Here is a 144,179-nt window from a genome sequence, read left to right on the forward strand (position 1 = left end):
AAATATAAGTTCCAAAGAGGGTATTTTCATGTCTCGGATAGTCGAGTGGTGTAAGACAATACGAGCTATCCGGCTCACTCGTGTTCGAGTCCCCTTTTCCCCCTCACTTGCATTAATATAAACATGCGGGCGAGAGTGGGAATGGAACTCGAGTTCTCCGAACCGCAGGTCAACTTTTATCCCACTGGACTATAACAATTAAGTTTTTGCATGAAATTATATTATCATTTATAAGCATTATTGTCAAACAAAGGACAAATATATGTTCCGTACACAGTATTTCCAAATCTCTGATAGTCGAGTGGTGTAAGGCTATACTAGCTGTCCGGCTGACTCGTGTTCGAGTCCCCTTTTCCCCCTCACCTGCATTAATATACACATGCAGGGGAGAGTGGGAATCGAACCCGAGTCTCCCGGAGCTTGAGCAAATGTTTAGGCCACTTGGCTATAACAATTAAGTTTTTCCATGAAATTGTATTATCATTTATAGGCATTATTGTCAAACAAAGGACAAATATAAGTTCTGAATTGTATATTATAGAAGCCCGGATAGTCGAGTGGTGTAAGACTATACTAGCTGTGCGGCTGACTCGTGTTCGAGTCCCCTTTCCCCCCTCACTTGCATTAATATACACATGCGGGCGAGAGTGGGTTTCGATCTCGGGTTCTCCGAACCGCAGGACAACTTTTATCCCACTGGACTATAACAATTCATTTTTTGCATGAAATTATATCATTATTTATAAGCATCAATGACACACAAAGGACAAATATGAGTTCCAAACAGAACATTTTTAAATCTCAGGTAGTCAAGTGGTTTAAGACAATACCTGCTGTTCGGTTGACTCTTGTTCGAGTCCCCTTTTCTCCTCACGTGCAAGTGAGAACAGGGATTCGAACCCGAGTCATCCGGACCGTGAGCAAACATTTAGGCCACTGGACTATAACAGTTCAGATTCTGTGCTATACATTATCGGTATTCGTAGGCATCACGGTCATACTCACAGTAAATATAAGTTCCGAATTGTATATTATAGAAGCCCAGATAGTTGAGTGGTGTAAGACGATACGTACGGTCCGGATGCCCCGTGTTCGATTCCCCTTTTCTCCTCACCTGCATTCATTGACAAGTGCAGTTAAATGCAGGGATCGAACCAGGATAGTCCGAACCGCAGGCCAACATTTATCCCACTCGACTATAACATTTGAATTTTTGCATGAAATTATGTTATGACTTATAAGTATTGTTGTCAAACAAAGGACAAATATAAGTTCCAAACAGGATATTTTTGTACCTTGGATAGTCGAGTGGTTTAAGACAAAACCTGCCCTCCAGCTGACTCGTGTTCGAGTCCCCTTTTCCCCCTCACCTGCATTAATATACACATGCAGGCGAGAGCAGGTTTCGAACTCCAGTTCGCCGAACCGCAGATCAACTTTTATCCCACTCGACTATAACAATTAGGTTTTTGCATGAAATTATCTTATCATTTATAGGCGTTATTGTCAAACAAAGGACAAATATAAGTTCCAAACAGAACATTTCCGAATCTGCGATAGTCGAGTGGTGTAAGACTATACTAGCCGTCCGGCTGACTCGTGTTCGAGTCCCCTTTTCCCCCTCACCTGCATTAATATACACATGCAGGCGAGAGTGGGAATCGAACCCGTGTCTTCCGGAGCTTGAGCAAATGTTTAGGGCACTTGGCTATAACAATTAAGTTTTCGCACCAAACACTACTAGTATTCATAGGCTGCATTGTCGTACTTACAATAAATATAAGTTCCGAATTGTATATTATAGAAGCCCAGATAGTCGAGTGGTGTAAGACTATAGGTACGGTTCCAGTGACCCGTGTTCGATTCCCCTTTTCTCCTCACCTGCATTCATTGACACGCGCAGGTAAATGTGGGATTCGAACCCGAGTCGTCCAAACCCTGAAGCAAACTTTTAGCCCACTCGACCATTACGGATGAATTTTCACACTAGATTGATGGCATAGTCATAGCAATCACACCTGCACAACAAATCTATAATGCTTGTCATTTCCTAACCTCAATCTCCTCATCGTTACGTAGAATGAATCAGTTTAACCCCCCCACCATCAATTTCTATATACAATCCACATTTATAAATATGATTTTCAACCCCATTCCGCACTCGCGTGTAGTTACAAAAATTGTCCACAAGAGGACAGTAAAGCAAAGGATTTAGCGTTTCTCTCCTATTCTCGAGCTTTATATCCGGATTTCAGCCCACTTATGTTTTATATTATTGTATTTATAATATTGGATGGTTTTCTTCAAAATAATAACACCAAAAACATCGTTTTTTGTTTAATGCTTTATTAGAAGAAACACATGTAAAAGTACAGATTGAGAACTGCATTTCAAGACTTTCACGGGGAGTTGTCATCAAAAATCAGACATGCTACTGTGTGTGGCTTCTGCCACAAGAGGGCGGTAGAATCATATCATAAATGAATACATTGGATTGGAAATAAATCAGGAACTTTTGCAAAACGTTGTTTTTATTTTGCAGATAATTAAATACATCACCAAAGCTTTTCTTGGGAAATATATAAATAAATGAATAAATAAATAAAATAAACAAATGTGACGTTGATGTCATCCACAGCAGGGAAGGACCTAAAAAGGAAGCATAAAAAAGACCATGTATAGTAAGGCTTTTTTTAAGCAAAAAAAGACCATGTATAGTAAGCCGTTTTTAGCCGAAAGAAAGACCATGTATAGTAAGGCGTTGTTAGCCCAAAAAAGGACCATGTATAGTAAGGCGTTTTTAGCCCAAAAAAGGACCATGTATAGTAAGAGGTTTTTAGCCCAAAAAAGACCATGTATAGTAAGCCGTTTTTAGGCGAAAAAAAGACTATGTATAGTAAGCCGTTTTTAGCCGAAAGAAAGACCATGTATAGTAAGGCGTTTTTAGCCCAAAAAAGGACCATGTATAGTAAGGTGTTTTAGCCGAAAAAAAAAGACCATGTATAGTAAGATGTTTTAGCCGAAAAAAAGACCATGTATAGTAAGGCGTTTTAAGCCCAAAAAAAGACGATGTATAGTAAGGCGTTTTAGCCGAAAAAAAGACCATGTATAGTAAGGCGTTTTTAGCCGAAAGAAAGACCATGTATAGTAAGGCGTTTTTAGGCCCAAAACAAGACCATGTATACTCAGGCGTTTTTAGGCAAAAAAAGATCACCTATGGTAAGGCGTTTTAGCCGAAAAAAAGACCATGTATAGTAAGGCGTTTTTAGCCCAAAAAAAGACCATGTATACTAAGGCGTTTTTAGCTGAAAAAAAGACCATGTATAGTAAGGCGTTTTTAGGCAAAAAAAGATCACGTATGGTAAGGCGTTTTTAGTCGAAAAAAAAAGACCATGTATAGTAAGGCGTTTTTAGGCGAAAAAAAGACCATGTATAGTAAGGCTTTTTTAAGCAAAAAAAGACCATGTATAGTAAGGCGTTTTTAGCCCCAAAAAAGACCATGTATAGTAAGGCGTTTTTAGCCCCAAAAAAGACCATGTATAGTAAGGCGTTTTTAGCCAAAAGAAAACCCATGTATAGTAAGGCTTTTTTTAAGCAAAAAAAGACCATGTTTTAGCCCAAAAAAAGACCATGTATAGTAAAGCGTTTTTAGGCGAAAAAAAGACCACGCATAGTAAGGTGTTTTTAGCCCAAAAAAAGACCATGTATGGTAAGGCGTTTTTGGAGAAAAAAAAGACCATGTATAGTTAGGCGTTCACCAAAAACGCCTTACCATACATGGTCTTTTTTTCACCTCAAAACGCCTAACTATACATGGTCTTTTTTTCAGCAAAAAACGCCTTACTATACATGGTCTTTTTTTCGCCTAAAACATGGTCTTTTTTTGCTTAAAAAAACGCCTTACTATACATGGTCTTTTTTTCGCCTAAAACATGGTCTTTTTTTGCTTAAAAAAAAGCCTTACTATACATGGTTTTTCTTTTGGCTAAAAACGCCTTACTATACATGGTCTTTTTTGGGGCTAAAAACGCCTTACTATACATGGTCTTTGTTTCCGGCTAAAAACGCCTTACCATACGTGATCTTTTTTTGCTTAAAACGCCTTACTATACATGCTCTTTTTTTGGGGCTAAAAACAGCTTACTATACATGGTCTTTTTTTTGCCTAAAAACGCCTTACTATACATGGTATTTTTTTTGCTAAAAACGCCTTACCATACATGGTCTTTTTTTGCTTAAAAAAAGCCCTACTATATACATGGTCTTTCTTTCGGCTAAAAACGCCTTACTATACATGTTTTTTTTTTTTTTTTGGCTAAAAACGCCTTACCATACATGGTATTTTCTCGCCGAAAAACGCCTTACTATACATGGTCTTTTTTAGCCTAAAAACGCCTTACCATACATGGTCTTTTTTTCACCTCAAAACCCCTGACTATACATGGTCTTTTTTTAGCCTAAAAACGCCTTACCATACATGGTCTTTTTTTCACCTAAAAACACCTTACTACACATGGTCTTTTTTTAGCCTAAAAACGCCTTACCATACATGGTCTTTTTTTCACCTAAAAACGCCTTACTACACATGGTCTTTTTTTCGCCTAAAAACGCCTTACTATACATGGTCTTTGTTTCCGGCTAAAAACGCCTTCCCATACGTGATCTTTTTTTGCTTAAAAACGCCTTACTATACATGCTCTTTTTTTGGGGCTAAAAACGGCTTACTATACATGGTCTTTTTTTCACCTCAAAACGCCTTACTATGTATGGTCTTTTTTTGGGCTAAAAACGCCTTACTATACATGGTCTTTTTTTGGGGCTAAAAACGCCTTACTATACATGGTCTTTTTTTCGGCTAAAACGCCTTACCATACGTGATCTTTTTTCGCCTAAAAACGCCTTACTATACATGGTCTTCCCCCCCCCCCCTAAAAACGCCTTACCATACATGGTCTTTCTTTCGGCTAAAAACGCCTTACTATACATTGTCTTTTTTTCGCCTAAAAACACCTTACTATACATGGTCTTTTTTTCACCTCAAAACGCCTTACTATACATGGCCTTTTTTTTCACCTAAAATGCCTTACGAGACATGGTCTTTTTTTGGGCTAAAAACGCCTTACTATACATGGGCTTTTTTTTCGGCTAAAAACGCCTAACTTTACATGGTCTTTTTTTTCACCTAAAAACGCTTTACTATACATGGCCTTTTTTTTCACCTAAAATGCCTTACTAGACATGGTCTTTTTTGGGGCTAAAAACGCCTTACTATACATGGTCTTTTTTTCACTTCAAAACGCCATACTATACATGGTATTATCCCCCCCCCCCTAAAAACGCCTTACTATACAGGTCTTTCTTTCGGCTAAAAACGCCTTACTATACATTGTCTTTTTTTTGCCTAAAAACGCCTTACCATGGTCTTTTTTCACCTCAAAACGCCTTACTGTACATGGTCTTTTTTCGCCTAAAAACACCTTACTATACATGGTCTTTTTTTCACCTCAAAACGCCTTACTATACATGGCCTTTTTTTTCACCTAAAATGCCTTACTAGACATGGTCTTTTTTTCACCCCAAAACCCCTGACTATACATGGTCTTTTTTTAGCCTAAAAACGCCTTACCATACATGGTCTTTTTTTCACCTAAAAACACCTTACTACACATGGTCTTTTTTTAGCCTAAAAACGCCTTACCATACATGGTCTTTTTTTCACCTAAAAACGCCTTACTACACATGGTCTTTTTTTCGCCTAAAAACGCCTTACTATACATGGTCTTTGTTTCCGGCTAAAAACGCCTTCCCATACGTGATCTTTTTTTGCTTAAAAACGCCTTACTATACATGCTCTTTTTTTGGGGCTAAAAACGGCTTACTATACATGGTCTTTTTTTCACCTCAAAACGCCTTACTATGTATGGTCTTTTTTTGGGCTAAAAACGCCTTACTATACATGGTCTTTTTTTGGGGCTAAAAACGCCTTACTATACATGGTCTTTTTTTCGGCTAAAACGCCTTACCATACGTGATCTTTTTTTGCCTAAAAACGCCTTACTATACATGGTCTTCCCCCCCCCCCTAAAAACGCCTTACCATACATGGTCTTTCTTTCGGCTAAAAACGCCTTACTATACATTGTCTTTTTTTCGCCTAAAAACACCTTACTATACATGGTCTTTTTTTCACCGCAAAACGCCTTACTATACATGGCCTTTTTTTTCACCTAAAATGCCTTACGAGACATGGTCTTTTTTTGGGCTAAAAACGCCTTACTATACATGGGCTTTTTTTTCGGCTAAAAACGCCTAACTTTACATGGTCTTTTTTTTAACCTAAAAACGCTTTACTATACATGGCCTTTTTTTTCACCTAAAATGCCTTACTAGACATGGTCTTTTTTGGGGCTAAAAACGCCTTACTATACATGGTCTTTTTTTCACTTCAAAACGCCATACTATACATGGTATTATCCCCCCCCCCCTAAAAACGCCTTACTATACAGGTCTTTCTTTCGGCTAAAAACGCCTTACTATACATTGTCTTTTTTTTTGCCTAAAAACGCCTTACCATGGTCTTTTTTCACCTCAAAACGCCTTACTGTACATGGTCTTTTTTCGCCTAAAAACACCTTACTATACATGGTCTTTTTTTCACCTCAAAACGCCTTACTATACATGGCCTTTTTTTTCACCTAAAATCCTTACTATACATGGTCTTTCCCCCCCCCTAAAAACGCCTTACTATACATGGTCTTTCTTTCGGCTAAAAACGCCTTACTATACATTGTCTTTTTTTCGCCTAAAAACGCCTTACTATACATGGTCTTTTTTTGGGCTAAAAACGCCTTACTATACATGGTCTTTTTTTTTCGGCTAAAAATGCCTAACTTTACATGGTCTTTTTTTTCACCTAAAAACGCCTTACTATACATGGTCTTTTTTTGGGCTAAAAACGCCTTACTATACATGGTCTTTTTTTTTCGGCTAAAAACGTCTAACTTTACATGGTCTTTTTTTTTCACCTAAAAACGCCTTACTATACATGGCCTTTTTTTTTCACCTAAAATGCCTTACTAGACATGGTCTTTTTTGGGGCTAAAAACGCCTTACTATACACGGTCTTTTTTTTTCGGCTAAAAACGCCTTATTAAAAACAGCTTATTAAAAACGGCTTATTAAAAACGCCTTACTATACATAGTCTTTTTTTCCCCCCTAAAAACGCCTTACTATACATGGTCTTTCTTTCGGCTAAAACGCCTTACTATACATGGTCTTTTTTTCGCCTAAAAACGCCTTACTATACATCGTCTTTTTTTCGCCTAAAAACGCCTTACTTTACATGGTCTTTTTTCGGCCTAAAAACAGCTTACTATAAATGGTCTTTTTTCGCCTAAAATCGCCTTACTAAACATGGTCTTTTTTCGGCTAAAAACGCCTTACTTTACATGGTCTTTTTTCGGCCTAAAAACAGCTTCCTATAAATGGTCTTTTTTTCAGCTAAAAACGCCTTACTATACATGGTCTTTTTTTTGGGCTAAAAACGCCTTACTATACATGGTCTTTTTTTGGGCTAAAAACGGCTTACTGTACATGGTCTTTTTTTCACCTAAAAACGCTTTACGACACATGGTCTTTTTTTGCATTTGTCAAATGGAGGCTGGAAGCTTCGACTTGGTGCTGGAAGCTTCGACTTGGTGCGTAACTAAGGGGCCATTACAACCCCACTGGGAAGGCTCATGCATATTTAAAATGGAAACGATGATAAAGGTTGGTCGTCTGGGAGCGGCGGGAGCGGATGGGAGGTCAGGCTTGCGCAGAACTCCACCGGACCTTCACCGCCGAAGTGTCATGAAGCCTTTTAATTGACTCGTCGCATCTATAAAAGCTAACGTAGCCGTTATCCCTCAATGCAAATGTTACCGGTGCGACGGCGGTGACGGACGCTGACAAATTGACGACAGGAAAGGAAAAAAAGGTCACGTCGTTACTGGGAATGTGTTTTTACACACTTTCCCTAAAGACCAGATCAAAACGAGCGTGCCTACGGTTACTTTTGAGATGCAAATAAACCCCACAAGAAAAATTATTTTTTTGGCGGAACAACTGTCAAAATAAAACACTGTACAAATGTTTATCTAAAATGAGAAGGTTATAGACACAGGGCGAGGACATTGTCCACAATGACTGAGACCCCCCCCCCCCCGGAAAAAAATGAAAAAATCCACTTTTACTGTGATAGAGTGGAAATTTCAGCTTTTACTGATCCAATCTTCTAATAGAGGACGGCGGTAATGACCCCCCCCCCCCCAAAAAAAAAAAAAAAAAAATAAATAAAAATGTGGATGACCGTCAAACATGCAAATGGGCAGAATGTATATCTATAAGATGCAACCCCCCCAGCCCTGAAGGAATAAACGCCATAGACGGACGGGCAAAGTGGCTCCCACCTATACGATGCCCAGGAGGGAAGCAGACGGAATTACTTGGGCCGCATTCAATCTCTGAGCGAGGGAGTTAGTGGGGGGGGGGGGGCTTCACATATTCGCCTTCCTTGAAGACAATGTTCAGATTGGAAATAATAATTATAATAATAATAATAAAAAAACATGAAAAAAATGAAATTGGGTGAGATTAGACTTTCTCCAAGCTCATCAGAAATCTGCTCCTGGCGGACATAAATAAACATGCATTTTCACAAAGGCTGCCTTCAAATGCTACCATTGATGCCAATGCGCATTTATAATAATAATAATAATAATAATAATAATAATAATAATAATATATTTCAAGTATAAGCACCATTCAAAACTCTGAAGGTCACTTTACAGTCACAGGATACTCTCAAGGTCACTTTAAAGTCACGGGATAAGTTTTTCTGTGGGTGAGCAGTGGCAGACAGTTCACTGAACCCGGAATAACTCAAATAGATAGAAAGCTAGCTAGCTAGCGAATCGATAACTAATAGATATATAGCTAGCTAGATAGCTAATAGATAACAAATAGATAGCTAGCTAGGTAACCAGATAGATAGCAAATAGATAGCTAGCTAGGTAGCCAGCTAGATAGCAAATACATAGCTAGAAAGGTAGTCAACTAGATAGCTAGGAAGACGCGAGGACAATGGACGATCCTTAGGAAGCGGTACGGGAACGGGCGTTCCGGGGTCTTTTTAAACCTACAACGGTCCGATAGTCAAACGGACGACGCGATGATAATTGACGACTTTATGAAGCGGTACGGGGGAGGGTGTTCCAGCATGATGAGGTTTAATTGGTATGGTGCCATTTTCCATGATGAAACACCCGGACGGGGGGCACCTAAAAGCAGCCATTACTAAGGGCAATTCATTAAAATAGCGGCGTGTGAGTCTAATGAAAAGAAAATGTGTGCATACTATAGCCGAGTTAATGTCCACAGATCATATTTGCCCCGATTCAATTCACTGATTAACTATCATTTTCATTGCCCCCTCCCTCATAGCTCGGAGGCAGCGCACCGTTTTTATGGTGATGTGTGCTTGAGTCCCAATTCTCCTGATGGATAAAAGGAACAATTTCCGCTTGGCATAATGCAACGCAATGCGGTATGGGAGATTAGCTTTGTCTACATCGACATTTATTTTGGGGGGTGGGGGGGAGGGCAAGGGGGGTCTGTTTTCGCCGGTTCTGTTGAGCCAACAATGCAGCCATTTTGGTTGACGCTTCCTGTCAAAGTAAACATCAAATAAAGTGAACTATAAGAAAAAACAACCACAAAATTTTGTAGCTTTGATTTTAAAGTCATTCCACTCATAGTCGAATTGCGGCTTTCTCTTATTTAGTTTCCCCCGTCAACAAGAGGGTCACCCCCCCACCCCATCCAGAAACCCAATTACAGAGACGCTTCCTTATCTGGGGCCATTCTCCATCCTTAACCCTTCATGAATTCACCTGCATTTTTTGCCACATTTAATGGCCCGATACCCTGAGGATGCGTCTATACTATAGACGCATCCTGGGTCTGACACTCATATCAAACAGAATTGAAATTTAACATCAATATTTTTTGACAGGTTGTAAAAAAAATAAGATGGGCTCAGGTATGTATGAAGTATGAAGTTTTGTAATAGCAAGAAGAGCCATTAGGAGATGGTTCAGGGGGGGGGGGGGGTTGTCTCAGGACTGACGGCAGGTGATCCAGCAGGTAAGTTAATCCATTTACTCCACATTAGTTGTTATCGATCGGGCATGTCAGAGATTCTGCCATCAGGGAGAAGGATGTGAGGCAAAAGGGAGGTGGTTGGGGGGGGGCATTTGTTAGATAGGAGACTGGAGACACTTCGGAATTGGGAATACCGTGTAGCACCAAATTGGGACTGATGGACCAAAGGTGACACCAGGACTGAGACACTTAACAGGGCACTAATGCCCGAACCCGATTACCAGTCAACGCCAGACCACGGCTGTCCAAATCACCTGCAGGAGAAGACTGGTGGGGTCAGGTGGTGGTGGGGGGGGGGGGGGGGGTTATCGGCACTGTGTTACTAAGAATCTGTCTCACGTAAACATCAGTGGACATCGCAGGGCTTGGTACGCCGTGAAATCGCAAATAATATTCCATGAAACTTAACCTGACACGTTGCACAACAACGGTGGGGCAAGAAAACGTTCTTGCCTCGTGACGGCTAGCGCGGCGACAGTTTTAATTACGCCGCCATCAGTCCACACAGACTCTAATAAACCGGACTGTCAATCTGAAACTCATTTCGGGGGGGAAGGTGTGACCGCCGCGGCGTTGATGACATTAATCACTGACGCCGACGCTTAAACGGTAACGCAAAAACGCCGCGAATGTTTCTCGAAGCTAAGATGATGATGATGCTAGCTTGAAACTTTAAGTCCGCTAATGGGTTCCTGATTAATTCATTCACTGCCATTCACAAATTTATTCGGGAATTGACAATATGACATAGAGCGCCATTCCCAAATTTGTCTTGGTTTTGGGTTTTCATGCTTGGGTGCAGATAAAGCACTGGTCAGCCCTCTGGCAATGTTATTTATTTTCCACAAGGGGGCAGCATTTCCATTTTTGGTAAATTTGCCCTTCCTAACATGGCCGCCGCATTAGCACTTTTTACCCTGCTTTAGTCTACCAGACAACTACAGTATTTATCATTGACAACATAGCAATGCTGGCAATAAATGAGTTAAAAACTTTCCATCGGGATCCGAAATTTCCTTTGGAAACCAAAATCAGACGCAACCCTACTTGACCCTCTCCTGCACGAATCACTTGTAAAATGATCACATGATCAAAAAAATCAATGTTGCATTATCTGTCATTGAACAGGCTGAAGGTGTGGGAGTGCGACTGCCCACGTGCAGGAACAGGCACACAGCGGCCATCGTCGATGCCAGTCAAAACATGGTCAACACGCATCCACGATCTGGTCTGAGCGGACCAGATCGGCTTCCTCCACACATGGGAACACACGGAACCTGGCACAGGGACCCCCCACAGGCAGATTCAGAGAACTCAGAACTGGCTTGCGGTTAGGAACAGGCGCACTGCACACTCGGATTGGACTTCTATTGACTTCGTGAATCCGTACGTCCCGAGGTGCCGTTTTTTTGGGGGGGGGGGGGGATTGTTTTATTGCAGGGTGTCTATAGCGTTTGGGGGGAAGGGGGGGCGTTATCGGATGCACACAGGCCTCGACGCGACGTGGCGCTATCGCCGGGTTGCGCTAACTGCTGTGTTAAGCTTTAATGAGGGCGAGATTAGGATGCAAAGAGCATCCCATCGGTCGCACGTTGAAAGTGCAGGCCTATAATAGGCCGGATAAGGGGCTTTTTATTTCTGCTGATCTCATATAAACACAGCAGGGGGGTGGGGGGTCCAGGGGAGTGCATTTTTGACCCAACTCCCCCTGTTTACAACGCTATCCGTCACTCGGAGACCTTTTGTTTGCGGGTGCGGATGTCACCCTGGTACGATGGCTCGCGCAGCGCATGCATCCGTGCGCGAGTGTTGACCTTTGAACCCCCAGTATTGAGTCGAACCCTCAATTTGGAGTCCTTTACAAGTCCCCCCCCTAATGAAGTCTCAGAAATCCCCTTGAACCACATTTTACACTTATACTACTGGCTCAAAAGGAAAACAGCAATCCACATGGTCCAATTTAGCTCTGGCGGAAAATTAGAGAATGTTTTATGGGTTAGCTTAACTCATTCACTGCCATTCACAAATTTATTCGGGAATTAAAAGATGACGTAGAGCGCCATTCACGAATTTGTTCGGGTTTTGTTTTTTCATGCTTGGGTGCCCATAAAGCGCTGGCCATGGCCTCTGACAATATTTTTTCTTTTATTAGCGCTTTGTTCCAGCTTCAGCAAAGCGCTATGTAAACCAATATGTATGTATTGCACTGCATTTTGGACAGCCACCCTAATTTCAAGCTCATATAACTCCAGACCCATATAATTTAGGAATTAACTCTTTTTTTTCTGATGACGGTTTCTAGCGCTGCATTGAACGTTTATGTAGTCCTAAAACGTAACATTCTGCGGGTTCTGGAATTTAACTGACAATGACAAAAACCCGAGAACTGGAGTGGACACATTTTTGCACGTCTGGCAGTGAATTAGTTAAAAACAACCACTGCTAACACGCGCGGCTAGTGGCTAGCTGCTAGCTATTTGTCGAAAGAGAAGAGAATCGGTGCAATAAAACAACCCAAAATGAGAGTGATGTAAAACAAAAATGTACTCCTCATCCTTTAACTTGTTGACTAGCCGGCGCAATCATCAAATCTCGAGCAGCCTTGTGATGCCAAACTGTACCCCAAACGTCATTAAGAACCAAGAGGAGCGCAGGAATGACGATGACGTTTGACACCCCCCTCGTTTCCCCCTCCGCTGTGATTCATCTCCGTCGTATGATTCAGCGATAAAACAGAAGAAGTCCAAAGAAAAGGTCAGTATCTCCAGACGGCGGTGCGTGCGTCCGCTATAGGCGGGATTTATGGTGACGGTAAACCGACGCAGGCTTGTCGACGCATCCGCTTGCCACGCGCGACACACTCTCGCGCGCACACACGCTACCGCTCGACCTTCCCTCGTTTACTGCAATGCGCCAGCAGCGGTCAGCACTCAGAGACAAAAGACGGCGAATAGTAAGAGAGTAAGAAGGGAGCCAGCATACACTCGCCGATCTTCCTTTCCGTCCTTTTTAAACCCACCCTTATCAATTGACCGTCGATAGTCATTGAGCCGTTTCCCATCTACCCTGGTCCTCGATCAATCCGGTTGATGCATCGAAATAAATCAACCTGGTGGATGCATGACACACACCAAAACAATCTTCTACCGTGAGACAATTCCGACCCACCGAGAGCTAATTACAGCTAACGACAAGCTTAGCGCAATTCCTAATGATGCAGCAGAGTCTACCCGGAGGGGGGAGAAGTCGTCCAGAAAGGTAATGATGCCATTATTCTATAATTCCTGGCTTACTTGAACAGGTCTGAGCGAGTCTTGACCTACAGAACCGACAGAGCCAGGAAAAGAGATCCCAAGTAAGGCCCATCGCTGCCTCTTGACCTTTTACGACCGCCTCTCGCCAGTATACAGCGAAGCGTATGAATAATGAGATTTTGGCCGTATGTTGCCATGCTCTCCTTGCGCTCACCCCCCCCAAAATAAATTTGGGCTGCCATCAGATGACAACAGAAGGTTTTGCTGATAGCAGTGGTGAATTCGAGTGAAGCATCCGGGCGGTTTTACAGGAAAGCAAATGTGCTTTCGAGACTTCTTCCAGACAAGATGAAGGGCATGGGGTACGCATAGAATCCACAACAGTGGCAGCAGTTGCGTTATAGATACACCAGATGGAGTTACACTAAAGATAAAGCTGCAGCTTTCCAGACCAGAATCCAGATCAGAATATTGAACCATGTCGATAGAAATTGGATCACAAAGGTGCAACTGTCGACTTCTGAGAAAATCGAATGCTTTCAGGTGTGCCTTAGAAGTGCGGACAATACTTTGTAGACAAAAGGAACGGTCAAGACGTTTGATCTAACTCTAATTGGGACATGCCGAGTGCTCCGAAAAGCGAAGATGCTTTTATCTTGACAAAGGCTAAAACGCCAAAAGACCTCCCATCAGGAATCCACTTGGCGGAGGAACCGCAGAGCATCTGTGTCTGCCATCCCCTCCCCTCTACCCCGCTGAATGATGTCACTCAAAAGACCATAATGGACCTTTGATGAACTCCCAGTGCCATGCAAGCACATTTCCACTGCATTATCGCTACTTCACCCTTAACCTCACGGTGAAGAGGAGTGGGAGAGCACTTTAGTCCTCAGAGACCGCAGTGATTATATATGCCTTTTGCATTGGGGTCCAGATCACGGTTTTAGCGGACCTCGACGGAGTTTCAAGGACCGACGTTGATGGGAAAGCGGTACGACAAGACCTGGCGGCAGTCGAGGAGCGGGGAAAAGAGGAAAGGAAATGTCAGAGAAGACCCCCTACCTCCTCCCCCCTGTACAACCCCTGGAGATGCCTTCAACTTCCTCACACAAGCAACTTTGACACATTTTCTCACCAGAATCCAAGAAATCAGATCATCTCGGTTACTAATCCGCCCGCTGACGGGCGGTGGCCAATGGAAGGCGATGGAAGGGGAGAGTAGACACTGGGGGGAAGGTGATGTGGGTTCAACTAATTGCCTCGTGATAGAATTTTAGCATCTCCTTCATTATCAAGTAGCTTCTAAGTGTTATTGATCGTCAGCTTGGAGTTGTGTGGTAAAAGAGAGGTCGACTGCTCCGAGGCCATGTATTATTTAGGCTTTCTGACAAGACCGCCCGGTGGGGGAGGAGGGGGGGGGGCTTCCAATTCTTTACTCGGTTGGCCTGGAAGGCAACTCCCCAGCCACCGACCAAACCTAACCTGGAACCCAACAACTCCTCCCACATCGAATTCCAGCTACGCTAACCAACTGACGGCTACTTCGGCCTCCTCCGATTCTTTTTAAAATTTATTAGGTGAAGTCTGATCTCACTTGTACTACCAAAAACATTTCAGAAGAGCGAGTTCCTACAAAGCAAAGGAGGACTCGTATATATGCCAGGAAGCCAACGGAATCCGATTAGGACGAAAACGCAATCAAAAGCACGTCAATATGAACGTGCAAGATGGTACTAGACATCGAGAGAGAAAAAGCACCGCTTTAAAATCGTGATGGCTCGACAATATTCCCTGAGGGACACCCCACCAAGAGATGTTCACAAGAAAAGCACACCTGTTTTGCAAAACCATTCATCATTGTTTCGCCCGTCTGACAGATCCAACCGGGGCTCGTCTCATGTATCTTTGTTTTTTTTCCCTGACTGCAATTACCCGAGAGATCAATGAGTGTTATCAATACCCCACAGCAATTAACATTTCATATCCTTCCACAGCCACTTTACTCCATTAATGGTTGATTGATTATGGGAAAGCCCACGCCACCGGGGAATGGCCCGTCTGTCAAACCAAGGCCATAGAACTTCAGACTCCATCTTAGACCGCAATCTTGGACCCTACTAACCCCTTTCCTTTGTCTTCCCATTGGACTGGAAGCACTTTGGAGTGTTTTGCTTACATTTGGCGATCAGATCACGCAACACCCTCCTCTTCCGCCGCCACCACTTCATAATCTAATCAGCTGTGATGTTTTTTTTCTTTCCCCACAGCGCGGGAAGGCGCTGCTTTCCATTTCAATCAAATTCAGCCCTTTCTGAGGAGCCCGTAATGCAATCGTTCTGTACAAGATTCAGGCCCAATTTAAGACCAATAGACAGAGGATGGCTGATAAACACTACACTCCAATGCACCTCTTTCTCATTGTATTACGGACAGTAACCCTCATTTCAAGCTCAGATAACTCCAGACCCATATAACTTAGACACTCTTCTTTCATCAGAAAAAAAAACAAGTTAGTTCCTAAGTTTTCTTACGCTGCAATGAATGTTTATGTAGTCCTAAAACTCAATATTCTGTGGGTCCTGGAATTTAAATGAAAATGACAAAAACCCTGGCACTGTAGTGGACACATTTTTGCACGTCTGGCAGTGAATGAGTTAATAAACACTGTTTTCTGCTGATGATCGGAAAGGCTTAGAAAACGTATACGCGGACAGATCGATAAACTGATTTGTTCCGGGCCGTTTCCGTGGTTCACCGGGCCCTTGCTGCCCCCAGGGGATAGGGGGGTGGGTGAGGCTGAGGACTGAAAATGGAAAGAAGATGCTGATTGGAAGCGAAGAAACAGAAGTAAAATCAAGGGAGTTCAAGGTAGAAAAAGAGAAGGGACCATGATTCAGGGTGCACAGACATGATGATGATGATGATGATGATGATGATGATGATGATGATGATGATGATGATGATGATGATGATGATGATGATGATGATGACGATGGGTGGAAGGCAGTTGGAGAAAATGGCAGCGACCATGTGACAATGACAAAAGCGCCCAAGAAGGAAAAATAAAAGGATTTGGAGGGGGTCAAATATCAAGGCAACCAAGATGGAGGAAGAAGTAACAGCAAAGTCTTTTTTTCCTAACTCCGTCGGCTCAAAGGCTCAAAAAAAAAAAAAAACATCCTGATGATCCATCTCAGGGCAACTTGATTCACCGAGCGATGATAAGAGGCGGTGAGATAATAGCGCGGCAATTTTGGGTGCCTTATCCACAATAGCAAAATAGGCTCCGGTGCATAATGGCAACGAGCAATTGTGCCCTGCAAAGATTTCAACGGCCATTAGAGCATTGTTCGGCTTTTGTGGCATCTCATGTCAGTCAAATAGAACCAGGAAGCCCCACGAATCACCTGTGCTCGAGATTTAGCATTGGTCTTTGGCAATTACGCTGTGAATTAAAAACATATATACATAAATAAATACATTTTTTAATGTATCCTTAACACTTTTCTGCACCCCATAACCTGATTTCCCAAAGGCAAATTAAAAGAGTATAATAAAATCATTCTTAACTCATTCACTGCCAGACATGTGCAAAAATGTGTCCCCTCCAGTGCCAAGGTTATTGTCATTGTCACTCAAATTCCAGGACCTATAGAATATTGAGTTTTAGGACTACATAAACATTCAATATAGAATTAGAACCCTTTGATGGTCTTGTTTACTCAGAAAAAAACAGTTAATTCCTAACTTATATGGGTCTGGAGTTATATGAGCTTGAAATGAGGGCAGATGTACAAAATATAATGCGATAAATACATATTGGTTTATATAGCGCTTTGCTAAAGCTGGACCAAAGTGCGAACATGGAAAAAAGGGAAATGCGGGCCCCTTGTGGAAAAGAAAAAAACATTGCCAAAGGCCATGCAAGCGCTTTATCGGCACCTAAGCATGAAAAAAAAACCCTAGCGGTAATGGCGCTCTACATCATATTTTCATCTGCAAATTCACTAGAGTGTATCGTGACTCCAAACATAAACTCCATCCGTATTCAAGATGGCTTTCCTGATAACGGTTGACCCTTAGGCTAAAACTGTTTCCGTGACCGATTTTTAGCATTGTATCCGACACAATCAGTTTCCGAAAGAACAGTCGACGGAGGCTTAATCTTGTCAAACGCGCACGGCGGAACAATCGCGAGGGCTGATCTTCGATGCGGGAGATGGATTATAATCCAATACAGACTCGGCATCTGGCTATCATCCGACGGAATCGAGATTGGCACAAGACCGCAGACGGAAGAGCGGTATTAGCGTCGGATGACGCTACGTGTTTTCTTACCTTCCGCTCTCTATGGTGTTTCTTGCCTCTTTGATTTGCTGGAGAATCAACGGGAGCGCCGCTTTGGTGGTAGGAAAGGGGGTGTGAAGTTGTTATTTAGCGGGATGTACATGAGAGGGGTGATTGCAGTTTTTGAAAACCCCAAGAACACGACGTACCGTCAAAACGGTCGTGGGTGTGATCATGTTCGACAAACACGAGACAAAGCTTTTTTGTGCCCGCCTCGATGGAGGCGAGTGTAAGACTGGAGGCAAACACATTTTGGGGACGTGGGAGAGTGGTGTGTTCCTACAGAGTTTGGCGGAATCAATGGGTTTGGTTACAAAGCAGGCATTTTGATTGAGTTTCACTCCTTCGGAAAGGTGTGTTGCATTATTTATGGCCGCCCGTCGAGGCCATCCATTACTCGCCTCTGGAACGGTTATCTTGTTAGCGCGCAGGAAAGACAAAATGTATTCAATAGGAAAGGGGAGTGCAATTTGAACGGATGGCGCGGTATGGCTAAAGACGCTAGCGGGCGGCGCGCTAACGTCCGCGCTAACATCACGATTTGTCAAGAGACGGCAGGCAGAAGGACGCGAGGTTGGAGATGTCACATCTTTGGTTAAAAAGGAGACAAAATAATGTAGCGTGAAATCTAGCTCAAGAATTGCGCCGAGAGAGGGTGTGTGGGAGGGGGGGGGGGGGCGGTATCCCCCGGGAAGCGAGCACTTTGAAGATCAGTAAATCCCACGGTCATATTCTGGCCAACTTTTGATCACTTCCTAAAAAAAAGCTTTCCAAATTCTTTCTGAACGGGCGTTTGTGTTTGTCTCTGGTGGGTTAGCGCTACGTGGCGGGTTCAGCAATCTTCATCCGTGACAAAGTATTTAAAATCTAACGACCGAGTGCTGCCTGGGTAAAATCCGTTATCGACACCGCTTAGCATGCGCAGGCTAAAATTGAGAAACGGCTAACGAAAACTGTCACACCCGAGAAGCAAAAACAAGATGGAAGACGTGCTTTAGTGAAATTGGGGTCAGAGTGTTGAGGTCCTGTCAAGTAAGTTATGGGTCAAGTCAAGGAATTTGACTTTGGGGTAAATAAATGCGCTTAACGTTATGGCGCTAAGGGTTCATTACTCTCCAGATGCCGCGTGAGCCCGAATGGGGAAGAGGAGTTAATTCTGAAAAAAACGCATTAGCTCAGACCTATCCATCTTCTCTACGCTGACGCCACCATTGGAATTCATTATTTTGATGATTTTATTTTATTTTCATGATGAAGCAAGGCAATGGACCCCGTGGCTATGTGCGCGGTGTGAGTTGATTACCCCTGGCGCTAAATGAATCCTTCATTTGGATGCTTCCCATCTGACCCCCCCCCCCCCCCCCCCTTGACAAATTAAGTAACATTTACGAGCATGATGCAAATGGTTGCGCTTTCTGCGCAAATGATCCCCCAAAAATTCTATCACGATATCCATTACGAAACACAGATCATACGAATGGCGGAGTTAACTTTTTGTCATTGTCACTTGAATTCCTGGACCCACAGAATATTGATTTTTAGGACGACATAAACATTCAATACAGCATTAGAAACTGTAGATGCTCTTCTTTCATCAGAAACAAAGAGTTAATTCCCAAGTTATATGGGTCTGGAGTTTTCTGAGCTAGAAATGGGGGCAGATGGACAAAATACAATGCAATACATATTGGTTGATATGTCGCTTTAACAACAGCTGAAACTGGAACAAAGTGCTAACGTGGACAAAAGGAAAATGCTACCCCTTTGTGGAAGGGAAAAAAACATTTCCAGAGGTCTGAAAAGTGCTTTATCAGGAAGTAAGAAAAACCAAAACTAGAACAAATTCGGGAATAGCAGTGAATGAGTTAAGGATATTTAGCCCTTGTCGGATGGGAGCCCTGTCGCGTAGCACGATCTAGTGGATCGGTAGCACAAACACTGAGGCCGCCATTGTAGCTTGCTATGCGCGTTATAATACAAAGCGCCTTAAAATATGCTAACCATAGCCTAGACGATGGTTCCACTTTATCCAACCCTTACCTCGTTCAAAACCTTCATTGTAACAAATAAACAGAGTCCGGCCACTAAAATGCTCGGGGGCGGGGTTTAATTTGCGCCAGTTAAAACATTAAGCATGGTCCTACCTTATTTTATTGTATTTTTGTTTCTTGGAGGTAATTTAATACATTGTGTTTTCTCAAATGTCAGCGTCAGTCCTCAGGGCCTGCATAATGAGAAACAATAGAGAGGCAGCCCCAGCTAGCTTTAATCAAATGAGTGTTCCAAGCCCCTCAAAGGAGAGACCCCCGCTTGGTGCCAGCCATGCCAATATTACGCGCCGCGAAGAAACAAAGCTCACCACACTGATTAACGGCAATCAAGATCGAATTAACAGTGCTAAGAGGGTTACGGTAGGAGTACTATTCCCTCCCCAAAAAACAACAAAATTCATTAAACTAGCTTGATAAACAACCCAAGTGGTGCTTTTATGTAGCGGTATCAAAAACGATTCTGTCTGTTTCATCCCCGGAGGCGCCGATCGTCAATTAAGTCCTCTGGAAACTCATAAAAAAAGCTTACTTTTGGTCGTAACTATCAAAACATGTGTTTTTTTTCCCCTGCTGAGTCAGAGTCAACAGCAACTTCCATGATGCTAATAGCTACAGACAATCGCGCACTATGCACGTAACCTTGGGAAGACATAATTTCCAATACATATTAATGAAGCGCCTTCGAACGGATGACCTTGGAGGTTCGGGCGAGGCGACCGCAAACATATTTTAGCGACGGCGGAGCCCCGTGAGTTCAAAACGGTCGTCGATCAAGCTAGGAACCGCAAGCTGGAGCGAGGGGTCGCCATGACGCCTGAATGGAAGCGCCATCAGCACTCGATTACCTCATGATAGTTTTGTGTAAGCAACTCCAAATGGCCGATCAATGATGTAAAACGCATTGATGATGTTTGCAATCACTCTGCCATGCGCCTAAGTGCCAAATTTGCCCCGCTATTAAAATCTCGCTATGATAGGAAAATGACCCGGCGTACTCATCAAGCCTCTACTCGAGCAAGCGAGGGGAATTTACAAGCCCTACAGCGCTCGCACATGACACAGCAGCTGAGTGATGCTCAAAAAGATTCCTGTGCGTTGACAGCGCAGCGATTGTTTATTACGGACACCAGAGAGGACCGTCAAAGGGCAACAGAAGACAAAATGAGCCGCTAGTTCAAAATAGCCACTGCTGATTCAGCGACGAATACCAGAAAATGCTAAAATGTAAACTAAATGACAATGTCAAGATCGAGAAAATGATGCTTGAGCAAACGATGCTTAGCAACAAGGTCAATAATCAGACAGAGACTCTGCGCTTGGGATGTCCTAGAATCCAAATTCAATGGATGAAAAAATTGGCAGCGGGTGTGTACGCTGGAGGGATAGCCCTCTTCTTCCAATCAACTTTTGAAGCGCAATGTTGAACGAAAAGCCCTGCACGCTCCAAAAAAAATCTAGAAAGCGAAACTTTCTTAGCCTTCCGTCCTCTGTTTAACAAACTGTGTGTGACGGCAACCCCCCTGCCCCCCAAAAAAAGAAAAAAACTTCAAATCCCGGGGAGGCTGGACAAAAAGAAAAGATGGACAAAACAGAGTAGAAACGTGCAAAGGCAGCTTCCTGCTGAGGATTACAGATGGCGGTCGGAACTAAATCAAAACCGTGCCGTCTGCCAAAGAATATGGGGGGTGAGCGTGGGGTAGCGGGTGCACTGCACGGTAGCGGGCAATACAATGAAAATGGCTTTCAAATGACTTTTTAATAAAAAAATATATATAGAAATAAACGGCCTTTGAAAAAAAACCCAACAGACAGGCCCATATGCCAGCTGGATGGGGGCCAAGTGAGAAGTTGCCCCCCACCCCCCTATTTCTCATCATCTCCGCCTTTGGGAGAGCTCGCCATCATTTATTTTGTACTCAGGTCGACGATCCACCCAAAAAAAGTAAATAATGGACCCTGAATTGGTCACCAATTAGCAAATTGCGGATTAGTAGCGGATTAGCGAACGAGTGAAGTGGCTCAGTAAAAATTGGCAAAAATTGCCATCGTCCATCGCACCGATGGACGATGCGATTATTGACGATGACCGAGACGACATAAACAAACATGGGCGACTCGGTATCGCCACCGGGATCGTAAAATCTTCCATTGACGTAGGCAAACCGGCAAAATAATAATAATAATAATAATAAATTTCATTTCTAAGCGCCTTTCAAATCTCTCAAGGTCAATTTACAGTCACAGGGTAAGTTTTTCTGCGGGTGAGCAGTGGCAGCCACACGCGCCAGCGTTCACTCAACCCGCAAGTAACTCAAATAGATACTGTAGAAAGCTTGCTAGCTAGGAAATCGTTCGCCAAAAGATACCTAGCTAGATAGCTAGATAGTGAATAGATAGCAAGATAGCCAGTCTAGCAAATGATAATAATGTTAGCACATTACACACCGCTAGCCGATTGATGCTAATGTCGGAAGTGAAAGATCTGCCACAAGCCACTTGAGTGGACGATAAAGGGTTAAAATGAACGACAAAATGCGTTTTTTTTCCCGATGATGATGATGATGATGATGATGATGATGATGATGAGGAAGGGGGGAGGCTGATGGCGTCGGGCAAATGCGAGCAGTTTATGAGGCACTTTATGCGGCGTCTTAATGTGCTCCACTTCAATGCATCTCCCCGGGAAAATAGCCTATTAAAGTTGATCACGAAAGCATGTCTGCCACCAAAAAACTAGATTTTTTGGGGGGTGCGGGGGGGTGTTAGCCTGAGAAGGATGCTACCCTTCTCATTTAAATGACAACAATGATTCACCCAATCCATATGCAAATGGATAAAAATGGAGATCAAGACGCGCCGGCGGTTTTTTTAGACCCCCCCCCCCTCCGATCAAACCCGGGCACGTGTTTTTAGCTTTGTCTAACAAATCTCAGAGGGATTTAGGACACGAGACCCTTGCACTCCAACAAACCCAGATGTCTGGATACTTAACAACTCCAATCGCATTTAATCCCGATCCGTTTCAAAAGTCGCACGAGCAAGATGGCGGACGACTCGGTTGTTGGCATGAAACGATGAAACCCAAAGAGACGGATGTGTACGACGGGGCGCTCGCTAGCGGCTAAATTAGCCGAGTTGGATTTATTTAAGACTAAAGTCATGGCTGTGAATGTTGTAAAGATGAGATAGTGACATACTGTTCACTACTGTTCCTTGATTAAACTCAACCCAACAGATCCGACACAGACATAATTAAACGCAGCAGACTCCATTATTTTTGTATTTATTTAGTTATTTAGCTATTTTTTTATGTACTGTAGTTAGTTATTGAGTTGATTAGTTACTTAGTTGGTACGTTTTTAGTCGTTTAATTATTAAGTAATTTTGTTAATGAGTTATATAGTTATTTTTTTATTTCGTTAATTATTGAGGTATTTAGTATTTTTTATTTAGTTAATTATTGAGTAATTTAGTTAATTCATTAGTTATTTAGTTATTTTATTTTTTAACTATTTAGTTATTAGTTATTGAGTTATTTAGTCCATTATTCTGTTCTTTAGTTGTTTTCTTTTTTTAGTTATTGTGTTTTTTTTAGTTATGGAGTTATTTAGTTTTTTTTTACGTAGTTAGTTATTCAGTTATTTAGTTGATTAGTTACTTAGTACATTTTTTAGTCATTTACTTATTAAGTAATTTTGTTAATGAGTTATTTAGTTAATTCATTAGTTATTTAGTTATTTTATGTTTTAGCTATTTAGTTATTTTTTATTCATTTATTTGTTGAGTTATTCAGTGAATTCATTAGTTAGTTTGTTATTTAGTTGTTTTCTTTTTTTAGTTATTGTGTTTTTTTAATTTAGTTATTGAGTTATTTAGTTTTTTTTCATTTAGTTAGTGATTTATTTAATTAGTTAGGTAGTTATTTAGTATTTTTTTAATTTCGTGAATTATGGAATTATTGAGTTATTTAGCTAATTCGTTAGTCATTTAGTTATTTTCTTTTTTAGTTATTTTGTCATTTTTTTATTTATTTCGTTATTGAGTTATTTAGTCAATTTATTAGTTATTTTGTTATTTAGTTATTTTCTTTTCTTTAGTTATTGTATTATTTTTATTGATTTAGTTAGTTTTATTTAGTTGGTTATTGAGTTATTTAGTTAATGTGTCAGTTATTTGTTATTTTTTTTATTTAGTTATTGAATTATTTAGCTCATTAGTTAGTTAGTCGGTTAGTTAGTTGTTCAGCAGCACTGTGCTGAAATGAAATACCAATGAAATATCTTCCTTCATGTTATCGTCGACTAAATTTTTTGTTTGTTATCCCTTTCAGCCCTTGTACCTATCCAGCATATACCGAACAACCAAACAGACTCAACCAGAAAAAAATGTCATGCTTATCCCTAAAAAAAAAAAACCTACACCTGACTATTTACCGCGATTGAATTCATCTCTCAAAATGCACAACATGGCCGCAAAAACAAAAAATAAAAACATAATCCCAAGGTGATGATCCATCTCGCGCGACCCGAGGCCTCGTCATAATATTGTCACTGCATCATCTCAACTGCGGGGTCGTTAATAAAACCCGACACCGCCTCAACCACACGCACCCCCCCCCCCACACACATACACTCCCGCCATATCCGCATTCACATTGGAAATAAATGTGTCCAAGTGTTATGAATAAATAGCGTCTCACAGCAGGTGCATTCATTACGCAAACGTGATTAAAGCACCCGGAGCCCTTCGGGCATCCCGAGGTCTAATGATCGCCTCCGCTCTGCCTTTTGTCATTCAGGTCGGCAACGGGTCACCCCCCCTTCCAACTCCGCCTTCAATCTCTGAGTGTATTAATACCACAAGCCCCCCCCCCCCCCCCCCCCCCCCCCCGCCTTAAAAATGGGTGGAGCCATTATTTGGCATCATGATGTCCACTTGTGTGTGACAAGATGATCTATGTTGTATTCGGCGTTTAATTGCCCTGTTCTTTCGCTCTACTCCGCCCTATTGCCCCCAACCCTCGTACACCCCCCCCCCCACCTGCCCTTTTCAAAGTCATAATGCGGTAAAACAGATTCATCGAGTGGATAGGGGAAAAAAATATTTAATCTGTCCTATTTTTAGAGCCCAGCTGGATAGTTTTAGAGTCGTTACTAACTATTGATGAAAAGATTTCTTCAGCCATCATTTCTACTTCTTTAAAGGTGTTGGATGTTTTGCTTCTCATCCGAGAGGTTTCGTCAGAGCACTAAAATTTTGCTGGTAGCCCTGGCCCTCTAAATATATCCCTACTGTCCAGAGTTGGCGGTGCCAGGCCTCTGCTATGATTAAAAAATGACTAACTAAAAAAAATAATAACTCAATAACTAATTTACTAAAAAAAATAAATGACTAAATAACTAACCAACTAAGTAATTAACTAAAACTAACAAAATTAAGAGTTGAAAAAAAACTACAAACATTTTATGATCACGGGAATTATTTTCTCCTCAAAATTAAAGCCGGATAAAAAGTCTACACACCCCTGCGGAAGTGCCAGGATTTAGTGACATAATCTGTTTTCCTATATCACAACTCATTTGGTAGGGGAGGGTCAAATAAAACAACGTGGTTGCAAAAATGTGCACACCCTATCTGACATTATGTTCACATGAACTCATTCAATGCCATTCATGAATTTATTCGGGAATTTAAAATATGACAAAGAGCGCCATTCCCGAATTTGTTGGGGTTTTTTTACACGCTTGGGTGCCGATAAAGCGCTCATCATGGCTTCTGGCAATGTTTTTTACTTTTCTACATGGGGGTAACATTTCCCTTTTGTCCATGTTAGCGCTTTGTGATAGCTTCAGCTGTTGTTAAAGCGCCATATAAACCAATATGTATGCATTGCACTGTATTTTGGAGAACTGCCCTCATTTCAAACTCATATAACTCCAGACCCATATTATTTAGGAATTAACTCTATTTTTTCCGAATGAAAGAAGAGAGTCTAAGGTTTCTAACACTGTATTTAATGTTTATGTCGTTTATGAATGAGTTTAAAACGGGATTTGCCTTATTTATGAAAAACGGTTTAAAAAAATCATTCGCGGAAAAGGTGACATGCGCAATCAATAGTGCACTTTTGCCCCCCCCCCACCACAACGCACCCCCGAACTTCCTGAAATTGCACGTACCCCGAATAGCCTCCTCTCTCCGTGTTTCACGCCCATCAGATAAGATTCCCACAGATCACACTTCGCTTGCTGACCAGGCACTAAATTATTCAGTTGAAAATAAGTCGGCATTAAAAATGCAATGACCCCACCGGACTCGCAAAACTGCAGCGCTTAACATGTACCAAGGAAAGGGGGGGGGGGGGGGGGGGGGGGGGGGGGATCGATTCACGGAACGTGTTTAGACAAAAAGTTTTTGAAGACTTTAAATATGAAGAGTGAGAAAAGTAAAAAAAAACTGTTGACGCGGCAGGAATGTATCATTTTGCTGACTGTGAACTTTTTCCATCGAAAGTGAGGGGTGGGGGTGATGATATGTGGGGGGGGGGGGCTGCGGCAACATATTATAATCCAGATTTAATATCTTTGACCCCTAGCCACATCCTTGAGAAGTTCAAAGTTAGCATAAGGGTCACGCAGAAAAACCCTTTTTCATCTTCAACACGCGTTAAAAGACAACAACAACTGATGACGAGGCGGTTGGGGTGGGGGGGGTGATTCGTAGTTGAGCGGCAGCCAGCGCCATCCGCTCACCCGGCGCGTGGCGTTGCCATGGCGCTGGCAAGGCTGCGGCGAGCCCATGTTTGGCAGGTGTTGAAACAACTAGTCGTGGCGCAACACGAGCAGGCGGGGGGGCCGCAATTATCTCGGTCAAAACAATCAGCATGTGTGAAGGGGTGGGGGGGCGTGACGGTACACCTGCGACTTTTTATATCAAAGCGCGCCGCTTTGCTCGTCCTCATCGAGTGTCACCCTGCTCACTCGCGTGATCCCTTGGGGGTGTGGCGAAGGTGGCGAAAAGACCTCAGCCTCCATGAATAAAGTGCTTTAAAAAGACTCAAAAGGACAGTTGGAAGAGAAAGAAATGATTGACAGGTGATTCATGTGAAAAGACAATAAATTCAATAGAAATTCAACTGCTGAGTAAGAAATCATACCATACGCCGTTCCTCGCAGAAGAAAATACGCCTGTGAGCAACGTCTGTCAACGTGTGCTTCACCACCATTTGTGTTCGCATTTCCGATCTTATCTGCTAGCCTGTCCGTGGTATTCCCCTTTACATGTCATCGGAACGTTCAAAATGTAGCAGTGTCTTAATTATTTTTGACGAACGTTTAGGCCTACTACACCGCTGTATTTTTGGGGAAGTGTCAACTACTGCATTTCGACGCCATGTTTTTTATTTTCATTCTTTCCTGGTGCTTTTAGATTTTCCACACATCTCCCCTCTGTTTCCTTTTACCCTTCATTAGCATCCCTCTGCTGCAGTGCAGTTTCTATTGACAACCGACCGAGCTTGGAAAATGCCGGCAAAACATCAGCCTGATTGGAATAAAATAACCTCACTCGATGTATCCACAAGTCCCCCTTTTAATTCTAATCATATATTAATTTAAAACGCTGGTTTAAAAAAAATCTTCTATTGGCATTGGAAATGAAACCACAGAGGCACTTTTAGTCCTGTTAAACTGTAACCGGCAAGCCTCCCTCGGTGGGGCTAAGCGGATGGGCGGGAAGCGGTGGGAAGGTGCGTACCTGGAGAACCCTTGGCTGCGGCATCAAAGCGGACGACGGATGTTCTGTCGATGCGCTTTGCTGACTCCTCCGCGTCGGGAATTTCTCACGCTCGAGTTTGTCCTTGGAATCATTCGCCAGTCATCGTGGGCAATTGTTGGTTAGAAATCAAAAGAGGCTGAAAGTCTACAAAAGGAGGAGAAAATAGAATAGATTCACTTGCAATTTAATTTCGTTTACTTCATTAGTTTGTTGCAACTTACAGATAATTCGAAGTTCAGTGGCCGTTCTGAGAAGATCCAGTGTCATTGTTGCAAAACAGCAGGATTGCACAATGACTGTACCATCCAACAGTGGGAATAAAAATATTTGCGGTTAGGATTAAGTTCACCATCTAAAAATTGCAATCCATCATGAAATGTCAATGTACACTTTTTGGGAGTAGTGACATTGTTTCCAAGACCCATATAATACCATAAATAAATGCATGCATTCAATGACAATTATTTGGAAACATTAACCCGTTGAGTAGATTATGATTGCATTGCACAATGGGAAGCAGAGATTCAGATTGCAAACAAAACATCATATTTTTAAGCCAGTGATTGCAAAACATGAAACGTGTGCATGTAAATTAAGTTGATTTATGCAATTTTACTGTACCAAAGTAACTTTTTGTTATATTTCGATCAACGTTGTTTTTGTTTTTTTTTTCCCTTACTGGTTTCCTTTGTCGTTTGTTGATGTCGCAGTTTGATGACGTTTGAACACACTGTCGCATTTAAATTCTTTAGTCGTCTTCCAATTGGTTGATTATTTAAGGGAGGCATGGTAGTGTTTCAATATCTTGTATATAATATTTTTCCTTCCATTTTTCCTCATATTTTGGGTGAAACTAATATTTTCGACATTTTACAAACTTTATTACACATTGAAAATCAAAATCTCCCCACCACCATTTAAGGGCGTGGTTTAAAGACTTGCATCCAATTCACGTGAACGAACCTCTCGCGAGAATCTCGTCCATTGAAATGAAAAATTACAAGGCATTTCAAAAACAGGAGTTTCTTAATAAAGTTTATTCTATATTACAAATAGTATCTTGTTCTGGACTGCAAAATAGGAATGCATTATATTTACATACACAGGTATACAATTAATTTTAACAAAGTTAGAGAAGCTCACCTTCTATCCCCCCCCCGGACGGTTTTTGATATCTTGATAACAGAGTCTTTATCTTTCAAATATGGTCGAATAAAAGTCTGTTTTTTTGGGGTGTGTGTGTGTAACACCTGTTATAATACTGAGCTCGGAGGACATATGCACGTATTTCCTAAAAAAATGTTTCAAGGTGGAAACTTTATCTGTGCTGTCACTCGGGTGCGTTATGTACACGTGGCTGGTACGCACAGTGTTTTTTTGTGTTTTTGTTTTCAGTTTAGCTACATGAAGGACACTGCGAATTTCCAAGTCCATTTCCTCCAACCTTCTTTATCTCCATGTCATTGATATGTTTGACAGCCATCGTGACGAGCGAACATCCCGCGATAGCGATTGCGGGGCTGCAGAAGTTGAACGACAGCCAACCAGAACGGTTTGTCGGCAGCTTTGTTTTCATCCAAATCGATCAACATCACACAGTATAATGCACAGTGCCACCTTGAGATATGAGAGTTTTGCAAATATAAGCCATTGTTTGGATGATTTTTGCTTTGACTTGAGAGCAAAAATAATATTAAATAAATCATATAATTTGCTAGCCTAATGCTAATGCTAACTTATAAGGTGTAACACATCAGATAGGCCGACGAATAGCATCTATGTGGAAGTGGCATACATTTAAGTAACACATTTAGACAGATATAACAATATTTACATGCATTTATTCTTTATCTTCTGCGCAGAACGGCCGAATGAGGAGCCATTGAATTGAAAAAAGCGTTTTGTTCTTTATGTTCGAATTATAGCAAGACTTTTTATAAAGTGCCATTTTCCTTCCTAAAAAAGCGAATTAATAGCATTTCCATTCATTTCAAAGAGGAACGATGCTTTGAGATTGGAACGTCATCTCAGAAGAAAACCCAAGTCGTATCTCAAGGCACCACTGAACACTCACGATCAGATTCTGCAAGACAACCGGATAAAGGTTCCACCTTAAAGTTCAATACCGCCATTTGCTTTATCCCTCTCTTCAGTCTTTGAAGCAAAACAAAGTCAAAACAAACACATCCACATCATCATCATCGCAAGGCTTAGTTCTGAATATTATTTTTTTTCTTCTCCTTAAATAAGTTTCTTTTCTTAAATGGTTTTACATGCGCTTAAAAAAAGTCAATAAAGATGGAGCGAGGGCGGCCTTCGCACATTCACATCACCACATGGGGCACGTCGTCAAGGCAAAAAGAAAGGGGCGGAGCTTCACAGGATACAAGAGGTGGCATCGCTTTCACTCTCATCCGACAAGTTAGGCTCCATTGTTCTTTTTTTTTGTTTTATTTTGAAATCAGAGAGATGTGAAGACGACACCGGCGCCTCCGCGGCTACACGATGGCCGACGTCCACCTTGAAGGCTTGTGCAAAACAGGAAAGAAAGGTGTGGAAAAAAAGCCACGGAGCATCTCCACCAACTGAGGTCAGAAAATGTAGCACACAGCTTCCAGTCACAATTTTTTTCTTTTTTTGTGTGTCTATTTTATGTTTTTTTTCCCTCCTTTTTTGTCCTTGTTGTCCGTGTTCCTCTGTGGCACTTGACAAATACATCTTTTTTTTTTCAGTTGAATGTCAAGCTCCTTTGGTTTTTAGGCGAACCAACTTTGTATGCCCCCTTTGCGCATCCTCGTGGGGACATTGTTGGTGTGTATGTGTGTTAAGGTGTGTATCGGTGTGCGTCGACACCGCCGCGCACGCTAGTTGTGTGCTTTTTGAGTCACGTCAAGGCTTCGTCGAGGACTTTTTAGCTGGATGGAAGCGTGGAAGCTAATGCTAGTCAATGTGTGTGTCAATGTCGACGGTTTTGAGGATGCGGCAAGTGGGTCGGGTGGGGGTAAGGGGGGTTCTGCAGCATTGTCAGCGCCCTCCCGAGCCCTTAACCTCAGTCTTTAATGCAAATCCAGCTACAAGGAGGGAGAGGGGGCAAAAAATTGCATTGTTCAAGATCCAAAGAACCGCTAGTCCATTTGTCGCACTCCTCCCAGGTTGAAAGAATTCTACCACTCAATCATTTTTTTTGAAGGCAACGTAAAAATGTCATATTTTGTTTGAGTCCGTATGCAACAGTGCATGAGGGACCAAAACAATTCAATCGTGGAAGCAGGAATTGAAGAAAATGAAAAAAACGAAAAAGAGGAACACGTTTTTGCTGAGGCACGGCTCGGTGTCGGACAAGAGAGTGGACGGTGGCGGGCGGAAAAAGAGGCAGGGTTGCGGATAAGAGGATGTCTCTTATCTTCTTCCCAGTGCACTCTGGGAAATGCGGTCCTCAGCTCTCCAGCGTCATGAAGGCCACCACCTGCTCCAGCTTGAAGGCCAGCCTTTGCTTCCTAGCCGCGTCGTCCTGTTCCAGTGTGCAGACAATCTGGCAAAAAAGCACAGAGGCACAAAAAACTGCGCTAAATTCAACGTGGTTGTTTTAAATACGCGTCTGATTCTCATAATTTTATGTTTACTTTGACCGGAAACTTCCAATTTATTTATCCCACGATGTCACATCACCGTACGTTAGCATGAGGCTGATTAGCATGAAACTACCGATGTGCTTATCCCAAGATTTTGCATACCCATATGTTAGCATGAAGCTACTGAGCATAAAACTTCAACTATGCTTATTCTATGACTTTGCATCACCATATTTTAGCATAAAGCTAATTAGCAACGAATTTCCAATATGCTTGTCCCAAGATTTTGCATCACCGTATGTTAGCATGAAGAAAATTAGCATGGGACGAAAAATATATGCTTTGCTTGAACACTTATCTCTCTCACTATACAAGGTTTGACTCCCATTTTGGTTTCATGTGTCACATTTACAGTCAACGTCACTCGGGACAAGTAGCTACACGTGTACACGTGAGTACACATGTAGCACACATACCTCCTCCGTGTATTTGCCCACGTAGGAGTAGATCTCACTCAGCGAGCTCATGCTGTTGAACTCGCTCATGTGCATGCGTGATTGTTCGGCTAAGTAGGCGTTCATGTCCTGGTCGCTGATGGCCGGCATCTTGCTGATGTCTGAGTAGTACCTGTATACAAACACACACACACACAAACACACACATGCAGTTTTTCAACCTTGAACACTGCAGCGCACGTTCACACTCGGTTGGAGTCAGCAGCGGCGGCAGCTGTGTTGCATCTATCAGCAATGTTAATTAAAGCCGCTTATTTGCATATTTAAATCCCACAGCTCCATCCAACCGGAGGGCAAATGCTGCACGGCTGCTCTATGTCATTACGGGAAAAGCAGGTGGGTTTCGTTCAGGACCTTTTTACCCGTAGGCCGACCGTCCGGCAACATCCAAGTGTTGTCGGTGTGTTCTGAAGCATTTCATTTGAACTAAAATATCACAACTAATATATTGCGCGAATAAATATCGCAATGGAAAGCCGAGTGTCTGTTTTTGTTAAAACATTCTTTGTATGAGAGCCATTTTACGGCGACCATCCACTCTTGATTCAAACAAAAGGCCGTAAAATGTCCGATTGGCAAAAAAGTGCTGACTTGGGAACTTGTAAACAAACGACTTTAATGACCGCCGCCTAGCATTCTTCTGCCGGAGGCCATCAAACCCGGGCCATCAAATTCATGGAAAGTGTCATCATTGTTGAAAGCACTTGTCCTCCCATAATTAACGACACAAACATCCTGCAGCAGCTTTAAACCCGGTGAGTTACTTTCTGCCCGGATGACTTCCACCCCAACTTCGACTCAACTCGTAGCCTTCTGGCATTGACTATGATGAATCAGCATCTTTACACCTGATCGCCCCCTCATATCGGTAAATCAGTTTCCCGGCAGGTTGCAGCAACACAACGACACAAGGGCTTAGCCTTCCAAAACCCTCCGGCGCATGAATACCGTACTCTGCGGCGCCATCTTTTATTCACGAGTCTCTCCCCGCGCCCTCAGACATTTGCTAATCATTCCAAATCGGTTTGATGAAAATCTTCAGCAAAGTCGAGGACTGGTCTCACCTCTCCACCCAACTTTTGTAACTGGGTATGTCCTTGGCATACAGCAGCTTGTTGGACGGTGAGTCCTTCCCAAGGCGATGCTCCGAGGTGGAACAGGAATCCATGAAGGTCTGGGCCACCACAGACAAGCAGGCGTCAGTGATGCTGCTCTTGTGGATGTCGAACACGAACTGAGGGTTCTTGATCACGTTCACCCAGAAACGCAGAGGTAGGCTGGGTGGGGGGTGCGAAAGAAAGAGGGAAGAAGTTATAAGCTGCATGAGGGGAGCGATGAGATACTTGGATCACTAAATTTTCACAATCGTCTAGACCAGTGGTTCTTAAACTGCATTCGATTGAACCCTAGGGGTTTGGTGCGTCAGTGTCAGGGGTTCGGTGGACCCTTCATATGGGGTTTGCTGGACCCTTAATATGCTCATTCTCCAAACCCTGCTATCAATGACTGTCTCCAGTAATTGCAGACGAGACTGAGGGGTGGGGCTATGCGGCGGAGGATCCACCGAACCCCTGAGACGACTCACCGAACCCCTAGGGTTCAATCGAACTCAGTTTAAGAACCACTGGTCTAGAGTCTAGACCACAGGTGTAAAAGGCCCACCACATCATTTTAAGCAGCCCGCGAAAGAAAAATCAAGAATGCTAAGTTCCATGACGCTAGCTAAAGTCTGAACCAAAATTGTCAAATTGCCGTACGTAAACCACAGTAACAGTCATTATTCTTGACTTCAGATTTGAAAACTACATTCAACATTCATTGGTTATGTGTTCTGTATGTAATATGTGGAGGGGATGAACAATTCTAATGGTTTCCCCAAATTCATAACCGCCCCCAATAGGAAACTGTAACTACAATGTGGCTCGTGGCCAAAACTGAGTCTGACACCCATGGTTTAGACTTTTTTTGGGTAAAGTGGCCAACAAAAACGAAAACATGGAGACTGCTTGAGGAAATGCAATCATGAGAAGGCAAAAAAAAAAAAAAACCCACTCCACCCACAAAGCTATTAAGACGGACAATCTAGCACAAGAGGATTTGGACCACAGGAAGCAAAAGTCTGCATTATGACTTGAACATTAATCGAAGCAAAGAATCTAGAGGGGATTAGGTACTGGGGGATAGGGGTGGGGGGATCAGAGGGATATTTAGGCTTCCGCTAAGCCGCCCCAGCTGCCCCGTTCTTTTGAGTTCTTTCAAATGATTTGGCGCGTTCAAACGATGTGGCGTAATAACAACCTTGGTATCGTCAACTGCGTGCAAAAAAAAAAAAAAAATCACAGACTTTTCCGTCGTGATTTCATACTGGGTAAATTCTGGGAGATGTCAGATGGCAGTCATCTGTGCAAAGGGTTTAAATATCAGCTGCCAGGATCTGTCTGGAAGTATAAACGTCAGGCGTGGCTTTAAAGATTGGTGGTTAAAAAAAAATAGACGAACTAGCTGAATCCCGTGCAGATCAAATTAGCATAGCGCCTCTCATTTTCCAGCTTGTTCCCAAGCAGCTAGCTAAGAACGGAGAGTGTATCGCTGTTCATATCCTTTGTTCTGTTCTGTTGGTTAAAAAAAATAACATATGACAACAGAACTAAACCCCCCAAAAATGCTAATTCAAATTGCTACTATGTAGCCTGCATGCTGCCAGTAAGACGTTTTTCATGAGGTCGGATCAGACAGGTAATATCAATTGAAATCTCAATAATTGCTTTCAAATAATGTTTTTTTTTTCTCCATGTCCACCTCCTTATTTGCCCCCTTGACACACATTCATGTGAGTGAAGCACGTCAGGATCTTTGGCAAAGTGTCAGGAGGCTAATAAGATACTAGCGTGCGTTTAACTCCCACAGAGTCGACTTGCCGGGTTTTTCCCCCCATTATTTCATCGCCCTTCCTTCACAGCTCACTTAACCCCTCACCACTCTCCAGTTCATCAGCGTAGATTACGATGAATCGCACATTTGAAACACCGGACATTTCCACTGGGGAGTTCGGACCTTGGCGGTGGAGATTGTTAGCGGACGAGGTGCTACGAACGACGACCGCCTCCATCCACTCACCAGTTGCTCTTCCACGTGTGCCGCACGTGCGGGTCGTGGATGTTGTGTTTGTCGGCCTGCTCGTCCAGGAAGTCAAACATGTACTTGATGGCTAGCGGCAAAGCGCTCCCTCGGTGCGCCGTGCTGAAGATGGTCTCGAAAAGGTCATCTACAAACTTCTGCAAGGTGCCCTGTAAAAAGAAATGGGTTAGACCACCCCCTCGTTTGATTTCATCCTGACGGAAAAAAAGGAAGAAGAGGGGCAAATACAGCGCCGGAATCTAATCCTCTTGTAGAATGAGGAGGAATGAGATGATGGGATGCAATGAAAGGACAGAGCTTTCCTATTAGGAATGAGGTGCAGGCAAATCAAAATCCAATTCGGGCTGGAGTGTCTGAGCGAATCAGAGTCGGCAGACAATCATAACTGTAATTCTAATGTGGCCCTGACAGCTTTCAGTTTTTTTTTTAACCCCCCGCCACCCCTTATCCACCAACCGTCACGTCGATAGAATCATATCTCACCGCTTCAAGCCCATGGGCCCTTTTTGCCAGACTATTATCTGACAAGGCCGGGACGTGACAACGTATTGGTGAGCGTGGAGTTCCGAGGCAATGACATTTCACGTCCTCCATCTTGAGAGTGTATACTGGCAGACATCACCGGTGGAAGCTCTTAGCCCCCCGCAGAGGCTAAAACATTCGCTTCCTATTATAGCGCAAATAGAAAGCGCCATATAGGATTGTTCTAATTTTTTGGGGGGGAAATCTGAGAGACTATTTAAGAATTACTAAACCATTTTTGGAGGTGAAGCTAACTGGAGAACAAACTGTCTACCTGAGAATCATTGTAAAATTTGCCTTCAGTCTACGACCGGCTCAAAGTAACTCATCTTTTTGCCTTTTTGTTGTTTGTTTTTGTGCAGAAAAACCTCAAACAGCCTCTTATCTTGAGCCTTTACGATAAGACGCCTTGTCAACGCCCAATTTGAGAACGAAGGGGGGAAAAAAACAAACAAAACTACAACACTATCGACTTTCTCTCTCATCTCGTGTCCTCGAGGGAGGAGAGCGGAATACATTTGAATAATCCTCTCGGAAAGAGATGATTCGTGCAAATGAATATGCAAAGAAGGGTAAGGCTTTTTTCCCGAAGTCATGGGAACTCTGGAGGGAGGTCAGGCTCACCTTGGTTGCCAGAAGTCTAGTCAAGTAGATCTCGGAGACCATCTTGCTACCACGGTCGCCCTCCTTCTGGTCGCCATGTTCGTGGTTCTTGACCAGGTGCCACACCTTGACGCCGCTTTCCAAATCGGGCGTGATCATGGGTGTCCGGGAGCGAAGGCTATCTGGACTTCCCGTGTACTTGATCATGTTGTCTGTGCAAGGGAGGCAGAGGACCAAATGCAAAGTCTCAAGACCGGAGCCATAACAATGTGTTTCCAAGACCCGAGATTTCGAAGATTTAGTCGATCTGGTTCAGCCGTATTCTTAACGTGACTTCCAGTATCTTGAAATTTTCTTTTCGGCAACGCTCTCCCTGTTAATTGGACGGCAGTGGTCTTTGAAGAAAGAGAGATGCGGCATCCTTACAGGCTGGTGCTAATTGGGCTCAGCGGTGGCAAAAGGTGAGGCCCTCACGGGCTAATACTGCATCGCGTCTGATGTGCAGCGCGTGTCGGCCGCCTGCTTTGATCAGCGGCTGACTGCAGAACAAATCAACCCTGCAAAATGACTGCAACGCTCTGGCAACAGTCTTGTCACAGGGGAAAAACACCCGATGATATCGGAGACTCAAAGCTCACGAAATATGAATGACGCATTTGATCAATCGTGCACAATCGTATATGTGGTGGCGTTACATTCAGCATTTAATTTGCCACTTGACTAATCTTGCGGCTCTGTTTTACGAATCAATTTTCCTTATCGAAATGGAATCTGGTTTTTGGACTGTTTTACTGCCACTTCTCCCCACTGCCCACAAGGGCGAGATCTGAAGACGTTATGCTGACAAAGGAGTACACTCACCATATTTGCTCGCAGACGTTCGAGACACAGTCGAGTTGTTCACCGAATTGTACGCCGTTACTTGCTTGGGAACCAAGGCCATCACGGCATTGTCGGCCACCTGCGGTGCACACAGCCGCGTTTGAATCGGAATTTTACAGAGATAGAACGCAGCACCCACGCAGGATGATTGACGGTCTGTGCGCCAGCCTGTATGACGTCTCAATTTAATAATAGACGGGTTCCTCTCGTGGATGAGTCGCGCCTATGCGCAAATGCATTTGTCAATTCCCAGCTCATCCAAACTGGTTTCAATTAACACAACCGGGATCCTGCACGTGCACAGCGTGAGAGTGTTGTGAATAATGGGAGTAGCCCACGCTGCAGGGTTAATTGAAGTGATCTCTATCATTGTTTGGCTGGATGGGACTGGGAATAAGCACCCAGGGCCTTTTTGTTGCCTGTGAGATGATTAAGATGCTATCGTTGGTTCACTCAGTCCGCAATGTTGATATCAAGTGAAGGCAGGGGAGGGGAAGCGAGAGGGGGTGGCGGGCCTTTAGTATTCCCGCGTCTCTGCAACCTTCAGACATGCTCCTATTATCGAGATGCTGAATGGAAACACAATGGGGTGAGTTACCTGATAGTGGGCCAGCATGTTGAGTCTCTTCCAGTCGCCTTCTATCTTGGTGGTGACGTCCTCGTCCTGCAGGATCACACGCTGGCCTCGGCCCTGACGCCACTCTGCAAAAACCAGACGCGGGATGATGATGATGGAGGAAAAAAACAGTCACTCGGTCAACAAGCGGTGGAGCTAAAGCCCTCATCCCCAGTTTAATCATGGCGGAGAAAGGAAATAATGCGCCGATCATGGAGGGTCGGTCCACAGAGGATTGTCTGACTGTCCTGCTGTGATTATTCCATTTTTAAATCGACACAGTAGATCTTTCCATAAAGATGGAAATGAACACTTGTCAACTGTCAAGTCCCAGTGAACCAAACGTGGGAAAGATGAAGAACAGATCAAAGAACAAACTCAAACGCAGGGATTTCCTTATGGACTCAGGAGTGTACAATTGTGTGTGTTGACGTATTACGGACTCGCACTCAATCATGTTCCCTTCCGGGAAAGCGTCTTATTATGCAGTTCACACACATTTCCTACATTCAACACATGTGAGGACATAAACATACACAAAAGGCAATCTCTTTGTTCTTGCCCCTGCTGGGGACTGAAACAGAGGAAGAATGCAGTCATATAACAACGCTCAAGACAAAACTGTCTCTGGAGAGACTCCTCCACAATCCCATTATCTTTATCAGGTCTTGCAATCACCCTGTGTGTTACTCTGTTTCTTTAAAGGTAATCAGGAACTTTTTGGGGGGAGATTTACCGAGTGCAGTCTCGTCAACTATGCTTGGGCAGCATTCGATACTACCAGCAGAATCCGGCTCCAAACGTTCATATCAATGGACATACATCTAAAAATGTAAAGCCCTAAGAAGGATTCTTCGTAGACAAGCTTCTCTGTGTTCTCTCACAGCTCCAACAATAACTCACGGCCCAAGGGAAGTTTGGGGGGAGGGCGCCTGGAAAACAATTTGGCCCTTGAGTGAGACGCTAAGGTAATCTTCACACCTAAGAATAGTTCTCATTCCCAATGGGATGCCACTGGGCTCTCCATGCCGGTTGAAAGTATGCTACCAGGAGCACAAGTGTTCAGGCTCTCAAAAAATGAGACATCAATAGGATAGAATTTGGGCTTCATGATTCAGGTTCTTGCAATGGTCATTTCTATGTTTGAAAGGACATGGTGGTCATACCGAGGTCCATGTCGGAGGCTTTGAGGCGGTGCGAATGTGGCACGTTCTTGTAAATGGCGTCCAGGATCTTCTCCTTCACCTGGCTAACGCTGTCACAGTTAAGCACCTTCACCTGGATCTCCGGGCTCTTCTCGTTCTCCGGGTGGATGCAGTTCACCACCTAAGGTCCCAATGACAGAACGTCAATGAGCCGGAACTACAAATAAAGAACTAAACCCTGCTAGCGACCCTTCCTCCTTCTCACCAGCGTCTTGTAGTCGATTTGCTGTCTGATGAGCTTGTCCTCGCTGAGAGAGTAGCGCGCTTCTCCTGTGATGGAGTCAATGGGGCCCTTCTCCATCTGTTGCTTGATGGCGCAGAAGAGCGAGAAGAGCGGTTCGCCTGCACACTCCTGAACAAAAGTTTGGATGTGAAAAGGTCAGATTGATTTTGACACCAGACACGACCTTAAGATGACTTAACCGGACTTCACTTTGACAGTCATGTTATGTTTTTATGGTTCAGAGTCCTTTCAGTTACCTTGAGAAACTTGTAAAGGAGAAAGGTGAACCAATTGGTCAGCATTTTCTCCGCCACAGACTCGGTCCTGTGGAGAGACGTGACACATAAATAAGTGTTGACATTATGATGCCTTCAATGGACCGAAAAACTGCAAAAAAATCATTGTGTCTGTGAGTTTAATGTGATGCAAAGCAATTACAAGGCTTGATTTGATCCGTCTGGATTGATGTGCCCTCTTATAGGAACGCTGGCCTCATTACCAAAACCTTTTTTTATATCCTCTCAGTGGACTGCCACTCTATCCGTGTACAATAGAAACAGACTGAATATGTGTCTGCTTTACTGCCTGTCATCCGTGGTCTGAATGTGTGTGTGTCCGGAGGGGGGACCGCGGATACATTTAAAGGCATCAATATTTCAGGATTAGCTGCCTTTGCAGCCCACCTGCAACCCAGCCCTCTCCGAAATCCACATAGCCACTTGAAGGGGCTTCACGCCAAGGCTGGCCATGCCAGTCGGGCGGTCTGGCCAAACACCTGGGGTGGATTAGCATCCCGCCTCTCGCCGCTGTCCCTTTCCCCTGTCATTCTCATCCTGCGACAAGGTCACAGGGGTCACGTTTGATCCTTTCTTGTTTTGTGTGTATGTCCAGTAATCACACTTGGCTTCAAATCCTCTCCATTTCCAGTCCGCGTTTGTCTATCAAATACTTTTAAGCCTAGATACTAGTAAAAAGTGGAGCTTTGGCCACCAAAAACTATATTCTTCACGTACCGTAAATAATTCAGCAAACTAAACCAACATGTGTGTACATGGCGTGCGTCAGCACGGCGGGATGAAGAGTGGGAAGAGGAACAGGAGATTGCGGCGGCGACTGCGACAGATGGTTGCGGAAGGTTGTCGTTAGTTAGCTTGCCTGGTGCTTGTTCAGTGCAGGTTGAGATGGGACAGATGGAATGATGTGTGTATGTTTGTGTTGTGTGTGTGTGTGTGTGTGTGTGTGTGTGGCTTGCATACACTTCTTGGCCGAAGAATCAGTGGGTAGCCGTGCTCAGATGCTGTGCCAGAGATAGGCTGTTCGCAGACTTTAAGCATTGATTTAGCAATCGAGCAGGCAGGGATGGGAAGGGAGAGGAGGGGGGTGGTAGAAATAAAGATGCTGGCAGAAGTCATGCAGACGAGAGGGAATAAATTCAGACAAATAAAAAGTTTTTTCCCCCTTTCCCAGACGGTATCAACGGACCAAGGTTCTCCTGGTCGTACCTGCGGAGCAAAAGCTTAGGGTGGTTCTTGCTCTCCAGGTTGCGGTCGATGAGGTCAGACAGCAGGTGCTTGAGCACGTCGGTGGCATATTCCAGCTTGCTCTGCAGGACCGTCATGATGAGCGAGGCCACGTTGCCTCGGTCGCGCATGGAGAAGCCACGCTGCGCCTCCAGCGTGCGGATGAAGCACAGCAGGTAGACCTTGTTGTTGATCAGCTGACCAAACAGCTTCAGGCCCTTCTCCACCTGCTCCTGGCGATAGCCTGGCACCTGTACAGTTAAAAGGGGAGAAAATACTGTGAATTGTTGGTTTAACGGCATCAAAACATGCTAACGCGCATTAGCGGGAGGAGAAAACAAACATGCTAGCTTTAGCTGCCAGGGGAACCTCCATTCCATTCCGGTATCAATAAGAAAACACAGTCCAAGTACAAGAACTATCGCCAGGTTCTCAAGCAAGACGCTTTGACGCATCTCGCCAGCGCCATAAAAACGGCGAACCTCTCGAGAGCCCATTTAGAGGCTTTGATGCCGCCCGCCGCGCCGATTCAAAGCAGAACCCACCGCATCCCCGCGCCGTTCATACCAACCGCCGCGCTTGCTGCATAAGCTTCCAACCTCCATCTTTTCCTTTCGTAACGAGCGGCTATGGATTTTGGCTTTCAAGGTCTTGCCTGGTGGTGACGCATCGTCCCTATGCCCGTACACATAGCTGTCAGGTTGTGTGTGACAAGTTTTGCTTTGTGTTTTCATCAGCTCACCAAGGCGCTCGCGTACGGTTTCACAGCAATAGTTTGAATATCTCTGTATCCTTTCCATCACCCGGACTATTTCTGTCACCCCTGCCAACACATCAATAACAATTAGGTGGACGTCAAACACCTAAAAGCAGCCTTCTGCTTCCTTCATTAGCCTGCCGTCGCACCTCACCTTTCCGCACCGGTTGACATTTATACCAATTAAAGCCTAATTAATATTGCTTATTACTGGCAAATTCTCATCAAGGGACGGAGTGCCCAACCTTGAGGGCAGTGGAATGGGGGTCAATCATCGCCTTAATGGAACAAGACGACTCCTTCCAATTACGGCCGTCAATCAACGTTACAGATGGGGATACATTACCAGATATTTTTCTTTCATTTCTAGCTGACTGACTGACTTTTAATCCGATTTTTAACACGGTGTCCCATTCTGTTAGGATGTGCTCTCTAGGTGGGGCTAACCAAGAATGATAAAATCCAAAATAAAGCATACCTCCAGGTCTCTGAGTACAGGATGTTCCTCAATTCCTGGGAACAGGACCCTCATGGTGTACGTCCTGTAATCTAGGAAGGGAATCCCCGCACCATCCAAGTCGCTCGTCAACTCGTGGATATCAGTCTGTAGCTCTGCAAAAGCTAACGGGGGTGAGGAAAAAAGGTGGGCCATGAAACAAGGTCCACGGGCGTTGAAAAAAACTCCAGGGTATTCGTCTCATACCCTCCTTGCACTCCAGCGCCACTCGAGACTCCAGGTTGTCCATCTGCATCTGCAGCCGCTTAAGCGTCAGGTCACTCTCGCGTGACTTGCGCTTGTAGGCGATGAGCACCATGACGATGGCGAGGAGAAGTAGGGCCCCAGCCGCCGCAATGCCGATGATGGCCGTGCTACTGAGTGGGCTGTCCGACGTGATGTGGACCACGCCGGGCGAGAACTCGATTCCGCCCACGCGAGCCTGCGGACAGAACATACGACTATCGACAAAGGCTACTTAATCCACTTTGGAACAGTTTACTGTGCTATGAGGTCACTTGAAAGTTCATTTCCTGCCCTGTCTTGACTCCTGATTGTGGATTTTGGCCTGTTTTACTGACACATCTGCTGCCTAATAAAAACGAAGATACATCTCAGATTGGACTTTCTTGATAAAATACTGTGGTTCTCATATTGGCCTTTCTGCCATCCCACAGACCTGAATTTAGGATTTTGGTCTCTTTTGTTGCCGCTTCTCCTGTCAAAAGGATGCACCTCAGATTCTTTATAAGTTTGATTGTGCTTAAAGTCCAGATAAATGACAAACTACTTTTCTTCACCCGATTTTTCTTATTTGGTCCAAGACGGACATATTGATTCAAATCTAATGTGTGCAAACTTCTTCTCCTCTTTTTGTTACACAACAATAATGCCCAGGTGGAGACAGCAGGGCGCATTTGGAGCAAAGTGGTCATAAATTGAGTCCTTATTGAGTTTCACGCTGTCCAAATCCGCACAGACAGTCCATTTGTTTGTCTTGTGGGCAGCAATGACAACCACATGGATAATCAGTCTGTCTGGGCGTGTGCGTGCAGATCCACAGAAGGCAACATTCGTCTGTCCCAACGACGATTTGCGCTGCTGTGACTCACTAGAACTTTGTGGCGTCCTGTCAGGTTGGGAGACTCGCAGAGCAGCTGGCTGTCAGACACTGTCAACATGCATGGTTTTTCTCCGATGAGAACCGTATAGTTCATTTTTCCATTTCCATTGCTGGTGGGTGGCAAGAAGTTCCGTCCCTGCAGGAAATCAAACAAAAACATCTCAAGCCCCTGAAAACAGACAGATGACAACTTTTGGACAGTAAATGTACCTTCAGTATGATGGGCGATCCGGGTTTTATCTCCAGCACTCCAGACACACTCAGAGGCTCAAACTCGGGATTAGGGTAGTAAATGAAGTTGGTGTTGTTGAGCGCCATGACGGCCTGTACGTCGTCCAGTTTGAAGCCAAACTCGTCGGGCCTCTCTGGTGCCTCCTGTTGCTGGGCTAGGCTGATGGGAAGCTCCGGAGCCTGGCATTGCATGGATGTTGGACCCTGGACCTGACACAACTGGAGATGACAAGATGTTAAGGACTTGACATGCTTCCTTCTTGGGCTTTGGACTTTCAATTTCACCTACAGCGATTTGTAAAACTCATTGTCAAGAACTGAGACTGCTCTTTCTGACATGTCTGTATGGAACTGTCAGAGTCATGACAGCAGCCGACAGAAGGCCTTGTTGAGGAGGCAACAATAACCTTCAGCGTGAAGGCGCTCCAAGCAGCCCCTTTAGTTTTAATTGGGTCATTGAACGTCACAATGGACACATCTGTGACCTTGCTCAAAGTTGACTGCATTATTTGAACAAAAGGCATGGCCGCGTGAGTTAGACGGGCAACCTTGAAAAAAATCTGCCAGGCCAAATCATTATATCTCGTTGATACCATCATCCCGTATTTGGTCTCTCATCTTCGGTCATATCAAAAGAGACCTTTGGATGATGAGAATAAAGACTACAGAGATTCCGATAAGAAACCATCTTTGCAGCTATCGTTGCATCTGCGCTGAGATGAGATTTCATCACCCTGTGTTAATTTCCATCCGCCTTAGTTTTTGACCCGTTTTCCATCACCAGAGACTGCACTTCGAGTCGACTTACGTTGAGTGTTTCGTGATTGTTGTACTTTGCTCTGATGAGTGGCGTTTGGATGATGTCCAGGTTGGTTCCCGTCACCGTCACAGGAGTGTGTCCGCTGCGAAAGGGAGAAAATCATGCAGCCCAATGTACCAGCTGGCTTCCTCCACGTAATATGTGGCATCTCACGTCTCGATTTTTCTTGAACATTTACCTGTAGATACTCCATTCAGGCTCGATCTTGGTGATGGTGGGGTCCTCTACATACTCGAAACGGAGGTCCTTCTGGAGCTGGGCCTTGTCGATGCTCACAGACACCGGCACGTTCCCGTAGCCTCTCGACGAGGCGTGCGTACGGCATGTCAGCCACAGGCCATCACGTCTGCGTCAGAACGTGTCATGAGGTCACATGGTGGCATCCAAAAGATGATATTTCGGTACAACTAGACTAGAATTGACTGTGGATCTTGAGGGCAAGAATCTGGGTGTTGTCAATCACGATGGAGACACGCCCTCAAGCACACTGTATCAGCTAAATGAGAGCATAACTTAACCTAAGATGCTCAGCGGTGGATTGAAGAAGACATGAAAGCGGTGTTTGGCAACGGAAACTCATTCGTGGGAGATATTTATGGAGATCGTAAATCCTGGGCGTTCGTTTTGCCAATGAATGTAATCTGATTTCTCGCGGCTTCGCGATGCTTTTCATAGCGGGGGTCGGAAAGGGGGCACACGACGGTGGGTGACTCACTTGAGAAAGGTGCAAGGCTGGTCCTTAAACATGATGGACACGTTGCTGCCCGCATCCAGGTGGCTCCCTGTGATGCTGACCACGGTTCCCCCGGAGACTGGTCCTCTGTTTGGCTTGATGCTGTGGATCCTTGGAATCTGGACGGCCAATACGCCGGCGGTTAAAAATAACATCCTCACGTCACGCCTTCATATACGAGAAGAACCGACAACTGGCTCTTACCACAAAGTAGTAGTATTTAGACGACTTGGCCGTGAATTCCGGCCGACACTCGCCGACGCCGACGCACACCTTGACATTCCCTGTGTACTGACTCTTCTCGGCGCGGCCCATCTCGCACACGATTCTGTAGATGCGACATCGTGTAAACGTGCCGCTTTGAAATTCCCTGCGTTGAAGGCCAGCGCTCTTACTGTTCTGCCGCGATATATCCATCTCGGATGGGAGTGCACTCCACCTCCGCCACCTTCACATTGCCCTGGATCTCGCGGAACTCCAGGCCGAGGTTGTCGCCGCGGATGGTCACCAGGGTGCCGCCTTCCCTTGGACCACGCAGAGGGGTAATCTAAAAGAAAAACCATAAATGAACCCACCATGGCATAATTCAGACCCTCCAGATGGATGGACATGTATGGGCCACGGAAGAACTTCCTCAAGGATGACCCAAATCCAGACCTCGTGAAACTGGTCTAAAGCAAACCCTTCAAGATAGGATTTGGATTCAGAGGAGTCTCACCTGTGTGATACGTGGGTGGGTGCACTTGCTGTTGATGCCGTTGTGTTCCAGCCATTGGTTCTCGGGGTGTGGGCAGTGCTGCTTGAGCATGCAGCGGTTCTCTCCTTTGCACCAAACGCAACCAAAGAGAGGGTCTGCCTTCAGGCACAGGCCACAGCTCCCACGTTGGGCATCGCACTTGTACAGATGGACTGCACGCCACACGCAGAACGAAAGCCAGACAAGAAGAAGAAGAGGGTCATTACAACGGGAGACCTTAATGTCAAAACAGATTTCTCAGTGTGTGACAAATGGGTGCAAAAAAGGCAGAGAACAACATAGTTTCTTCGCCCGGCGATGCCATTATCCACGGCGGCTCACGCCGCCGCGCATTTAGCATACTATCGCCATGGCAACGGGCCAGACGTTTTTCTTCCTAATTGTGATGAGACGGAGGTGTGACCTGTCCATTTAGTGGCACCTCAGGAGATGACAATTCTCCTTAGTTTTTGCTTTTTCAGGACATCGCTGTCATATAACTCACCACATTGGGATCCGCGAATGGACATTGAACCAGAACAGGCTACTTGAGACCACATAATAAAAACTGGGTAAGATTCCAACCGGTTCTTCATTTGGGTTGAAAACCATTTGATATCAACAGTGATCGGGAGGAAAAAAAACAAAGTCTAAGTTAATCACTCCATGAGGAAACATCAGGCCAGACTCGCCCCACCTCAGCACACTGCCCGCCTGTTGCCATGGAGACAAACTCTGAGGGTAGGAGTGACCCTACTGCGTATGTGTGCATTGATAAAAAAAAAAAAAAAACATGCGAAAGTGTGATACGTGAGTGATTGCAAAGTGAACAAATTAGCGATCCCGCCAGTTCCGACGCTCACCTTTGTTGTGGGCGGGGTTATCGATGCTAAAGTCGCCATTCCAGATGACAGTCAGCTCCACGGGAAGGCTGCTCATCTCCATCCCATCGTAGAAGTACTGTCGCCATGGCAACCAAGGGGGTGGGGTGAAAGGGAAGGAATAACATCGAGTCGTGAGGGAGAAAGTGGTCGTTATTATCTCCCAAGTGGAAGAGGGGGTATGGAGGGATGGTGGGACACATTCCGCATGCAACAGGTGGTTGTACACATTCTCAAGCAATCACACCAAACACTTTTCAAACACTATTTTGGTGTCGCAATCATCGTTTACGACAACATTACAGTTTCCCCTCCTTTGGCGCTCAAAGTACAATATTTGGATTGTGCGATGATTATGCACACTAATCCCGCAGACACACAAGTAGTCAGAGTGATGACAACGGGCATAAGGAGGAGAGGCGTTTATATCAACACAAGAGCGCCATCAAACCTTTTTCCGCACTAATCCGCCGGCGTCACTTTCAGTCAGATCGTTAAGTAAAAAAGACAATTTTTGCTCAAGCGCTTACCGAAGTGTTTTGGCATTGCACCGAGGAACTGTTGAAGCGCAGAGCCGGGACGCGGTGCTCATTGCCCTGGATGGTCAACAGGCATTCGTAGCCTCGCTGGCCCGATTGAGGCTGGGGTAGGTTCTTGGCTTGCAGGGTGATCGGTTTCACCACGTTGACCGGCACCAGGATGCGTTCGGTCGGTAGCAGCTGGGGACACTCCTGGGAAGGACAAAAACAAAACTTGGTTGCACATTGAAGGCAATAAATGCACCATGAAACCAACAATGGTGGTGCAACTTAACAGAAAGTGAACTTTAGAAAGCCAAAAATTCAATAAAACAGCGAAAAAGACATCAAGCGCTCTCATGGGAACGGGAGTCCTCTTATTGTCAGGTGCTCCCAACAAGTAGGCCAAACAAAAACAAAGAAATTATACCGCCAGTCTCAGAGGACGACGTGAGGAATGATAGAATAAGAAAGCAAGTTAACAGCTGTCAAATTTCATAGAAGGCAATGAGAGCTGGGAAGCAAAATAAGTGACAGGAAAAGCTCGGCGTGTCAAAAGGAGTGAAAGAGGAGAGGAAGAAGACGCGAAGGAGATAAGGCCAGCCGGCGTGGCGGCGCACGTTCAGTCGGGCGATAACGCTCGTGTGGAGTTTATTAAAAGCCACTTGATTGGGTTTGCCTGAGTGACTGACTGGATGGCTCCTCAGCGGGGGTAGGGGCGGAATGGGGGGGGAGTCGCTATTCACAAAGTCATTAAAGATAAATGACACACACACACAGAGCGAGAGGTGGTGTGTTTGCGTTTCATTTGTCTACATTTGGAAAATGAATCTAAGTGCAGGTCGGGCGGGCAAACAGACACTTGGCACGCTTGAACAATGGCAGCTGTGCATGCGAACCGCCCGAAGGCAGACGGACTGACGGACGCAAGCCATGGCACCGCCGTGCGCCGATGACGAAGGTGTCCGAAGGTAAACTCAAAGGGAGACAAAACCTCAGTCCGTTATCACGTCGGTGTCACCATTTGTTGGTGGAGTGTGGCCTTCTTTCCTCCGCGTGTTCGTTAATATCGGATGATGAGGAATTTGGTTATGTGTCAACTTGTGTGTCAACACCATGGACACACATCTATTTACTGTATATGACGGAAAAAATATACCTTGACATTAAAAAATGTAGTTTGCCAATTATTCAATGACCTTTATCTCTGAACTCTAAAATGTAAATCGGTTTCAAGTTTTAAGTATGTCACATACCAAATAATATACACAACAGATTATGTGCGCGCCTGCTACTGATGCGAGTGATGATACCAGTCATCACCTTCCGAGATTAATGTCGACATTGCGTTGATGCAATGTCAGTTCTGTTTATCGCCTGCCTCACACCCCCTCCTGGACTCTCGGGATGTGATAAATAATAGGAGCGGTACAGATACGCCCCGTCGCACACACATGTCCACAAGCACAGACAACGCCGTACATAAAAACACCATCGGGCTCCACGTTGTGAGCTGATGATGACCGAGGATCGCGATAAAAAGAAAAATGCTAACTTTTTGCTCATATGGAACGGCAAAAGTTATGCTTAAAATATTCAAAACATCATGATCAAATTTGGTAACAGAAGCACATTCGGACATTGAATTCTACATGATGGCTTTGCAACAGGTAGAAAAAGATGTCCGTATCCATTTTTTTAGGCTAGCGGTGAGGACGTAATGAGCCCCGCGGACAAGAAATCTTGTGTCCGTGCCACCCTCGCAAGTCCACCTCTTGGCATTGAACCCTTGCGATGCCTCCATCTCTCTCGTTCCAGTCCTTCCTTGTCAGGGGAACCTGCTTAGATCCGCTAATTGGAGGCTGGTGGGAGGTGTGAAGGGCGGCAACGTTGCCCGAACAGGAAACGGCGTGGGAGCTGTGAAGGCCTCTTTCTCGGCGTAGTTTCAAGTCCCGTAATTAGAGCCGGGCAGCGAGGTGTGAAGATGAGCGACCTCTCCTCCTTTCGCACGTTTCCTCGCCAGGATCTCGATATTTGCAATATCTCCTCATTTTTATGACTAGAATTCTGAATGCTAGTGAAAAATGCTCTATGGATTTCGTTTTACAAACAGACACCACTCCAGCTAGCAACTAGCATCCATTAAAGTTTTCTGATTGTCTTAAAGCAAAAATAGTAGTGCGGTTAATAAAAATGTTGGACCCAAAGAGAGCTCAACAGGCAGGCAAACATTGCTAATTGCGTAAACAGACGTAGCTTATACCCACTATAACAGCGTGACCGGGAATATTTTTTGTTGTCAGGCTAATCCCGCCAGCTAAATCTTTGAGATGCATGAAGGACAAAGTTGGCAAGTGTCTGAGCAGCGTACCCAATGCCACTAGCGGCATGAATAAAACAGCGCCAGCTTCGTGCCCAGTGCGGGTTTTAAGACGCCGCCGCGCATACTAACAACCAGCTCAACCAAGCAGGGGACGAGAGGCGGCGTAGCTATCATTAGCATAGCGTGGAGGGATTATTCACAAAGACCACGCGGGAATCTCTTCATTGTGTCGGAAGAGGAAAGATCAACACCGACTTGTTGCCATTTGGGGAGCGTCGGGCCGCGCATCCCAAAATCCATCGGCCAGTGCGCGACCTCGGATTGGCCGGGTTCATAAAAAGCTAATTAAAAGTCATTAAGGCCGTAAAACACCTGCTTCGCCTACCTACCCCACCCACAATGGGGCTCATCAAAACCAAGCATGTCATTAATGTGCAAATGCATAATGCCCCCGTTGCTTTATTCGTGGCTTTTCTTAGAAGTCGCCGACACAATGCAAAGAGGATTGGCACATGATTATCCTTGGTCAATATTGACCGGCAGCGGCTCAGTTAATTGGAAAAGTAAACCCCCGCGAAAACTAGAGGGGGACCGACGAACCAGACGGTGGTTCGAAAGGATAATGGAAGACGTCGGGAAGGAGGCAAAATAATAACGTGCGCTCAGGTCGAACGGCTCCGGGGAAATATTGGTGGGATAACACAATGGCGAGCTGACTGCTCATCAAACCCAGACAATCTGGCCTCCGCCGCGTCCCCACACCGTCGCCACTGATCTTGATCATAGCTCACCTCGGGCAAGGATTAACCGGCCACCGACTCCCAGCAAGGCTCAGAAAACTTCAAAAGACTTTCTCAAATCTTCCTTTTACAAAATGCATTCTTATCAAACAGAGAGATCACCGACATTTGTGACAATCGCAACTAGCGCCCCTTTCCCTTACTAGTGCCAATATGATGGATATTTCATAGCCGTTAAAGGCGCCTCAGGGCGGGGGAATTGGCACGGCCATCCGGAAATAGCCTTTCTTCGCTTCCGAGCCAATTAGACGACAGCTCTCTGGAACGATCGGCTCATAAACGCCGCTGGCCAAATGTTTTTTTTTTTTTTGTGCCAATACTGAAAAACAAGCTCACCTCTGGCTTTTTGACTCGACCCTCCTGGAAGGAACACGTGCGAGGGTCATGCGTGCAGTCGTGCCTGTATTTGCACCAGTGGCACTGGTATGGGCTGCTCACGCAAGACAAACAGCTACAGGAAGAAAACAAATTTTTCAGATCAGGCGATCCAGTTCAAACAGCGCGACGAGGTCTTGAGACTCACGATTTGTGCACGCTGCAGTTGTAGAACACAAAACTGGTGTTGGCGAACGCCAAGCCGGTCTCCTTGGACTTGAGATAGAGTTGCACGATCTGGTGGTCGCCTGGAGGAAACACACCAGCGTATGGAATTTTATCACTTGTTCGCACGCCGACAGAGGAGCACCGCAAGTGTTCCGACGGTCTCTTAGGAGGGGGTTGAAAGTCTCCACTGCAACCTTGCGGGAAACGATAAGGTGGAAAGACGTTGCTACCGCCTCCCTTTGGGATGGAAACCAAGTCTTTTCAGGGATTCTCCTACGAGCTAAGAGCTGGAATGCCATGAAACGCTGTACCTCGTCTGTGTCCTTTTGTCAGGCGCTAATGAAGGGCTTCATGTTTAATTCATGATACACACTCTCACACGCCGTCGCGTCGGGGTCACCTCGCTACCGTCAACGTGGCTCACTATTTCTTCCAGTTTGGCTAACAAAGAGGGAATCATTCATCAATCAAAGTAAAGCACCCTTGACAGTGGATCTGTTTTAATTAGGCCCTTCCTAAAAGTTACCTTGAAGGATGCTAACGCTTACTTCCCCATTCCTCTCAGGCTTCTTTTCTCAGTGCGCTGACCAAGAATTGGCTAATCACCTTAGGTGAGATTAAAACAAGGGTGTCAAACTCATTTTTTGCTGCAAGCCATATTGTAGTTAGATTTTCCTCTCGGGGAGCTGTTATGAATTTGGGGAAGCCGTTACAATGTTTCATCGCCTCCACAAATTAATGATTAACTACTTTTCAAATTTGAAGTTAAGAATAATGACTGTTATTGTGGTTTACATGGGCCAATTTGAAATTTTGTTCCGACTTTAGCTAGCATCATCGACCTTGATCTGCTTGATTTGCTTTTGCGGGCCGAATAAAATGATATGGTGGGCCAGACTTTTCCCCCAGACCTTGACTTTGACACCGGTGGACTAAAAAGAACCTCCGCAGCGTTCGCTGTCAACGTTTCTTTTACCTTTGTCGACGACCACACGCGGCATTTCCTTCTCGGCCGGGGAGAAGCATTTGATACGGTTGCCCTCCACCAGACCGTTCATCTCTGCCAGGTCCTCGAAGGTGCAGTTCACTCCTGCGGAAAGCTCCGGCACGTTGTGAGCTTCAAGGACCAACTTTGGGAGAAACAGAGGGAAAATCGTAAAGGGAATTTATGTCTTTTGGTATGACTCTTGTCCAAGTACCAAAAATTATCTTCGCGAATGCATTATAGGCTATGTGGATGTTCTTGAGGAAGAAAGCTCAGTAGCTAGTGAACTTTGTGCAGTTGAAGACAAGATGTGGGAGCGTCCTTGAATATAGAAAAAACAGCTGTACGGGGGTCAAGACCGGAATATACATATTGATGGGACGAGCGCGATCGGCGGCGGTCATCGGTCACGGCTTTGTTTCGCGACCAGGCACGTTCACACATGGCCGGAGCTGCCTCAGCAACAGAGGAAGTGCTGAGCTCAGCTGTCTTTTAAATTGCCTTTTAATGAAGTCGGGACTGTGGGGAGGGTTCTAGGCCTTCATCACCGACAAGTTCGCTCGCTTTCTTTTCCAGCCAACAACAATAATAACAATCCTGTTGTGTTATCTTCATAATACAAAGTCAAAGAACGTCTCGTAGCCTTGACGTCGTGCACTTTGGGGAAAATCTGCGGTGTCGCCTTAGGCTAAAACGCCACCCTGGGAAAAGGTTAAACACTCACGCGGAGTCTCGGAATGAGTCCGATCACACCCACCGTGACATACACAGTCTATGAATACCATTAGAGTGGCGCAGAGGTAGAAAAGCAACAATGGTGTACCTGACCCCCGGAAGCAACACAGATGGGGAAATGATCATTCAGGTCTGACCTGAAGAAAATCAAATTGGATTGTATTCACACGCAAACCATCTTGAAAGCCCAAAGGGGAAATGGAAATGGGAGTACAACACCGCTGTCTTTTGAATTGTTTTTCAAGCTCTATACAGTATCCAAAAACATTCAATGTAAAATGTGCAATCCACATGTTTACATCATCACCATTGCTGGAATCTGATTTATGACTTCCTGATTTATGTTGAATCCCCAACTCATGTTTTTTTGGGCAATATTGCAGTCATGAAATGCTTACAACAGTGCAAGTCTGTAAGTCAATAACTCTTATTGACGTAGAAAAATAACCATGGTTCATTTGACTTGATTTCAGTGTCAGCCTAACTTATACCACCAAAACGTAAACATTTTGTATAATAAATCTAATATTGTTCATTTTAACCCTCTCATGCAACCTTTAAGCTGACGATGTGATCAGCTATTCGCAACCGTTGTCCCTGAAAGGATTAATCAAGGGGAATTTATTGCATATATTGCATTTTTGTATATGTATTTAGTAATAATTCTACTGCATATTTTTTTGAAGATCATTTGGTCACCTAACAAAATTTCCTGGGGGAAGGGTGGGCGCTGGAACGGATTAAACTAATTTCCATTCGTTTCAATGTGGAAAGATGATTTGATGAGTGTTTGAATGGAACAAACTAAACTGACAAGCCACCAAATGCTTGTGGAAGGCCGACAATCAACTATGGAGGGGGAAACAGGCCGAGTTTAGCTTGCCAAGCATCCCGATACAATGCCAAGCAAATACTATGGCTATGTTAATGAGTGTTTCATTGGACACAACAACACATTTGCACAGCCGGGATTTGAATTGCGTGGCTCTTGGCAGGCCGTGCGCTCCGTGTAAAAGAGCGGCGCTCTCATCAGAAACCAGCGTAGACATTAAAACCCAACGCGGACTCACCGTCACGCTGAACTGCGACACCGAGATGTTGTTCGGGTGCACGCTGAGGCGTACGCACTGCTTGATGTCAGATGCGAAGCGGCGGCGTTCTGATGAGCGCTTGCATTTCTCTTTTCGGGTGCACCTGCAGAGGAACAAAAAAACGCACAAGGTGAGTGTTATTCATGACACACACACATGCATGCACCTGCTGGGAAGATTCTCATTACAGTGGTCTGTAAATGGACCCCCGGTAGATTTAGGTGTGTGTTTGTTTAAAACAATGGTGGCTCTAAATGGGAATCTAGAAAGGGGCCGATGGGAAAGTTTTCAGGAGTGGCATTCAAGTGCAGGTGAAGGCTTTCATATTCTTTTTGATAAGACGGTAGGTGGTCTGTAGGTGGACCTTGGCTAACCAATCGTCTGTACAACGACAGTAGGTGGTCTGTAGGTGGACCCTAGCTAAGCAATCGTCTGTAAATACTTTCAATGATAATTATACGGCCATCCGAAAAAACCCCGATTTGGATTCAATCATGACCGTCCCAGGTCAAAATGGCCATTTGACTGACCGTCATCATCACCGAACAGGCGTTATGTGTTTATCAGCACTGTGTTTACCAGCTCGAATCCAATTAGGATCTGACCTGTGCATTATCGCATGCATGGAAAAATGCCATACATACTCTGCTAATAGCTTTGAGCTATGTGCAATACTATATACACACACACAAACACATGCACACATAGCACTGCTATCTTTGAGTGCTGGTCTCCATTGCACAAACACACATGGAGGGCCCTGTGGGAGAGTCATTACCTGGCCCAATGGCCATGACCCCACCGTGGAGACACACACACACACACACACACAAATAAAGCAGAGCATAAGGCATCTCTTCCATCAGTCGAACCAAAATTGAGACTGAATCTCAGTTTGGAGAACTTTAGCATTAGCCGTGAAAGCACCGGGAGTGGTCATATGGCTGCTCGTAATGGTGCTTTTGAAGCCCCCCCCAGCACAACCCCCAAACTTCTCATCGCACACACACACACAAATCCAATGAGGTATTGATCCAGCGCAGGGGTACCGATCGCCTTCTATGAAAACCAATACGGCCATGATGTGCATTGTGTGCAAACACTGCATGACCTCAAATATTGATTTTGTAGCATAGAATACGATACCCCTAGATTGCACGTCGGCCATGATGCATTTTAACGTGTAAATATCAACACCGTCAATGTGATCCTGTCCATTTCCGAACTGAGCGATTGTTTTTGTTTACTCCTGCAGTTTCACGACTTTGTCTCATGCGGATGAGGAATCAGTCACTGCAAGCTAGCCTTAAATGGTTGTTTGGATTTGGAAGTGTGTTTATTTAGCTTGTGGTTGGAAAAAAATCCCCTTTAGATCCTTTTTTTTTCGCCAGAACAAAGCATGCAAGTGTCTGATTCCGGTCTGACCAAACACAATTAGTCCATGGTGGGTTTTAATTAGCAGAAGTCGGTAATGAGCGCCGGTCACGGGGGTAACGGATGAGCAAGAGCGCCGAGACACGCCATGACCGCGGCGCCGAGAACAGACATCCGACGCTTCAGCCAATTATTTTTATTTTTTTTCTTGCAGGCAGAAAAGGTTATTCGTCTGACAGCAGTCGAGACGTCCCGGGAAGCGAATAAGTTTTTAATTTGGGTGAGCTCGGTGGCATGACTTGCAAGTTTGATGAGATGTTTGCGAGATTGTTCTGGCGCATTTGTGCAGTTGATTACAGTAAAGTCTGGTTATATCGATATCGGATATATCGATAGTCCCGGTTATATCGATACTATTTCTATGCACGCACGGAGAAAATTACATGCAAACAGGGTCGGATGTATCGATAGTCCCGGTTATATCGATATTTTTTCGGACTCCCTTGAATATCGATATAACGAGACTTTACTGTACTTACAAAAACGAGAGAAGAAAGATTCATGACTAATCGCAAGTTAGCACATTAGTAGCTTCGAACAGCTGTCCAATTTGTCCACCCGTCACGCTTAACTTGACAGCCTAGTTAGCCGCTGACTGACAGCTGACAGACTGAAAGTACAACGGATGTCGATGCAACATTCAGGAAGAGGAGTCAGGCGTCTGGATGGATGTCCGGGAGAAGCAGCGTACATATTGTGCCTTTTAAAGTACTTTCCAAATACCATAAGCATAAACCAAGGAGAATTAGCAGCGATCTGCTAGCTTATTACTAACAGATGATATGAAACTCCACAAATAGGCGAACCAATAGCTTCTTTATTCGGGAATTGAAAATATGACATGGAGCTCCATGACCGAATTGATTCAGGTTTTGGTTTTTCTTGCAGTGGGCGCTGATAAAGCGCTGGTCAGACTCCTGCAATGTTTTTCCCTTCCACAATGTGGAAGTATTTGCCTTTTGTCCCTGTTAGTGCCTTGTTACAGCTTCAGCTGTTGTTAAAGCACCATATTGCCCTTATTTAAAGCTCAGATAACTCCAGATCCATATAACTTAGGAATTAACTCTTTTTTTCTGATGAAAGAAGAGAGTCCAAGGTTTTTTTATGCTGTCTTGAATGGTTATGTAGTCCTAAAACTCAATATTCAATGATTCCTGGAATTTGAGTGAAAATGACAAAAACCCTGGCACCGGAGTGGACACATTTTTGCACGTCTGGCAGTGAATGAGTTAAAATGCAAAAAAAAAAAAAAAAAAAGGAAAGTGTCAAAATGACGTCTCATCTAAGGTCAGGGGTTTTGTGGCGACAATTAGGTTTTTTGTTTTTACCCTGCAGTTTTAAAAGTATATTAAACGTATTATAATGTTTGATACATTCTTACCAACGCGTCTGCTCGGCCTGCAGCTGCGCTTTAATGGGCGTGGACACTCAAATGCATTCTAATTCAAAGCAAGGGAGAGAGTGATGAGGGCCGTTTCTACGTCAACGCTGAGTGCTTGTCAAGGACAATGACTTGACGTAAGCATACACAGACACACAAACACACACAAAGAAGCCACTCCTGTTGATTTCCTCATTGATTGCCTTTCTCCTCTTCCCCTCGGCCCTCGCAGCTCCACTCGCCGATCTATAGAGTAAATACAGCCTATGCTGATCCGGAGCGAAGAAAAGGCTGTTTACACTTGAGACTGGGGAGGTGGCTTCAAGGTTGATTGGGGGAAACAGTGGCGCATCTATCCGGGAGGACGTTTGAAAGCAACTCGGCGCTACACTTAATGCTATTATTTTGAAACGGGGAGCTTTTGAGGCATTTTAGGTACACTGTTTGCTCTCAGGTTTGCATACGGTCGATTTCTGATGATGCACACACACACACACACAAAAAAAACGATTCTGCTAAATAGTACCGATTGCATTTTATACCTTTATCCATCCACTCATGGCGTGTCCTGCCCAGTTACCGATTTGGCGAGCGTGAGTGTGTTCGTGTGTGTGTCAGTGTGTGAGGGCAAGACCATTAGCACCCTGGACATGCTCCTGGTCACACAGTAAATGGGTGTCCACAGATTGGCCTGTCACACTTAGCCTGATAGAATCTGCTCATCTCCTCAGCCGCGACTACTTCACACACACACGGACGCACACACCAACACACGCACACACACAAATGCATCTATAGACCCTCTAGAAGCCCTTAGTATGAAAAACTTGTAAGGACCAACCAAAAAGTCCTTACTCGTCAAAAATGTCCCCACTACGTGTGGTATAAAATCATAACCTCACAAATATAGCCATACAAACACACACACACACACACACACACACACACACACACACACACACACACACACACACACACACACACACACACACACACACACACACACACACACACACACAAACAAAACCTGCAGTAAAATGTGTGGAATATATTGATGTGCACCCCAGGTCAAAAGAGGGCAGTGTTGCTGTGAGACAACAATTCATTTTTATTCAGTACTCTATGAAAAAAATCTTTAAAAAATTGCTAAAAATTTATTGATACGAAAACCAATATACAATTTCCTAATAATCCAGGCATCTATTTGTCTAGTCATTGCACCTCCAGTTTTGGGTCAATAGGCCCCTTTCGCCATTGTGCTTTGCTTCCCTCTGCCCCTACTGTGTCGCAGCACCAACAGGGATGGAGGTGCTAAATGCGGGCCACTAACCCACACAGATATGCACGCGTGCTATACCCAAGGGCTAGCACTGACACGAGAAAGCCATTTTCAATTTGCAGCGGAGTGGGAAATCAAGCAAGCCACCCCAGCAGACAAAACCAGAGTTTGACAGCTGGCGGCAAAGAGTGCGATTGTGCGCAACAGATGGAAAAACGGCGGCGGATGGAACTGCGAGTTAAATCTGGAGGAGGGGGGGGGGAGAGTGAACGGATTATTGTACAAATTGGGACATTTTCATGCAGTCACGAGGCTCTAGCTGCTTGATGCCACAGTGATTGCATAGCAAATCACCATTCCCCATTCAAACGAATGCAATTGCAATTAATTCGTTCCAGACCTCCCAAATGTTTTTTTTTCAACAATCAAGAAATACAGAGTACAAACTACAGTCATCGTGTCATGTTCTATCTTCTTCAGTGTTTTTTTAACACCAGTACTAGCTTAACAGCGTATCCATACAAAGTTGATGAAAGTGGATAAAAACGATTTGAGTGCTCTCGATGGGTGTCAACGACAAACGCCGCAGGCACTTACGTGTTGTGTAGGACACACCAGCCGCAGTGCGGGTCCCCTGAGCCGAGACATTCGCTACAGGTGGCGTACTGACCGCAGGCTTCCACCGGCATCCTGGAAAGCTGCAAAAACAACAACGACAAGTTTATAAAATAATCTAGAGCAGAATATCTTAAAATTCAAGATTTATTTCTAGAGAAAATGCACTGAATGAGTTTGAAGACCCCCTTTTAATATTGCGATTGATTGTACAACCCTTCATAGATGTCTTGCCAATTCGCCAATGAATCATAACAGACCGCCTCCGGGCGCCAAGTGCAGAGCTTTCGGCTGTTCTTGTTACCACGGCGACAGCATATGGCATTAACCGGTGTCACTAGCCCCTTTTTGATTAATGAGCCGTCATCGGAGGGAGTTACCGCCGTGACTAGGTGGCGAAATAGTGAGGCCAGGTCATCATGGGGTTTGCAAGAAAAACCTTTGGAGGTACCTGACTGGAGAAACAAAAAGCTACACTTCACTACTCGGCTTGTCTCCATCCACATGCATGCTTGCTTACAGATTCTAGATCCCCAGGGGAGCTGTTGGGGGGGGGGGGGGGGGGGGTGGCGACAGCTCCTTGTCAAAGTCAAGCGGAATGCCGCATGTTATTGCATGAAAAACAATAGGGGGTGCTTCTGAGACTGTGTGTGAAGCTACCGGTGTGTTTTGACCCCACCCCCCCACCCGGAACCCCGCACTCCCACTGCGCCGAGGCCTATTTGCATTAGACAGATAAAGGGAATGAGCTTGAGATGGAATCTCAGTGCACACGAGGGGTCCGACACATAGCACAAAAAAAATAGAATAATAATAAAATAAAGGCCGTTGTGTCTTTCGCGCTTATCACCAGCGACTATGAAACCTGAAATCTCGCGGGTACAAGCGTCGCTCTCGTCTTTGGGGTTTGTTATGCGGCGATCAGCCGTTCGGAACGGCCGCTAACAATAGTGTCCTATCTTTATAATTTAACACTTGGTTGCGGGCAGATGTGCCACTTGAGGGGCAAATACTCAGATGCACCCAAAGGTCATTGCTCGGTTGCGGAGCCTGGGTCTTGGTATCATTCGGTCAATGCCGATTTGTTTTCATTTATTATTATTTTTGACCAATTTAAAAATGGAGGCATTCACTGTGCTATTAGACAACAGTGGTCAAAAAAAAAAAAAAAAAAAAAAAAAACATACAATGGAAAGCAATAAAATAAAATAAATAAATAAATAAATACATACATAAATGCATGTAAAATAAATAGACAAATAAATAAGTAAATACATACTGTAGATACATTTAAAAATAAAAATAATTAAATAAACAAATAAACAAACAAATAACTACATAAATACATACATTGATGTATAAATAAATAAATAAATAAATAAATACCCTTCTGCTTGTTTTTTTTATGCACGAGATGGGTTATAATCAAGCTTTTATAAGAATAGGGAGGCCAAGACCACACTTGAAGTGCACTTGAAGTCTTAATGTGATGTAGTGGCCCCGCCGTGCCAAAAAAATAAAAGTGAGGAACATTGAGACCATTCCACTTTCCGTCTCAGTCCTTGACACAATATCGACCGGATGTTCAACCCTTGCGACATGATCATCTCTTAAATCTTCTTTGTCTCTCACTTTTCTTTTTTCTTGACACGATGCGCCTGCAGCAAAGCGCCAAATGTGAAAAGCGATACTCGGGTGGCGAGCCAATAATAAGATAATGGAGTTAAATGTACGCTATGTAATGTAACAACATCTCCCCTCCCTCCCTCTCAAACTCCCGCTGTGCGTGTAATGTATGCGTTGCGCACAACTTCAATTTGATACCGCGCTGCTCATTACTGCTGGTGGATCGTCGACCATCCCTGTGAAACAATTATTTATATCAACGGCGATGGGTGGGAATAATAATGGACGACCCGTTGCTATCAGATCAGAATTAATCACCGGACACGTTTTCCCATCAACGGCGAGATTAAACACAAGTCGACTTTTTACCGCCGAACTAACGTCGGAGTAGGAAACAATTGGATGGCGATTCGTTGAGCCTTGGTTTCGTACCATGAAGTGCTTTAACGGAAAGGACCCCGGCGACCGCACGTGGGTTATTGTTTTCGCTTGACGGCTTGAAAAGGTCAGGCATCCATCCCACCCGTCGGGAGTGTCAAAGCGTGACAAACGAAAGGGAAGGGATCAATCATTTTCATTTCTCTTCGCTTGGCTTTATTCGATTGAGCTTTGTTTTCCATCAGAGGAAGAGAACCATTAAGAAAAGATGACAAAAAAAGCCCTTTGGCTTCAGGACGCGTTGTCTTAGAGCCATTAGAATTTTTTTAGTTAAAATAGATTTTGTGTATATTGTTCACAATTGGATAATTCGATTTTGAAAGGGTGCAATAGGCTTCATTTTATTGCTGTTTTACATAATGCGATATTGAGGTATCTGGGCTTTCTTTAGTTAAAAAAAGGACGTGACATTTTCAAATAAGCAGCATGCGGAAGACCGTAAAGCATGGTGCAACAAATTTTCTGATCAGTGCATCTGAATTCACCTTATCGGATAGTCTGAATTCACCTGATCAGATCATCTGAAGTCACCTGATCAAATCGTCTTGAATTCACCTAATCGGATGGTCTGAATTCACCTGATCGAATCATCTGAATTCACCTGATCAGGCCGTCTAAAGTCAGACTGACAGATCGCTTGAAGTCGTGTGATCAGCTTGCTTCTACTTAGCGCTGAGCTGCCTTACTACCTCGTTATGTCCACTATTCTTCTTTTTATTGCTTTCTAATCTTCTCTTTCCTCTACGAATGAAAACTTAAATCCGAGAAAACCACGGTTGAACTCCAAACGCTCGTCCTTGGCAAAGTTATCGCGCGAGGTTTAGCTATGACTCTTCGGTCACATATCTGCATCTTAATTCCGTCCTAAACAAGGGAGATTGCGTCGTTCCCCGCTCGTAAAAATATCTGGACAATGACCTTCATCTCAACCAATTCCATCGCGTCAGGCATTCCGCCGACATCGCCTCATAAAGCTCCCCGGCGTCTGCTTCTGCTTTTAAAGTGTGTGCGAAAGCAGTTTCAGCCCGTGCGTAGCCAAAGAAGGAGATGAGAGGAGGGAGCACACAATGAGAGGCCATTAAAAGGGAGGACAAAAGGTAAAACCCGACGCTTTGAGTTAGCCGACGAGAACCCCCCATCGCTGGCTTGACGGGGTGTCACCGCCCATGTTCCGCTCCCTCGTTAGACCGAACCGGGACGCCGCATCTAAACACCTTCATGAGTCCGTAAGAAATTAAAAGAACACTGACACGAAAAGAAAAAAAAAATACGCTTTGATTCTGCCTCGAATCTTGTTGGAATTCCCTCGGGAGAAGGAAGCGGTTGACTTTCAACGAGCTCACCTCAGTACAGTACACATTCTCAATAATTCACACTTCCAGATATGCATTTGCTGCACGGAATATCAATAATTGAGCCCGGCGCTGAGCCAACGCTCGAACGGAAAGCCCAATGATGGGTAGGAGCCACTTTGTAATTTCTTTAGTCGGTGTTGTTTGAATATTCCCAGATGGGCCCCCCAAAAGACTGCGGAAGGAGGGCACTTTAACTAGGCTAATAGACTAATTACTCGGGAAGCCACTCCCACTGCCAAACTGGACATCCACAATCACTATGTTTATTTTTCCAATGCGCACTAATTGAAGGCGCGAAATTTGTAACGCCAGATGAGACGTGAGAGAATTGAACACAAAGGCAAAAGAAGGAAATTAAGAAATGCTAATCATTTTAATGCGATACACTGTCGTCTTCTCGGAGCCCAATTATGGATACTAAATTCCTAGAGATAGGAGTAAAAAAAATCTCATTTTGCCGGTTAACAGATTTGCAGAACTGATAATTGGATTCCATGACAAAACGGAATCCTAATTGGACCTACTCCACTCATTCCCAGTCTCCGCCTTGGTATTTTCTCGCTCTTCCCGCCCCGAGGTCTTCATTTTGATCTTTCGCCAATTCCATTTTGATTTTTAAAGCTCTCGCCGCCATCTGGGAAATGTACATGAAGCTCCGAAGGTACACGAAGGTCAGATTGTTCATGAAGATCCGAATGTTGTACACGAAGCTCCAAATCTTTCGGTGTGGACTGATCGAGACCACTGAGAGTAATTTGAGGGTTGGAACACAGAGTCACATGTCTGCAGACTTCAAGTGGCATCTATTAGGGGAATGCTACAATTTCACTACATGTTTCAGATTCCAGTGGTCCAAACACCTTATAGAGTTAGATCAACAACAGGGATTTAAAAAAAAATTCCAGTGACAACTGAAATCAGGTGTCTCACCTGGTTCTTGGACATCACGTAGAGGTAGTGGTGATCAGGAGAGAAGGCCATGTCGCGGAGGACAGGTCCGCTTTCCACCGCCTGCACCGTCTCATACTGCCGAGCCTGCGACGAGCCGTCCACTCGGATCTGGAAGGAAGCGCAATAGCAAGATCACCGACGGGTTCTGACATATTATTCCGCAAATGAGCCACAGGGGAGGGAGAGAGCGTCGTTGTCCGTTAGCAAACTGTGCTAGGATTACAGCAGGCAGGACTCATAAGCAGCGGGTGTCGGGAATTTGATAGCAGTCGTCAACGCTATTTTATAGTGACGGAGAGAGTTGCAAACTCAGTTTACGTGGCTTCCCCTTTCGTTTCCGTCCACGTTTCATCATTCATACAGCCTCACGTTAATGTTTCATCGGACTTTACAGTCATTAAGGCACACCACAGTGATGGTAGGCAACATTATCTGATTGCGTTTCAACGGCAATGAAAGGGGATTAGCCACTCTGTGCTAAATGGATTACAATGCTAATCTCCGCTATCACATTAGCGCGACACAATGGGCCTCCGCTGCCGGGCTGACTTCATTTTTATTTTTGCCCGAGAATGGTCGGAGAAGGTGACAGATCTATTTGGCCCTTGATTGACAGCACACTCACGTATGACTCATACAAATACAAGAATCTCATTCCAGGCCCCCTGAGACATAAAAGTGCAGAACGTGCGACATATGGACACCAAAACAACAAAAACAACAACAAATGACACCACGATGGGAATAATAATAATACTGTGAGTGTGTGTTTCATCGCACACTCAGCGGGTCTCTCAAGGACCAGAAGGTGCGAGGCAGTCAGGGAAGACATTCCAGTGAGAAAAAAAACATGGGATTACCCACTAGCTGCGTCTACATTTCTGGCAGCGAGCACCACAAAAGACATTGAAAACTTTTAACGGAGTCTCGGCTGAATCAATTTTTCAGATGGCTCCATGAGCCGACAAACTACGGAGAGCGTCGGAGCGCCCGTCAGGCCTGGCTATGTTGGCACAGTTAAGGGATGCGCTAATCGTGGCACAATGGCGGATAACACCTTCATATTTGGAAGGCATCCAGAATGAAGTGCTGAGTAAAGTGGCACTGTCTTCTGACCCGAGACCGGGCGACCGCAGTGAGCTGCGTGGGATGGACGGGAATGCCATCCAAGGTCACGGCCGATCTTCCGGAAAACACCAACGTGTGTGTTCCTGCAGCAGGAACTCTGCGACGAGCCAGATGGAAAACTATCCCCGCCTCGATTTGAGAACATACCCAAGTCAGGAAAGCAGTCAGTTTTGGCAGCAGCTAGCCTCCCCCTCCAAAAATGTCCGACGAGGCATTCGGAGTATCTTTTGTCAAGCAAACCTGTCACTAAGGTAGGAGCACTGACTGTGAGGGAGACCGGAAAGTGTCTCTTCACGCATTCCAGTCATTCTGACAGCGAAACAATAGCGGTGATCTGATTGCCAGAATTTGTCCAGCTCAATAAAAAGAAAACCTGGATCCATTTCACAGAGTTAATCATCGCTGGAACAAAAACGCTGCCTATGTGTAGCTTCAGGCAAGATGGACGCTTGGCTGATTTGACATTAATCCGATGGTAATCGCGTAGACGTGTTGCAGCATTTGCTTGAGAGGAATAAAAAAAAAAACAATGCAGTGTATATGCTGGGAGGTCTGCGGGGCGAGCACTGCTGGTTGCTAAACGCAGACACACCGGAAGCCAAACATAAAATGTGACCTTAAAATAGGTGGGCGAAAATTCAAACAGGCAGGTGGATGTCATCTTATGCTTCCATCACCTCTCATCTGGGATCCAACACCGAGCCGGCGAGAGCTGCAGGGGGACCCCCGGCTTGTTGACTGACCGCCGTGGCATTCAAGGCGCGCTACCAGTTAGCCCACAGGGTCTGCGCGGTCTGTAAATCTAACCTCATCCCAGCCCCTGCGTCCCCGCTGTGCAGAGAAGCAACCAGAGTGTTACCGTGAGGGCTGATGGTGTCGGACGTGAAAGGGGACATGTGTCTGGAGGCTTGCTGACTTGTTTTAGGAGGTGAGTGGCACGTCTGCCCGTTATCACTGCCTTGGAGCTTTGGGTGTAGGTAGAGGGGCTTCACAGCTCTCTATCGGGCTCGTCTATCGACTTCCAGGTGTCGGTTTGACTGGACCACCCGCGGGCGTAAGGTAGGAATTTTCGACTGTGTACGAATCTCTTTTCAATCATTCGTGAGAGAAGAAGGAGCAAAGCACATTTCCTAAATTGGCAAAAGCAGCCCGTGTCTCTATTAGCGGAGCAACCTGGTGTCCGTGCTCTAAGAGCATTATATTTTTGTGACTGCGGGCTGCCCTGTGAGCTAAAAGGCTTTGGGAGCCATTAAACAAGTCAACACGCTGACTCCCCCCTCCCCACTGACTTTCGCAAGGCACCAAATCAACACTTCAAATCAAGCGACAACGGCCTTGGTGATTTATTGAGCTCGTTATTCCGAGGCGGGACCTGGCTTGAGCGGCACTAAGCCCTGAGGAAATTCCCACATGGAAGTTGGAATATTGCAATCGTACTGCCACGTACGGATGAATTTTCTACAGGGTCGGTTCTTCACCAAAACATTCTGCAGCCACTTCAGCGGACCGTAATGAGAGTGGGGTGGGGTTTTCTTTTGAATGAGACACCGTGACCCGTGGTGACCTGGAGGTGCTCATATGGGGAATAGAAACTGGAATCTTGTCTGAAATGAAGCTCCTTTCGTGATGGACTTTGATCAGAACCCTGCCCCACCTCCCCGTAATACTCATCTTCAGCTAATGACGTCTCTCCATCGGTTCATCTCCCATCAGACTATCAATCAACAGCTCACTCAGACAGGACGCGGAGTCTGCCTCGTCCTGATAATGACCTATTGACAACTCGGCATCGCGGCGCGGGTAGGTGAGGGTGCGGGACCTTGAGACCACCCCGTTGCCGACTCTCCCAACAGCCCAAAGGCCCTGTTGTGTCTGCTCTATATCAATTCTCTGCGTGTTTACTGGGACGGTAAACAGAAGCACATGGATCTGTGAAAACGTCCAGGAAATATCGAGAATGTTTCCTCAAAGGGACAACAATGGGGAAAGTGTGAATAATAGATGGGGAGCCGAGAGCCCAGACACAGTCTGAGAGCAGCCCAGCTCTTGTTACCACACACCGCCATTGGAAAGACCCTAGAGACCCATACACGAGTGTAGAGTCCGGGTGACCTTTGTGCACCAATTTCGAAAACCTGGTTTTGGTAACAAGTCCGTAGTTTTCTATCTGGCGGTGCCGAATGTAGGGCCATGAAATGCCTCGTCTGTAGAAACGTATTCCTCTGAACGTCAGTGATTCACGACTTTGCTTGCAAAGTCATCTAATTAAAAGAAGAAGCCCCATCGTAGGCAATCCCTCAGAGATAAACAGGTCGGTTGGATTTCTGCGTTCAACGTGCATATATCCCTCCGCTGCCCGCCTGCTCCAGAGGCCACTTGATCCATCTTTGTATTCTTTCCCTCAGCCCCCCCCCCCCCCCCCCCGTCCGCTTTTACACCGTTATTAAACAGACTGGCACGCCATTTGGATCGTCGGAACCGTTTTCCCCAACTGAGGTACGAAATTACCTCGCTGGCGAAGCGGCGGGCGGCAGCTGGGGTAGAAAGTGAGGCGGAGAGTGAGCAAATAGGAAAAAGGAGTGACTGCGGTTTATGGTACACCCATAAAAAGGAAGCTCATAAATGACAGATTGTAAAGACTAATCGGATTTCAGTGAGTGTCAAAAAGAAACACGAGCATTGCCAACCTTCCTGTCTTCCTCCGTTTTGGATCCTCAACAACGACTCATGTAAACAATTTGAACCACAATGACAACAAGTGATGACGGGGCTTGCGACGCCCCGCCGGCCGCCTACTGAATACCGCTATCAGCTTCGCTAATGCTCCGAGAGAGATAAAAGTTGATTCTTTCTCTGGGAGAGACACAAACAGACGCCCGGAGAAGAGAAAGAAGTCTAAGAGGATCTTTCGTGAATGGGGACTGTCAGCTGGCATTGTACAGAAATCCTCTTACACCTCAAAATTTCAATTAGGTGGGGAAGCGCTCTGCTAGGGTGCAGCGCGTTCAGGAGTAGAAGGTGAACGAGGAAGGATTTGTCACATCGGTGACAAGCCCCGGTCCACCTATGTTATGATTTAAAGAAGAGCGGCACTCGACGCCACTCCAGTGTGCAGCCGACGCTGTCGCAATCGGGTTTGTTCCGCCGCACAGAGTTTGAACTATGCCCGCCGTCCGCACGACAGCCACAATCACGCCGCCCGTCAGGTTCTCCCAAAACCAACTCCCTGTTATTATGACACCCTGCACTTTTTCGCTTAATTTAAACCGCCACCGCCCCTCGTTGCCCTCACAATAATCGAATGTGCACATGCGGGCATTGGATCGTCGTTGCGTGAAACTGGAGCTGGATTTTACAGTATCTTCAAGAGGCCATTTTTTTCCAAAACTCTCAATTTGGCAGCAGTCGACCATGATAATACACTCACTCGGGTGTCTACCTTTGACATCGGCAAACAATACCGAAACTTCCTTTCTCAATTGGTCCCTCCGAAATTTCCTAAGCCCCTTTCGCACAACCCATCTGGAACAGCAACAAATGATTGAGACTCAGGTCACGGTTGCTTCATGAAAGCGCTTCTGTAACTTTTGACTCGACTGCTGCAGCAAGTTTCTCGTCTTTACCTTAACCCTCCCATCGTGAAAACCAACCCCCTTTTCAAACAATCCCTTATTTTCTGACTATGCTGCTCTTCTTCATCCAACAACTTCACGTCATCATTCTCATCCTCTCACCTGATACCAGTCCGACCAAACCCCTGCTTCCCTTTACTCCTGGCCCAGCGTCCCAGCCGGCTTTCATCCTCCCCAGGTTAGATTACCGCAAAGCACTGCCTGTCTGCCAGCATTCCTGAAAGCTTTTCATCTCTGCTTCGATTCATCTGGGGTGGTGGGGACGTAGGGGAGTCGGAGTGAGCTAGTGAGAGAGATTCCAGAACCCTTCCATCGGCTAACCACACGGGGCTCGGATGCGCCAAAACCATGGATATAACGCAAATGCGCCGTAGAAACAGGCGCAACATCACACTAGCATTCGGCATAACACCAGTCAAACACTTTTGACGATAAGATGAGCAAAGCTGTCTGCCATGTTTCCCAGAGACATGTTTGTCCAAAACAGGCAGAAACTTGAACAGTCGGAAAAGACGTATTTGAGGTGCTTCACACGGCCATCAAGACTACATTCAGATCTGTTAATTGTTTTTATAAATAGCCCATTAGTCATTTCAAGTCCCTCTGAGTTGCGCTCAAAGAACCTCGTGACTCGACTGATGATACCGTGCCCTCAAAGTATTGAGGGCAAGTGATATTTATGGCCCCGAGAGTCTTTTCCTGACCCGGATCACCCACGCCCTTTCATCTTCCCACTGTCACTGTGTTATGGATGTACAGCCTCAGCCTTGGTGTTGTGTACTCCATGCGTGGGAAAGATAACCCTACGACACGCAAACTCCCGTTCATCGCCATGCTCTGCGCATGATGACTAAGTCATCTGTTGTGTGATGATGACATTCATATCTGGAGCGACGAGGACGATGGCAGGCTGATTTCAGAATCAGAATCAGAATCATCTTTATTGCCAAGTATGCAGAACACACAAGGAATGTGTTTCCGTTAGAACACGCTGCACTAGTATCATCATCAGAAAATTGCTAAGTGGCACTGTACAGTTCCATTTGGGCTAATGTTGAATGAGTTCAAAGAGTTCAAAGAGTTAATGGCTTGGGGAAAGAAGCTGTTTAAATGTCTGCTGGATTTGGTGCGCATGGATCGGCAGCGCCTGCCTGAGGGGAGTAGCTGGAAAAGGTGGTGGGCAGGGTGCGGAGGGTCCAGTAGGATTTTCCGAGCCCTAGTTTGGATTCTTGCAGTGTGCAAGTCCTCGAGAGTGGGTAGGGCGGTGCCAATGATTTTTTCCGCCGTCCTAACTGTCCGTTGAAGTCGGATTTGGTCCATTTTTGTGGCGGCCCCGAACCAAACGGTGATGGAAGAACACAGGATGGATTCGATGACAGCCGTGTAGAAATGTTGCAGCACCTCCTGTGGTAGGCCATGCTTCTTTAGCAGCCTCAGGAAGTATATTCACTGTTGGGCAAATTTATCGGTTATCTTAAGCGCCCACCTGAGCCGAACCCGGCTACACAAAGCGCGGCCTTCTACGATCAGTGGCTGGAAAAGCTGAGCTTGGAAAAACCCGATCGCTGCATCCGACAAAGTTATTTACTAACAAATTAACATTTGTCACATGATTAAGTCAAATACGAATGCACCATGTGCGGTCCCTTGATGAGGCAACCACTTATGTTATTGGACAACTGGGTTTTGCCTCCATTTTTCTTTCTGGGGAAAGGAAATTATCATAATTTTCAGCTTCTGTGGGCTAGCACGGTTGCCTTACTTATCGCCATCACAAAGCAGGTGTGTGTGTGTGTGTGTGTGTGTGTCTAGGGGGTCTACAGCTCAAGGAAATGAGGACCCTCGGACTGGAACAGGTGTGGGGATTAGCTTCTCTATCCGCCCTCACAGCTTTTTAGCATTTTAATGACGCGGTATGGGGTCACGAGTGGTCTGTCTTCTACCCCAGCCGAGTGCATCTGGGTGTAAGTGACACACAGTTAGTATGTGTGTGTATGTGTCTTCTTAGAAGACGGCAAGGCACTTGCATGAGATAGTGAAGTGAGACAGGTTTGTGTGGAAAATATACAAGTGCGGTAAATATCGGGATTTGGTGCGCTTCCCCCCCAAAGGATAAAAGAGCAATTTTTGGCCTTTCCTATGGGCAGTCCTCCAAAGCTGCGGCAGTATGCTGCCTGATAACAAAGCGGGCATACGTGGATTAAGGCTCTATTGAAGGAACAGTAATTACCTGCTGATATGAATATTATTATCATTATTACCGCTACTGGGCAAAAAGAAAAAAACTAACCTTTTTAAACGGCTTTACAACTCTTACACAAAGGCGACTCGGTTGACATGAGAACCATTTTCGGCAACTTTGGACGGTTTTGGTCATTCACACAAGAGGGTCAGGAGGCTGGTGACAATGCTACACTAGGCGCACACTCTGAAAGAATGCTTGGCGAATCAACCTCGGGGAGGATAGGCGCATAATAGCGTTGGAATGACGGTCTGTGTGAGTCAGAATGCCACTGACGGCTTTTGAACTGGTCCTAATAGCGGAGTCGGTGAAAAGAGGGTCATTGACGCACACTGACGTCCACTTCGGGTGCTTTTGGGGATTGGGCGAGAGCGGAAGAAGCACTCAGAGCTTTGGGCTACGAATGCCTGAGGAACGACGGAGGGGCTTGAGAGGCTGACCTCGGGGCCATCGAGGGGCAGTGAGCACAATTATGACTGTCACTGGAGCTATACGATCTGGCGCAGACGTCCAACAACCTCGGATGCACCAGGGGATTGATTTCCCCCAACCGTCGTTCAATTCTGACATGACCGTCAAGGCTTATCAGAAAACAGATCGCGTGCCCACGACGCACGTTCATAATACCGTTCATAATTATTATTATTCATCCCATCTCGCGTACACATTGCTATCCAGCCTGCTTTGCATTCCACACCACCGATGAAAAGGAAGACATCCATGCACCGGCGTAATTAATTGCTCATGTTTGTAATTAGAGAGGGAGCGACGGACGCCTGGGCTGCTTTTGTTTTGCGTGTTGCGCCCAACCGCGGCGGATGGAAAAAAAAACCAAAACAAAACTGATTCGAGTATTATCCTCACTACCCTCGGTTCGCAGGGTTAATTCTGATTATGTATACCAGTGTCGTAGACATCATACATGGACTCTGTCACGATGCAGGAACATATACAGTGCCATATAGTAGGTAAGTCTGGAAGGTAAAGATTACAGTTGTGCCTGTGGTGGTCCACGCCCTCCGTGCAGTGACCCCCAAACTAGATGAGTGGTTGCAACAGATCCTGGGACCAACATTGGATATGTCGGTCCAGAAAAGAGCAGTGGTGGGAACATCACAAGACTACGTAGAACCCCCAAGTTTACTGGCCTCTGGTAGAAGACCTGAGCTAAGAATATGGCTGACGGACACTAGGAATTTATATTTTTAAGTCATTTTTCACCAAATGTATTTGTCTTCACCTTATTTTTGCACAAAATCCAACCATAACAGAGCGCACTACACTCGGAATAATGGTGTTTATAAATGAAGGACAAACACATCCTTTGGCGACAATGAGCGAGTCAACCAGGCAGCCATTGAAAATGGTTCAATAAGCCACTTAACGTGGTCTCCAGATTGGGAGCTGTGCAAATGAACGAGAGGCAGAGAGCGGGTGAGCGGCGCTGGCGCTCTCACTTATCTTTGCTTCTTCGCCTGGCAGGGAGGGTCGCTAATGAATCCGTTGTGTACGTCTGCGAATAGTGTGTGTATGTCTGTGTGTATGTGTGTGTTTTTGCCTGACTGAAATATCGAATTCCCACAACGAGAAGCGTACACTTCAAACTCGGCGAAAAATTCTGTCTGATTAACACCCACCACAACCACTCTCGTTGGTGTTAATAAGTTTTGCCTCCAGCTGCTTTTGCTCCAGCTAACATCAGACCCAACATTTTATTTTATTTTTTTCCAAGAAAGTGTTCAAGCTTGTCATCTATTGGGGTCAAAACGCCGCTGTTGCCTCATTGAACCGGAACACAAAAGATGGAGCATGCATGTGACTTTAATACAGTAAAGTCTCGTTATATCGATATCGGTTATATCGATACTACTGCTTATTACGATACTATTTCTATGAACGCAAGAAGAAAATTTACATGCCGCAGGATCGGATATATCCAGTCCATATGTAAAGCGAGGTAGTGTCGTATGTAAAGTGACGTAGTGTAGTAATGCAAAAACAAAAACAAGGTTGAGGTGGGGTCTTGCGGAAAAAAGGGAAAAATAGTTCAGGATGATAGTACAGCATGTGGCGTGTACTCAGAGTTCGGTGAGTGTGGCAGTGGGAAGGGGCAGGGGGGGCAGGGCTTTGAGGGAGTTGAGTCTCCTGTCTGCCTGGTGGCAGAAATGATGATGATGTTGACCTTCAAGAGTCAAGATGGATTCCTAAACCAATGTATTTTTCCGAAGGATAACACCCTAGTCCCAGAAAAGCACGAGTAAGTCCCTCTTGGCCCTTCCCATCACATCCCTCCATTACTACACGGCTGGGGATAACCTGGTTGCCGTGGCAACAAAGACTCGCTGCGGCCGCGGCGCAGTCGCAAAAACGACAGATGGAGAAGGTAGCGGGAATAAAAGGAAAGAAGTGAAAGAAGCGTGCGTATAGAGAAAGTACAAGGAGAGCGACGTCAAGTACGACCCCCCCCCCCCTCGACTTCCCCCTACCAAAATTCATCCGCACTTGAAAAATCAATATCTACTTGTCCTACTTCTTCCACTTTGCCAAAAACTCCCTCAGCAGCTTGCTTTTATTCTCCCCTCCTCACTCTGTCCTACCGTGCATCCTTCACTCCCCTCGTGCGAGATGAATTAGTAATGACCCGGGTTGCGAGAGTCCGCAGTGGCGACCGAATGGTAATTATGAAAATGTCAATCTCAGTTATGCCGGGAGAATGAAAGAGTGGCCATTATCGCCGCCGACATTTGCACTTTGTGAGCTCATTTGATGAGGAGGTTGGAAGTTTTGACTTTGGGCCCTTTTTAAAACATCTTGGAACGGGGTCGGCGGGTTCCTCGGTGCAATCGACCAATATCAGAATCATCAAGTATATAGAACACACAAGGAATTCATCTCCGGTAGAACACGCTGCACTAGTATCATCGTTAAAAAAAAGGTAGTGAGCAGGGTGCGGAGTAGTAGGATTTTCCGCGCCCTTGTTTTGATTCTAGGTAGAGCAGTGCCAAAGTTGTCCTAACTGTCCGCTGAAGTCGGAGTTTGTCCATATTTTTGATGATAATACTGGAACAAGAAAAAAAATCTCTAAAGTCTCTATCTATAACATATACACTTCTATAGATTCTCCCAAGTAAACCCAGAGCTGTCACATTGATGTACCAATCTGAGCCGAGCAGGTCCAGCCCTGCCGAAACTTACATCAGCCCGATAATGACGTTCATAAAGGGATTTATATTGACTGTCACGGGGTGCAGAGATTCCTATCTGGAATGTCCAGATGCACACGTAAACACAGATGCCTGGTCTCATTCATCTTTACAATTTATGCTTCCAATCCCTCTGGACTCCCCCTTACCCCAACCACCTCCCCTCGCTCCTGTGATCTCGCCGACTGATTCTGGTTGTGATCTTCGGCGCTATTGGGTGAAAAGAGGAAATCACAACGATAGCATCAGATTCAGGAAACCACCCCCATCCATCGCCTGCTGTGCCTCCACCCGAAAAAAAAACCTGGACGCCTACCATAAAAATACAAAATACATTTTCTGACATTTTCCGACACTGTCCAACGGCAAATTTAATGATACAAAATCTATCGTGCACTGCACAGATGGTTGAAATCTCGCATACGACAAACGAGTAATGGGCTTCAACCAAGAATTTGGCTAAAGCCGATGCTCCGGAGCATCTTCTCCTTTGCTTCATTTACGTGAACCGCTCGGTAATAAAGTGGTTAATTAAAACAAATGTGCGGCGCCGAAGCAGCCCTCGCCTAAGTGTATGTGCAATAAAGTTTGACGGCAAAGTGCAGGTGGGAATGAAGAGGCGCAGGACATATTCATTAACAAAATCCATTAGCGGAAGAAAAAAAAATAATAATAAAGAATGGAAGATAAACAATCAACAAATGCTTGCCACTCACTTAAGTGTCAAAATGCTTGCTATAGGGCGCGCAGGCGCATGCGCGTACTTGTGTATGTGTTTTCCTAAAGGCTTAGAAAAGTTATCAGCAAGCGTTATCCGGAGCCACTCAAGGTCGCCGCGCTCCGCTTTAATTAAGGGGCGCCGCCAGAGGGAGGCTCCACTGATACACCGAATTCCGAGCTGTACAGTTGCGGGCTGGATGCGTGCAAATGCGCCGGAGATAAATCACACTAATCCACTGGCACTCTTTTTGCACTTCATGTGCTGCATAAATCAACTGCGGCACAAATACACATTTTATGGAGAGGAAGTCTATTGACGTACATTAGGAATAACACATGTATAAAGTAACACACCGTTGTTCTCGGTGTAATTCCATTGTTGACCACTCGATGGGAGCATGTTTTTGCAATATTGATTTGACTGAAGAAGATTGAAACAGGAAGTACTGCACTATTTCACTGCCATTCACGAATTTATTCGGGAATTGAAAATGTGACAGAGTGCCATTCCCGAATTTGTTCGGGTATTTTTTTTTCTGTTTGGGTGCCAATAAAGTGCTGTGGGTCCTGAAATTCGAGTGACAATGACAAAAACCCTGGCACTGGGATGGACACATTTGTGCACACGTCTGGCTGTGAATGGGTTAAAAGGGTGTTTAAAAACCGTAATTAAAAAAAAAATGGCATCAATGTAGTTAAAATGATGACTTGGTATTTCTATATCACATATTTCGCAACATAGCTACGATATGATAGCTAACAATTAGCCACCTACAAATATTAGCTCACGACAGCCAACTAGTTACTGTTATTCAATGACTCCCACGTCACTCACAGGCAGTCAGTATTGCCGCTGAAATCGGGTTTTACAAGTCATCTGATATGCGCGACACCCATATCACTATAAGTTACACGGTGCAAATTGGGAATAACAAAGACGGTACAACAGGATGTAGAGTAAATAATTCAAACGTCCCGCTTTGTGCACAGTTGTCAACACGGCGGGCAGATGTTAGCATAATCTGAAACCGTTTTCTATTCGCCTCTAACCTCTGCTGCTACTCCCTCGCCTTCTCCCTCTCCCCAACACGTATGTACAAACGCAACCAATTAGAAGTAAACTCTTGGGGAACGAAAAGTTGTAGCTCACGACTGTGGTTAACAAAATAATGAAGCGAATGGGCGGTGAAGATAGAGAGAGGGAATAATGTAAACATGACAACAAAAGAGAACTAAGGAGAATAACATAAGAGCGACAACGACTAGCAGACTCAAAGGGGACCCTGGCGTGATTGCAATGCAGTTTTTTAACACTCGACTACATAGCAGAAAATGAGACCAAAGAAATGAGAGAGGCAAAGAAAAAGGGGGGGGAGCGACGATGCTTCCAATGCCCGTGACAGTCCGCCGGATGATTTATGGCCGACATTGTCTCGTGGTGTAATTGGCCGCCGGCTCACCCGCTAGCTTCTTGGGCTACTTTGTCTTCTCGTTGGTGTGGGACTAAGGGAAGCAAAGGTGTGTGTGGATGGACGCTTCCTAAAATGTCAAGTCCCGCTGCCAATTTCATTCAACTCATTCAACCATTGGAGTACTGGTGGCTAAAATTAGCGATGATAGTTCGGTTTTTGTGAAAACAGCCAATGAGTCATCAAGCAATTCGGCAATTTTCAATGAACGGTGCCATGGAATTGGATCAAAACAGAGGCGAAATGATATCCGCTGCACATCCCGATGGCGGTGGTCCTGAGTGAGATTTTCCTTTCGGGTGTGTGCAGTGACGCAGGTTTTTTTTTACTCTGAGAGAGACGTACTTCAAACGGATGTCGCGTGTCTTTTATCTTCCCATTCAAGCGCGGTAAAAGAGATGGAAGGGGAAGATGACAGCAAATTGGTCCATCATCCAACCATTAAAATGACCGTTAGCAAGAGTAATGTGTACTCGGGGGAGCAGGGGCGCGGGGGATCACCACTACCTGTTATAATAGACGCATGCCCTCCGGCGGCCATGTTTACGACGAGCCTGTCATGTATGCTCCGGTGTGAAAGCAGGTGTGCCATTCAAAGACATTGTTACAGCTCAGTATGACTAAACCAGGGGCCAGTGACTTCCCGCCTACACACACTCACACGAAGGCCTCCGGGCAGGAGGGGGGGGGGGGCTATGTCAACGCATCCGAGCGTTAAAAAAGAAAGAAAAGAAGCAAAGTTGCTGCACTAATGCTTTGCCCGACTAAGTGACACATGCGAAATTCCCCTCGGGAGTCGAATAAAAAACACAACTGGGAATTAAACATGTCGAGACACATTTGACCTAACTGCAAACTAAAGCGGTGAAAGGCACGAACGCAAGGAAAAACACGAGCAGCCCAGGGAAGGGTGCAATCGTCTCAACTGATTTCCATCCCTTGCATCACAGACGCCGTTTGATGACATCACAGACGCGACAAGCCGCAGAACCGCTCCGTCTGTAAAACCCAATCGTCCGAAACATTTTAGGAGTTAATTAGCTCGAAAAGAACTTTCCTTCCAGTGTACAGGAAGAATTTATTTGACAGTAGCAGATGTCAAGGTCAACGAAGGCAACCGATGAAAAGAAAATACACACAAAAGACAGAAGAGCTCCCGTCCAAACTTCTGTCTTAGTAACAATAAAAGCGGCGACAAACTTTACGCCGAGAAACAGGTGCAGATGAATATTCATGGGCGGGGGGCTGAGCCGCATCCAACCGCAATTGTACGAGGGAGTAAGTGTTTTGTTGAGTATGTGTCTGGATATCTGTGTCCTTGCGTGGGTGGCCCAAAATTAAAAAAAAATAATGAAGCGTTTTGTGAGGAAGGAAAAACAAAAGTGACTGCACCAGTGAATATTCATGAGTCATAAATAACAGCAGGGAAGAACAAGCGATGGGGTCACGTCAATCAATGGGATGGACGGCGGGTAGGGTGTCGGAACGGTGCTCGACTGCAAGTTTGGGGAAGGCGTAGGGAAGTAAATCACTTGATCAAAAATGACAAAGTCACAACACGGGAACCGGGGAAGCAAAGAAATCCAAAACAAAAGCGTTTCACCCGCGGAGAGACAACAATACATTATTGATGTACTTCTGTTTCGCCTCCAATCAGCCGTGATTGGACTCGTCTCGCGTCAAGTGGGCAGACGGCGGAGACGCTCGAGAGGAAAAGGGGAAAAACGCCCTCCACCGTGATTGGCATCTGAGTTCCAGACAGTGCAATTCGGCGGCGACGGTACTTTGGAGTCACTCGGTTCAGACGACGCTGAAATGTCTTCGACGTTCCGTCGTGTGACCTCGACGTGTCAATATGGCGTCGGTGGACCTCGCGTGACAGTAGTAAAGTAAAAACATTTTCCCCGCCAGGTGATCGAGCCTGTGACGCCACGCATCTCATGCATGCGGTCAAATATAGAATCAACTTCAAAATGCTTCTTTATCCATTTAATGCTATCCATACTTTGCCGCCCCCCCCCATACCTATCTGACCTTCTTCAAATTTCTATTCCGTCTCGTTCCCTCAGATCCTCTTCCTCCCTCCATCTCTGTGTGCCCCACACCCTGCCCACCTCAGCATGATTGGGGACAGAGTTTTCAGCTGCACTCTTGTTTCAATTTATAATTGTATTTTATTTATTGTATTCTATTTATAATTGTATTTTATTTATTATTGTATCTATGCTTGTCTGTGACTGTAAGCTACCACGTTTGCAATTAAATTGCATACCCGGCCGACAAGAAAACACCCAAAGTGTCAAACTGGCATTCAAAAAGTTTGCCCGTCGTTTCTCCACCAATGGCGGTCTGCCTTACCGGAAGCCAATCAAAAGCCATCTGGATGTAACGAGAGCGCAGCTGCTAGAAGTCGCGCTATTGTGAAGGCGTGTGTGTCGAGCAAGCAGCAACGTGTTATCATCGTCTACCAGTCTGATTGTAGTCGTCAGTGAGTAAACACACTTTGTCAAACAATGGTCCTTAGTTACACGGCTAGAATGGATTTCACGCTAGAAAATCTGATTGTATTCTTTTGCTAGTAGAGGGGATGGGAGGGAGGAAGACCTAATAGCGCCATTAAAGATGACATGCAAAGAAAGAAAAGATAAGAATTTGAAATAATGATAGAGCGGGCAAAGAAAGTATACTTCAGTAGGCACAACAAAACAAGTAAAAAATGTGCAATTGGCAGTGACTGGCAGCCACGTGTCAAACTCATTCAATTCAATTCTGCGGGGCTGTGGCGAGAAAGGGGGGGGGGGGGTGTTTTCGCAAAGCCAAAAACGACACCCATAGGCTGAAATGATCAAATTTGTCAGACTCGTCGTGCAAATCGAATTCGCTTCTCCTCGCCCAAATCCTCACGCCGCGTTAACGGCAAAGACGTAACCTCCCGCGTTGCGTTTGGCCATCATTTATGCCAGCGTTAGTTAAGCCCCCAGGTCGGAAAGATGTGATTCATTAAGCAATCCATCACGGTAGGGGGGGAGGATTGCTGCTTGGTGTTTACACATCTTTGGTTATACTCCTTTGTGAGGACGCGACGGACAAGTAAGTAGTGTGACAGGTTCCAAACAAACTCAACATTTTCCAAATCTTACTTGTGACGTCAAATTTAGCTTTGCGCATTCAAGTGTCACATCACAAGAACCAAAGAGTCCTCCGGCAAACACGCTCAGTGAAAAGCTTTGTTGGAGATTACAGATAAAAGGCCATAGCAGAGCCACAATGTTGCTCTTTGTGAGCTTGCAAACATTCATAATGTCCCGGCTTTAGCGAGATGTGTCAAGGCGGCATTGCCTCAATCATTCCCAGGGTGGGAAAGGGAAATCAGGACAAGATAGTCCAACTTGTGCACAGGGGTGAGATATAAACATAGCTACATCCTAATTCGAATACGTCGATTGTTCGCGGCTGATGGGAAGCGCTAACTTTTGCTAATGGGAAGCGCTAACAATTTGCTGTTTCATTCTTATATGGTTCCGATCACGTTGATTAAGGCAGATGGATCCGTTTGGTTTACCCGTGTCTGTGTCATGGTCAAAGATGGGGTTATTGACTTTCTTGGTCGGCCATGACTAACCAAAGGAGCAAGACTAATTGGGATTAGACATTCATTGGTTGTTTCTATGGATGTCGATTGATCAGCAAGACCCTCCCACTTAAGTCATGGTAGAGAAAATCCATACGGACTCCCCCTGAAGTACGGGAGGTATCCGCGGCATACCCCACCCAACTCTGCATGGACTCCTCTACCAGATCACTTCCACAGGGAGCCACTTAGCGCATTATCAGATAACATTAGCCTGATAGCTTATGTAGCCACTCTGAGAAGACACTTCCTTCTTCAAATTAGGATTCATAGCTCGCAAATGAGATCTGAGACATGGGAAAAATCACAGCGGGCGAAGAGAATTACGGAAATTGTGACTCGAGTTCAACAGATGGGTGTCGTTTCCATGAGACAGCTGACATTTTGAGCACCGAAAGACAGAGACGGACGCGTTTAAGTGGCACCTTTCGAAAAAGTGAGCAAACAGGAACAAAAGGAGGCGCTCTAGTGCTTTTTTGGGGCTTTCAATGCAGAACTCACAACGCTGTTTCACAGAGGCTAATAAGCGGGTATAATGGGAGTGTAATGACCTGACAATGGTATGTAATTGGGAGTCATCAGAGCATGTCTGAGACTGCGAAGAAGAGTCTACAATGTAGAATTGTTGTTTTTTTGCAAAAAGTTGTGTCATCTCACCCTTCACTTGCTAAGTGTTCTAATCGTTTTACCACTTCCTCCTTTTTTTGGTTCCCTTTCCTGCCTTGTCACTTCAAGTTCTTTTCAGGATCACTTCCCTCCACCTCACACCTTCGTCAAAGCCAGCGACAGCTACCGGTTTCCTTTCGATTGCTACGAGACCTGCCTCCCCTCCACTAGAGGTGGTGCCTATTTGTGTCTAACCCCATTATTTATTGATTGGCACATGTGTTGGGGGTGCAGAATAAGGCCGGAGCCTGGGGTCCCCACGAGGCAGGGGGTTCCCGAACGGAATTTCCATAAAAGATATTTAAGACCAGTGAGTCTCTGTATTTCATGAAAGACATACTGAAGTGTCATAGGGTATGATGAAAGTACAACCCAGACCTCATGAAATATAGACATCATATAAGAGTGGAAATAAGAGAAGAGAGGTTCAGAGCTTTGGTGTGTTTTTTAGGGGCTAACATATTCATTTTAGGATTTATTCAAAACCGGGGAGCCTCCAGTCAAAGGCCATTCACCATTCCTTGCCAACGATAAAAAGTGAAGTGACACGACACGTCATTAACTTCCTGTGCACATGCTCAAGATCTGCTGATTCAAAGCCAATGTCACTAACAAAAATAGAGTGGGTGTTCTATAATAACCCCGGGAAAGGTCAGGGATGGTTTCTGTAGTCCTTTGTAAGCATTTGTATTTATCTATTTATTTATTTATTTGAGGAAGTGTGTCAGGAAAAAGATAACCCTGGTCATATGTTTTCATTTGCGTTCCGAATACCACGGCGTTTAAACTCCATTGGGAGCTGCTGCAGAGTTTTGCATGGTCCTCCTCTCTCGTTACCCCATCAATGATCTATTGGCCATCATTTAGCAAGACTGCATGTTAATCATTCATCACAGAGTAACGTTAGTAGTGCAGGAGAGCGTTAGCCAACCGTTGTAAAGATGGAGAGTCAAGGGTTCCCCCTTACAGGGGAAGCACCATGGATAATGAACATTAATCATGCTAGCCCAGTTTCCCATGCAAAGTGCAAACATACGGAGCTGTCTGCGAGAAAAGGGGCTGCAGTACCTGATGGATGATATTGAAATATAAGCTACACAAGCTATAACTTAATGGCTGTCAAGAAAACACAGGTTTTCAATTGCCCAAGTATGGTCAAATGAGTTGAATAGCGCTAGATGCAAGTTGGTGACTTCCTACGGGAAAACAGAGTAGAAACGCCAGCGGGGGTTTTCAGTGAAGGGTCGTCAACAAAACCCGAAACAGTCACAGTCCTAACAGAAAACAGCCAAGAGTTGAATAGTTGCACAGTCGGTCACCGGGCAAAGCGGTCTCTGAACTGAGAAGGTCTGATCTTGGTACAGTCTGGTCCAGACTGTAACAGCAGTCTGGACCAGTTACCTGTCACCACGCAAGCACTATTCCAACCGACGCACTGCCAAGATTCCCCGGGGGTTCTACCTCATAACAAGTGGTTGACCCACACGCATGGCAGTCTACTCGCATTTGTCTTTCGAAATGTCTGGGTCATAAACAGCAACAGCTGCGGTTGCTACTAATTAAATACCTGTACATCTGTCTCGCGGTCCAGCACGCAGTGTGGTGCTGGGTAAAGTGTAGCGTGCCTTGCGTGCATTGTGCTTGCCAAACGTTGCAAACGTGCCGTTCCTCACCAATTCCTTCCCTCGTATTTACTCGATCAACGTGCAATTAGTTTCGACGCCACGTGCGCACTTTTAATGTGTTGTCGTAAAAGCTATGGCCCACGATGGGTAAAACTAAAGTGGACCCCTTACTGTAATTATGAGGGTCTATAAAACATGAGGAAATAAGGCTGCATCGACAACCGGAGAGAGGGGGCGGGGTGGAAACTAAATCACATTTGGAAGGACATAAAAGAACGCCTTCAGTTAGCTTCTTCCATTGTGATTCTGACAAAGATGGTGAAAGAGCACTTTGTGAGTCGTCAATGGCGTCCAATGTCCGATTGTGGACGACGACAGTGTGTTCAAGAGTCATCACCTTGCCTCGGGCTGCTTCTGCCTCTCAATCGAGGTCGGATGTCAGCGCATACGGGAGCCCCAAATGCAATACGGTCGTATCCGCGTATACACACAAAGCCGCAAGAGCAGGCAGCGGACCCTCATCCTTTTCGCTCGCCACACCCCGAGGGCTGAAGCGACGATACTTGACCGTCTTTCCATATTTGCTGGTCGCTGCCGCCGTCAACAACGAGCTATCTATCCTCCAAAATTTGACACAGAAGCACGCTTAGATCTTTTCTTCAGCCCTTCGTGACTCGGAGACACAAAAGCAGCCTTGTCCCTCCCTTCACCCAGTTGTCATATTTTTCAGAGTTTCAGTGGAATATTAAACAACCATCACTATGGCCCACCAATCATTCATTCTTTCGTTTGATTCAAATGTGTCCAGATCTGGGACATCTTCAAGACTTCATAAACCCTTGGATGCACCCGATAACCTAATAACACAATAAGCTGTCCGCTGTACTTACAATATGCTCGATTGGCGTGGTGCTAGCTTATCCCTAAAGAAACAGAAGCAGTGTTTTGATATTTAAAGATGATGTCCCTTAGAGGGGTTAATGGGAACTTACGAAGGCTCTCAAAAGGTCCAAGACTATTACAAACAGACACCAGCTGCTATCTGCTATCCAGGGAGCCCCCCACCACCACAACCCCCCTCGCCGCCACACTCCCTTAAGATCCGGGGTCTTGTGTATTAGAGGCGGGGGTAGACAGGAACAAGGAATCATGAAATATGGTGGCGACTAGCTGGCCAGTTCGCCTTAGGGAGGCTCTTTGCAGATCTGATTCCATCCTCGGCTCCATTGTGGGCTGTTGTGTATCCTAGACCCAGTCAATAGCTCCAATCCTTCTCCCAAGAGGGGAGCCCTCCTAAAACATGCATGAGTCTCGGAGTTGGGAATGTGCCATCAGAAACCTGCAGGGCTAGTGGAATATCTCAAAAAGCTGAGAACATCTTTCCAGGATTTGATCTGAAAGATTTTTTCTCTGTATTCCTTTTTCTTTCTTTCTTCTCAGACAGATATAAAGCGCGTTTCCTTGCATAAATCAGCCCTCAAGCCTCCACCGACGTGCAGGGGGGTATTCTTACATCCCACCTGCTTGTGGTAATAAATAAAATCCCTTCACCGATTGCAGAAAGCTCAGTTTAATAACCAGGAATTACCTCGGGAAGAAGCGCCAATCTCACCCTTCTGAAATTTAACTTTTGTTCATTTTCGATTTTCATTGAAAAAAGACAATAATCCAGGTATGCCATTTGGAAAACGAGGAATGGGGAAATTCCGGGCCTATGAATGTTTGATGAGTCCAAGGGGGGCTCTCAAGGGAGGGTAAACTAACCTCATTGGCATAACAAGAAAGCACCTAGGCTGTAGTTTATAGAAATTAGCTTCAAAAGAACTGGTTGTTTACTTCCCCAAGTGTCGCGGATGCTTTCTCCCGTACTCTCGGCGAATCAAGCTGAGGATCAATGCAGCATCGCGGCTAATGTGCACTGAGGGCAACGCTTCAGCGCGGAAACTGGTTCTCGGTATTGGAGCGTGGCTGACACAAATCACCGTTTGACAGTAAAAGCGGAACAACAAATGGGAAGGGGCGAGTGGATGAAGAGAAGGAGGACAGAGAAAGTTGATAGAGTAGAGGACGCCGCGCTAACCGTCGCATTTATCATCGTCACGGGGGGATGCGGGAAATGAAGCAGACGGAGGGCGATGAAGACGTCCGGATGAGTTCAAGTTGTCTTCCTGACGTCGACTTTGTTTTTGATTCCGTCTGCATTCCTCTCATCACCTCATCCTCCTTTTTCCATTTAAAAACAACGATGCTTCAAGACCATTTCCACTGGGCGTTCGCTATTTTGAAGTGCCGCCTTTATGGTTACCAGATGCAGTCATGCCGTTTTAGGCCAATTGATTGGCCCGATCAATATGCCATTTTAGTGGCCAGGGTAAGTTTGGAAACTTGACATGAGTGCTCGCAGATACTTGAAGTACTCCCGGCGGTTGTTAGCGGAGATGGGCGCTAGTTCGTTAGGTTAATGATGTACAGAAGGCTTTTGCTTCCCTATGGTCTTTTTCTCAAGCGCCACGTTGTCTTTTGAGATATTGCCAAATTTAAATGCAAAGTTTGGAGTATCATTCAGTATACCCTGTATGATATTTGTCTCGACGCCGTCCAGACGGCAATAAGCTCAGATTCTGCAAACTGAGTAAATATAACCCTTTTCACAGATGGAAGACCAATAAAAGGGGATGGGGTGCAGAGGGTGCGGGGTTATCCATCACCCAAATATAGTGTGTCGCTAATAACGGGTCCCCAAGAACCGCGGAAGAAGTGTTTTACAAGCTCAAAGCGCCTCTGCAGCGGATCAGCGATCCCACCGTGACTTCCATGCACACTCTTTGGGATATTCCCACCCACCTCATCCCACCTCCGCTCTCACACACACTCGCAGCAACATATAACAACGGCTGCAATCATCCTCGTTTCATCCTGCCCTCACTCCTGTTCCAATTCTGGTACATACATGCTCCTCGACAACCTCTGCCTATTTTTCTTTTGCAGTCTGCCTTTTCTCTGAAGCCCCAAGCAATTACCTACAAGGACTCTGGAGAGAGAACAAGAGATGGAGGTAGGGAGTCGAGTGTAAAACCGGTGAAAGTCTGGGAGGAATCATTACGAAGACGACCTAAAAAAAACATTTGCGCAAAAGATGCGCAGGATGTCATGTGTGTTGAGAGTAGTTGACGGTGGTATTTGTTTGATATGATGCCAGTCTGATTTTAACACCAATTCAAAAAGTAAACAAAACTAGAAATCCAAATGACAATCATTTTTAGCTCATGTTTAGGTCCTCAAATCCCAAACGTCCCCAACTATGGCCTTTCATGATTTAGTTCTTGAGTGCCAGCGGGTGGCAGAGGAGGGACGTCCCTTCTGTGTGCACACTTGCTGCCTAGTTACAATTTGCCGTGTATTTCAGGACTCACAAACTACCTGCGGTTTGTTGGATTATTTTGACCTTGTGGCTGCTCTTGATCAAGAGTTCTCTTCATACTTTGTCGCTTTTGTTCGGGTCAATAAATATTTTGGTGATGGCATTGTGTCCATGTTTTTGGGTAACTAAATGTTATCCGGTTCATTTCGGACCTGACGGGTAGCGTGGAGGCAGTTTGGGACGGTGGAGTGGGGTTGGGGTAAAACCCCTCTCCAATGTGGAGTGCTTGTGAATTGGTTTTGGCTCGCAGCTAAATCTCCTCACAGACACTACCCCCCTACCCCCACTCCCCGTCCCTGTCTTTTATTCTTTCTTCACTGCACCGTATCCAATTTGCACACATCTCAGCCAACTCCTTTGGCCGTGCGGCAGGTGTGAACGTGCGGCTCCCTGGCCGCGTCCGGCGAGTTGGTTTTTAAAACAATGGCGGACCCTCCTCCAGGCTCACCCAGGCAATTGCAGAGTCTGCTAGCTTGCATTCAACCACCAGATGAAACCACTGCTTATTGGTAATTAAACGACACGCTTTGTGTTAGCATCCATCACCAAGCCGCCTTCACGATACGTTGGCATGCCGCCGCACCCCTCCCCGCTTGCCTTTCAGGAGGCCACAGGTGGTACAATTGGCAGTCTTGTGTTCTAATTGTTGGCAACGCTGCCCTGGCGAATGCGTAGCGGGGAGCTGGAGCTTGGCAGGGGTACAAGTAGAAGGAGGCAATGGGATAACTCAAGATGTGAGGTGCGCAAGGTAGCGCAGGAAGCGATTGGAGCGATTGGGAAGAAGGAACACATCAGCAGCGTATTCCTGAGAAGTTGGCAGGGAACAAACAACGGTAAGGAGGAGAAGTCCAAATGTTGTTCGTTTTTTTTCCGTTAGTCAAGTGCGAGGCTTCCTGTGGTTGCGACTCACAGCGTAAGCAGATCAAGCGAGTTCTCAGTTCCAGCTCACTTGACACCGAAGCGAGAATTCCCTTGATGGGATTTATTGCTTGTTGTCAACCTTCATTTTGGACAAACTGTCAGCGCAAGGAAGGGCGACACATTCAGGGATCGCGGTTTCCACAGAATCAGCTTATCAGTTATCGTTATTTACACCGGACATGATCTGGATTTTGGCCTGTTTTACTGCCGCTTCTCCATTCCATGGTCTCTTCCCACCCGTTTTTTTTTCCATGCTAGAATATAATACAGCAAATACTGCTGAGCAAATTCTTTTGGGCTCTCAGTCCGTTCGTTGATTTGTCCAACTTGGATTTGAAATTCATTTTCCTTCATAAATCATAAATGCGGTCGCCGTGCTTATCATTAATGTTGTGCGTTACATTATTAATGGCCGTATTTTAAGTGCAAGCGCGCCTCGACTGCGCATACGTGATCGGAGTGTAAGGTGAACAATTAATGGAATTCATATCGAGGATCGCAATTTTTTATTTCAGTCATTAGGTAGGCTTTAGTTTCATCGCGACGGTACGTGTGTATTTATTTACGTATATCGTACGAATAAGTAATATATAATATAGTAGCCACATGACAGGCTGCTTGTCATCATTGCGGGCATGCGTCGTAACCATCAGTTAAATTATTCAACACGACAAAATAAGGGAACATCCTCGCCGGCGCCGAAGAATAAAATGGCCTGATAAATGATGAATGAGCCAAATCACGAAGGGGTGCGGGGGGGGGGGGGGGGGGGGGGGGCTAGGAGTGGGTTGGATTGCTTTTGTTGGAGTTCAAAAACATGTGCACAAAAAGCAAAAAACAAGGAAACGCTTTGATTCAAAAATGCCGCCATACGCGGGCAACAATTTGGCAATTTGATAAATCCTGACCTAAACCCTATCGAACACCCGTGGAAAGTGAAACAACTTGAAGTGTAGACCAAAGGTTCCCCATGGACCTTTTAGGACCTCAATCCCGATGTTTGGACAAAATGGAGATCCGATTGATTTGCAGGAGGAATACAAAACGGTTTATGGAAGGAGCAGTGAAAGCAAGTTTAGAGAAGAACTAGTATTATATTTGTACACTATATGTCCCACTAACTGCGTTTCCCACTTCGACATATTTATAGACCATCTAGAAGCCTTTAGAATGAAAAACCTGTGAGGATCGGCCAAAATGTCCTCATTTGTCAAAAATACATATGGTATAAAATCACAGTGGGCCTCACCAGAATAGCCATACAAACAAACACACACACACACACACACACACACACACACACACGCACACGCACACGCACACACACACACACACACACACACACACACACACACACGCACACGCGCACACACAAACACACACACATACTCACACAGTTCCAGCATATGTCTCCAGTCGTGCCAGTTGGAAGACATCTGGTGCTAAAACTCCACAGGTCAAAGTAAGTGACACGCTCCGCAAAGCATGTTTACGCGGCCGCCAAATAAGTCCGCCGGTTGCTATTGGTTACCGTACCCTTCTTCCCATTAGACGGCCATTCTGTAAATACACACGCTTACAGAACAAACAGACCCAATTCAAAACACGTGTCGTTAAGTGACTGCTTCGCAGTGTCTCTTGTGTTCCAAAACATTTTTTTGTGTAACCAAAACATCATGAAATGTTTTCTGAGTGTAATTGTCTCAAATGTTACTTTAAAGGAAAAGTGTTTGTGTGTGCGTGGGGGGGGGGGAGCTGCGGTCGCAGCTTGTTTGTTGTTGTTGTTCTTTGCAACAACACAGCCAGATAGGCGGAGATGGAACATGATATGAATGATTTACTGCAACGCAACCGCAATAATTGTTTGGCCATTAGCTGCGTTGCTCTGGCTAAATTCACTTAAGAGGCCCGACAGTACGCACACACACACACACACACACACACACACACACACACACACACACACACACACACACACACACACACACACACACACACACACACACACACACACACACACACACACACACACACACACGTGCACACACACGCGCGCACACACACACACGGCGGGGATCTTGGCAATAATGAAAAGATAAAAAAAGCTTAGTTGCGCAAATGACTGAAAAAAACACACAACGCATGTTTTGCAAAATTTCTTCACCGACTAAATATGATTGGACTGTTTGATTGCACAATGCGTATTACAGTGATACCTCAATTGGTTCCCATAAAGTGTGTGTAAGGCGAAAAGTGTGTATTGCAAAGATTAATTTCCCATAGGAAACCATTAAAATGAGAATTTTCCGTTCCCAGGTTCCCATAAAACATAATTTTCAACTAAATAACCCTTAAATCCACACACAATATACCGTATTTTATTTATAATAAATGTGCTATGGTATTGTTTTAAAGAAATAAACTGTACTTTATAATAAAGTCGTTTTATTTACCTTTGTGATGGTCGTTGATGGCTTGATGGAATGGATAGCTTTTTGCATTAAGTGTCAAGGAGCTCTGAGTTGTATATCTTGGAAGTTGTGATATTGCAACAGCAACAGATGCAGGCAGACACTCTAGAAACTTCATTCATAGCTGGTTCCCTTGCTTGTCTGTTCTCTTTAAATCCTCGTTCACTTCAGAGATCCAGCTCCAAGAACTGGCTCGTTAGCGAACGACACATCACTAATTGTGGCGCTCCGTGTGTTTCCCGAAAAATAGTTCATATGGCAAGATTTGCGAATTTAACATTCGGAAGGCAAAAAGTTAATTATCTAAAGCGCTCGTAAACCGAGGTATCACTGTATTATTTTTTTTATATTTCATCAAAGCATGGGGATGCTTTATCTAATATTCACCTTTAACCTCTTGTCTTGTCAAAGCGCATCCGATAGTTTAGTGACTAAAACACAGATGATACGTTTTTTTTTATACCGCCAGTTTCTGCGACGCTGCCTGCTCATTAGGCCGAAGAGAGAGATGTACAGTATGCTGGCACCAATCAAGCTCTGTGCATTTTTGTGCGTGTGTGTGTGTGTGTGTGTGTTGTGTGTGTATGTAGAAGGCTCATTAGACAGCTTGCAGAGAGAACAAGAGCCAGTGGCTGCAATTACACACAGTGGTGGGGAGTTGTTGCAGAGTGTTGAGAAAAAATATTATAAATATATTAATAAATATATTTTTTTTAAAAGAGAATGATTTGAGCAATAGAAGCTCATTGAGGAGAAGGATCCAGATGGACTACCATGGTAAAAACAAACCCTTGCATTGCACATACCAACGCTAACTTGAAAAAGGGGGAGGGGGAGATATAAACAGTGTATATGCACACGCCCCCCCCCCCAAAAAAAAAATGCACAGTCAGTACTTCCCCGCTGACAAGTAGGACAAATCAAGCGCTCCTCTTTCATTGTGACCCACGACTCACCGCAAGAGTCACTTGGGAGTTTTAGTAAATAACGGGGAGTTCCCAAGCCAAACAATCTGTTTTCCTTTTCGCACAGCCTTGTGGCGCAAGCTGGCCAAGTCAGTTTCACGGTGAGAAGCATAACGAAGAATTGCAACACACACTATGGAACAGACTGTCCCCAAATAGTTAGCTGGCTAGATGGCTGGCTATCTATTAGCTATCTGTGAGCTATCTATTAGCTGTCTATTAACTAGCTTTTTATTTATTTGAGTTATTCCAGGTTGAGTGAATGTTGGCCCATATGGCTGCCGCTGCTCCCCCACAGAAAAACTGATTCAGTGACTGTAAAGTGACCTTGAGAGTTTTGAAAGAGTCTTAACAATGAAATGTATTATTATAATTATTATTATTATTCATCTCAAAATTAGGTGGGAAATTTGTATTAAACGGCAGTTTCTGATGTGTTCTGGGCATGGTGCCGCATAGCGCAGCAATGCTAAATCTTTTTTTTGGGGGGGCCACTGAAAACACTCATCAAGCCAAAGTGCTTAATATTCCGCCGGCAAATTACCGCCAGTGATGTCACTTTCTCCTTAATTCCTCATTAATGAACAAGCCAAGTAAGAATGAGGCGGCTGGGGGTGAACAGAAGGCGAAGCGGGCGCCACTTTGAAGGAGCAGGAATGCATCCCCAAAACCCGAGTGGGACCTAGCCAAAAGTCCCGTTGGCTCACAATGTCATTAAATGTTGTCAGGGTCTAGACAGGGGGGGGGGGGGGGGGACAAAGCCCAGAGGCTCACCCCAACCACCCCACATGGCACCGAAGAAGGGGTGTGGGATGTTTGATGGAACTACTGTATCTTTTGGAGTGAGGGATGACTGGCAGGGTGTCAGGGGTGTAATTAGTGCAGGAAACATGGGGGGTCCCACATCGAGAGGGTCCCTGGAGAGGTTGGAGGATGGTAAAACAGGGTTGGGGGGTGGTGAGACAACTCAATCAGTCGTTTGAGGACATGTGTGTTTGCGTGCAGGTGCCATTGCACAGCTGTACTTTTAACCTTTGACCCCCAAGTCCATTCATTGTGATGCCACATGAAAGGCGCCGGCTGACGTGCGCTTTGTGTGTTCGAGACCAGCTGCCGCAAGCGGTGCCGGCGAACTTAACAAGCGGGCGTCGCCTGAGGTCAAACTCGAGTACCTTGAAGACGCGACGGTCAGCGTTTGCGATCACTTATTCCAATACAAAGTATTGATTTTGTTGTTGTGTTAAAATACATTGGTGTGTATCTACTTTGAGTAAAATGAACCGTTTTTGACTTTTTGAGTATCAGCGTCTTTGTATCCGGGCACCTTTTTTTTTAAAGTAAAGATGTACGCTATCGGTGCTAAGACCTCATAATTGAAGAACATAATTTATTTTATCATGTCAACAATTATTAATAAAGCTTTATTGACAAGAGTAACACTCTGGCTTTGTATATTTTGTATTTTGCTTAAAATCGTTTTTGCTCAACTCAATTCTCGTGATGCCTTTATACCCCATAGGGAACTGTGCAAACATTCTGGGTTCAATCTAAACATTTTGTTGAATTAGCATCTCATTCCCCTCATTATGCTAATGAGCCGAGTACGAGTCACGTATGTGACTCCACGCACCCCGCCTACTACTACTACTACTACTACTGCTATCTACTCTTGCGGTGGAGACTTGTTTATTAGGATGTAAATGCGGTTGGAATAAGTCTGTAGCATATCCGGTTGGGTAGGGATGGAGACGTGGGGGGCTTAGTTTAACAACAGCTGTTGGGATTTTAAGAAAAGACGAGTGCCCTCCCCTTCACGGACCCCATGTGGATCGGGACCAAAAAGCCTTATGGCGCCGAGCCAAGTCATCCCGACTTCCCCGTGCCCGAGGGAGACGATTGCAGGCACCTCCGACCTGATACCATTGCCGGATGTCCCAGCGGGCTTCCCGTGTGGGCGTTCCGCTTACTCCACGCATATATTTACATCCTTCCGAAACCATCCAGACCGATTTTCATCTTTTGGGCGATCAATTGTGTGCATGGGCGGGCCCAACGCTCGTCCGTGTCTGTCAGAAGAAGCGAAGCGGGTAATTTATCAGATAAGCTTGCTCATTTGGGCTTCTTCAGGAGGAGTGAAAGGAACTGCGGGGAGGCTTTCATCTCTCAGCAGCCGAGATGGAGGCAGCGGCAAAGAGTCGACGGCGAGGAGGCGCAGCATTAAAAAAATAACACAAAACAACAAAAAAGAAGAGTGAAAGAAAGAAAGAGATAATCCCAGAGGATGTTTACCTTGCTCGTGCTGACAGGGGACAAAAGCGGACGCTAATGCTTGCTGCCCCCTGCAGGGCTACGGGATATTGAAGGCTGAAAGTTGGGCAAAAAGAAAAGCCACGTGCAAGGTATCACACAAGGAGGTCATTTGCAAGTCAAATGTGGCATATTATACCACATGGAATAATCTGGAACCCTCCCGGGAGCTCAAGACAACCCAGACTGGCTAACGGTTAGCAAGTTTACAGCTAACTCTACAATTCCATTGCCCCGACTCCCACCTCACTCACCAGGCTTGGCTCTGCCTTTTAAGGACACAGCTTGCAACCTTCTTCAATAATTCGTTTGACCCGTTCACGTGGCAATAACGATATGCTGTAACCCTGATAACATGATAAGAACATCTAAAGTTGGTGCTCTGGGCGTAGATGCCAATTAATGGAACACAAATAGAACAACAGAAAAGCCAAAGCATCCCCGACTTGGTCGGAGTTTTGACACCTTTCTTTTCATCGTGTGATTTCTGGATTTTATTCCTCGCATTTATCGGCAAATCGTTATTTGCATAGCGATTTTTTTCCTGTTGACATTGAAAGAATGGGGAATGGGGGGGGGGGACATCTGCTGGATGTCAGAGAACAGACGTACAGGAAAGGCAGGCGGCGAGATAGCGGCTGAAGGGAAGACGCGGGGCCTTGTTGTCGATCTCATTAAGATTAATGCACTCCGACAGGAAAGTAAGCACAGGGAAGGATACAAAACACAAGCGAGGGAGGTGTAGCTTTTAATGGGATCAATAGCCCGAGCATCAGGGCGGGGTCAGTCAGTCAGTCTTCTTTGCTCTCTCACTGATGGGATGACTCATTGCCATTTCACACTCACAAAACACAACCTGACAAAGGGCTACATCGGAAGGAGAGGGGCAACAGAGAAGGTCTCTGACCGACCAAGTCTATCACCAGACCTTAACCCAATAATGCATGCATTTTACTTCCTCAAGCGAAGACCGAAATAAGCAAAGAAGAACATTTTATTTGAGGATAAACCCCTTTGATGATGTCCAACGCTAATTTTTGCTATCCAGTCAATAGAGTTTCTCATTTAGTGCTAGCATAGAGCTAGCACTCATTAAGAACTGTATCATCTACTATGTAGGCCAATTTTAAACATAAACCATCCTGAATATTACACATGGACAGATTCGGAGAACAGACACGTAATCGTAATAATGGCAACTTCGGAGAATTTGTTTACCCAGACTAAAATGTATATGGGGGGGAGGGACTGGTAAACGATGCCAGGCAACACACAAGAAGTCCCTTCAGTTCCAGTACCAACGCTGCCAGTCAACGGTCCCCGAAACAAAGCCTCCAGAATATATCACGGCCAACACACGGCACGCGTGTGCGGATGTGTGTGTGATAGAGCTAGGCATGAATAATTGAACACAGAGAAGGCAAGGAAACAGGGGGGAATAAGGGGGGTAGATGTAAAGTGAGGGGGGTGCCAACTGCCATACTCCCTTTCGGAGGCAGACGAGCCAAAAGGTATGAAAGAAGCAGTCAAAAGATGATTCGAAAATCAAATCAAGTAAGTAGCAACAGCTGCACAGACTAGCGCATCAGCAACGATTGCGTGGAATGAGGGTCAAGAGTCGACGGAGATGGCGGAGGTCAGAGGTTTGTGCACAATGGACGGCCACAGTGCCACTTGGGCTGCATATACAGACGCTCAACGTAATTGATCTCGACACAAAGGCCCATGAATAATGTTATGAAAGAATCTCTACTCAGGATAAATTTGTTACGGCTCAAGCAAAGGATGACTTCATGCGGTTGGGATGACAACAAAAGCAAAGGGGAAGCTTTCTGGGAACCTAATTAGACGAGTTGAAATATTTGACATATTTTGGGGCGGTCTGTCTGGTCTGACTCGTTGTTTCAACGACCAACATCCTTAAGAGGCTTGCAGCCCAAAAGCCATCCTAACCGGCGGCTTTTGCGGCTTCGAAAAAAGCAATATAATCGGGTCCATATTTGTAAGGCGTTTAGGACGAACTGATTTGCGGATTCCAATTGGATTGTAGCCCGTTTGACCATATCTGATGGCCGTAATCCGAGCTGGGTCTTTAGCAAGCTATCGTGACGCTACTCAGTAAGCATTAGTTCCTTTTTATCGTGTACCGATCACATACATCGGATTCTCTCATTTTACGACACGATAATCCTCCATCCATACACTCCGGGAAAATGACACGTTCCAGATTACATTCCGATGAATAACGCAGTCGGCGCGACACTGGCGGATGTCTCATCCTGGACGGCAGACCCCCTCCATTAATTCCTTATTAATGATCCCATTTACACCCGTTGCCAGCTTGATCAAAGTGTAGTCGCCGTGTGATCTGTGGCAGGGGCCTTTTCATCTCAGCTGGTTCGGCGAGGGTGGGCGGTGTTGTTGGCAGGAAGATGCTCGGCGACACCGCCACAAATTAGGATAAAGAGTCACGGAGGGTGTTGAAGGCGTGTGGAAAAACAGGTTTGGCGTGACAACACAAAAGTTATACAAAGCGCCTGATCGATATCGTTGGAAGACTGAAGAAATGCGTAAAATTTGATTCAGACAAAAGGAAACTGATACGAAGTCAGTATGCACAAGTAGCAGGTGACTCGAACTGAGTAGCTAGCTGGCAAACACTGCATCGTAATGTCCCATTTGGAGTTGGAAACTGTCATGGAATTTTGTTGGTATTGTCTATATAGCCCGGAAGTGGTCATGAGACTATGTAGCCTGCTAACGGTGTGCTAGCGATGGGAATATTTGGCAGACTAACTTCTCACTGTTGGCTGGCTAACACTGCGCTAGAAAATAGAGTTTGCAAAGTTGGATGCTGGTTCTGATACATGATCTATTTGAGCAATAGCAAGTCTGAGGTTAGCATCTGTGTATGGATTTAAAATGGAGGACCCAGGCAATTCTTGCTCAGTCTTGTCTGCGTTTCCCCAGGTTCACCCTCTCTCACATCGGTCCTCACTCTTTCCCCTCGGGGAGTTTTTTTCTCTTTTGCCTTACTTCATTTTGCGAAACAAACTTTGAAGTCGCTAACCCGTAAAATGATATTGCTCTCATTTTATTTCCAGGGTATTTTTTTCACCTCTCTTTTGTAGCCAGGAGCACAAAACAAAAGTGAGAGTCGAGGAAAGATGGATGACATGCGCGAGTAGAGACAAAACACAAGGCAACGGAGGATTCCGAGCAATGAGAAACAGTAAAGATGAAAGGAGAGACAAGAAGGTAGAAAAAGGCGGAGGACATTTTAGGTGTTTTATGGACAAACTCCTCTACTCAGCCCCGTTGGATCATTTATCACGCCGACAGATACCCAAACAACACACATGGACGTGCTCCTGCACTGCCATCATCTTTATGAGGGCTCATTTGGTGTAAAAGCTTTACTCGACATCATTCACGTAGCCCTGCGAAAACCAACAAACACGGCCAGAGTGGGATGATGCAATCGGCGCTTTGATTGATGGCTTACAGAAACTCATTTCTACTCTCAATTGCACGCATCAAAAAGTCTTAATCTTCTGTCCGGAAGAATCTTTTGACCTCCACCAACATGACTGGTTTGCCACAAACCAGATTCTATTGTGGATTTTTTTTTCCCAGACCCTACATTGTCATAGTAAATTCTTCCGAAATTAATCCGATTCATAAATCAAGAAAAATGGTTCTGTCATCCCAATGCAAGGAAATAACATCATGTCATCGCTATCTATTTACACTCGGCGTGAATCGTCTGCCGAGCGTGTCCAAAAACGATGCGCAGCTAGCCCACATCATGTCACGTGTTTCGATACCTGTGACGGATTAGATCCGACTGCAATACATTTAATGGAAGTGGACCGGGAAGGTCGGAGAGACACCATTGAAAGGCCCGAGAATGAAGCATGCGATCAATACCAGGCGGTTTGTTTGTGTGCGCACGCATACCATTGTGCAAAGAGGTATGGTGGACGCTCGGTCGCTATCGTATGAATTGGCCCGCTCTCAACCGTCACTTCAACCTTGACCTTAACTGACATGCGTGCGTGCCTGAATCTAACATATTTGACTCTTTCAGAGCGCAGAATGCCATAGTTTGGTAGTACTTTGCGACAAAATATGCTAGCCTAGCCGCCTGGAACAAAACAATGAATGCTGCTTTTGTTCGTTCTTACTTCCTTAGAGATATGAAAATAATGTCACATCGTATGTCTGTAAAAATGATCTTGCTGCAAACTCCAGGCAAATATGACAACTTGATTTATTTGCGCTGCAGCTGCTGTTGTCGCGGACACCCTCCCTAGAGTACAACATGGAAACCGTGGGCAACATGACACCGCACCGCGTACAAACACAAGGCCAGCTTGTCGGCGCTAAACTTCCCCATTGAGTCTGTTTGAATCCCATAATAGTCCATATTAGTCGCCTAGCAACTCCTCCTGGCAACCGCGGCGGGTCGAGATATGCTATCGCTGGGGAAGAAATCGGCGTGAAAGACTTTGCTCTCACTGAGGCTTTTATTAAGTGAGGTAGGGTGGTGAGGAGATGGGGGGGTCAAAAACAACTGCTGTGAAATGGATCTAATGCAATGTAGACAGACTTCTTATGACTCTTTGTGAACAAAATAAGACGCCGGTGTTTGGTATGAGATCTGGTTTTGTGGATGATTCGTTTCTTCATGTGAACGCTTCGCCGTGATTACGATGAAGAGTGACGACAACCTGGACGACAAGCACTTTTTGCAGTCATTGTCCAGATCGTCGAAAAGCTGCATTAGCTCCCGATTAGCACGGAAAGGTCCGTAGCCAAAAGGTCCCTTTTGTCCCACAAATTATGAGTAATTCCACTCCTCTCCCATGAATCAATTACATATAATCCCCCGATACTGAAAAGTTAGAAGCCGTTGAACATTAGGAGTCCAGACAAGAGGAGGGCGTATTGATGAATCTTGATAGTTTCTCTTTGGAGAAGAAGGAAGAAGAAGGTAAAGTCCCGAAACTCCAGGATTACGCTTAAGCTTGAAACCAAACTAGCAACGGGAACAAAAGAAACACAAAAACCTCGAGGGAGCGCTGAAATATTTGCGGCACTCCTTGGAGACAAATGAAGCAGACGCATAATCGTTTCCTGCAAAAGAAGAGTCGGGGACCCTCGCTTGCTTTTGCTCATTTGTTCATGTTACAGCCCCCCCCAGTTCCCCTCCTACCAACCACCATCCCTCCACCCACGAAAACTACAGTGCATCCCAACTGTCACCACAAGCTCATTATTCAAACGCTAGTAGACATGCCGGCCCTATATACTAATCACAAGCAAATGGCTTATCCAGCAGCTGCAAGTCGGCCTGCTGATCTCCAACAAGGTATTAAAAAAGAAAAAAGAAGGATGGCGTCATACGAGCCCGCTGGGAGAGCGTTTTCCAATTAAAGAGCGTGACAAACAGATCAGTCAAAGAAGTCTGGAAGAGGGGGGTAAAAACAAATTCCGTCCGGAATCCCGTCGTAGATGGAAGGTGAAGCAGAAGCTTCAATTCGGGATATGCCGTCTATACCGGCGAGTTTTTGGTCACCAACTCTGCAGCCCTTGTTTTGAGCAGTTCCCGAAAATGCGTTTGGGCACCAGCACGTTATTATCGTATAAGGTTCTTCAGATAATTAGCCCTTCACTGGCTCCCTATACATTTTACATTTTAGAAACCAGCCATGATGTTTGGACCTGGAGACAGTGCCACTGAAGAAAAGACAGGAAACAGAGCTGGAAAGGAAGACCATAGAGGAGGTTTATGGATGTTGTCAAAGAGGAAGGTAGCTAGTGTGAGAGAAGAGGATGCACAAAACCGGGTTAGATGGAGGATACTGATTCTTTGTGGCGACTCCTGAAGGGAAAAGCCAAATGGAAAGATTTGTTTCACCGCTACACACCTTCCCGGCACCTCAGGTCTGCTGACCAGACATTATTAGATGTGCCAAAATGTTTATTATTAGATGTGCCAGATGTGTCTTTTTTTGGTGATTTTATTAATTTCACGAGCCAAACAAGACCTTCATTCTCCAGAGGGAAGAGTCACAGACCAAAATACCGTGTTGAGATTTTGTCAACAATGAAAGCAGAGTTAGGGCTGTGGACTGGAAGGTTGCACATCAGAGTATCCTTGGATGTCCAATTTCCCAGGGTACCCGTTTGTCAAGAATCAAGGTCGTGAAGAAGAGGGATTAAAAATGTCAACATAGCTCATTTTTTTAGCAGATCAAGAAAGGGAAGTGCATTGAAAAAGACACATAAACGACATTCTCCATTTACAGACTTTCCCCGTTACCTGGGTCTTTGTGACTCAGACACACCGACGCATGTTTACATCGCCATCTGCTCGGTCGAGGACTGTGAATCGCACCGCCGCCCACGCACCGCGCAACGCGCAACGCGTTGGTGTTACTACGAAATTATGAGTAAGGGAATCACTTGCAATACCAACGCGTAAATAAGACCAAGCAAACAGTTGGGGATGCCCAACCGTGGCAATGGTGACAAAACCAAAAAACTGAATTAATGACCGATTTATGACTTGATTATTTCAAACGTCTATCCCAAGAGTGGAAAAACACAGTTCCGTCTTGGAACGTCAAATTTTATAGCCTAAAAGAGTTGAAGGTGCCTTGAACTGCAGGGAGAGAAGGAATGACCCACTTGCGAGGCTGCAAAGTGAGAGGAAGGAAGATGGAAGCAGTGGAGGATGGAGAAAAAGAGGTGAGCGAGGGCATCGGTCGCCCCAAGAGACCTTCGGTGAGAGATGATTGGCCGGTGAACATGAAGGAGGGGGGGAGGTCGTGGAGGGTGGGCATCTCACCTGCAGTGGCGTGTCCTCTCAATGGATGCACACACGGCCCTCCGAGGAACGCAGTGACACCAATTTAAAAGGCAGGAAAAATGGATCGATCCGAATGTCAATTGCTGCCACAGCTGAGAAGCTCTATACCCTCCCTCCATCTGAAGGGTTTTTATAAAGTCTACTTTTTTATAAAAAGCAAAACGTATTTTGGGGGTGTGGCATGCGCGGGTGGGTGACTGTGAGTTGAAAAACCCTGGGACAAACGAATGGTCATTATTGGGCACTCCTACACCACAGTGATATAAAAAAACAAAATAAAATACAATTATAATGAAATTATTAAATAATCGCAATAACAACAACAATTATAATATTCAAGTTAATAATTATAGTTGTATTAATTACACTAACACTGATATTAAAATTAATATTAGTATTACTGCGTAGTATTACTAGTAGTAGTAATAATAATAATAGTCATACTCATAATAATAATTATGTAAATAATAATGACAATAATAAAAATAACATTATAAACAACAACACTACTACTACTAAAATACTAATACTAATACTAATACTTGTACTGATACTAAAATTATTAATAATAATAATAATACTAAGAATATACCAAATAATATAAAAAATAATGTTAATGATAATAGTAATATAAATAATATAAGTAATAATAATAATGAAATAATAATAACAACATAAAATAAAATACTAATGCCAATAACAATAACAACAATACTACTACTACTACTACTACTACTAATAATAATAATCATAATAATAATAATGATAATAATAAAATAATAATAAAATATGTATAATAATGTTAATAATAGTAATAATAATAAATAATACAGAAAATAATAATAATGATAATAATAAACTTATAATAATGATAAAATTGTCCATTTTCTTGAGACACTGCTACCATCAACATTTTACAGAGACTTCATTAAACGTATGCCACGCGGGGCTAAGTCAAGCCGCGCTGCAGCCGCCATTTTAGCTAACCCGCATTGCCTGAGCATAAAACGTGCATGGAATTGTGAAACGTCAGTCGGTCGAGCAGAAATTTACCGGTCAATCCGTCGGCCGGGGTGATGAATTAATCATGACGCAACGGCTGTGCTCGCCTTGCAGGAGCTCTCGCCTCAGTTCAAAACTCGCCGTAGCGACGGTGGTGATATCGCCGATTCACGCTGCCGACGACGTTCATCTCTCGTGTGAAAGTGTTGACGAACAGGAACAAAGATAAGCCGTTAAGAGCATCGACACAATCGCTGATGCGACGTGTGAATGCGAGAGTAAAGTTGTGGATAATTATGCCCCCCCCATTTGCTGTCTTGACAATAACAGGCTATAGCTAAGGGCCGTTAATAGCGCGGCTAATTAACTGGCTGACTTGACGCTGGGCTTTTTCAAGTGGGTTTAATAGGCAAGATGCAGACTAAGGACTCAAAACAAGCTCTGCAAGGGTGTCAAAGATGCGGATTGGAGTGTCGCGTCGCTTCTCGCCGTGCGATGAGATGACTTCCAAGGGCGACATGACAAAGTGTGTTCCGTCGACGCAAAAAAAAAAGCCAAAGTACGACTTGTCGAAATTTTTTTTTTTACAAAATTGTAGTTAAAACGTCGGATCAGAGAGTCAGTAACGTGTCAGACCGCGCCACGTCCTTTTTTTAACCCCGCGACTCGTCGAACGCTTTAAGCGAGTCAACTTCGGTTCAAACCAACAGCAAATGGGGGCGAGGGGTGAAAAGAAAAAAAAAAGAGTCATTTTTTCTCTTCAATTTTCTCTCTTGCCTGCTCGGGCCCTTCAGCTTCCGTGCAATGGCCTCTCCAAATGTCTCACCGGCGCTCCATGCGGGGACTCGCTTTAATAGCTGCGCAAAAAATGAACTGCAGAAGCTTTTTTGCCCTTCGTCCTGACAGGCTATTGCGGTTTTTTTCTCTCTCCATCGCCCATTATTCTCGCTTGCTAATTTTCAGCCTCTCCGGGCTGCCTCATGCGTCCCAATGGAGGGTATAAATCACATTTTTTGTTCAGCGTCATATCAGAATACTAATTCTTCTTTTTAATTATTTTGTTTTTTCAGTTGAAGTGACTACGTTGACCGGGTGAAGTGACTACAGCCACCGTGATTCATCACGGCTAAATGACGAGCACCCCGGAAAGCTTATCAATTATGAAAGAGCACAGACGAGAAGGAGGGGGTGGGGAAGCCTGGCTATAAATACACAAGGAAATGACACTGGGGAAAGGTGAGCGGCTATTTTTAAAAACAAGCTTTGCATCTGCTGAGTCAGGCATGCAAACGTCCTAACATGCTAACTGCTAGCGCAGCAGGAAGAGATACTGAATATCATTCAAAGCATCCGAACGTCAGCATTTGTGATTTTTTTGGTCTGCCTTTCAACCCTGCGAATTCTTCATTAGTTTTTTTTTTAGAAAAAAAATAGTTTATTTTAATATTCATATATGGGCTACATATGAATCAGAATCAGAATCAGAATACCTTCTGAAAAAATAGTTTATTTTAATATTCATATATGGGCTATATATGGAGTTTGAGGTTAGTAAAAATAGGTGACGTACAAATCTGAGTGATCCAAAAAATAATGAAACATTTTCAGTTAGTGGTCTTTTTTCAGAATTGATTTATTTATTTATTTATATTCTTTTTTTATTCATTCATGTATTCAATTAAATTATTTATAATTTATGTACTTATTTTCTTTATTTATTAATAAAATAGTTTTTCGATTTATTAAATTTATTGATTTATGTATGTATGTATTTATTTATTTGTTTATTCATTTATTTATTCATTTATTTTATTGTTCATATATTTATTCATTTCTGTATTTATTTGTATTCATCTTTCTACCTATTTATTTACTTACACGTGTATATATTTATTTTTATTTATTCATTGTATTTATTTTTTATTTATTCGGGGTTTTTTTCGTGTATGTATTCATTTATTTGTATATTTCAGAATCAGAATAATCTTTATTGCCATTTACTTTCACGTTTATTTATTTACTTATATGGTTATTTTTTATGCATGTATTTATTTATTTATTTACGTATTTGTTATTTTTGTGTATATTTCTTTCTTTATTTGTTTATCGTTTTTCTGTTTTTCTAGCCTTCATAACTGAAAATACACTTGAAACAAGCTTCGCAACGGCGCCCCTTGCATTTTAAAAGCTAATGAACACCGAACATCGCAATGATTTAATGGCGAATGCTATCATTTCACAGCCTTGATTACAATGTTGATGAATGCAACGGTCAGCTTTGTCACATGTCACAACGGTCCCTCGTGTGAAATTTTTCACTTAGGGGCTAATGCCTTGTAAACATTCCAACCTAGGCTGGTGATAGACGCCTGCTACCATGGCAACACGCTGCTGCATTAGCTGGTAAGGGAGCAGCAACACACACACTCACACACACACACACACACACACACACACACACACACGCACACACACACACACACGCACACACACACACACACACACACACACACACACACACACACACACACACACACACACACACACACACACACACACACACACTCACACAATGTGCCAAGTCAACTGGGAAGCACTGCCGAGGAATACTTAACAGCGCGGGAACATTAGCATTCTCACGGTGCTAGCTGCATGCCGCAGCAGTTTGGATCACTGGCCGGAATCGCGTCGCTCGGTCTGGTTGCGCTGTCTCACTGTCGACGTGTTCTGATAGCGGAACAAGAGTAGCAGGAGGGGGGGATTGGATTTCGGAACACAATGCCTGACGTATCCTCTGGCATATTTCATCATTAGCTGTAAGAAGTTAATCCTCTGCTCCATTGACCGCACCTCGGCCCGTTTCAGTAATCTGCATCTGCAGCTAGCCGGACCATCGCACGCTAACGGAGACGAGAGTGGAAGATGGACAAACATCTGTGTAAAAACAATTTCTTGATCTGGTTTCAATCCACGCTAATACACGGCAATGGCGGGCCATGCATGTCAATCCTAGGCCTTCAGTAGTGCTATGTCTGAATCAATCTGCTGCGAGTGTGGTGTGATATTACTACACGTACACTAGAGGGTGGCGTTGGCCAGGAAATAACATGCGACTTAAAAAAAATAAGAAATACTGTCTTTAAACTGTTCGAATTTTGACTATGAACGTGTGAATTCATGGTAACCTCCTAAAATTGCAATATTATTTGTGATTTTTGCTAGCTTCGGAGCTGTCAAATTCACTGCCATTCACGATTTTATTCGGGAAATGAAAATATGACGTGGAGCGCCATTCCTGAATTCTTTTATTTTTTTTCATGCTAAGGTGCTGATAAAGCGCTGGCCATGGCCTCTGGCAATGTTTTTTCCCTTCCACAAGAGGGCAGCATTTCCGGTTTCTCCATGTTAGCTCTTTGTTCCAGCTTCAGCTGTTGTTAAAGTGCTCTATAAACCAATATGTACAGTATGTATTGCTTTTTATTTTGGACAGCCACCCTCATTTCAAGCTCATATAACTCCAGACCCATATAATTTAAGAATTAACACTTTCTAACGCTGTGTTGAATGCTGATATAGTCCTTAAAAGTCAATATTCTGTGGGTCCTGGAATTCAAGCAACAATGACAAAAACCCTTAATGGACAAAATACAATTCACATTAGTATGATTCAGATATTTCTAGGCCAGCTGAGACCCCGACGGCCCACCACTGACACGCGGCGTGAGCAAATGACCATATGCTAACCCAACGCCTGCGGGGAGGGTAGCGGTTTTCCCCCATAACCACTGACCTGTGAGCCACGGCTTTCAACCAGAACCTCGACAAGGGAGCCTTTCATTCCCATCTCAGAGTTGAAAGCGACGGATGCCATATGGCAGGAGGTGGCCTTCAAAGCACTCACGGATCGACCGAGAAAGACGGGTGGAAAATATCAAATATATCGTCTAGTTTCGCGTTTCAATCAGGATATGCATGGAAAGACTCAGGTGAGACCATTTCCGAGGGTGCCTCTTGTACGCCGACGTCGGAATGACTTTGGATCAAGTGTCAATTTAAAGTTGGTGGACCATGAAAGCAAAAAATAAGACAGGAAATGCTCAAAGCGCTACTCAAACTCCCAAAAGACTTACTTTCAATTTGAGCTTTTCTGCAAATTTCTGCAGAGTTAATGGCGCCAGAGGGAAGAAGCTGTATAAATGTCCGCTGGATTTGGTGTGCATAGATCGGTAGCGCCTGGAAAAGGTGGTGGGCAGGGTGCGGAGGGTCCAGTAGGATATTGAGCGCCTTTGTTTCGATTCTTCGAGTCCTTGAGATTGAATAGGGCGGTGCCAATGATTTTTATTTACGACGTCCTAACTGTCCGTTGAAGTTCTTTCGAAAAGTGAGATGACGTCTTTATTTATTTATTTTTTGCATGAAACCGTTCATAAAATCCACAATGGATTAAATCCGGTTATGCGTCGCGTATCGATCCAATCTTGGTCAAGCATCGTGTTTATTTATTATTACCACTTGGCTGCCATTTTTTATTGGGATTTATGACTTGTCAGAAAATGCCATTAACACCCGACAAGGATGTGCATCGGGATGATGTTACCAATCAGGCGAAAAGCTTCGGATGCGACTGACGTAAGAAAACATTAGCGCTTCTCTTCAAAAAGATTTACCTTTGACCTCTAGTGTGGAGAAAATTTGCGAGAATTTCGCCCACTCACATTCACAAATGACACCTTCATAATTAACCCATCACGTCACAAAATATTATTTCGACTTGGCGATTGGAAACATTTCGTGAGGGCGCCAAAATTAAATTTGCTGAACCTCACGCTCACCCCCACCACCACCTCCATCCCCATTTCATGATGTCATCAAAGTTGAGCTGGATGCATTAAGGTCCAGCCACTCTATATTACCGTCACACTCATTTTTATTCAGACGGATGTGTCACTCACAGCACCATAAATAACAGTTAACAGTTAAAAGCCCCTCCGCTACCCCCCCCAAAAAAAAAGACAGGGAGAAAGTGGCAGGGTGGCCAGTGTGGGCGGGTTTATGGATGAAACAAGTGTCAGTGGGCGAGTGTATATAAATCAACATGGAGGGAGAAGCTGGATTGGGGGGGTGGTAATTGTAGTGAGGGGGCTTGGGGGTGGGCTTATAAAGGAACTGATAAAGGAGGTGGACCCAGGCTGGGACCTTTTATTGTTATGCTGTTGTCTTTTATTGCCCCTGATGTAATCTAATGGTATAAACTTTGACGACCTGGGGGGAGGAGCCTGCCGAGCCCTCACGTGCTGGTGGCGGGCGGCGTATCGATCACCGTCCGTTCGACATAACCAGATTTCACGTTAAATTGATGATTATTGTCTTAGAAAGAAGAGTAGCAGGGCGAAAAGCAGAACTTCGGGTTGACCGTATTTCCACAGCGGGCAGTCTCCGCGACCGCTTTCATTACCTGCAGACACTAAATTTGCTGCTCATTATCATACGTGAGCAGCAGGTATAAAATATGATTACATAGTCGCTCGGCAGCACGGCAGTTATTACGAGAAAGAGCGTCGCCCGAGCTGCTCGGGGGCCCCCGCGCGCAATAAAAGCGGCAAAACAAACACAAGAAGGGGGCCGGTAATCAAGCATAACAAACAGTGTCAAAAGTAGCGTTAGCGTGTGTGTGTATGTGTGTGTGTGTGTGTGTTTTGGCAGCGCTAGCTTTATTTCTCCGGTTCACTTCTCGTCACCGTAAATCTTGGAAACACGGTCATCTGTCTCCAGCTCAACATTCCCTCGCTGCTTGTAAGCCGAGTTTTTCTTCAGGCTAACCGGCCCCGGAGTTCGTCACAGCCACGGCCGTACATCAAGAGGTTACGCAAGCTAGCTCCCACCGATCGCACCGTGAAGCGGAGCATCATCCCGTTAGCCACGGGAAGAGCCGAAAGGTCATCTGAGGGGTCGCGCCTGCGGTATAAACCGAAACTGACGCAAATCTGGCCTATCCCTGTAGCCAAACCCGTTTCGCTAGGCTATGTTGGCTACATGTTGTCATATAATATGTGGCGTGTTTGACCTGCTATGCTACACAGTACAAAAAAGCGACCTGTGAGCTCCCCAGCCACTTCTTCCAGCTCTTCCTGGTGGATCCCAAGGGGCCACCTGGGTGATATAGTCTCTCCAGTGTGTCCTGGGTTATCCCAGGGGTCTTCTGCTAGTGGGTCATGCCCAGAAAACCTCACCAGGGAGGCATCCAGGAGCAATCCTACAGAGAAAGCTCATTTCGGCCGCTTGTATCTGGGATCTCGTTCTTTCAGTCAAGACCTATAGCTCGTGACCATAGATGAGATTTGGGACATAGATTGACCGGTAAATTGAAAATTTCGCCTTTTGATTTTGCTCCTTCAACCCCACAACAGATCGGTACAAATTCTGCATCCTAGTTAGCTTCACGGACCGTCAAATTCCTTTCTTAGTCCCGTTGGATACAGAGTCAAGAAACTGTATTTGAACTCGAATGCGCCTGAAGAAACAGATAAGAAGCCACATCAGTTCTGCAACATGCTGATGTGTGCTGTCGAGCAAACTTCTGCAACATGCTGACGTGGGCTTTCATTTACACCCGACCCCCTCCAACCCGCTCCCATGGGTTTGAAGTCCAACAAGTAGACTTATGATGCAGAGGATGCACAGGAAGCATGTGGGGGAGGTGGGACGTGGGGGTGGACGGGGGGTGTAATGGACAAGAAGGATGTCGAGAGACACCAGATAGGTCTGCAGGAATCAAATCCCCCCCTCTGGGGCTCTCCTGATCACACCTCCGCTTCTTCACAACACACTCAAATTCATCACACACATGCACACACCCTACCCCCCTCCCTCCGACAAATCCAGCCGACTCAGCGACTTTACCTGAAAGCCAATCTGCCTTGTAACAACCCCCCCCCCCCTCTTTTTAAGCGGAAATTCCATTGTACCTTCTTCACGTGGCCGCTCTTGGTTCCCGCGAAGACCAGCGAGTGGTTCTTGTAGACATAGGCCACGACGGAGGTCATCTTGTCGCTAGCGTCGGAGAAGAGGGGCTTGCCGCGGACCATCTCAGACACCCCGAGCGGCGCATTCATGTCCAGGCCGCAAAAGTCATCGTCGATGGTCAGGAGCTGTAGATTGACAGAGATCAATAAGATTAATATCAATAGTTACCGTCACAAATGATCGGATTTTCTGCCGTAATTGTTTCCTTCTCTCAGTCAATTCGCCACCAACGGGAATTTAGCTTTGTGACGCTTTCAAGCTAACCCCCTGTGTACTCCTGGCAGCCATCTTGGTGAGGGCAAAAAACACTCCCCCCAGACGATATTGATGACAGTCATGACTCAAAGGGGTGGGGAAGAATGACGTATGGGCTTTTGATAAGAGAATAATGGCGTCAGGGACAGGTCATTATTCCGCTTGGGTGTGGGGTCGAATTTGTAAACAGTTTTGTTTTTTTTTAGGCGGCGAGTGGTACGGTGTGACGAATAGCTTCACCATGTGATTGACAACACGGGAGATGATTATGCTTTTGCATTTATTCCAAAAAGTCGAGATAGAAGGTTTGAGTTATGGTCCGGTGATGACATCAATTCCATTATCCGGAGTGGAACGTGACGACTTGGCACTCTGAATCAATTATTGCGCCGAGTAAGAACAAAAAAAATCAACAAAGTGTTCATTTGCTTGAAACGCAAAGCGGGAAGGTCAGAGGTGGCGAGAGCTATTTCGATGAAGTTTTCGCTGATGTCAATCATTCACTGCCATTCCTGAATTTATTCGGGAATTGAAAAGTATGACGTGGAGCACAATTCCCGAATTTGGCAATTCGGTACAAACTCGCTCTTCTGGATCGCTGCTGTCATGGTCTTGCGAGGAATAAAAAAGGCTAACCGGCTCGAGTAGACTTTTGTCTCATTCGCCGCCTTCGTTATGAAATGTTTTCTCAGAGAAGAAAAAATAAATATAATAAAACGCAGACACTGTTGTCAAGAGCAATTACCTGATTCCGAACTTGCAAAAGTGCTTTTGATAATCCAAAATAAATCACTTGACATTATCAGTGTCGGCGCACATTTGTGTGTGTGCGGGTGCTAAATGTGTGTTTTCATCACCCCCTCCTCTCCCCTTATACCCACCCCACGTGTCTTGTTATTCGCCGTATTACTCCAGCCGCTTGCCAATCACATCTGCCATCTCGTCGAGTGCGTTTTTGTGAGCATGCCTCCTGCAATCTGGTGAAATATACTTTTCTGTCTGTCAGGAAGCATACACGTTTTCATTACGCCGCCGCTGACGCTGCCAGAACATGACATTGGTACTCGTCGTGATACAGACGCCCACGGTCACAATGGCAAATAATATCAAGGCGGTGCTAATAAGATGCTGATGTAACTGGAGGCGTGAAGTTTTCTTTTGGAAAAGAAAATAATATGGACGTGTTACGCAAATGCTAACATTTCTTGGCCGAGTGGACGCATTGTGCCAACCGACAACTCGGTTGGCAGGTTGATAGACTTGAATGAATGGACAGATCAAAAATCCGAACCCAAATTCAAGGATTCAAGTCGGTCTACCAGGGACGAGGCCTAGCCAATCCGACGCTATACTGTATGGTTGCTAATTGAAAAGTATTCCGTTACGGATACTTCAGCAGAGACCAAAAGCAAGCAATAGCAAAGCAGAGTCACTCGCGACACAAGATACCATCACACCAGAGCGTAATTTCCGACCGAATTCAAGAATTCAAGTCGGCCTACCAGTGACGAGGTCGAGTCAATCCGACGCTATACTGTATGGTTGTTAATTGAAAAGTATTCCCTTACGGATCCTTCAGCAGAGCTCAAAAGCAAAGGAGAGTCACTCGCGACACAAGAAGCGGCCACACCAGAGCGTAATTTCCTATATTTGGACCGTAGCCAGAAGCCGAGGCAGAATCAGGTCACTGGTGGTATGTATCCATTTTTCGGCTTGTGTGCGACTGCCAGCGCCACGCACAAAGCGAGCGAGATCCTGGAATGCGTGAGTGGGGGTAATGAGTGAAGAGGTGGGTGGGGGGGGGGGGGCAATCAGCAGATATATATACATGCCGAGCTGCGAGAACGAGAAGGGGCGAAAAAGCGATTAGCGGTGACTGAAAGAGATCCACTCTCCAACACTCTCTGATGTATAGCCAAATCTGAAGCCGGCGCGGCGGCGGCGACGACGGGCCCGTTTCGTTGTCTGCCGGTTCGCACAGTTAATGACACATTTTCAACCGCAGAGGAAATTTCATTTCATGTCGCCGCTACGCTCTTACAGGGATCCGAAGAGTTCTTTTCCTCCCTCCTTCCCTTCCGGGAAGATTATTTCACCCAAATTTGGACGACGACCACGCTCTAATGTGATGATTCCACTTTAATAACGAGCCTAGCTCGTGGTGGGGTGACGCATTGTCAACCTCCTGTCCATGAATAAAAAATGTAGCGCCTGTTAAAGTATATAATTACATAATACAGCATTCGTCGAAGCCAAATTGCTGACCTGTCAAGATGAATGGCAGAACGATGTCCCGACTAAAAGGATTAGCCACGCTCATTGTAATTATATGATAGATTCATAATAACGGGGGCCAGAGAATTTGGCAAATTCATAAATCGACATTGTAATGTGGTACAAACTACTTTTCAAATCGTTAAGGCTGAAATTTGGTGGTGGGCGGGGAATGACTGTGTTCCGCCCACCCATCAATCGTGTCCAACCAATGTCTCTTGCAAAAAAAAAAATTGTGTGAAACAAACAAATAAACCAATAATTATGGAAATAAATAAACAAATAAATAGATAAATGAAAAGATAACTAAACAGATGAATTAAACAGAATCATAAATAAACATTCACATAAACAAATACATAAATAACTGCATGAATAAACAAATACATAAGTAAACACACGTATAAATAAATAAATAAATAAATAAATAAATAAATAAACATATACATAAATACACAAATAGATTGATAAATAAATACACACAGCCAGATAAATAAATAAATAAATAAATAAATAAATAAATAAATAAATGCATAGCTTGATAGATAAATAGACGGCCGACAACGTTTACTTAATCGCGAAATAATGATATTGTGATGAATACTGACCTTCAGCAAGTGGTATCATGTATGGAGATTTAATTAGCCAGCCAACCGGCCGCCCAGCGAGCCGGATAGCGGATATGTGGATGGATGGATATGGAGTGGGATTGAGTAGAGTAAGGGGAGGCGGGCGGTGGGGTGTCTAGTTGGTCCTAATAAATGACCTTGCCTTTCGCTTCCTACAGATGTAGCCGAGACTGAGTTATCGTATAAAAAGGCCAACAATTAAACCTAACCCAATCGTTAAAATTCAAAATTTGAGTGACGTAGTTGTTTACATCGCGTCCAAATTCTCCGCAGTGCACTCACACGTGTTTATACATCATTTCGAGTCATACTTTTCACAAGAAGTCGTCTGCACAAGGGAATCGTTGAGGTAACATGACGAATGTGCGACAAAGGCCCGTAGCGTGTTGGCTAATGACGTGTAATTCATGATCATTAGCCGAAAGGGGGCAGAGGGGGTATCGAGGGGGGGGGGCAATGAGAGCCCACTTGCGACTTGCGTGCGACCTTGTCGTTTTTCTCATCAGAGTTAAAGGGGTGTGAAAGTCGCCGGGAGTCCAAAGAGACGATAATGAGAAGCTGAGATGGGAGCACCTGAAAAGGACGGTAGGAATTAATCAAGGGTGGATGGAACTTTAACCGAGCCACCCCCACCCCATTGTTGTTTTTTTTGTGTATTTTTTTTCTGCTGACTGAGCGAATGTGTAAAGTGCAAGGCGGCTGCTTTTATAGGTCACATGCCGCTTGGGCGATGATCTACGAACGCGGGCTTGGATTGTTCAGCGCGCATTATGAGACTCGGCCAAGCGTGACGGCCATTTTGGAAGGCCATCGTCGTCCTCTCCCATCGCGTCCTGAGAGGATTAATAAGAAAGTAAAAAGAGGATGCGCTGATTTATTTGTCAGTCAAAGCGGGGTTTTTTTCATGATCTGATATAAAGCTTAGCACCGCTTAAAAAATAATAATAATAAAGAATAATCACAAGAGGAAGAATGGCTCCATCGTTAATCTGGTGGAGGATTACTTCATGCTGTGAACATGATCCAATCACTACAATCCACTAGAACAATCTGGCAGATCGTCTCGTGATCGGATGGAAGGACGATGCGGAAGTCTGATTTGATATTATCTTTTTTTTGTGGGGCTTTAAAAGCAACTGTCTCCTCAATAAAAATAAAATAAACAAAAACATCAGGTCAAGACATTTGTCAAAAGGAGGTGACTTGTGGAGACAAATCGCTTTCTCCATCTGTTGGGAATATTCAATAAATATTATATAATACATAATTAAATCATAAAAAATAAAGAAAGGCCATAAATAAATAAACCAATAAATAAAAATAAATGAAAAAACATAAATAAACAAATTTCTATCGTAACGTAGTTCGTCACAGTATCGTATACGCCATACGCTTTAAGCGTATAATAGCTCGCAAATTCAAATTGTACCGCCATCAAGCGATGCTAGCGCGTTAGCGATGAAATATCACGGATGCCTCCAGGTCATCCTATCAACGCTGTACTTTTCGATCGCGACGAAATGACGGCGTCTATTAATTTCATAATGCTCTCATCTTCTGAGTGCTGTGATCTGGGGTCTATGCCGCAGTTTTTTTTTTCTTACGGCAGACCCATCAACTCCCGGCAGCAGAATTTAATCAAGGTAAATACTGAGAACATTCAGGCGTTAATAGACTTGCGCCATGTTATCGGGAGGCTGCGAACTAATCAAAGAAACGCCGTCAGATGGCAGGGGAGGATTTATGGAGGTGTCGCTAGTGTTGCTTTAAAGACTTGATGGGCAGGACGGATGCTAAAACAATTTATGCAGATTGCTTTTAATTTTTGGGGCGACGGTGTTTACGAGTCAATTTACATTTCCTGGGTTCATTTTTGGCACTAATTTAATGGCGTTGGGGGATTCGTCAAAGAGGTTCCGGTTGAGTTTTAGCATATTTAACCACTGCGAATCTTGAAACTATTTCATTCCCAATTGGACTTTGCGAAATTTAAATGAAGTGTGGCAATTATGGAAACATGATAAATTGTAGGTACCTCTTAAAAAATGAAAAAGCAAACTTATGCTAGCAAAACGAAACAAAAAAATAATAATACGGATGACTGATATCGGCTAAAATTTCAGAGATCAAAAAAACAAAACAAGAACTGCAACTGGGAATTATTTATTATAACACCCGCATTACAATGCCAACATTACACGTGTTTTGATTGATTTGATTTATTTGACCGAAACATTAAATGAAAATTTCATGAACCCTCTTATTTCCGGCGGTATCACAGATGAGCGGGTGTGTAATTCATCCCCCTGTGGCGTGGTGAAATGGCACCGTTCTGCGGCTCTAACCCCAGCGTCCAACCCCCCGCACTTCCTCTGCCTGCTGACACAACCCGCCGCCGGGCGTGATTTATCCTCCCCAGACAACGGCGGTCCGGCACGTGCGCCCGATCAAAGAATTCCATTCCAGATTTACGCCGTGATGGCAGGACGCCCAACAGCGGGAAAGGGGTCAAATTTGTCGACGGCGAAGGTCACATCCACAAATTACAAAACATGACCTTGAGAAATACAAGGTACATTTAGTGATGATTGTCGCCTCTGTGAGGATCCTCTCGCTGAATATAGAACGGTGTAAAATCGCTACCTTTTCACGCCGGGATATTACATCAGATTTTTAAACGTGAAACCTGTAAACTTTAACATCATTTTTTTAATTTCTTTTCCTAAAGCGCAGGCGTCTGCTTTCAAAGCGATCGTCAATTGCTAAGATCGTCCAAAATCATTGAGAGGACCTTTCACACTGTTTTTGACCCTTTCGGAGACGGCGGTTACTACAGTGGACAGTTTATCGTGTTATCAGGTCAGTCCGACAAAGTGGGACTTACCGCACTGCTGCAAGGGATGTCTTTGACCTTGAGCCAGGCCAGGTCGAGCGTTCCCTCGCCCTTGTAGCACGACTGCAGCCTGTCCTTGATCCGCTCGTTGATGTTACGCAGGGAGAAAACGCACAGAGCCGATTCCTGCGACTCCTGCCGGGGTCGTCTTTTCTGGCCTTTGGAGAAGACAGCGAATAAGACGTCGTCGTCCGGCGCGACGTCCAGCGAGCGCGCCAAGTTGGCGCCCGCTTTGGACAGGTAGGCCGCGTCCAGAAGTCGGTACTCCACATTGCCGCTGACGCAGCCGATGGGCACCTCCACATACGAGTGGAAGGCGGTGTCTGCTTTACACAGACGGACGATCTTGGAGGTGTAGACCTGTTCTCGGCTTGCCGAGGAAGACCCTGTGGTGGGTCCACCTCCCATTTCAGGCTGCAGCGTCAGGAAGTAGACAAAGCTTCCGCTGGCAAAGCCGTAAATATAATAAATGTCAAAGTCTGGTATGACTGTGAAAGTGTCCGACGGGATCTTAATCATGGAGGCCACAAACTCGTCGTGGAAGACGTAAGCGAACATCCCATCCTCCTCTGAATTTCTGGCCAACTTGCGACTGGAGATGGTGGGGAAGTACTCCGGCTTGCCATCCACCGCCGTGGCGACAAACAGCATATCCGGGGAGGCGTTGCTGTAGGAAACAATGACGCCAAAGACCGAGCCGCTCTCGTTGACCCCGGAGAGGTAGTGTTCCTTTTTGTGGAATGGTTCTCCGAGCTTGAAGAGGTCATCCAGGCGCAGAAGTTTACAGATGCCCTGGTAGAGGCTACCACACGCTAGCAGCCGGTTTTCCCGGTAGTCCATCAGCAGCATCTTGTTGACATTGTTCGTGAGCGTCAGCGGCTCACCGCAAGGCTGCACGATCCGCGGCGGGTAGCACTTGCGGTTGTCCTCATCCGGGCCGGTCTCATGAGACACCTGGACATCCAAACCCGGTGACAGTTTATAGATTCGATTGACCGCCCCCAAGTAAACATTGCCATTGCGATAGTCCACTGCCAAGTGGTTGAATGTCCATTCGGGGTTCTCTGCGCGAAACGAGGCATACTCTTCCTCGTCAAGAGACGCCATGATCACTTGGGAACCTGAGCCGGGAGACGGCGGCGCTCGTAGCGCCGTCTTGGATGTGGCGGGCGGAGGCAAGGCGGAAAGGAAGCAGCAGAGAAAAAAGCAGGTCCGTGTCCTGGCGTGGCATGTCATGACTGTGCCTCAGGGGACTGCGAGGAGCTGGGGTGGATGCACAGTCCTTTATTGACGGACGATCTGGATCAAGCCTTTTTTGAGATGGAGGGCATGATGCACCTGGAAGAGAACAAGAAAACAGTAAGAAAAGACACACATTTACCCAAAAGAACCCACGTGTGGGTCAAGCAGAAAATATAAGGGCTCATCTCAGAGGAGCTGCCACCTTCTCGCCTAATTGATTCTCCTCTCAGAATGTGCAATTTCCAACCTTTGGCGATTTCCCTACTGCTTCCCGACAGGACGAATCACCTGCTGACTCTGCACACTCACACCTTCGCTTTGTCTTTTACAAACAAGCACAGAGAGGGGTGATAATTAGGAAGGAAATAGTACGGAGAAGTAGTGGAAAATGCTAGCGTGCGCAGGAATAAGTCCAATCGATATATCATGGGGATCGCTCGGAACAATGACGTTCTGTTCTGCATGGAACGGCTTGAAAGGAGAAGGTAGGGAAGACTACCCTGGGAAATGACTGCACTTCCTGGAAACACGGCGCTCCCTTGTGAGTGTCACCTGCTCGTTAGCTCTCCCAGGTGGCAAGTTGGCATTCAGACCCCAATCCCAACAGCCAACGTTTTGCACAACAGCTAAAATATCTGAATGATATTTACTGTGCCACAAAAACATCCTGGCGAGGGGACGAGTTATTGGTCCCGAATCTCACGAAAGGCTATAAGACAGAATTGGGATGATAAATGAGAAACGTGCGGGACGTCATTTTTGCTAAGTTAGGGCTAACAGAACAGTGTCGGTTTTTCCTCTATCACACCATTTCCTTTAATTTCTACTAGGCTACCTCTCCGTTTGGCGATATTGATCAGACTAGCCTAGCGGGAGCTGCATATGACTCTCACCCCATTGTCTCGATAGTGAATGCACAAACAAATATCCACGCAGCTGTAAATGAGTTCAATCAGCTCCCACGACCGTTTTATTACAGCTAATCAATAGAAATTTGTTTACCTGGAGGGTTAAATGTGGTGAAAAATAAAACAAATCAAGCATCCCAATTTTTGGTTTGGGTTAGCATTCAAATCAGTCTACCTTGTTTTGTCATGTAATCAATAGCTGTCTTTGAAATTCAGACTGAAAAAAACAAAAAATAAAAAACACGAGCAACCATTAGCAAAAAAAAAAAAAAATAAATCAAAGATCAAATTGGCCAATTTCCCAGAGCATTTAGACAATCTTTTATGGATCTGTCAAAGCGTTCCTTTTAGCTTTAAGCGACAATGATGGCAGAAAATGGAGGTTCATGACAAGACGTGACAATTAGGGGGGCAGTGGCGTTCAAAAGCAAGAGTAGACTCTTGCATTCAAAGACCAGAGTCTTTTAGTGCATAAAACACAGATGATCCAAATTAAGATCTTTGTTCAACTGCTTAAAAGTTAAAATACGACACGTGAATGGGATGACGACAGTGGATCTCTGATTCTGGGCAAATTTAAACCGTGAGAAACTTTGGACGGTCAAGAACCCAAACTGCAGATGATGATTTATCATCACCCGTCAACACCCAAACAAAGCCGCTAGCTACCCATCCATCCGCAGGAAAAGAAATCAAGATTGAGCGATCAGGCCTAACGCCGGTGCTAAGCTAACACGCTGGACAGATGGTTACGCTCATTCCTCTGAGGAAGACGGTCAAGGCAGTAGAAGGAGGCGTAACGTCCTTGGACGTTTACATCAAGACGCGGATTAGCGGCGTGGATTACTGTCACCGGATACCCACTCTGGATTGCGGTAGCGGGGAGGGTCTAATCCAACATAGATATCATGAAGACGACAGGAAAAAATATATATCGGAATACAACAAGGGGCGGATTGCCTCAATCAAACGTCTGCTCCGTTCTCCTTCGTCCAGGTCGTGAAACAGCATAGCTTCCACAGACATCTGCAGAAAAGTCCTAATACAATATCAGAGAGAGACAGGGACAATAAAAGTCTTCCCGTCCTTCCGATTTCCAATCCTGGAATGTTTCAGGAAACGCGGCCCAGGCAACGATCCAACCGTAGGACCCTTTGGATTTTAGCAGACATCTGCCCATCTTCTCACCATCTGTGTCATATTTGCCCTTCCTTCTCTTATTAAAACCAATTCAGGAATGGAAATGAAACGCCAGCCCCTCGCAGCCGCGAAAAACAACATTGCTTCTAAATATTCTTGCGAAATTGGTTCAAATAGGTCTTGTTCTGAATCAGAATCAGAATCGTCTTTATAGTCCAAGTACGTAGAACACAAAAGGAATACGTATGTATGTATGTATGTATGTATGTATGTATGTATGTATGTATGTATGTATGTATGTATGTATTCATTTGATCATTCATTGGTTCATTTATTTATCTATTTGTTTCTTTGTTTATTTCCTTTTCCACTTTCTTCTGTTTTCCTCCCTCTCCACCTCTCTTGCACCCTCCTGAAAAAGTGGCCATGATGGTCAAGCGACGCTTGTTTTTAACTCTTTCACCGCATACATGTCGCCACATTTCCACCCATCTGCACGTGAATCCGTGTGCCACTGACCTATCTGATTTCCCAATCTCCGCTGCTCCACAGAAGATTTGACCTGCGGGATTAAGCGCTTAGCCACAAAAAAAACGCTTGAATAATTTACAAGGCTTTGTGCTGGTGATTAGAAACGAAACATTTAATTTAAACCGGCTAACTGCGCCAAAAATTTCGCTTCTGCCAACTGTCGGACAAAAATCACGTCAATCGGTGCGGTTTTATTGCACATCTGGATGTATGGCAGCATCTGGATTACGGCATATAATCAAGAGCGTTGATGAGCAAAGGTCTTAATGACGCCCAGCTAGATGCAAGTAGGTTTTCAATGCCATGAAAACTGAACCCAGCGCCTCTTGGCCCACCAGGGGGCACCACAATGCGTCCAAACACTAAAAAAAAAAAAACACCTTGATGGAGCGTAGAGCTGCTCTATGCGAAGATAAAGAAAATGTGCATGCTTATTGTAATTTATGAATTGAAGTGAATGAGTTAATGGACTTATTAGTCAGAATTTTGATTTATACATTTCTGGAAAAGTCAGGAGATGTTTCAAGTGAGCGTAGTGCAAGTTTACAATCCATTTATGGGGCCCTTTTTGCCTCGACTTCCCTGCTTGTTTGTCTCCCTTCAGATGTTCTCGCCGCAACCGCAGCCCTCGAAAAAGGCCTGTGGCATAAACACATCAGACAAGCTTTCACCAAGCCAGCTCGCCGGAAAACGGCCACCCGCCTGTCGTCTTTCACAGCTACAAGCGAGAGGATGCAAATAACCCCCCTCCCCACCGCACCCCCCACCCCTCCGTGACTCCCGTTGCTTCACACGCGGTCACAGCCCGTGTTTTGGCGCCCTGATTTTCTGCCTTGTTGTTGCTTTTGCACTGCAGAGACGCAGGGTGAGGCTTTGACAAACAAATAGTAAGTCAGCACTCCCCCCCCAAGGTTGGCGAAAGCAAAGCGCCGCTGGATGAACTGAGTGTGACAATGCAAAACAGATGGACACAAAAAGGAAGCGGAGGAAAGGCGGAAAAGCTCATTCAGAAGTCGGGAGTTATGTTTCTTCCCCGAGTCGCTTCGATGTACAACAATGAGCATTGCATATGCTCAGTACTGAAAACCACGTGCTAAAATGTCTTTTTTGTGCAACTCATTTTCACTTCCTTTTTGAAGAAAATAAATAAATAAAACAAAAAACACTGCAGCTTTTAAAATTACTAAAATATTATTAATCAAACAACTTGACAAATACCATAAAGTGTTTATTTTAAGTCATTCACTGCCAGACGGTGTCCAAAAATGTGTCCACTCCAGTGCCAGGATTTTTGTCATTAGCACTCAAATTCCAGGACCCACAGAATATTGAATTTTAGGACTACATAAACATTCTACACAGCATTAGAAACCTTAGACTCTCTGTTTTCACCAGTAAAAAATTGTGAATTCCAAAATGATATGGGTCTGGAGTTATCTGAGCTTGAAATGGGGGCAGGTGTCGAAAATACAATGCATGCATATTGATTTATACAGTATAGCTGAAGCTGTAACAAAGCACTAACATGGAAAAAAGGCAAATGCTGCCCCCTTGTGGAATGGAAAAAACATTCCCAGAGGTCTGGCAAGCGCTTTATTGGCACCCAAGCAAGAAAGAACAAGTATCGGCTCACGTTTCGAAGCTTCATTAGTATTTGCTAATGTTTCGAATCTTCATTCGTATCACCTAATGTTTCAAAGCTTCATTAATTAGTATGTGCTAAAGTTTCAAAGCTTCATTAGTATATGCTAACGTTTTGAATCTTCATTCGTATAAGCTAACGTTTCAAAGCTTCATCAGTATATGCTAAAGTTTTGAAGCTTCATTAGTATGACCTAAAGTTTCGAAGCTTCATTAATTAGTATGTGCTAAAGTTTCGAAGCTTCATTAGTATATGCTAAAGTTTTGAAGCTTCATTAGTATAAGCTAACGTTTCGAAGCTTCATTAGTATATGCTAATGTTTCAAAGCTTCATTAGTATGACCTAAAGTTCCAAAGCTTCATTAATTAGTATGTGATAAAGTTTCAAAGCTTCATTAGCACATGCTCAAGTTGCACTTTGTCACACTCATCATTTATCATCAGCACATTTCCAGTTACTGCCATCCAACATTAACGCGGTCACTCATCATTTCTCCATTCCCGGCCAAGGACAATTTCCGAGAAGTTTTCAAGCTAGCAAAGCACGTTACCACGGGGACATGTAAAAATGTGCTGCATCACCATTCAAGGGTGCGTAAATTACCTAATAGACAAACAAAATGGTGACATGTATAAACCCCGAACGCAGAGTAATGTTTACATTTTGCAGTCTCGGCGGCGGATGATGTCACATGTCAACAAACAAGCGCAATTCGCCAGGTGATAAAGGGGGAGCTTTTCACGCCGCCATCAAACCGCTGCGATTCGGGCCAGAACACGACAAAGCAATGAAAACATTTCATTCCAGGAATGCGACTAAGTTCTCTTGGCCGGGGGTGGGAGGGAGTAGCGAAGCCTGGCTCGGTGTCAGTCACACACATTTCCAAATGCACAAGGGGGGGGGTCTTAAAAAGGGGGGTGAGCGCTGTGAAAAGCATGCAAACGGCGGTGTAAGCCGCACTAAATCTCTCATGTCACATTCAAAAACCTAATGCTGCTATGCGATCACGTCCGTTTGTCTGTCTGTCTGTTTGTTTGTTCCCCTACGGGTACAAACGACGACTAAAACCGGTCCTAACTGGAAACAAGGCGCTCACAGATGAGAAGGAAGGTGTTTACAAAAGCATCGATTTCCATTCATGTCCGGAGATCCTCAAGGATCAATCTGCAGCCCCCTATCGCATTAGCAACCATGGAGGCTAAATGAGTCACTTGTAAGCAATTATGGTCATCAGTGGACGGAGATGCAGCAGATTTGAATGACGTCAGTCAATCAATTGCAATTTTAAAGGTGAGGTTTGCTGATAATGAGATTTTTTTTTAATTACAAAATGTTAAAATACAACTGGGGCGACGATGCTTGTCGCCGAACGACGTGATGCGTACTCCAAATTGTATTTTTTTAACTTTGTTCTAACTGAAGGTCAAAACTGCCATTCAAAAATTTATTCGGGAATTGAAAATATGACAAAGCGCCATAAATTAATTGGGGTTTTGTTTTTTTCTTGCTTGGGTGCCAATAAAGCGCTGGCCAGACCTCTAGTAATGTTTTTCCCTTCCACAAGGGGGAAGCATTTGCCTTTATTCCATGTTAGCGCTTAGCTGTTGCTAATGCCCTACATAAACCAATATATATATATCGCAATTTGTACATCTGCCCCCATTTCAAGCTCAGATAACTCCAGTCCCATATAACTTAGGAATTAACACTTTTTTTCTGATGAAGGACGATTTTTCAGACTAAAAATATACATGTAATTTGTATTTGTATTCAATGTTTCATTCGTTTTATTTCCTCATAAAAAAATTGCACCCAAAGCAACAGGTGACACCATCAGCCAGAACAATGATAGCCAATCAGAAACCTGGAATTATTATTATTATTATTATTATTATTATTTAATCGCGTCTGAAATAAGGCAAAATATCATCAATCGCGTCAGCAGAACAAACAAAGCACACCATTCATGTCTACCGTACAACCTCATCATTCACCGGCATGTTCATCACACCTCATTCTCACTCGCACACACATGCTTCCACCAAACGTCAAGTTTACAGAGCGACATTACGATATTGACAAGGCCGTGCTCCCCTCGTCACCATAACACCCCACCGGACGGACGGGGGAGGCCAGAGGTCATAATGTCAAAAAGTGACTCGCTTAGAAAGCCGGCGACTAGATCGGATTATCCAACTCTTCCTCTGGGACTCAAATGTTTACCCTCTTTCCTCACTGGGGACCTTGACGGCGGTAATGCACACTAATGGGCCAGTTTGAACGTCAAAGGGCGACCAAAAGCGCGGCAGTGAAGCGTTCCTGTTCCATATTGGCGGATGAACCTCGTGAACCTCTGCATGTGTCATATTTTACAATATTCTCATGATGTTGTCATCAAGGTGTCAATAAATCCATGTTGTGGTTTGTGATAGTAATGTTGATCCATCCCCCTGGCACATATGCGCAAACCCCTCCGGCCATACTTTGAGCACACATGCTTGTGCGATGAACCGAATTGAAAAGAGAAAGCACGACTTAGCATCCAAATAAATAAATAAAAATCTAATTTAAAGTGATTTTATTCTAGAACAGATGATCCAAGTGACGCCCCCCCCCCCTCCATCGCCAACTTTCCCTGACGAATCACCTTATAAAAAAACTACCCGATAGCAACCACATAGAGAATAATTCATAGTCGCCTGGTTTGTTTGGGGGAAGAAAAAAAGCTGTCTCGACCGTAGTGGCTAGGGGGGTGGGGGGTGAGGGAGGGATGAAATATGCAGTATGCTTTAAAAAAATGCAGGTGCATCCCTCCGCCAGCCCGAAAAGGGTCTGCATGCTTACCTGTACACTCTGCAGATGTCACTTCGCAGCCGCACTGCGGATGCAAGAGAGGCACGTCCAAAAAATAATAAAAATAAATAAAAATAAAATATCTCCTTTTTTTCTATCTCCCAAAAATAAAAACGTTGATTAAATCCTTCCCTGGAATGGAGTCCACTTTAAATCCACACACACACCCCCACCCAAAAAAAAGACTTCCACAGCTTGTAGTGGAGGAGCCCGGTAGTCGCAGCATCCCCCGGTCAGCCGGAGCTTAACAAGCCGCTCAGCGCGCAGTCACAGCCGGCCACCGCACCTGCCATGCCCCGGCGAGGAAGCACTTTCTTGGGGGGGTCGCAAGTGGAGATGGTGTGCGACTCGGTGCGGCGCTCCTGCTCAAGTGACGCTTTGGGGGTGGCTGCAGTAGAGTGGGAGTGAGAGGAAGGCGAAGGGGGAGGAGGGAGAAGCCAGGGGGGACGAGAGGGAAGAGGGGGGGAGATGCCTTCGAGTTGGATGCTTTTTTGCCCTTCACGCTGAAAAGAGGAGGATGATCCGTGCACGAGTCATGCAAAGAAAAGAATCCGTCACCTTTGCGTGCACTTTTCAGGGGTAGGGGGGGGGGGGGGGGGAGGGGGTCCATCTGAGGTTTTTTTTTTGATGGGGTGGGGGCATTTCCATATAAAGATGTTGCTCTTTGGTGCTTCGAGGGTGGATTCAATGAGGGCAATTAGGATCCTCCAAGCGGTTTCATTGCAAATGTTTGAAATATTTAGAAATGGAGGGGGGGTCAAACGCACCTTTTGCATTGGCGCAAATGTGATTTGAATGGCTCATCTGGGGGGGCTTCTGCAGCATTTCTCTTTCCCTCCTTTCTCAATCGGCTTTGGAGAGCTGTGGTGAAAAACTGCTTGTGGTTGAAAGTCTGCACGAGAGCGCCACCTAAAGGCTAGAGGGGCGGAGCAGGCAGCACTGTGAAAGGGGGGGAGGGGCACATTACGCATGAAAAAAAATACTATGAGTTCATCACTGTATTTTGATTTATTTTTTGGGTTTGGATCAACGTGTGCTTTTATTTGGAATACATTGAGTTGATTTTATTTTCGTCATGTTTGTTTATTTTTTTCAGATTTTTTTTTCAATTTGCAGGATTTTTAAAAAAATATTAAAGTTCATGAGTAGATTTTTTGGGCCATAATTTGCTCTGTATTGTACTGTGTATATGTAATAAAACATTACCCCTCCAAAAAAACATTCCACAAATAATTTCTCCAACCATAAAATAAAAAATAAATGTGTATTTAATAAAATGTTCTTAAATGTAACTAAATTATTAAATATATTAAATTTAAATAAAATATGAAATGTAATAAAATATTTTTAAATACACAAAATAAAAAAATATCTGTGTATTTAATAAAAAAATATATATTTTTTTTACATTTTATTTAATAAAAACATGTATATTTTTTATTAAATACAGAAAATAATGTGTGTATTTAATAAAATTGTATTAAATATAAATAAAATATACAATTCATTAACTTTTATTAAATACACACATTTATTTTGTATATTTAATAAAATTGTATTACATTTAATATTGTATTTAATTTTAATAAATGTAATATTTTATTTACATTTACTAAAATGTGCTTAAATACACACATATTTATTTTGAATATTATGCTTGTAGAAATTATTTGGGAAATATTTTGTGTTTTTTTTAAGTTTATTATTATTTTATTTCATATATGTTATTAATGACCTTTGGCCACAATGTTACATGGGATTCTAGTCAATGGACAAAACCCACGATTTGAGAACGGGGGTTCTGCTTTTTGGTAATGCAAAGCTAAATTAAAAACAAAATGCAACATGATCGTTTTTTTTTTTCATTTTTGCTTTTACTCTTTAGTGATTTATAATCTGAAAAAACAGTGTATGTGTGTATATTTTTAAATTACAAAACTATTGAATTGAACACATGGGACCATATGAGATCAACAATAACCGATAACCGATATTTACGTACTTTAAAGATCAATGTCACCTCTGAGGGTGACAAAACCCTAAATCAATGCACACAATAAGTCGAGGGTTGTTTGGTGAGCAGCCCAAAATCTCCTTGACGGCGCATCACATTTGCGGTCATCTGGCCCACTCATTTGAAGGCCATAAATGCATCGATATGGACAAAGCTATTAGCTTGAAGCGGGGCTAAAATCAACAGTCTTGCAGATCTTCAAATCAGATAGCTCAGCAAATCAATAACGCCGCCGTCCTCTGTGACAATAGACGTGACATCGCCACATGACCTTCTGCGGTGAATGTTGGTGTGCGGCAAACAACAATTCAGAAATGACCATCTTTCTTTTTTACAAAATAGATGTATTATCAGGTTCTATGTGCACAAAACAAAGTCATTAATGTTCAATTTTACACTCAATTACTGCATAAAATTTTGTTTCACATCCCCCAAAAAAACTTGTAAGTGTTCAAGAGCCAAAAGAGAAAAATAAAATAAAATTGCATTAAACTTTCAAATTGATAAATCCAAAACAATTATTGTATTTTTGTAAAACAAAAAAAAAATCCTTTAATTGTTTTTGCAAGTTCGCAGGAAAAAATATCCTATAATTTTATTTTGAAAGTTTATACAAAAATCAAGAATTATTTTTACAAGTTTGTAAAAAAATGCTATATATTTTTTTTTGTAAATTTGTAAAATAAATCCTACATATTTTTTGCAAGTTTTTAAAAAACAAATTCTACAATTTTTATGGCCAGTTCGTAAAAAATAATCCCATATATTTTTTTGCAAGTTTGTAAAATAATCATAGACATTTTTTGCAAGGTGGTAAAAAAAATCCTATAGATTTTTTGCAAATTTAAAAAAAAAAAATCATAGAATTTTTTTTGCAAGTTTGTGAAAAATCCTATTTTTGCAAGTTGTTAAAAAATGTCTAGCATTTTTTTTGCAAGTTGGTAAAAAAAAGCCTATACATTTTTTTGCGAGTTTGGAAAAAAATCTTATATATTTTTTGGCAAATTTGTAAAAAAAAAAATCCAAATTTTTTTGCAAGTCTATAAAAAAATCCTATTTTTTTGCAATTTGTAAAAAAAAAAAAAATAACTAAAATCCCACAACTTGTTTGTTTTGGTTTCAAATCTGACTAAATTCTGATATAAAGTGCAAACCTAAAATGTCACACATTGATATTTTGCAATTTTTTTCCCATTTATTTCTGACATTTGATATCAAAAACTACCAGAAAACCAGATGCACTCCGCCGGGAGTACGGCGTTAGCTCGCTGCTAGCTTCTTCCTTCACCCCACTGGCATGTTTGTCTTGCAAATGAGACAATGACTTACGAATGCTGTCCTCCTCAAATTCACTTGAGAGTGCATTGCAGGGCCTCTGGAAGGCGGGGGGGGCATTCTGTGCATTCTGTTGCCAGCTGGCATGATGTTGGACCAAGGGTCCCCAATTTGAATGAAGCTCACTGAAGGCCTTTAAGCACAGCTGCATGGCTCGTGACCCCCCCCCCCCAATGGTGGTACACACATCCCATGGGTCTTCCTAACCCCCTTTTGCACTCGTCAACACCCAGACGCAGATGTCCATCAAACATCTGTTACGGTAGCCATTTTGTCCATCCCTCTTGACAATTAATATTTCAAAACTCATATTTGGATGACATCCCATTGCACGCAAATTCCCCCATCACCTCACCTCATGACAATCAATCAATTTATTCCCGATACCCAGAAAATGTCAAGCAGAAACGACGGGTTCAATTCCGTCATGTAAATGATGTCTAAATAATGACATACCCAAACCTGTCAATCAATGATGATGTCCATCTCAATCCTATTTTTATTTATTTTTTTAATCAGCTCACCCGGCGCCACGAATGACACCCTCAACAATTCCATTGATTTGGCTAGCAAATAGCTTTTCGCCGCGCAGTCAGATGGTAAATAATATTTGAGGCAGACATTGGCTGTTTATATATACATCAGCGACGCTCCCGTGGACAGCACAGTTGATGTAATTAATTACTTTGCATATTGATGACTTTTTACGACTATTTGGCAAATGCGTGGGTGCGTGTTTACCCATCCGTGGATTATTTCCATCAGGCCAGCAGCTGCACGCCCATCCGTCTGTCTTTCTGTGCAATGTGGAGGTACCAGGTGAGTTTTTTGCCTGTAGAATCTCCGGAGATCCGTTCCTACCCCCCCTAAAGGGTTAAACCCGTGGGTGATGCAGATGGTCCGGGGGGGGGATTGGACACACAAATTAGAAATGTCAAATGACAAACAAACAGAAAGTGGAATGATGCTCTTTGTATAGACGTCTGCTACTTACCGTAGGTGCAAAGTGATGTAATTCCCCTCCAGTCCTGAGGTTGGCGGTAGTTCTAATTTAAAGTCGGTTCAAAACAGCGCTGAAATGGGATAACTCACATTTTAAAAACCTAAAAAAGACAATAGTGACTGTTTCGAGTGAATTCCGGAGATGATTTATTGACTTTTGTCCTTTATCGACTTTGTAGAAACGCAAATAATTAAAAAATAAATGAAATAATGTTTTTTTTAAAGAGTCTGATCTGCACAGTGATAAACGTTGATGAGTGCGCAGTGCGTCTGCTGCAATGCTTGATAAGAATCCTTTGGATTTTGTCTTATTTGGATGCAAATTAAGCAAAGGATTACGTCTCGGGGGTGGGGGGGTGAGATGTGGTGCGTTTGCGGGGAAAATGGAATTGGCGAGGCGACGACGACAGCGGCGGCGAGGCTTTTAATGGGAGCTTGTTTGATTTGGGGAATTGGAAACGGGATGGTGTTTTTTTCCGATTCGACTACTTTAGGATTTAAGCAAACACTGTCGACGCATATATGAGTTTGTTTTCCTGTCTGACCCTTTACACCCCTCATCCGTCACCCCCATCTTCCCTTTCAGACTGTTCATTCATGTTAGCTTCATGTTAACAAAAAAATTATAAACAATGACCTGATGAACCGCATCGTAATACCACTTTGCGCAATATTTGCGGATACTTGAACGGAAAAAAAATAGAACTAGCTTCACAATCATGTATTCCTTATCCTCTGCAACGCACTACGGTGAAGAATAAGAAAGCCTTTAACCCACTTCACTGCCAGATGATTTGCGTTTCAAAAGTAGTGTTAGCTTCTTATGAAAAACAATCAACATCTGTGTGAAGGCAATTAAAAAAAAAAGAATTAACTCATTCACTGCCAGATGATGTGCAAAAAATGTGTCCAATCCAGTGCTAGGGTTTTTGTCATTGTCACTCGAACTGCAGGACTCACAGAATATGGAGTTTTAGAGCCACATAAACATTCAATGCAGCGTAATAAACCGTAGACCTTCTTTCATCAGAAAAAAAAGAGTTAATTCCTAAGTTATATGGGTCTGGCGTTATCTGAGCTTGAAATGGGGGCAGATGTACAAAATACAATACAATACATTGATTTATATAGCAAAGCTGTAACAAAGTGCTAACATGGAAAAAAGGCAAATGCTGCCCCCTTATGGGACGGAAAAACGCTGCCAGAGGTCTGACCAGCGCTTTATCGTCACCCAAGCATGAAACAACAAAACCCGAAAAAACCCGGGGGAAGAAGATAAACGACCAATCGCAAACTGTGGCACAAAAAAATAAAATAAAAACAAGGACGTTGCCGCAGAAAAATTAGGATTTTCCACCATGCCCGACGTCTCCCAAAACGTTGATTTCAAATGCAAAACCCGCCAGCACTTAAACATGAAATCTTTTATTCAACGGCGTGACCGTGCGCTCACGTGGGTGCTTCCAAAGCGCTTTTCGGTCACTTCCTGACCCGGAGTGCGGTGATTACAGGCCGCCCACGTTTTTTCGTCCTCCTTTAACGTGCACACACACGCGCATACACACCTCAGTGACACATGACAAATGAGTACAGCTACAGCACAAACAAGGGCAGTGCAAAAAATAAAAATAGAAAATATGATTATAGTTGTTGGGGAACAGTAAAATTTGCTGCTGCGGGGCGTGATGTCACTTTATCCGTCATATTTTTGACCGGTGAGGCAACACATGTAGACAGGCAGTGTAAGATTATAGATACGTATTTCAAATATATATTGCAAATTTCACCATTGTGGGACGAATAATGGTTTTCTGATTTTCTGATTCTGGTATAGCGAATACAATATAAAGATACTTCCTGTAAGCACCAAAAATGGCAAATATTTTGGATATATTTGTGTCCACTTAGACACTAAAATTAATGAATACAATGGAAAAAAATAATCCAATATGGCGACCCAAACTCACCCTACAAAATTCCATCCAAAGCATCATTAACTTGCAAGGCAAAATCAATCAGAGGGTTTTTAACTCATTTACTGCACATGTAAAATGTGTCCACTCCAGTGCCAGGGTTTTTGTCATTGTCACAGAATATTGAGTTGTAGGACTACATAAACATTCAATGCAGGGTAAGAAACCTTAGATGTTTATTTTATTCGAAAAAAAAGAGTTAATTCCTAAGTTATATGGATCTGGAATTACATGAGCCTGAAATGGGGGCGATAGTACAAAATATAACACTATACATATACAGGTAACATCCGAATTACGACCGGCTCGATTTACGACCACCCGTACTTACGAGCACGACCCTATTTTTAACATTTTTATTCAACGCCTGGCATCACAACGCGCTAGCAGGCCGGCAACGCGTACAACAATTATGGCCAGCCAGCATCTCACTCTCGCACAGCAATCGACCATGTGATTGCACCAGAGGGGGGAGTTTGCGAGTCATTTAGCCCCCGAGTTTCTATTTAACATTTTGAATGGATTTCGACTTATGACCATTTTGACTTACGACCATTTGGTTGGAACGGAACTCGGTCGAAAGTCGGATGTTAACTGTATATTGGTTTGAATAGCGCTTTAACAACCACTGAAGCTGGACCGAAGCGCTAACATGGACAAATGCAGCCCCCTGGTGGAAGGGGGAAAACATTGCCAAGGGTTTGACCAGCGCTTTATCAGCACCCAAGCATTAAAAAACACAAATCAATTTGGAAATGGCGCTCTACGTAATATTTTCAATTCCTGAATAAATTCGTGAATGGCAGTGAATGAGTTAAATAAAAAAAACGTTTTACGCACAAACTCCCTTGAGCAAAAGAAGTTTTAGAAAGAAGAAGAAGAAAAACAAAACAATAAATGATTAATAGTTTTTCATTAAAAAGGCCACACCGGGATAATTTCGCCTGACTGCTAAGGAATGTTTATCACCCCCAAAGCAAATGTCATTAGCAGGAAAGTTCTGGTATCTTTAACACCCAAATTAATATTGCGGTGTTAACCAGACGGAGACGCGGGTGCATGCTTGTTGATGGTTTTGATAGCGAAAGGCTGTTCTTGTCTACAATTAGCGCATCGGCGCGACATTGTCGTAAGAACGCGAGGCAAGCAAATGAACCGTGCTGATGTTTGAGGTGAACTGCTACGCAGACACCCGCCAAACAAAGACAACCTGCCCCCCCCCCCCCCGACACCCCTTCAAACATCCACGATGTTACCATTGGACCCCCCCCCCCCTGCAACCCCCCTCCCTCGGGCTTCTCCAACACTCGAGTGTTGATAAGCCTCGCACAAAGCGCGATGTCGGCTTAATCAAAATCAATAACGTACTCCCCCCCCCGGCAGGCGAGCGGCGTTCAAGAGCAACCGCGGCAATCACAACAACATATTAACGAGCCCGGCAGGGGATGTGCGGGTGTTGGAAAGGTCAAGGCTAAACAAAAGTATTTCTCCTGATAAATATTTAAGTGTGATTAACAAGAGCAATATAATTAAGTCATTCGTCTTTTGGCCCAAGTAAGGATGCCATTTTTTAAAGTCTTCAACTCAAAAACGGTTCTGAATGTTCTCTGGGTACTCCGGTTTCCTCCCACATTCCCAAAAAACATGCAAGGCAAGATCATTAGACTCGTAAAATTATCCTGAAATGTCAGTATGAGCGCAGATGGTTGCTCGTCTCTATCTGCGATTGGATGCCAAATGGTTCAGAGTGTCCCCAGTCAATTGCCCAAAGAGAGCTGGGATAATCTCCAGTATGCCAGGTGACCCCTGTGAGGGTAAAATTGATCCAAAAAATGCATGGTTGGATGGCTATCCATTTTTAACAAAGCTAATAGCTATCTAATAGCAAGCTAGATAGCTTGCCAGATAGCCAGCTAGATAGCTAATACACTCAACGCTGGCGCGTGTGGCTGCCGCTGCTCACCCACAGAAAAACATATCCGGTGACTGTAAAGTGACCTTGACAGTTTTGAAGGACGCTTATAAATGAAATGTATTATTATTATTATTATCATTATAATAGAGAGCAGATAGATAGCAAATAGCAAGCTAGGTAGCCAGCTAGGTAGCCACCCATAAATTAATCGAAAACTATCAAAGGAAATGATTCTTCATCCATCATCTGTACTTCTTTGAAGGCGTCGGACATTTCATCCTCAATCTGATCAGATTTGCTAATGAGGTGAATCCAGAGCCAGGGATAGAACTATCGAGGTAATCAGAGTGGAGAGGTAATCAGAATAGCTAATGAGGTGAAACCAGAGCCAGGGATTGAACAACAGAAGTAATCACATTGACTTCAGGGAGTGGTCCACTGCTCCCCCGACCTTAGAGCCGAGGAGATGTCTGGCACGGCCGCCTCTGTCCATTAGGGATATAGGGCAAGCATTACGAGGATATCTTTAGTTTGCTTACGAAGCTTTTCGGATAAGAAGCGAAACATCCGACCCCTTCAAAGAAGTACAACGGGTGAAGAAACCTTTTCTATGATGGACCACTTCTGTACGACGACAAGTAGGAAACTAGCATAATTTTGGAAAATACATCGGAAAATATATATCACGTCATCTTCGATGGAAACTTGAACTTCGGCTTAGTGTGCACCGTCCCTGCGCAACCCCTTTATAGCACTACGTCATAGGTGGTGTCAGCCTATACGGGAGCATGAATGCCTTGAGGCTTGGTGTTCAAGACCGAGGCCTTGAACACCATGCACCAATGTGTGCTTTTATCGCGCAATATCTTCTGTTTGCCCTCCGGCCTTGGGTCCACAACATACTCTCAAGCCTGTTGTACTGTAAATAATAAATAACTCGTCTTCTGCGCCGGTGTGACTTTGTGCCAGAGTTGAAAAATGGTATGTTATGTGAGGCCAAACAAGCGTCTTGCATGTGTACAAGTCATTTCAATCCGGTATGTAAAGGAAGGCGGGTGGGGGGGGGGGGGGTACAAAATGTATTTTACAGTGCTGAGGGATTAGTCGAAACTGGTCTGTCGAAGTTCACGGCTGGATGGGTTTAGTCGCGGACGTGTAACAGGTTTAGCGCGGCGCGGAAATGCCATCAAACGCTTAAAAAATGTCTGTTTTCTCCCTGAGAATACATTTGGGGGACATGCGTCTTTATGGGGGCAATGCATGCTGTCAAAGTAAACATCAAACCAATAACATGGGCAAAAGGCAAATGCTGCTCCGTCATGGAAGGGAAAAACATTGCCAGAGTTATGACCAGCACTTTATCGGCACCGCCCGCAAGAAAAACCAAAATTTGAACAATTTGGATTTGGAGCGTAATATAAAAAAGAACAAATCAAAGGGGAAGAGGGTGAATAGGAACGGGGTGAAAAGTTGTAAATGGCAACCTGCAGCAGAGCTTTCGGCGTGGTGGTGGGGGGGGGGGTAGCGTCGCCCTCGCTGATGAATGAAGCCATCAGGCAGAGCAGAGCCATCGAAGCAGCCTGCCATCTGCCTGCCCCATTACTACAATGGAGTGTTTGACTCCTTTGCCTGCATCCGACGATACATTGCCGTGTCGCACCTAACTTACCCAAATCACATCCACAGCGTTTCAATTTGGAACGCCCCGTCGTCTTTGACTCTGCCGGAGGATGGAAACGAGTTAGAGGAAGCGTACAGAGTGGAGTCTAAAGAACAAAATATAAAAAGAAGAATAGAAAACTAGAAATTTGAGATGGCGCCATTTTTTTGTTGTTGTTTACGCAAAAAAATCACCATCGGGGCAAAAATGTCATTGTCACTTGAATTCCAGGACCCACAGAATATTGAGTTTTAGGACTACAGAAACATTCAATGCAGTGTTAGAAACCTTAGAAGCTCTTCTTTCATCAGAAAAAAAGAGTTAATTCCAAAACTATATAGATCTGGAGTTATATGAGCTTGAAATGAGGGTGGATGTCCAAAATACAATGCAATACATATTGTATATATTGGCTTTAACAATAGCTGAAGCTGGAACAAAGCGCTAACATGGAAAAAAAGTCAAATGCCGCCCCCTTGTGGAAAAGGAAAAAAAAAACATTACCAGAGGTCTGACCAGCGCTTTATCGACATCAGAGCATGAGAAAAAAAAAATGAACAAATTCGGGAATGGCGTTCTACATCATATTTTCAATTTGAGAATGGCAGTGAATGAGTTAACGATGAGTTCGACTCACCTCTTGTCCAGGTAGCCATCTTTTAATTTGATTCGACGCCATTTTGCATCATTGCGGGTCACCGGGGAGAAAAATTGTCGGTCATTATCCACCGACCTTTCATCAAGCCCAGCAACATACACAGTATAATGCAAGATGACCTTCAACCTGAGGGAGATTCCAGAAGTCAGACCGGATGACTGACAGACAGACGGACAGGGGGTCAAAGTTTGAGGTGAAGGGGGTTAATAACAAGAATCTCATGGTTCCACGGGCATAGCTTTCCTCTCTTTCGTCTGTCCGTCATCCACGCTCACTTCATGATTCGGAAATGAAGATTGTGTCCTCTCAGCCGTCAACCTGCCCCCCCCCCCCAAAAAAAAAAAAAAATAATTCGGAAAGCACCGAGAAGATGTCTCCTCCATCACAACATTAGCCTGGGACACTGAGCAGGGACATGTGGGAGGGCGAGGGGTGGAAAAAAAAAAAAAGATTATGGAGGCATAGAAGAGGCTGGGGAAACGGTTCCTTAGCCGCCTCCCCCTGCCCTGGGCTCATCTTGGCAAAAATATTGTGTCGTTTAAACACGATGCGATTGCACATCCATCAAAGACGGCCGGCATAATTAGCATAAAATACGTTTGATGCGGTTGGGGCGGTTGAATGTTAATACAGTGGGACCTTGGCTTACACACTTAATTGGTTCCCAGACAGTGTGTAAGGCGAAAAGTGTGTATCCCAAAATTTTATTTCCCATAGGAAACCAATAAAATGAGAATACTGGGCCGTTAAGTCAGACAAACGCACACCTCGTTCGTGTTTCTCAATGATCTCCTTCTTCTCCTCGACTGTAATTTTGTTTTGTGTCTCCTCCGGCTGAACATGAGCCTATGGTGGGGTCTTTTTCGGTCCCATAACAGCCAAAATATCCGTGATAAATCCTTGAAGACGAACAACGTGTGAGAAAAGGGGTGTGGAAAGATAGGCCGGCTGTGACGCTGTTCGGTCGTGTGGTTTGGTGTTCTTCCGCCGAAAATTACTCCGCCAGCCGTGGTGGGGCGGCGCTCCGTGTGTATCCAGAAAAGTAGTGCTTATGCCAAAGTTTAATTTTCATAAATTTAACGTTCGTAAACCGTAAGGCAAAGTTCGTAAGGCAAGGTGTTCGTAAACCGAGGTCCCACTGTACAGAAAAGTGAGGTTTTGTGGAGTTGTGATGGGCAGAGTTGCACGAACAACACAGAGCCCTGACGCTGATGTGATTGTTTTTAATATTTAACAAGTGCATAGAATGACAATATCAAAGCGGGATTGTTTCTAAGAAAAATAATTTGTGATGGAGGAGTTCGGGGTATGGCTTCTACCTTTCTTGCAACTCGGCGGGATCAACTTCTAAGGCCTCAAACGGGTGGTGGGCAGTTAGGGTTTTTTTAGGGGAAAGTGTCTCTTGTGCAAGGGAGAAATACACAACAGGTTCATTGCCGATTCGGGACGCTCCTCCCTTTTTTTTGTCGTTCGCTCGATCACTTGACTGCGCCACCGTTGTTGTTATTCCTTAACCCCCGGTTCTCAACTTGGTCTGCAGGGGGGAGAAGAAAAAAACAAACAAAGGCCGCTTAGAAGAAAAATAGACAGACATAAAGAGATTATGTCACACTGGGGGCGGGACGGCGGGGTTGACAAGACAAAGAGGAAGCGGTGACTATAAAAGTGAACGAGGATGGCTTAGGGGGAGATGGGGAAAGGCGGGCGTCTGCACCATTGAGAGAGGACCCAAGGGCTGTGGATTCCATGTTGCAGATAAGTGCGACCACAAATCCTTGGCGCTGGTTGTCAATGACTATTTCAAACTGGGTTGCAGCGGTTCAAGATGGCGGATGAAAGCGGGGATGTTTCATTTTTTTTTAAATCCAGAAGCAGCAAAGTAATAATAATAATAATAATAATAATAATAATGAATTTCATTTATAAGCGCCTTTCAAAACTGTCAAGGTCACATTACAGTTACCGAATACGTTTTTCTATGGGTGATCAGCGGCAGCCACACGCGCCAGCGTTGAGTGTATTAGCTATCTATCTAGTTGGCTATCTAGAAAGCTATGTAGTTTTCTATTAGCAAGCAAATAGCTTTGTTAAAAATGGATAGCCATCTAACCATGCATTTTTTATCCATTTTACCCTCACAGGGGTCACCTGGCATACTGGAGATTATCCCAGCTTTCTTTGGGCAATTGGCTGGGGACACTCTGAACCGTTTCGCATCCAATCGCAGATAGAGATGAGCACCATCTGCGCTCATACTGGCATTTTGGGATAACTTTGAGAGTCCAATGAGCTTTGCCTTGCATGTTTTTTGGGAATGTGGGAGGAAACCGGAGTACCCAGAGAACATTCAGAACCGTTTTTGAGTTGAAGACTTTAAAAAATGGCATCCTTACTTGGGCCAAAAGACGAATGACTTAATTATATTGCTCAGTCACCTTGGGTCAAGGTCACACAAAAAAAACAAGTCTTTCATCCATTTTCTGATTGATGACATGATCAAAAAAAAAAAAAAAAACAGCAATGGAGGCATCTGGGTTTCTTCTTTTTCACGCTTGCAAAGCGCAGAGAACAACAAAGCGCCAGGATACGAGGCAGAGCGACAGAAAGGGTCAGGCGAAAGAAATGAAGTGGACGGGGGAAAGATAGGGAGCAGGGGCCATTCATGCGACGGGAATACACAATGAGGGCGAGTGAGCGGCGGCGATGGGGCCGAGTGATAAACTCGCCGAAAAGCCGACGAGGCCGGACGCCTTAAGTGAAGTCAGGACGGCGGGAGGAGAAATGGCTGCGAGGTCGAAATGTCGTGACTGACGACGGCGATAAGAGTAATTATTGGCGGACAAAAGCTCGCTGTTGTTCTATCTGACTTTAGTCCAGGAGGCCATCTTGGGAAAAAAATGCAGATTTAGGAGTCTCGAGTCCGGATTTAAAAAGGAAGGGCGGAGAAGGGCAAAAGGATCCCGAGCCGCTTGGTTGCGAGTCGGCGTGGATCATCCAGAGGGTTAAAATGGCCGACGTCGGACATTTGTATGCCGGTGCGGTTTTTCACGTCTGATAAAAGCGCTGTTGACATTCTAATCACGGTCATTGCTATCACTCCACGATATGATTACTTGAGAGCCTTATCGGCCCCAAAAAGTGCTTCTTTGGGACCTAATGACTTTTAAAAACAAGTCCGATAAATCCTCATGGATGACTTAGCGATTAGTCGTCGGTGCGGGATTAGCATAGCGTCGACGAAGCCGCTTCAAAACCCATTCACCGGATCGTATAACGGCACACCAGGGAGGTTCTTACCTCATTGCCGTTAAAAAATAATACAATTGTTATAATAAAACATGTGCAAGAATAAAAATGTGATTCTTATGGTGGCGGGAAGTTAGCGGTGGTTAAGGATGGCATAGTGAGCTTTTATTTTGAAGGTTTATTGCTTGTGCGTCCCGGAATATGCCGTCAGAATGACAAAGATGCGCCAGTCACACAATAAATAAAACAAGCAAATAAATAAATAAATACATACATAAATAAATAAAACAAAACCAAATAAAATACAAACAAATAAAATCTAAATCAAAATAAAAAAGAATAATAATAGATAAAATAAAACAAAATAAAATAAATAAAATAAAAATTAAAAAACAAAAAGTAAAAAAGCAAAAATAAAGTAACATAAATAAAGAAAATAAAATTAAATACATTAAATAAAAAAAGCAAAGTAAAGATTTGTTTTAGGTGGTTTTATTTTAAAACAAACTAAAACAAATCTAAAACAAAAAACCAAAGTAAAATAAAATCCCTAAATAAATAAATGACTAAATAAAAATCAGGTGGATGTCAATCAAGTGAAACACAACTTACATGTTGTCTTTTTGTGAGGCATGCTTGTTTTTCTTCATGGACAAAAGAGGCGATGTTAATGAAGCTTCATGCAAACATTTATGGACTCCACAATGCAAAAAGATGCACTTTTGACATTTGGAAATGAAAAATATGGCACCTGTTTGGCGTTGTTCACGCACTGCAGGTACATGGCTGCTACGTTGGAGCAGTGGAGGGTCTGCCCGGCGTTTTCTCGGTAGCACGCGAGGATCTGGCCCTGCAAATCGGCGCACACCGGGTGTATATCGTAGCGCCTGTGAAAAAAAATGTGGCGAACGCTGATGCCAACGTCATCATTTTATGCCCATGAAAACTCAACCGGTCGCACTAAAACATCCTTGAAAGACTTTCTTTTTGTTTTTCTGCCCTGTCAGCGACTTGAAAGCAGCGTCCCCCGTGCTCACAATCAGATGTTGGAGTCGCCAACCTCCCCTGGAGTGAGAAATTATCCTATTAAGCGCAAAGCTGGGAAGCGCGGAACCACGGGTCATTACCCAGATGCGGCAGGAAAACCTATGCAGATCACATACTTTTTTTGGGTGGGTGGAGGGGGTGGGGGGGTTTGAGATGCCTTTCCTTGACGTTAAATACTTCTTTATTCTGTGTCGAGGTATCTTAAACAAGCAGAATATTGGCGATCCTCCTCATATGGATCCTGGCACTCATTCATGACAACGCCCTGCAGGCATCTTCCGTGACTAGATGGGCTGCTAATTGCTTCCTTAGGCATCGGTGATCGTGCCAGGTGCACACCGCTGATACAAAGCGCTGTGTTTATCACTCGTAATGGACTCCTGGCCTTTTTTTACCTTTTTTCCTGGCTCTGCAATAAAGAGGACAGAGGCAGTATTGAAGTTAATCTCGCTAACAAGCACACATATTCCAATACTATCTATCATAAAAATTATTATTATTATGTATTTTTTTTTTTTATCCAACTACGACCCCAAGCCGCCTCTTTCTCAGTTTCATATACGATACCCCCACCTCCCCCATGACTACGGCGAGATGATGGTGGAAACGTCGACAGTTTATATCACGACCTCCGCTGAGGACTTAATAATGATCCTTCTTGGCTGTCGTACGCATGAAAACGGTCGTTGAGATTCACAAAGTCGTCACGGGGGAAACGACGGGAACCATCCAGGGATGTTAAAAATAAGTAGCAAACACTTTTTCGCAGTGGCCGTTTTATGGCTTGGTGATAATAAAGTTAGAACATGGAAGATACATAAAAATAATGTTGACGTACAGAACTCTCATGAAATGGATCAAAATGTAATATTGGCGTTTTTATGAACTGAATGTTGATTCTTCTGGACTTTTTTTTGGGGGGGGGGATGATCGAGCTTAACTCATTCACTGCCAGATGTGCAAAAATGTAACCACTCCAGTGCCAGGGTTTTTGTCATTGTCACGTGAATTCTAGGACTCACAGAATATTGAGTTTTAGGACTACATAAACATTCAATGCAGTGCAAAAAAACCTTAGACTCTCTTCTATTATCAGAAAAGAGTTGTTAATTCCTAAATTATGGGGTCAGGAGTTATATGAGCTTGAAATAAGGGTGGCTGTCCAAAATACAATACAATACATACTTACAGACCCTCCCCAACTTATGAACGAGATACGTTCCAAACGGTCGTTCAGAAGGTGAATTTGTTCGTAAATTGCTTAATGCTATATTTTGTATGGAATGTATGTTTAGGGCTTATAAAATTATGTTTAAGGTATATATAAATTTTGTACTTTTGTACGTTTTTGTTTTTTGTACTTTGTACTTAAAAATTAACATTTAATAAAAAAATATATGATCTATAAAGATATCTACATGTACAACTGGAGAGAATACTACATATGTTACTACAAAAATGTTCATATGTACCGTTGTTCATAAGTTGAATGTTCGTACGTAGGGGAGCGTTTCTGTTGGTTTATGTATGCTTTTTAACAACAGCTGGAACAAATCGCTAACATGGAAAAAGGGAAATGCTGCCCTCTTGTGGAAAGGAAAAAAAAACATTTCCAGAGGCCATGGCAAGCGCTTTATCGGCAACCAAGCATGAAAAAACAAAACCTGATATTACTTCAATTCCTTCAAAAACATTCACACATTCCCGGATAAATGTGTGAATGGCAGTTAACAAGAAGAAAATAAGAGTTAAAAACATCACTGATACCATTTTTCACCTTCTACTCCCCACCCGCCGGAGATTCATTGGACATTGCATCAAACGGGATGCGGTTTATTGGAAAATCTGTCAAAGTGAGTGTCGCCTTGTGTCATCCGTCGCACTAAAGGTACGACCGCTACGACCACATCCACGCACGCCGAGTCTTTCTTGCTGTGATACACTAATAGGAGGGGAGTCAAGGAAAAGGAGGCTGCTTGCCTGGAGATACCGCACATTACAGACTCTCCGCCCTGGGCTATAAATCAAAAAGCTGGGCGATCACAGGGGCCAGTCCGAGATGCTGAAGTAGCACAAAAAAATAAAAAATAAAAGGGACGAGGACAAAATGTACACTGGGTTGGGAGATACCGAATAAAAAAAATAAAAAAATAATTACAAATAAAAATATAAAAGCGTATCTGGGAATATGGAAGCTACAATGGATGACTTTCCCTTCAAAACCTTCAAGGTGAATAAATAAATAAATAAATAAATACAAATACATAAACAAATAAAGCGAACTCATGTGCGCTCGCACGGCTTGGCGACTTATTGACGGAGAGCCGAGGACATATATGCGATCAATAGTTTGCTATAACCTTGCAAACCCACACGATTTTGCACGGTCGGGGGGTTCAGTTGATGACCAGCCGCATCGGTGAAAAAAATGCAACTTTCCCTTCAATTTCCGATATTTACAAATAATATCGGATTGGCTTATTGTAAAAGCACTTTCATATATTGGGCGCACCGCATGATAAGGCAATGTGCAAAGTGTCAATAGTGGCTACAGTAGCAGTATGCATCCACTAAAGGGAATACAATAAAATACAGCTTTATTTATACAAGGCTCTACAACCGCTTCTACTGGAACATGACCTTTTAACGAACATTTAAAATATGACGTCCGAGATATTGGAATATTGATCGGTATACAGTATATCGACTTTTGAGAAAACGGAATGCTTTGAGGTGCGTCTTTGTCACTCGAATTCCAGGACCAACAGAATATTTAGTTTTAGGACTACATAAACATTCATTGCAGTGTAATAAACCTTACACTTTCTTCTTCTATCAGATAAAAAAAGAATTAATTCCTAAGTTATATGGGCCTGGAGTTATCTGAGCTTGAAATTAGGGTGTATGTCCAAAATACAATGCAATACATACATATTGGTTTGTGTAACGCTTTAGCAACAAAGTGCTAACATGCGAAAAAGGGAAATGCTCCTCCTTGTGGAAGGAAAAAAAACATTGCCAGAGGCCACGGCCAGCGCTTTATCTGCAGCCAAACAAGAGTCATATTTTCCATTTTAGAATAAATTTGTGATGGGCAGTGAATGTGTTTTATCAAACTACGAACCAAATGTGCCCTTTTTATCCGAAATATGCATATATTTCAAACCAAATGCTCGTCCATTATTGTAGTTTATTTAAACGTGTATTTTTTCTTTATTCCAGAGCTATTGAGCTAGTGCCGATTGTAATCCGAATAAAGATGCACAGCGATCAATCAAGCAAATCGACGCCCTTGGTCAGTATGGATCACTTTGGTGGGCCGCCAGATTGAGTTCAACATCGGCCCGTTGTCTATTTATCATCATTTGGGTCCAGTTAGGGGTTAACAGGGTAAAGGGACTCACTCACCCATTAAATAGCTTTCATGTTCTCTGCAGTTAAGGCAAGCAGTGGGGGGGGGGGGGGGGTAGATAAATATAAACGTTCCAGTAAGAGAGAGAAAAATGACACGTGATGCTTTTTTCTTATATAGCGGACTCAAGTGACCCCCTACCCCCTCCGCAGTGAGAAAAGAAAAGGGGCAAAAGGTGTGAGGGGTGGACACGAATGAAACGTGTGAGCTTTTGGCAGCCTCGAGAAGAGCTTTTTAAAGGTGTTATTGACTTGTGGAGCCGCGGCTGATTCGCCATCTTCCTCGGTTGCCATGGTGACCAGGACCGACCTGACAGCGAGGTGGCTGATGTGCCGCATCAGCTGGTGACTCCAAAAGGACTCCCGTCATCTCGATTCATTAAGTCGTTTTTTTGTTTTGTTTTTTTGCTTCATAATCAAAAATTAATGACTTGGCTCATTTCATAGGCACGGCGGCCATTTTTCATCTAACATCACGGGAGCGTCGCTTGCACCTGATTTACATTTTGCAGCCCACTTTTTTTAGACCAAATGAAGCATTTGAAGAATGTTTACCTTATCTCACATCTATAGCGTTACAACATGGCTGACGGTTTGCGCCGTTGGGACGGCGAGTCCGGCGCACGTGCCGTATACGCGACCTTCCAGACGTGCCACGCGGGAAAGGTCACGCATTGAAACGGCGGGACGGTGCGATAAGGCATCAGTGGAAGGAAGAAAAAGAAGAAAAAAATGACATAAAATAACTTCCCGCGAAGGTGGCAGCATATAAATCAGCCGCAAGGGGTAAGACGCCCTCCTTTTCTGCGGCGCTTATCTGTCGTCAGGAAGCGAGTAAAAGTAAAAACGGTGCGATGAGAGGACCGTTGTTGTTACAATATCGCTCTTGTACTGCGTGGGGATATGTAACAAGTGTGAGGAGTGCAGATCTAGAAAGGAGAAGAATGTGTGTGTCTGTGTGACATACATACATACATACATACATACATACAATATATATATAAGTCTCGTTATATCGATATTCAAGGGAGTCCGAAAAAATATCGATATAACCGGGACTATCGATATATCCGACCCTGTTTGCATGTAATTTTCTCCGTGCGTGCATAGAAATAGTATCGATATAACCGGGACTATCGATATATCCGATATCGATATAACGAGACTTTACTGTATATATATATATATATATATATATATTGTACATACATACACACCCCCATACTTACACTAACATACACACACAAGCACGCAAACACACACATTTACGTACATATATAATGAACATACATACATACATACTATACATATATACATACATGCATACAAACATACATACTATAGATACTGAACATACATACATACAGTACATACATACGGTCTATACTGTACATACATACATGCATCCATACAGAGATGCATATACAAGCATGCATACATACCAACCGACCTACCTACCTACATACATACATACATACATACATACATACATATTGTACAGACTGTACCTACTACATACAGCACATACATAAATACAAACATGCATAAATACATGCATACTGTACATACACACGCACGCACATGCATAAAGATATAAATACATGCATATGCGATGACAGTATGTCACAGTATTGTTAAAAAAAACTACTAAATAAATAAAAAGTTCTTTCCAAGAGTCGGATACTCTGGCCGGGAATGGAAAATGGCAGGGAACAAGTGCAGTGCACACCTCAACAAACAACTCACACATACACACCTTTGCATCCCAGGAGGCTAGGCCTCTCACACTTTTCATTTCATTTTCAACTTGGGTGAGGAAAATGACCGCACTGTGTCCCCGCTATGAAAGCTTCCTGTCGGGGGCTGCGGGGCGGAAACTCATAACACCTTTTTGAACATTGCACGAACCGTGTTATGGATTGTCTATTGTCACGTGAAGATGCATACGTGAGAATAGACTTTATTCAATGATCCTTCCCATTTCGTGCTGTAAGGATTGGATTGGATTGGATTTGCCTTTATTAGTCTCGCAGTGGAGAAATTTACATTTCATAGCAGCAAAGTTATGATGGAGTTATGATGGAGTTAGGATGATACATTGGAGTCCCATCATTCACCCCATGGGGTTGACCGTGGCGGATTTGTGGATGGCGAGATGATCAAGCCGAAGCCAAAGATCCCTCATTACGTCCAATTAACCCTCCCCTTTGATCCCCACGCCACATCCAATGTTCCAAAAGACCTTTGGACATTTAATTAGCACACGCATATGCAGATACCGACCCCCATTATAATCCAGTCACAACTGTCCTCTTTGATGATGTGCAAAAACGTGTCCACTCCAGTGCCAGGGTCATTGTCACTCGAATTCATGGACCCACAGACTATTGAGTTTTAGGACCACATAAACATTCAATGTAGCGTAAGAAACCTTAGACTCTCTTCTTTCATCAGAAAAAAGAGTTAATTACTAAATTATATGGGTCTGTCGTTATCAGAGCTTGAAATGGGGGCAGATGTACAAATACTTTGCAATACATACATATTGACATATACATAACACTTTAACAACAGCTGAAGCTAACATGGACAAAAGGGAAATGCTGCCAGAGGCCGTGGCCAGCTCTTTATCTGGACACAAGCATGAAAAAAACAAAACCCGAACCAATTCGGGAATGGCGCTCTACGTCATATTTTCAATTGCCGAATAAACTCGTGAATGGCAGTGAATAAGTTCATCCAATCAGACAATCGAAAATCTTTACACACAGGCTGTTGCATCACATGACCACCCACCCCGGTTCATTCGCTCGCAATCCACGCCGTCATTTGGCACTAATGTTATTCCAGTGACTGATCTCCCCACCCTCCCTTCCCCGCTTTAATGCGATTTGAGAAGTTTCAGTATTCCACCCAGCGCAAGTCCAGCGCTACACCCCCCCTGGTGGGCTACGCTAATCAGTTTCCAGAATTTCTCAGGGAGACAATGATCCCGGTGTTAGCGCCAGGCTAATGACAAGCAAACACAATCAAGTCGGCCTCTTGAGGCCCCGGGGCCCAAATTGGCCCCTCCTCATCCACTTTCCCTACATTACTATGGAGTCTAATGGCCTCTTATTAAGAAGACGGATGGGACGAGGACGAGCAGAGATTCTGCAAGTACTTGGATTACATGTGTGTGTTGACTACATGCTACACATGTGACTCCTCGGATTTATGATGGCTTTCTCGGATAATGGCCCCGACGTAGCAATCAATCTTTATAGTCTTTGCGTTAGCGGCATTACCCAAACGCAAAATCCACCAAACAGATGGAGCCTGTTAGATTGAGTTCCGAAGAAGACATTGGACACACGATGAAGACGTGGATGGTACTTACTTGAACTTTGCGTTCACCTGGTCAGCGGCTTGATGGTAGTTCTCCGTGGTGACCTTGTAGAACTGAGCGCTCTGCAGGGAAAAAAATAAAGAAAAACATTAAAAAAAAACAGGCTCAAAGTCATCAACAAATATACTTTGTAGAAAACCGCACCGGACTGCTTTTTTTTAAGTAAAAGCCTATAAACCAAACATAAAAAAAATACATCAAAAAAACAGTATGAGCTCAACCTTCTCATAAAGGAAAACATTAATCATCATTCCGGAACGATCAATAAGGAAAAAAAAATGTGACCATCAATAGTCATGTTGGAGAGCTGGCGCGTGATGGGACATGACAACGGTGAAAAACGGTCACGGAGACAAATGGGACACCTGGACTGCATAATTCACAAAAAAAAAAAAGATAACGGCGATATGCTAATTGCATATCGATGTTCATTCATTAGTCAAAACGCAATACATAATTGATTAATAGTCGTGTTTTATCGAAGCATCTGCATAGCTCTAGTTATGTTCTTTAGACAGCTAAAAATATAATAATCATCATCATCATCATAAACATAACACTAATATTATTATTATTACTATATATATATAGTTACTATATATATATATATATATATATATATATAGATAGATAACATTATTTTTGGTTTATTATTATTATTAATAGTAATACAAATAAGAATAACAAGAGTAATGATAACAATAATATTAACAATACTACTAATAATATTATTAATAATAGTTATGGCATAATAATAAGTATTATTATTACAAATAAAAATATAATAATAATAATAATAAAATAGAAATAAAAACAAAAACAATAGTATTATTCTTAATAATACCAATTCTAGTATTGTTCTTAATAATAATAACAATAAAATAATAAAAATAATACAAAAAAATAAAAACGACACTAATTTTATTATTAATAATATTATTATTATTATTATTACTATTAACATTATTTATTATTAATAATAATACTACTACTACTTTGAAAGCCGCTTCTAAATGAAATGTATTCTTATTATTATGACTAATATTAAAACTACAACTACTACTGCTACTAGTACTAAAACTAGTACTATTACTACTACTAATAATAATAATGGCATTAGTATTAATAATAATAATTATAATAATAATCTGACTGATCTGTCAATATAATGGTTCTCTAGTTTTTGCATTTGACGGATCAAAACCAGAACTTGGAAAAAGTTGGAAAGGGCTAACTTGTAAGCTCATTGTGTATTTGGTGCCCTCTTGGCCTCGAACAGAGCGATTTTCATCTTATACAAAGAAACTGTCAAGAGCGACGCGAAAAGGGATTTAGAAGTCACTTCTTTTTTTTCTCTTTTGTTTCCAGATAAAAAGGGCTCCCTTAAGTCCACAAAAAATTGTCTGAGAGTTAGAGGAAGGAATTTCAAGACCGGCTACCCCCCTAAAAGGCACGATAGTGATTGACACTGTCAATGTGCAAATCACATATGAAACCGGGCGGTCCCAAGAATAAATCAAATTCCATCCATTCATTCACCAGGTGGAAAAGAAAAGTGATGATTGACGTGTGGCGTGGAGGGAAAACGTTGATATGACAAAAAATGGAGAGTGACGGATATGCCGGAAAAGAAAAAAAAACACAGGCCGGGGTTGATTGTTAAATATGAGATTGTTTTACGGCGGGCAGGTATTGAGTGAAGACGTAATAAATATATAGATCTTGTTTCCAAGAGGCTATTTGCTCGCTGCGGGCCCAATGAGAAGCGGCGGCGTAGGCGGCGGCAGAGCCATCGGGACCGAGCTGCCTGCGAACGCGCTGATGGCCTGTCACGGGGAGCTTCTCTGATGAATGGCCATGTTGGATTGGAACAGACGTGCAATATATATCAGCTTTATATTCTCTCTTGCTCTCACTTTTTTTCCCCTCTGTGTTCCTCTGCTACTTTTCAGTGAAAGTGAAATACACGTTGGGAGGTGTCCCAAGTAAAAAAGGCATTGGGGGGCATGGAATGTTTAGGGGAAGTGTGGAAAGCTCATTTGTTGCAAGCTTGCGAGAAAATAAATCAATAAATATGTGAATGAGTGCATGAATAAATGAATAAACGAATGAACGATTGAATGAATGAATAAATAAACAAATATGTGAATGAATAAATACATAAATAAATTAATAAATAAATACTGTACATGAATGAGTGCATGAATAAATGAACGAATGAATGAATGAAGAAATAAACACAAACAAATATGTGAATGTGTGCATGAATACATAAATGAATGAACAAATAAATACATATGCGAATGAGTGCATGAATAAATGAATGAATAAATAAATAAACACATAAATAAATAAATGTATAAATAAATAACTATGTGACTGAACGCATGATTAAATGAATAAATACATAAAAAATAAATGAATAAATAAATATATGATGAGTGCATGAATAAATGAATGAATGGATAAATAAATCAACACAAAAATACATACATGAATACATATGTGAATGGGTGCCTGAAAAAATGAATGAATACATACTTAAATATGTGAATGAGTGCATGAATAAATAAATACATAAA

General features: G+C 44.1%; 2 protein-coding genes and 1 long non-coding RNA gene across 6 annotated transcripts in view; 1 reads left to right on the top strand and 2 right to left on the bottom strand.

The window, feature by feature from the left end:
- Nucleotides 1-28,649: 28,649 nt before the first annotated feature.
- Nucleotides 28,650-120,336, bottom strand: plxna4 (plexin A4). Its single transcript, XM_088988500.1, has 32 exons — nt 119,940-120,336; nt 111,624-112,970; nt 105,524-105,706; nt 62,258-62,386; nt 57,891-57,991; nt 53,179-53,302; nt 51,365-51,518; nt 50,369-50,468; nt 50,182-50,296; nt 46,735-46,935; nt 46,187-46,283; nt 45,306-45,496; nt 44,983-45,134; nt 44,792-44,915; nt 44,570-44,706; nt 44,033-44,200; nt 43,843-43,936; nt 43,014-43,253; nt 42,793-42,939; nt 41,888-42,122; nt 41,663-41,805; nt 40,410-40,678; nt 39,165-39,231; nt 38,890-39,036; nt 38,646-38,805; nt 37,462-37,565; nt 36,843-36,942; nt 36,003-36,193; nt 34,836-35,005; nt 32,783-32,995; nt 31,680-31,830; nt 28,650-31,163 (listed from the first exon to the last, which is right to left on the bottom strand). The coding sequence occupies exons 2-32, from the start codon at nt 112,866-112,868 to the stop codon at nt 31,068-31,070; spliced, it is 5,748 nt and encodes a 1,915-aa protein (XP_088844626.1). The 5' UTR covers nt 112,869-112,970; nt 119,940-120,336; the 3' UTR covers nt 28,650-31,067.
- On the top strand, nt 99,634-101,996 carry LOC148881615 (uncharacterized). The gene is made up of 3 exons (XR_016113643.1): nt 99,634-99,794; nt 100,913-100,961; nt 101,884-101,996. It is a non-coding gene; the product is annotated as an uncharacterized LOC148881615 (long non-coding RNA).
- An 11,377-nt stretch (nt 120,337-131,713) lies between the features above and the next one.
- The window catches only part of chchd3a (coiled-coil-helix-coiled-coil-helix domain containing 3a), a 30,293-nt gene continuing 17,827 nt past the window's right edge, over nt 131,714-144,179 (bottom strand). For 3 of the 4 annotated variants that reach the window (XM_088989246.1, XM_088989249.1, XM_088989247.1), the window contains 4 exons: nt 141,589-141,659; nt 134,503-134,638; nt 134,364-134,395; nt 131,714-132,039 (listed from right to left, as the gene is read on the bottom strand). In XM_088989246.1, the coding sequence (XP_088845372.1) occupies nt 132,030-132,039; nt 134,364-134,395; nt 134,503-134,638; nt 141,589-141,659 (249 nt within the window). In that variant the 3' untranslated portion in view covers nt 131,714-132,029. The remainder of the gene's footprint in view (nt 132,040-134,363; nt 134,396-134,502; nt 134,639-141,588; nt 141,660-144,179) is intronic. The other variant, XM_088989248.1, reaches the window with a different exon arrangement.

This window comes from Hippocampus bargibanti, linkage group LG22, assembly GCF_051943395.1.
Source record: "Hippocampus bargibanti isolate YZ-2025 linkage group LG22, ASM5194339v1, whole genome shotgun sequence".
In the NCBI taxonomy this organism is placed as follows: domain Eukaryota; kingdom Metazoa; phylum Chordata; class Actinopteri; order Syngnathiformes; family Syngnathidae; genus Hippocampus; species Hippocampus bargibanti.

Coding starts and splice junctions, on each gene's coding strand:
- plxna4 (XM_088988500.1), bottom strand. CDS start 112,868: ATGACATGCCACGCCAGGACACGGACCTGCTTTTTTCTCTGCTGCTTC. Junction 50,297..50,368: donor AACTGCAGCGTGCACAAATC/GTGAGTCTCAAG, acceptor TTCTTCCTGTAG/CTGTTTGTCTTGCGTGAGCA. Junction 35,006..36,002: donor CTAGACTTCTGGCAACCAAG/GTGAGCCTGACC, acceptor TTCTTTTTACAG/GGCACCTTGCAGAAGTTTGT.